Below are 144,179 nucleotides of genomic sequence, written 5' to 3' on the forward strand. Positions count from 1 at the left end.
CCTTGTACTACTCTGTAGATTTTTGGTCCCCCACATAGAGAATGAAAACGTACCTTGAAGATATTTGATCTTCTAAAATTCTCTAAAATCTCTTAGTACTTTTTTTCTGAGGGGATTTTTTTTGACAGAGTCTTAACAGAATAGAGCAGAGAGAAAGCTGTGCAAAGAAAATTATATGTCTAAATGAGGACCTAAGGAAATCTGGCCTCTGTATACTTGGTTTCACATGTTTCTCATATTTAAAAAGGCACACGCTGACATCCCACATCCATTTCCATACCTTGGCCTGGAAAGAGAATATCCACAGTCTTCCATTAAAATGGCACATTCAGCAAACATTCAACTGTCAATGGGCATTGCTAAAGTGGTCTAGTGCCACTCTCACCTCAGCACTCAGGAGGAACCAGATGGACCCACAGAAATTTGAGGAAACTGGTTGTCCTCATAAATTTGAAACTAGAAAATAAAGACAGTGTTCACAGTCTTCCATTCCCAATCACAATATGAATCTTTGTCCACATAGAAGGTTTGTATATTGCTTACCAGGAGTGCACAACCTCATCAGATGTCATTAGGTAATGACACTAGATACCGAGGGTGATTAGTTACTGGAAGTGCTGTGCTGTTGGCACCTAGTCAGATGCTACACCGAAAGATGCTGGTGAACTGCTTCAACCCTCAGGTCTGTCCAAGATTCAAAACAGATTCACAACCCTGCCAGAAACTCAGCTTAAGAAGAGGATAAACTTAGACTAGGAAACCTGATGTCTGGGAATTTATATGACTCCTTAGTAAGAGTGATTTATTTTTGGAAAAGAAAAAAAAAATAATGGGAGATTTACTATGATCTCAAGAGAATGCCTTTATTTTGCTGGAAAGCACCAGTGGAAACCCAAAAGAAACTTTGTTCTAGGAGGTATAAAACAAGGATAATGCAAACTGTGGAACCTGAGCTCATCTGTAAACCTGAGCTTTATCTTTGTAGCCAGGAAGTGTTATATCTGCTCATCACACAGTCTTCAGAAGGTCAATGAAATCATATCCATAAAACACCTCCCCAGTGTCTGAGCTCCTCAGAGTCATGTGTATCTATCTCCTTATATTCTGTTTCACCATTCAGGGCCTCTTATGGTTGGTGAGACTTTTCTACCACCCCCTTACTATAGGTAAAGCACACTTGTCATTGAGGCTGTAATAGTTATTTCCTGGTGACAGCTCTGCTTTCTACTTTTTATTCTGCCTACCCAATATGATGACCATTTTGAAAAAAGCCTAACTGTGCTTAACCACACTGACCCCAAGTAGTCCACAATCCTCTGGTGACTGTGGAGCTCTAGGGAGCCCTACTTCTCTCCCATGGAATTCACTGAGCTTGGCTACCCATCAGAGACAAGCCAATGACTTCTTGAGAGGAGATTTGGAAATCAAAATACCTACCAGGTCAGATACACCCTGTTTTCTGGTCCCCTTTTTCTTCCACTATGATCTGGATCATGTGTGCACAGGTTCAAGAACTAAGTCTACTACCAATAATATTCCTTATTCATGATACCACCACCTTTGGTCCTCATGTCTTTGAATTGCAAGAAAAAGCCTGTGTGTGAGCTGCCGGAAATCTGATAAATAGATGGCAGCCTCAAGTTCCATAGCTGTCAGACAAGGAGAGAACCCTAAATAGAACAGCAGGTTGAACAAGGGAAGAGTTCCAGGAAAACAGTAGAAACCTCGGGTTCTCATGTGAGGAATTTGTGAGAAAGCACAAAGGCGGCTTCTCCTTGTCCACATTTTTCCAGTTCGGCTGCCATTTAGAAGACGTTTTTCCTCAGGCTCATGTAAGAAGCCAACAAAGAATCGTTGTTGATTTCATTGCTCTGCTCTAGCGCACTTAAGATTTGGAATTTCTCTTGTGGAGGTAGAGTGACATCATGGTGTCTGAGGATGTTCTAAGACAGAAAAAGAAAGACAGGGAAGATCAAAATCATTGGTCGGGCCTGCTGCCATTCCAGATCTCTAGCACATGTGCACATGCATGCACATAAACAGACACACACACAAACACAAACACACACACACACACACACACACAGGTCTGTGCATCTGTATTGCTGCATGTTTGTATTGGATTCACAGATCTCTTTTGCTAAAGAAATTAGAGTGAATAGAACCTCACATGTGGTGATTGAGTTTTATGAATTTGGTAAATAATCCCACCATGGGATTTCCTTATAATGGTAATCAAGTGGTAGGCTTGGGATTGGGATGTCTCTCCCCATTAAAAATGTAATGCACAAGAGTTTTTAGGGAATGTTCAACTTTAGGAGCTGTCTTACAAATAGCCTATTTATTGAAATGAGAAACAAAAAACTTCGCATAGCTATGAGTGGATTTTTTACACATAGGAGGGTAATGCATTTTCATGACCATGAGGAAGGAAAACTCAGTTTCTGCTCTCTAAGAAGTTCAGAGGAATGGATACGGAAAATGTGGTACATTTAATGGAGTACTGCTCAGCTATTAAAAACAATGAATTCATGAAATTCTTTTTTTTTTAAATTTTTTTATTCGATATAATTTATTTACATATCAAATGATTTCCCTTTTCTAGCCCCCCCACTCCCCAAAAGTCCCGTAAGCCCCCTTCTCTTCCCCTGTCCTCCCGCTCACCCCTTCCCACTTCCCCGTTCTGGTTTTGCGGAATACTGTTTCACTGAGTCTTTCCAGAACCAGGGGCCACTCCTCCTTTCTTCTTGTACCTCATTTGATGTGTGGATTATGTTTTGGGTATTCCAGTTTTCTAGGTTAATATCCACTTATTAGTGAGTGCATACCAGAATTCATGAAATTCTTAGGCAAATGGTTGGAACTAGAAAATACCACCCTGAGTGAGGTAAAGCAATCACAAAAGAAAACACACAGTAATCACTTGCTGATAAGTGGATATTAGCCCAAAAGCTCCCAATACCCAATATACAACTCACAGACCACATGAAGCTCAAGAAGAAGTAATACCAAAGTGTGGGTACATTGATCCTTCTTGAAAGGTGGATCAACACACGATGGCTTACAACCAACCAATAGACCGAGCATAGGTTCCTCAAAGGAGCAGTTGGAGAAAGGACCCAAAGAGCTGAAGAGATTTTCAGCTCCACATGAGGAACAAGTACCAACAAGTATCCCCAGAGCTCCCAAAGACTAAAACACCAAACAAAGAGAACCCATGGCTCCAGCTACTTATGTAGCAGAGGATGGCCATTTCAGACATCAAGGAGAGGAGAGGCCATTGCTGCTATGAAGGCTCAATGCCCCAGTGTAGGGGAATTCCAGGTCAGGAAAGTGTGTGGGTGATTGTTGGTAAACGGGGAGGGGAAATGGGATAGGGTGTTTTTGGAGGAGAAACAAGGAAAGGGAATACCATTTGAAATATAAATAAAGGAAATATCTAATAAAAAATAAACAAAAAACAAACAAAAAAGTTCAGAACCTAATCCTGAAATTCCTCAGTAGGTAATAAAACCTTTGAGTAATCTGAGCACCTTGGACCTCAGCATTGTATGTGACTTTCTTGGGTCAGTATTTAAGCACAGAGTGCAATGCAGGCTAAAGACTAACTGATAAGGGCATTGACCTGTGTTATCTAATCCCAGTGGCAATAAAAAGAAAAAGTGATATATGACCACTTGGGTAAAAACATTTGAGGATCATTAGTATAAACACAAAAATAACATTTACATTTTAAATTTGTCTCTCATAATTCCATGTAAATTACCTTCATTTGAAACTGCATTGAGACTTACCATATTTGTTGTTCCAGTAGAGAAAGATCCTTTCTTCCCTAGACTCCCTTGGTCTGAGAGCCTAGGTATCCCTAGGTTCCCACCTGTCATAAGATAAACAAGAAGCTAGGAAATTTATATTATTTAGGAAATAGTGTGTAAATTTATTTACTCATGATATTGTATCTCACTAATGTTTATAATTGATAATTTTAATTTAAAATATTTTTTAAAAAATGAATATTGAAGTATGAGTACCAGAAATTCTAATTTTGTACTTTTGATACTCTAAGGTGTACCAAGCAATAATTAAAGTGTAACTGAAATATTTTAAATAAATTCTGTTAGTAGATTGGCACATTTTATTATATGTATATTGGAACATTTCATGTTCTTCAGATAATTGTCAGCTCGACCCATTCTATTTCTTGTTTCGTTGAAGCATTGCAGCAATTAACATATATGTTCAAGTATTAGTGTGGAATTACTTTGCCTTTGGGCCAGGAATTGCAGCTAATGGGAATTTCTTCCTGGGATGATTAAATTCCCTGAGTACTCTCTTTGCAAACAAAGTGGAAGAAATGTATATAGTAATAAATAGACTGTTAAATGTTTTGATGGTTTATATACTTTCAAGTTGACTGAAATCATCTAGGAAATCATAGAAGCATATTTCTGGTTGTGTTAGATATTTTCCAGGTGGGATTATCAAATGGCAGGTGTTCCACTCTGAATGTGGGAAGTGTGTGTCCTTTGACCTGGAAGCTGAGGTTGAATAAACAGTAGCAAAGGAGATGGCCACCAGAGGAGTGCACCCGTTCTTCTTTGTTGCCTTTCTGCAAGGCTAAAATGCTGTGCTCCAGCATACTCTACTCCCAGCCATGATGAACAGAATCTTCTGCAGCAATGAGCACTGTTTTTGCTGGCTGACTCCCAAGCTCATGCTTAGTTGCCCAGGACCTCCTTCCAGGGAATGGTGGGCAATGTCCACAGTTGCATGGGTCCTCCCCTATCAATTAACAACCCCTCACAGACATGCCTAAAGACCATTTTCATCTTGGTGATCCATAGTTGCTACACTCTTCTCAGGTGAGGCCAAGATATCACTCAAGGTTAACTGAGATATTCTAATAAGATTATTTAACATGTGCATATTTTATTTCAGTTTTCTTCATATGATGGTCCGCTATGCTCAAACTTCTACCTGACTCCTTGAAACATGACATCAATTAAACACATATGTGTAAGTGTATTTGTGTATTGCTGACTTAAAGTCCTTTCAGTATCATCTATACTGAGAAGTTGTATACCTGGAACAGATTTCATCTTTATTGCTAGTTTCTTCAATAACCACCATATGCATCTCCAGTCTATATCTCCACTGATCATCAGCAGTCTACTGATATTTTTCACAGATCTAGGGGGGAAAATGTAAAATTCCAATTGAAGCTCAAAATACCCTGAAAGTTAAAGTAATTTGGGGAAAAACATAGTAACTAGAAATGTGCAGCACTGAAAAATAAAAGGGAAGAATTATGAAGTTAGTGGAATCTCAGGCTCTTTTACACTCTTTAGTTCAGTGGAACTGCACACTCAGAAAGTTGTCCTTTTATTTTTATATGACTCATCAGAAAATTTTATATGATTGCACAAAATCACATTAAGTTATTTTCCACTCACTTTGTGGCAAATGACACGATTTCTCCTATATACCCATGATTATATACCTATTCAATGATCCCAGGTCCTTGTCCCCTGCTTTCTGCTGGATTTCCCATTGGGAGGGAGTGTGTAACTGAGTCTTCTGGGTTCACTTTCTACATAGTTCTCTTTTACACAGCCTCCTGAATTGTTCAGTTTATGTATTGACAACTCTTCTTGTCTCTTTCATACAGTTGATTTTTTTTTTACCTTTTTTCCTTAATTGTTTTTAGTTATTTTATTTACATCACAATTGTTATCTTCTTTCCTAGTTTTCCCCTCCAAAACTCCCTATCCTATCTTCTCTCCTCTTGCTCCCTAACCCCTCAACACCCGCTTCCCTGTCCTGCCATTCCCCTACACTGGAGCATCCAGACTTCACAGGACCAAGAGCCTCACCTTTCACTGGTGTCCAACAAGGCCATCCTCTGCTACATATGGTACTGGAGCCATGGGTCCTGCCATGTGTATTCGATTGATGGTGGTTTGGTCCCTGAGAGTTCTGGGGTTACTGGTTGGTTCATATTGTTCCTCCTCTGAGGCTGCAAACACTTATAGCTTCTTGGGTTCTTTCTCTAGATCCTCCATTAGGGTCCCTGTGCTCAGTCCATTGGTTGGCGGTTAGCATCCACTTCTGTATTTGTCAGGCACTAGCAGAGCCTCTCAGGGGACAGCTGTATCAGACTCCTGTCAGCAAGCATTTGTTGGCATCCACAATAGTGTCTGGGTTTAGTAACTGTATGTGGGATGGGCTCCAGGTATGGCAGTCTCTGAATGGCTTTTCCCTTAGTCTCTGCTCCACAATTTGTCTCTGAATCTCCCCCCATGGGCATTTTGATCCTCCTTCTAAGAGGATCACAGTATCCACACTTTGGTGTTCCTTCCTCTTGAGCTTCACACTGTCTGTGAATTGTATCTTAGGTATTCCAAGATTCTGGGCTAATATCCACTGATCAGGGAGTACATACCATGTGTGTTCTCTTGTGATTGCGTTACCTCTCTCAGGAAGACATTTTCTAGTTCCATCCATTTGCTAACAATTTCATGAATCTATTGCTTTTAATAGCTGAGTAGTACTCCATTGTGTAATTGTACAATGTTTTCTGTTTCCATTCCTTTGTTGAGGGACATCTGGGTTCTTTGTTGCTTCTGGCTATTATGTATTCGGCTGCTATGAACCTAGTGGAGCATGTGTCCTTATTACATGTTGGAGCATCTTCTAGGTATATGCCCAGGAGTAGTATATCTGGGTCCTCAGGTAGTGCTATGTTCAATTTTCTGAGGAACTGCAAAACTGAATTCTAGAGTGGTTTTACCAGATTGCAATCCCACCAACAATGGAGGAGTGTTCCTCTTTCTCCACATCCTTATCAGAATCTGCTGTCACCTGAGTTTTAGATCTTACCCATTCAGACTGGTGTGAGGTTGAATCCCAGGGTTGTTTAGATTTTCATTTCGCTGATGATTAAGGATGTTGAACATCTCTCTAGGTGCTTCTCCGCCATTCAGTATTCTTCAGTTGAGAATATTTTGTTTAGCTCTGTACCCAATTTTTATAGAGGAGACATGGAAAGGGGAAAACAGTAGAAATGTAAATAAAGAAAATATCAATAAAAAGAGGAACAAAAGATTATTAAATCAAGCCTGGTGAAACATGTTCTGCATATAACAAAACTATGTTTGCTTTTTATATAAAATCTTAAGTTTACTGATGCCCCCCAATACACAATACAGCAGGTTTGAAATCTAGTTTATAGGTCCATTTATTCCTCAATGTTTATAAGCTTAAACATCAATTCCATAGTTCCTTTTCAAGTTGTAAGTGTCTCATCAAAGTAGACCAAGATTTACAAGGCTCTGTTACTGAGATGGCAAAATATTTTCTTTCACTGTAAGTCCATAATATTCTTCATAGGAGGTATATAGTGAGGGTAACATCCAGGAGAGAGAATGTCTTAGCTTAGTGGTTTCCACAATAACTTAAACTCCTTCCTTACTCTACTCTATCAAAGTAAAGAACTGTTAAACACTTTCCAATTAATGTGATTCTCTTATACTACCCTCAAGACACTATTAGAAATTATGAATTCAAAAAGTGAAAACTGGAAAAATGAGTTTACTGATTTCAACTAATTTTATCAAAGATGCTTAAATCAAGAGGGGAAATAAATCTATAAAAATTATTTTAGTTCAGCACAAAGACACATGAATAGATTTTTTTAAATGTTTCTTGAGATTTTTAGTAGTTTTAGTAATAAAAATGTAAATGTTCACTACTTTTGTTTTATATAACAGACTTTTTACTTATTTAAATGAATACGTATAATGTAACTTTTTTCCTTTGAATCATATGAAACTTTATTAGTTTGCATACAAAAACAAAAAAGTTTATGATTTCAATTTCATAATATTAATTGCAAACTATAATGTCCACACATATAAATTAATGTAAAGTATAGCCAATTAAATGACAGTCATATTTATCTAGTGCAAAGTTTAAGATGAACCTAAATGAAATACAATTTAATATTGTTTTCTCTTCATTGCCCCAGAAACAAAATTGATTTAGAAGTGATATGGTGACCACCAGTTACTGTGATGTTGTTTTAGCAATTAGCCTATTTAGGCAATATGTTGTTGCACTTCATAAAAATGTTCTCTGGATTAAACACACATGTGTATCAAGATTAGAGACAAAGAAGTATAATGTCTATTTGCAATAGACTAATAAATAGAAAACCTGTTTATTTTTCTATTGTTGTCTATGCTATATTATTTATAGAAAATAATGAAATAAACCTAGTCCTCCACAAACCATGAAGTGCACAATATATGATAAAGGTAAACGGATGGAGCCTGGATAATCGAGTAGAAGGAACTAGCAACTTCCAGGAAAGTAGGTTAGAGAATAAGCTTGAAATAACAACCTGGGCTTCCTGTCCTGGCCGTGGTAGGAGAGCAGCAGCCATGGCCCTGCACTACCCCATGGCCATGGCCTCAACAAAGCCACAAGGTTAAGAAGAACATCAGGGAACCAAGACACAGCCGGCCTCGGGGCGCCTCACCAAGCGCACCAAGTTCGTGAGGGATGCGATCCGGGAGGTGCAGGGCTTCGCTCCCCAAGAGCAGCGCGCCCTGGAGTCGCTCAGTGTCCACAGACACCTGCTCACTCTAGTTCATCAAGAAGAGGGTGGGCGCGCACATCTGGGCCACGAGAAAGCGGGAGGAGCTGGCAATGTCCTGGCAGCCATGAGGAAGGCAGTCGCCAAGGAAGATTGATGAACCATCCCCCATAAAAGATAGTTCCAAAAAAAGAAAAAAAGAACAAAATGGCAGTCTGCAGAGTTTCAGCAGGTGCACATTTTATTTCCTTTCCTATCACTGCAGTTTACCTGTCTAGACAACTGTCATGGAGGTTTTTATCCTTCAAAAGAAGCAAATTCACTTGCCTTCATGAGCAGGATAATTTGTTTATAAACATTAATATTTGACTTGCCATATGTTCATTTGCTTTTTTGGGCAGGAAACCCTGTAGCACAGGGTGACATAATAAGTTATATAAGATGATACAGGATTTCTGCTCTACTTTTCACTGGATCTGGATACTGAGATTGCAAAGATTCAGCACCAGCAAGTTTTATGCAGTGCTGAGGACAAATATCAAAACTTTGTGTCTGTTAACCCAGTAATTTACCAACTGAGTAGTACTACGAATTCTGTGTATTTCATTTAATCAGAGCAAAATGCTTCTCATTATTTAAAAATGTGTGTCACAGCAGAACTGAAAAAAATTAGAACACCATAGATGCAAAGTTGTGCTGACTCGTCTAGTTCAGGCCTGTGTTCAAAACTAGGAAAAGAGAGAGAAGAGAGGTGAAGACACCAAGAGTGATAGAGTGAGTAGAATTTTATCTCAGAAATTAAAATAATCTGCACATGATTGGGGTCTGGGATTATGCTGGTTAATATTTTGTCTAACAGAGTCAAACAGGGTGACATTACATATATTATATTCATCTCGCATAATGAAATCATGACCCCCAAACACATGTTCTTTACACTTGCAGTTCCTAAAATTTCAGGGACAATAATATCCAGTCTCAAGGCTGAGGTGAGAAATTGTGCTCATAATGATTGCTTCATGCTGGGGATTTGTGAGAACACATTCTCAGATACTGTAATAGGGCCTCACAAATGAAAAGAATAAGATTCTTTAACAATGAAAATAAATGTATTAGTAAGAAGCCTTTGAGATTGAACAACCCTACACTGACCTGAGCCTTATGTTCTTTCTTTGAGCTATTTTCCAGAGCTCTGTAAAATGTAAAAAGGCCAGAGGCTGAGGCACTGATCCAGGAAGCTTTGCCCTGTAGCAAAGAGGAACTACACCTGTGATGGGGCAGATTCTAAGGTAATAAGTAAGGTTGTGTGTAAGGAAGTTTGAATGTCTGTGAATTTGTAGCACAGCAAACGTGCCCCTTATACCACAAATACAACATTTTGTTCAGGTAGAATGTAATAGGCATTGGATTTCTGAAACCATACAGAAAACAGGATTGTAAACTACCACAGTAACTCTGCATATATGGTAATGAACAGCAGTAACACAAAGTTGTCCATAATTCTTTCTTTGTTATTAAAGAGCCTGTTATAGTAGTGAGGTAATCTGATTTCTGATGTTACATTTACTTAGCATTACTTGAGTTAACAAGTTTTGGATATACATGAGTTTATAGTGTGGATGCTCATATGCACTGCACATGTGTTGGCACTCACTACACATGTGTACACTTGCTAATGTGTAGGGAAGCTGAGGTTGACAAGACTCTCTTCCTTGACTCTCTGTCTTATAAATTAAGCTTGCTGAATTGTCCAGATCAGCTAGCTGCTTGCTCCTAAGTTTCTGTCTGTGCCTCTGAGAGAGAATTACAGGCCAGCTTATATGCCTAAAACTCTGTTCATCTGCAGTACATTATTTACAAGAAAGAGTAATTATGCTGTCTTCTTAGTCACTTTCCATCACAGTGCACCCTTCACATTCATCTCCACACATTTTTGTAGTAGTGATTCCCATCAATATGTACTTGGTATGTTTTACAACAATATTCAGGAACAATATTCATTATTTTGAATTCAGTCATTTTCTTAAAGTTCTGTATTGAATCTCGAGATTACAAAGTCCTAAAAGGAAAACAATAGACAACCTTCAAATAATGTATTCAGCTATTTCTTCTCATGTGTGCTTGTAAGTTTTTTTCTTAGATCCACATATCTTTTCCTCGGATTCTTCGAGTATTCTCTTTGAAAATAATTCAATTAAAGTAAATGAGTGAAATGTATTTATTTAAGATTTATATTGCATACTATTTCTCTATAGCATACCATTGTATAAACAATATTCTGTCCCATATTTTAGCATACATTTTCCTACAGAAAAAATATTCTATTTGATTTGGCATGATGAGATTAATGAGCTTACAGGTTTTTTTTTTTTTTACTGTAACTTATGTCTGTTCTATTTATGACAACATTAGAAACCTATATTACTTGCATCACACTTACAACTTTCTATAAACATCGATCATTTTCTATATGACATGGAAATGATGTCAAGATTGTTATGGAGATAAATACAGTTTCTTTCACATGTTGTTTATTTAAATATAATGTTTATTATGCAATGTAATACGTGTTCCCCTATAAATGAAATTAATTATCTTTCCCTTTTTGCTCTTAGAGTTTGAAGATATGATTTTCAAGTCATCTTGAATTCCAGATCTTCTTGGCATAGCTGCCTAAGTGTTGGAATTAAAGGTGTGTCCTATCATGCCCATGCGGTGATCCTGTTAAAAATGCAGTGGATTAACTTACTGGGACACTTAGAACATTTAAACAATAAATGTTGATTTTTGTCCACAGTTTAGACATCCAGGAGCAGGTCAGGTGTTCTGAGGAATAGAGATATTGAGGAGAAGATGGAAGTGATGGCAGTTTGTTTGCATGACTGCCTTCATATTGAGGCTTGATTGTAGCTGTAGAGTCTAAGCTTACTACAGGGCATCTTGGGAGGCCTTGATTCTTAGAGGCTTGCAGCAGAGTTCTTCCCTACCATCCCAGGCAGACATATTCCCATATTCTTTTCAACTACGTTTCCTTTCCTACCATGAGGGTAAACTGAGGTACAGTGTCTTTCATAACCTAAAATCATCATTTTTGCCATATGCTGTCAGATACACAAGGCTGCAGTACAGTGCTAGAAGGGACTACATAATCAGTACTCAACATTCTGTCATCTGCTTCCACACTGTACAGTTTAGTTCATTATGACAAGAATCCATATCACTTGCCATTCTGTGCCAGTGCCTAGGAGTCTGTCACTAACTGTGGCTTAGACCACAGCAGGAGAGTTTCATTTTGCTTAGAGTTTGAACTGACACAGCCCATCTTGGTTTAGGAGGTATGGGTCAGCTAGCCACGTTACATCTACTCATGAATCAGAGAGGGATGAAAGGCAGTGCTCAGCTTATTTTTTCCTTTTTAATCTGTCAAGGATCACAGCCCTTGAGAGCATGGACCCACATTCAGGGTGTGTTTTCTCTCCCCAGATAAGCTTTCCTGAAAACATACTGAAAGATATACCTAAAGATATGTTTCTATGGTAATTTTAAATTCACTCAACTTGATAGTTGATATTTACCATTGTAGAAGATATCGAAGAGTTACTAGTCAGTGACAATTCTGAAATTATATTTAGCCACAATTAACTACTTCGAAGAGGCTGAAATTCCACCCTTACATCTTATTACTAAGGCCTTAGGCATACCTGTATAGAACTCTACTCTAGATGTTTCCAATATCATAAGAAAAGAAGCTACATATATTTAGCAATCATATAGCCTGCTATATTAATAAGTATGTTTGCTGTCCAAGTTATAGGGAAACGACGTCATCTCATAATTGTGCTTCCCATTATGACACTGGCTAGATTAACTGATTAGTCATATAATCAATGTTTGCTATTTTTGAGAAGGCATTACTCTTATCCATATAAATTTGAGCTACTTAAATAAAAATAATTTTCATTTTATAAAACTTTGAAGTTTGTTAGAAATAAAAATTCCTAATCAAATATGAAAAAGAAGATAATGAAAAGAAATCCTGTATGCCGGAACATGATTTTAGCCCTGCCTCTTGTAAGGCAGGAGGAGGGAGATCAACCCAGGTCTGAGACTGTCTTGACACAATAGTGAGATCATGTTGCAAAGCTAATGATATAAACTCCAAGGAAAGTGGTTAAAAAATGATTGCATATTGAAGCTCCATGTCCATAGAAAGATCTTAAAGTCTTAGAGGATGGCCATTCCATTGCAGATAGACACCATGAAATTATGGAAGGGAAAACAATATGATCCTTAACGCCTTTCCCATAAGCTACCAGTCAGCACACACTCCCTTTCCTCAACTTCAACCATTGTTGCATCTTCATTTTAAATGCATGTACAATCATAACTGGTTGTTTCTCTTTCACATTTCCTTTTTAATTAGGTGTTTTCTTTATTTACATTTCAAATGTTATCTCCTTTCCACATTTCACCTCCCCAAACGCCCTATTCTCTACCCCCTCACCCTGCTCACTAACCCACCCACTCACATTACTCTTACTACATCACCTACACTGGGGCAATGATCCATTAAAGGTCCAAGTGCCTCTCCTCTCATTGATATCCAACCAGACCATCCTCTCCTTTTGTACTCTTTGGTTGGTGGTTAAATAGCTGAAAGCTCTGAGGGTACTTGTCAGTTAATATCATTGTTCCTCCTATGGGGATGCAAACCCCTACAGCTCCTTGGGACCTTTCTCTAGCTCCTCCATTGGGCACCCTTTGCTCAGTTCAATGGTTGGTTGAGAGAATCCCCCACTGTATTTGTAAGGTACTGGCAAGGCCTCTCACGAGACTGCTATATCAGGCTCCTGTCAGCTAGCACTGTTGTCATGCACAATAGTGTCTGTGTTTGGTAACTGTATATGGAATGGATTCCTATTTGGGGGCAATCTCTGTAAGGTCATTCCTTCCCTCTCTGCTCAACACTTTGTTTCTAGTCTTTGATTGTTGCTTCCTGGTATTGTTGTTGTTAAAAGTGGAGTTATGTTTATGTGGCTACCGTCTTATTGGTCTGTTAATGGAAGATTACATTATTGCTTTTTCTAGTGTAGTTTCCATCATTCTGTTGGAGTTTTCTATGTATTATTCTTTGAAGGGCTGGATTTGTGGAAAAATATTGTATAAATTTGGTTTTGTCATGGAATATCTTGATTTCTTCATTGCGGTAATTGAGAATTTTGCTGGATAGAGTAGTCTAGGCTTTATTTGTGTTCTCTTAGGGTCTGAATGAGATCTGTCCTGGACCTTCTAGCTTTCATTGTGTCTGGTAAGAAGTCTGGTGTAATTCTGATAGGTCTGTATTTATTGTTTTTTTAGAGTATACTTAATATTTTAATTGAGGATACATGATTAAATTACATAAAATTTGGTCTATTAACACCACAAATAAGAAAAGTAAAACAAAATATAATGTAAACAAATGCAAAACAGAACAAGGTAAATATTTAAGAAATAAAAATAATGGTACTTATTAAAACTACATTACAAGGAATATTAAATGTGGTCACATTATTCTTTAAAAACATAAAGCTTTCCTGATCTATGAAAAAGAAAGTTCTCATAATACATTGTCTATAAGAAACATAGGCTAAAGGGTTCTGGAAGGATGTACCAAGTTGACAGTGAAAGACACAAAAATGAACTAGGGCAGCTACATCGGTTTCAGACAAAGTGGATGTCATTAATATAATAAATTGTCATTACTTAAATAGGGTTTGTAACATAAATGCTTTTCTTACATTTTGAAGGTTTACAGTTCCATGATGAAGTCACTGGAAGTGTTGAGTTCACGATCTCACTGATGCATGGCAGCTTCTTGCTGTCTTTCTACAACCATGAAACGAGCTCCTTGTCCCTCTCTGGACTGTTATTGGAGGGAAAGTGACCCAGAAGTGACATCACTGCTGGAATCCCAGCTCTCTCCTGGCAGGCTGTGCTCAGAGGGCAATGAAACCACCCAGCTCCAGGGTGCAGATGGTGAGTGGAAGGATCCTTTCCCAGATGCTCTACTCATCTTATGTCCTGTGACTCTCCCACAGTTCTTATTTTAGATTCGCTGTCTTTATCCATTTGTTACTCTATGTTCTAACAAGGAGTCTTGGAAAGGCTCCTATTCTCCCACCATTATAGTACTTTGAACTTTGAACCAGAAGTTATCTGTGACCTCAATATGAAATACCACTCTCAATATCCATTCACAAAATATTAGACAGTAGTGTGGGCCAACTGCATTTCTAATCAGACAAGTATGTAGTTTTCATTGCCTGTTGACATTTGTGGGATCTGAAGTGTTTGTCACTACTTATAGTATTACCCTTGCACTCAAAATCAGCCTGCAACTACATGCTTTCCAGACGCAGTCTGTTCTGAACAGCCGCTCTAAAAATCAATCTGTCTATATAAATCCAGCCTTGCTAAGGGTAATGGCAGCATTGGCATTTCTTTCCCTAGCTGAATGAGAGAACGGTGGCCTTCAGTGTCCAATTCTTTAAAGAAAGTAAATATACACATATTAGAAGCTCCAAATGCATCATTATTTATATCTTTACATTTTATATTTTTTACCATTTTAAAAGGTACAGTGAAGTCATTAATTGAATATATATTCTGTTCAGGAACTTTCCCCCTGTGCCCATGTCCTCAAGGATCTTCCCCGGTTTCTCATGCATCTGATGGGAAAAAATGCAAAGATAGACAATCAGACATTATGCATGCAGAGGGACTGAGATACAGAATGTCCGACAGACAGACACACACACACAGAAAAGAGATAGAGGCAGAAAGGAGAGAGACAGAGACAGAAAGAGTCAGAGACAGAGAGACAGAAAGAGAGAAAGAGCAGCACCCAACTCCATATGAGATTTCTCCATTAAATACCCCTCCTCAGAGCTCAAGGAATCCTGAAGTAGAAAAATAAGAATAAATAATATATATACCATAGGATAGACTAGACACAAGGAGAACAAAGCCTTCTAAGTCAACTGATCAAAACTTATTTGTACACACAGACGGTGAGGCAGCAGACATTGGGTGTATTGGTGTGTGCAAAGTCTTCCCAAAACCTATCTTTCAGTTTAGTATTTTATAGGACTCCTGAATGTGTAAAAATATGTCTCAGTTTCTTGAGCTCTTTTCTTCTGTTGGTTTGCCAAATCTTACTTTGTTGAGCTTTTCTGTGTGGTAACCTAAGTTTCATTCTTAAATTCAATATACAGATCTAAAAGAAACCACCTTCCTGAAATTATCTGCTGACCTCCAACCATTTATCCCTTTATGATCAATATCGAACACACAAACAAACAAATGTGAAGTATCTTAGGTGAGGGTTAGATAGATGCTTTAGTGATTAAGAGCATGCACTACTCTTTCAGAAGATCCGACTGTAGTTTTTAGTACTTCATAAGCTGGCTCACATCGTGAAAGTAGAAGGTAACATAAAGCAACATCTGAAATTGTCTTGTGACCTTCACATTTGCATGCTGTGTGCACATATCCATCCATTGTTCAGGTGACATTCCTTACTGTATATGAAGGTGCATCTCTGTATTTTCAATTGTTAAATCTGTACTGATAAAGAGCTAAGTGATGGCAGGAGTTTGATACTGTCATTTCTGAACCATCACTGTGCTTTAGATTTTAAATTTTGCTGATTTAAAGTTTGCTGACTTTGCTCAAAACATGAATGTCATTGCCTGATGGCAATACAAGAGATATTCTGGCACTGTCTTACTGCTAATTGCTAATTATAAATATCTGACAGCCAATAGAAAGGTCAAAACTACTGGGATTGACCAGGGCAGGAGACAGACAGAGGGGACAAAAGCAGATGCAGGAGTATGAAAAAATACTGATGGAAGCAGAAGATAGGGAACAGAGCTGTAAACAGTGAGAACCAAATGGGTAGGTAGATTGTTGTACAACTTGAAGTAAGTTGAAATGAGCTCTCCCATCAAAATGCCTACAGCTTTGACCTATACAGAAATCTATGTTTTATTTATGCTGTAAGCTGCTCTGTGAAAAGCCCTGTTTTCACCTATGCTCACAATACACACCTGCAAAACAGTATGTGATGCAGCTTCTTGGGTGTATGGATGATTAAACTGATGGACAATCTCATGGTTTCCTACACAGAGGAATCCAGAGAAGCTTCCATCCCTCTTCCAAACACAATTGACCTTCCTGCCTAACAAGTGTAGCCCAGCCTTCTCACATTTCTCTCTTGCTCACATACCCTTTGAGCTTTGGTAACAGGCTCTCAGGGCAGCAATAGAGCCCCTGAGAACAAAGTCTTTGATTTATTGTTTGTGCTGTATGCATAGAGGCAGAGAAGGCCCACACAGAACTAAGTACACATGTATGAATGCTCACATCTACAAGCATAATCTCTCACTCATGGAGACCCTCATCTCTATACATACTCATGTATCACACACAATTGGAGAAACCTCCCATGACAGAGAGGCACATGTAGACACACATACTGCAGAATGGTTGTTTACAATTGTATAGCCATTTACTCTACTGTACACTTGAGAAACTGCCCTGAGTCACCATGAAACCAGACTTGTATGTTAGTTCATGATAACTGTGGCATCCACTGCTTCCTCCTTCTCCTGGACTTCCATCAACCACTGTTTAATCATGATCTCTTTCAGATATCACTGGATAAAATAGCTAATGGTCCTGGAATGCAAACTGTATGACCAGTGTGGTGGCCAATCTTTCAGCCTTTTACATCTATCAAGATAGCAGTGTCACAGATGGAGGTAGATGCATAGTGCTCTCACAAGGCAGAGAGGGGAGAGGCATCCAACAGAAAGCAACAGGCATGCCACTTACTTCATTCAGCTTAGAATCTCTGTCTCCTCAGTTGGCTCCAGTCAGTGTGTGGAGAACTTCATCCCTCTGCTCCCTCAGAATCTCTCTTGACCAATTAAAGGTAAGTTGTCTAAGAGACATGGCAACACAGCTTGTGAGCAATGAGTATTTCTTTATGGTCACCTGTCCCTTTGCCTAACTGTGAAGTATCTTTTAGCCTCTGGTTCCTATATTGATGATTTGTGAGGTTTGGTTCTCCAGAACTTGAGCATGCTATATTAGTAACTCAGGCCTAAATAGAACATCAACATCACTGTCACTCAAACCTCACTGAAGCTGAGGCAAGAAAATCATATGGCCAGCCTGCCTTATATGGAAATTCTACCTCAAAAAATGCATGATTGTCATTCAGAAATGTCACTGTACCTGACATCTCATAGACTACAAATGCCTCTTACTATGCTAACAGGAAAATGTCAGCAGCAAGGAGGATAAACTGCTCTTTAAGTGTGTTAATGAAATCACCTGAGAGGTTATTTGCTTGTTGATGGAGAATCACCAAAATATCAACACATTCCTCCTCTCCTCTCTAGAATTGCCTTTACTTTCGATCAGGTCTAACTATGTAAACCAAACTACCTAGATGTCTTGGTATATTTCTGTCTCTATCCCAAGAAGCAGGACTTGAGATATCTTCTGGGTGACTTACCTGATTAAACAATAGGAAAATTGGCAAGATTTCCTATCTTCCAATATCTCCAACAGGTCTTCAACTTGTAGCCAAAAGGTCTCCCCAGAAAACACTTTCAGAGTCTAAAACATAAATACTATTATTCTTTCTCTGGTTCAAATTAAGGAGAGCTAATGGATGAGTAGGAAGTCCTTACCCAACTGGTTAAAATGCTCCATGTTCTCCTTCTCTTGCTGTCTTGGGTTTTTCAGGGACATTAAGCTTCCCCTAGAACTCCACACTCTCTACTTCCCCATGGGTTCTCTGCCTGATCCCCCACCCGACATCCAGGTACATGCATCAAGACTGAGGAAATCCAGGCAGGCTCTTGAGCAGGTAAATGCTTATAGAGTTCTACGTTTAAGGATTTCTATTTATTTTGTTTCTCAGAAGACTTTGTGCATGTGAATTTTTGCTCTATATGTAGGTATATGAATTCATTACTAGAGCCAAGGTTACCCAAGAAAATTAGGAATTGAGTAGAGAACTTATGAGCAAACATATGGGAGATGAGATCAAATAGGATCCATATTGAATGAGTTTTTTTGGAATGAGCCATGTCTGGATCCTCATGCACTGTCCATAAATTAATTTGTACTCTGCAGAGCATTGGAGATCAGAATGCTTTGTGTCCTCCTCATGTTTTGATCTAGGAACACTTACAAGTGATGACCTGGCCCCTCAGCCTAGTCCTGTACTTCTAGTACCACCTCACTTACAACTCTGCACTGGCTAGCAGCAAGTCGGTCTGGGGATTGGGTTGTGTCTATTTGTACAGGGCCAGCTGTGATATGGAAAGACCTAAACTGTGTCTTCACTTAGACCAACAAGCAAGGAGAGGTGAGAATAATAGGGAAGGATCTAATAGGAGAAGTGAAGAAAAAGTGTGTGTCTGGGACAGATGTGGAATGGAATGTAAGCATTGCAAAAAGGACACTTAGAGATTCACTTTTTGTCCTCATCTAGGCACAGACATGCAAAGGGACCAGTGGTAAGACAACCTCGTGCTGTAGTGATGTAACAGTTATCAGTGTGGCATCCTTATATGATGCATTTGCTGAGTGTGGACTTGTGGAAATAATTGAGAGTTCAGTATTCTCAGATAGCAATGGTTAGTGAGACCCTGGCTGCTCTTAAGGATCCAATAGGAATCACCCTGTCCACAGGCTTCAATATCCAAGCTGGAGACCATGAATCTTAAGTTAAAGGAAGGACCCTCTGCAGTGAACACTTGCAGCTTGTTTCAGCAACTGATGATTGTGTTCAAAAAATTCAGTCCCAGGAGTGAGAAAGTCACCTTGTACTTTTATTCAGTGAAGCCTGAAGCTACATAAACAATATAAGCTAGTACTATTTCTCTTGGTTACATACCAGAAGTAGATGGTAAGAACCTACTGTTGAAGAAACCACAGTTCAGTTTTGGTCCATAGAGAAATGAACTGAGTCTGGCAGACATCTGACTGCTGCCTTGCATTCTCTGTGAAGTGTGGTGCTATACATGGGAGAGAAGTCATGTTCTGACTACTAGTGGATTTTATCTGCTATTATTCTAACGTGCTTGGTAGGATATGCCTACAGATTCAATCATGACAGTCTTGCTATAACAGTAACCAAAACGGTCTGGTTAAAATTTTGGCCATTAGACAAGATGAAATCCATACCTAGATCTTTAACCTGGTCCTAAACCCACACTCTGGTACATAACAGATCATGAAAAGACATACTGCTGTCTTTTTGGACATACTTTCAAACTGCTTCCTCAATGTGTCCATGTTCATAGATTAGTGCTACTTTTCCCAAAGGTCAGAGAAACAACTTTTGCAGGGTGATGTGTTAAGGTATAGACTAATTTACTCTCATTGGTTTTTTATTATTATTACTTGTATTTGTACTACTCTAATTATCCTTATCATTACTATCATTACTACTACTATTATTAATATTATTATTTAGACGTATACCTATTTCCTTAATTACCTCGAGTTGCTGAGAGCAAATGTTAAGTGTTTGACCCCAAATGAGACATTTAAATCACACAAATACACACCAGACCTAACTACTCAGAGGCCATGGTATAACATGACCTAGAAACAGTATAAAAGGTGGAAAATAGGAGAAGCGCTTTGAAAACGTCTGTTCTGGACAGGATAAGCCATTGCACTCATAAAAACCCAGCAACTGTGTTTACTTGCACTATACCTTTAAAAAGTGAAGCCCTTACAGCATGCTATCATACATATTAAAGAAGCTCCTAGTCCAGCTTTATAAGAACAGCTAATAATATCAAGTGTTTTGGGTATGAGGAGTCATTTTTCTTTAGGGGTATAGAGAGAAGAATTTTTCCAGCATCCATGGGACACCACAGGGAAGACATGCAACACACCTGATTGAACACAGCAGGTTTTATGTTTTTTGTTTTTGTTTTTGTTTTTAAATGTTACATGTCCCTTGGCTTCCAGGGACAAGGACCTTAGCACCATGCCTGACAAGCAGAGTTTGATCATGGAATCTAACATAGTAGTAGAAAATACCTGATGCCTTCAAGTGCTCCTGAACTCGAGAGAACCTCTAGCATATGTCCTCTAGAAGCAAAACAATAAACACATATACAGAAACACACCCACACACACACACACATACACACACAGAGAGAGAGAGAGAGAGAAAGAGAGAGAGAGAGAGAGAGAGACAGAGAGAGACAGAGACAGAGACAGAGAAAGAGACAGAGAGAGAAAATAAATGTACATTTAAAGGAGACATGATAGTTGAAGAGATTTTTCTTTTTAAATTGGATTCTGTGCAATATGAGGGAAACATCAATGTGTTGTGATTAGCTTCACTTCTGAACAGGACCAAAGTCAGGAGCATTGAGTAGAATAGTTGACCACCCACAGGTCATAGTGAGCTTCTTTCTGCCAGTATGCCACCAGCAGTGAGTTTGTCCTGCCATCTCTTGTTGAGGACAGTATCTTTGTGTGAGGTGAATGCAAGTACTAGTCTCATTGATTAGGTCATTAAGAATTCAGGGAAGTCACATGCTGTAGGAACCATGTTCAGGCGAGCACATTACTCTGTGTAGGTCAGACAGATTTCCCTGGTGTATTGTCTTGTGTTTTGTGGCAAGATTTTTCAGTCAGTAGTATATCCATCAGGACAACTTGGTTGTAGGACTGGACAAACTGGAGCAGGTGACATGGTGTATGAGGAGTGGAGAAAGTCTTCATCTTATTTATGTTCTATAAATGTGACAAATTCCACAGGGCTGTAGTCATCTTCTCTTGTCTTCCAGGGTTTGAGAGGTGGTCACTTTGTTACCAAAGTTCTTTTCACATCTGTGATGAACTGAAGATTCAATATGCACTGAACATCACAGTACAAAGTCAGCACTTTAATGGTGTAAGCCTGACACAGCATCATCAAAGGTTCTTCAGGGAGCCTAGCAGAAACACACATCCCTAGGATATTTTCTGGAAAATACATCTTTTTCGGTTTTCCATGATGTTGCAGTACCAGACTATAATAATCTCATGTAGGGAGACATCATATCATGCCGTTTGTACTAGAAACTCAATACCGATGGTCGACTCATTTCAGATTAAAGTCAATCCAAAAGCAATGAAGTTTCTATTGAGTCAGAAAATTCTTTTTTGTCTTCATTAATCCATTTCTCTCAGAGCAACATTCTGAGTAGATGAAAAATGTAGGCTGATGTCTGGGACCTTTGAGATGATTCCCTTCTGCAGTTGGTTAGTGAGTCTTGGAATTATAATCTGTCCCACATCTACCCTGTGACAGATGATGCAGACCAGTTTTGGGTGTACTGAATCCTTATATACAATGTATGCTTATGGTTCATGGCCAAAAATATTGTCTTAACCTCTTAATAAATATGTTTTATAACAAAATCAATTTCTAATTGTTATGAACTCCTAATACACTATCCTAACTTTAAATAAACCTCATATAGAAAAGATAGGTTTTCTTTTGGCCACCAAGTATAACCATCCAGACTGGTACACATACATGATGTAGATTAAACATTCAAGAGATAGAAGCAACATGTATAACATATTGAACATAACAGATATGTATACCACCCTACATACATACATATAACACATTCATATGTATAAAACACTCAGAGAGAGAGACATACATGTGTACAAGTACTCATGCATACACACACACACACACACACACACACACACTCACAACTGAAGGTGTTTGGGATTTGACTCATCTCAAATCTGTGACAGTCACCATGATGTTCTGGGTGGTGACATGACTGCAGTCCTGCAATTGGAGAAAAGGAAACGTGGATAAGTCGTGGTAAGCTCCAATTTTGAAACAACTTATACTTTTTATATTATAGCAAAGGAAAGTCTCATGTGATCTAGTCTACACTATATATCCTAGAGAGCACAGACCAATCTTGGTGTTAAACTCCTGACACCTGCTCTCAAGTACTGTATTATAGGAAAGCAGCACTTAGCAGATTCCAGAAGTGGAAATGCTGGGAACTGAATAGAGAGCCTAAAGTTTAAAACACAAGCAATCTCACTGCATAGCCCTGTCCTAATCCTCTAATGTAAAAAGCTAACTGTAGAGCAATAATTGTCATCTTAGACGTGAGATTATCTTGTTGGTGGCAGCTATGGGAAAGGGGCTGGGACCCAGTACTCCTCCCTAGTTCTCCTCATGATCAGAGTCAGTGTGTCACCATATATCTTGGCACATATTTTTCAGAGTCACTTGCAAAATATTGCCTTATTAAAAGGATCAGTAAGTCTAGTGTATTATTGGAGTCATTGTATAAATCAGATGATAAAAGTTATCTAATAGTCTTTGAGGGATGCTTAAATATGGCATACAAAAACATGAGGAGTAATCAGTCTGACTCAGTTTGGCGACATAGTGTCAGATAGCTTTAAACTCATGATTCACCTGCTATAGCTGTCCTGCAGCTGGCTTTGTCAGTATGCTTTACATTGGCCAGAAATAGAAAGTGTTGTTGCAACTTGGAACCTTGGGATTAGATTTCTAGGCATTTTTTTTATAATCATGCAATCTCTTTCAACTTTGCAATACTTAACATTGTTATATTACAAGACAGAGCTATGCAGTTTAGAACACATCTGTTCAGATCTTCTTCCTCCCATCTGACTGAAAAATGTTCTCTGCTTTTGATCCATGAGAGTACTCAACTGGGAACAAGGGAGATGATAAAATGTGCAACAGAATCCACTGATCTTATACGGAAGCAGGCACTGCACAATCACCTGACTCCAGATCTAGGACATCTGACAAACTCTTCTCAGCACTAAAGGTACTGAACCCACAGATAACAGGCTTAAAGTGAAAATGGTATCCGCTTTCACTAGTCTACACAATGATGGTACAGAAAGAAACATAGAAATATACATGTTTTACAAAAAAAATCTTAAATTTTATTAGGTCTTAATTTTTGTTATAATCAAGAGTATAATGATATATATATATATATATATATATATATATATATATATATATATACATGTATTATGACACATATAAAGCACACATACACAGAGAGACAGAGACAGAAAGAGAGACTGACTCTTGGAATTAGCAGTCTGATATAGGATCTTAGATTACTTTGCATCTCTGTGACTGAATTTCTGGTTCTTATATATTTTATGGGACAGGTTCTGGTCCTTTCACTATGTTGCTACATTTCCTTTGAATCTAAACTCAATGGAAGAGCCCTGGCTGATATGCAATAAAGTGAAAGAATCTTGCTATCTGGGTCTGATCTGACACACAGAGATCTGATCATACTAAGTGTGTGACCAGAGAAAATAATATGGGAGAAGAAACTACCTCCCTAGAGAGTTAGAACCATACTCTTCCAGACAAAATTCCTGGTCAAAATTTGCATAATTAACATATCTTGCATGTTTTCCATTTGCATTCAGATCGCTGACTGGGAGTTAGTTAATGACATTGATAAAGCATTAAATAAGCTAATGGATTTAATACTTTGTTCTTTTCCTCATGTTACTGGGGATGGAATTCAGAGCCTCAAGCATGTTGCTCTCACACTCTGACCCTGAAGTACACTCGTTTTGCTTCCTTAATCTTATCTTGATGTTATTAGTTACCCCAGATATCAGGTTTGAGGGACAGAAAGGACTAGCATCTCAGAGACAGTCAATGACTAGATTTCAAATATGAGAAAACTTATATCCACTGATACCTGCATCCTAGATATTTGGTTATTGTGAATTGTTAAGAAGAGGGTGGTGAAGATGAACTGCCAGGAGGGTAAGGAAAAAATGATGAACCCAATCAGCACTGTGTCCTGCTTGAAAACACGGCCTTGATTACTTGTACAAAGATACATACACAGAAGAGAGCTGTGTCCTGTCTGTGGGTGTGGAACCCTCTCCGTGGACAATCAGATATTTCTTGTAGTCCAATAGGTGTCAGTGTGAAAATTCCAGTTCTGAAATGAGAAAAGGCAGACACAGTTGCACACATTTGCCTCCAAGTCCTAGTTTCCTCTGTCTCTCTTTTCTACCTTTCTCTCTACCGTTTTCTTTTGTTTGTTTTCTTTTACTCATTTCTCTCTTTTTCTTAGATGTCTCTTTTTTCTTATATGTCTCTCCCTCTTTCTCTTTTACCGTCTCATCTCTCTCAAAACCTCCTATCTCTCTTCTCGTCTTCTTTGAACAGTGTTTCCCTTCTATTTTAGTAACTGCGGACTATGTCTGCCTATTGTAATTGATCATGGTCCACGCTGTCCTCCTCCTAGACCTTGACATCCATGTCCTAGTTTTAATTATCCACTAGTTTCTTAGTGTTTCTCCTTTCTTTTTTTCTTTGATGTCTTTCCCCCTGATCTTCCATCTACACTTTCTTATTTATTTATTCATTCATTCATTCATTTATTCACTTTCCTTCCTTTTGTCATATATAAGCATCTCTGTCTCTCTGTCTCTGGATCCCTTTCTTGCACGATAATCTAAGTGGGCAGAGGAAGTCAACAGTAGAAATATGTAGGAATAACAATGTAGCAATGAGTTAGGTCTGTTTAAACCAATAAATTTGAGGCAGAAGGGACAAAATTCTAAAACCAGAGCAATCTTATTCCTGTAGCACATCAAGTATACAAAAATATTATAAAAGAAAGCAGGATGATTCATTGCTTGCCCAATACTACCTCTCCTGAAGAATTCAGAGTAACACAGCATTGTGAAATAAAAGACATAAAACTCTTATACAGTGTTTTCTGTGGAATTTGTTCAATCTCTGCCTCTTGAGTAAATTTCTTGAGAGGTTGTCTTAGAAAACCAGCAGTGGTGTCATCTTATCTTTTAAGAGTGGCTGGTGATCATTAGACTATGCACCTTAAAGGAAGGCTTTCATAGCAATCAATTAAGACATTCTGTACATAGACAATTTTTAAATAGTTTGGAGCCATTGACAATTTTGTAATTCTAAATTCCAGACTTGAATCTCACATACTTACTGTTTATACTTGGGAGCACACACCACAGCTATGGATTCAGGGAGCATCGTTTGGTATGCAAAATGTGTGTGTAGATCTACACTTGACAAAAAGGCTGTCTGGGTTGGATGGGTCTGAGAAGACAAAAGAAGTCAAGAATTGTAAGTTAGCCCAGTCAGCTATGGTTGATCCAGCAAGGAAGGGAGGCCATGTATCATTAACAATCTGTTCTCTCCTGTGATTTCCAAAATCTCTCCATGCAGAACCACATCTGTCATGTGGAAAAGGAAAATTGAACCATCTGCCTGATAATACTATGACTCTTTCCTTTACTTCCCTCCCATTCTCACTGGGCCACCAGATGTAACTACCCATCAGACGAATACATTCATGAGTCCACACTTACAGATAGTAATCACATTTCTGCACAATGAACACAAAGTACTGCTGGAACTGAGGAGGTTCATATATAAAATGGAGGAAGACATGGTGAGTTCAAGAGAGGATTCAATTTCAGAGGAAGGAAGTGAGAAATTTGGAGCAGGCTTTTAGCAGATTCTCATTTCTATCTCTAAGTTGTGTATGCATATAGATGCATCCACCTTGAGATATTTAACAACTCTATTTATGTATGTACACTCACAACTATGCTATAACTTATTTTTCCCTTTTTTTATTTGATATATTTTTATTTACATTTCAAATGATTTCCCCTTTTCTGGCCCCCCAGTCCCCAGAAGTCCCATAAGCCCCCTTCCCTCCCCCTGTTCTCCCACCCTCCCCTTCCCACTTCCCTGCTCTGGTTTTGCCCTATACTGCTACACTGAGTCTTTCCAGAACCAGGGGCCACTCCTCCGTTCTTTTTGTACATCATTTTATCTGTGGATTATGGTTTTGGTATTCCAGTTTTCTAGGTTAATATCCACTTCTTAGTGAGTGAATACCATGATTGATCTTTTGAGACTGGCTTACCTCACTTAGTATATGATATTATCCAGCTCCATCCATTTGCCTAAGAATTTCATGAATTCATTGTTTCTAATGGCTGAATAGTACTCCATTGTGTATATATACAACATTTTTTGCATCCATTCTTCTGCTGAGGAATACCTGGGTTCTTTCCAGTTTCTGGCTATTATAAATAGGGCTGCTATGAACATAGTGGAGCATGTATCCTTATTACATGCTGGGGAATCCTCTGGGTATATACCCAGGAGTGGTATAGCAGAATCTTCTGGAAGTGATGTGCCCAGTTTTCTGAGGAACTGCCCAACTGATTTCCAGAGTTGTTGTACCAATTTGCAACCCCAACTCTTTTTACATATGTACACTCACAGCTATGCTATAATTTAAAACATCAAGCCTTTGACAACTAAAGTGAAATCAAAGAAAAATTGAAGAAAACAACAAACAAGAAGATACCATGTCCAAACCATCTCACAGGTCCTACAGGTCAGTAATCTGCTAACCCATTTCCTAAGAGCAGCCTTCTCACTTCAAATTCCCCTAGATTCTAGGTCCTAGATGCCTGCTTCAGTATGACCGTTATGACAGACTCCACCCTGACCAATTCCTAATTAAGTGACTTCTTGTTTTGAGGCACAATATTACAGTTCAATCAACTTGGCACCAAATTCTCTACCTACAAGTCTTATCGTCCTGAATGTTGGGGGTCCAGGAGTGTGACAGTACACCCAGATTTTATGACATTATTGAACATTGCAATCTCTGCCCACCATGACTTAGAAGGCATTAAGTCAATATCCTCAGAGCTCCAGCAGGTCAAATCCTGACGTCATTCTTCCTGCATCCCTGTTATGCGGCTTCTGAGAACATCATATCCAGTTCTCCTTCACCCTTGTTTCTTCTTCATCCCTATATACCCTGCTTTCCTCATTAGACATTCACCTAATCTTCCAGGGAATTGTTTCTCTTGCAGCCAGTTCTCCCTATTTACCAGGTTCATGAGCCACCTGCACGTGGCTCAGGTCCCTCTCTAGGCTTCTCAAACATCCTCTCAATGTTGATGCAGTTGGAATATCTAACATGTGCCTTCAATTCCAAACAGTATAACTGAACCCTGGTGTCAAGATCTGTCCTCTTCTGCAACCCTATTCATGTTTATGAGAGGAGCACTTCTAACTCCATGAGCCCAATTGAAATTCTGCCCAGTCTGACTCCTCAGCCTCTACCCCTATTGCCTGGGTATCTGAATTACCCTGATCCCTCCTACACACACAAACAAGACTATCACCTTCTTATCCTCATTCCATGGTATAAGCTCCCAAACCACACCTGACATTCCCTTCCCAAGGAGCCCTTCAACTCCTTAATTTTAACTTCTGGAGTATGGCTTTGGTTACATCATTCTTTTGCTCAGAATAGTCCAGAGTTTTCTCTATACTCCAAATCACTCTCCATTTTTACCTCCATCCTAGACAAGGTATGCCAGGGTTCTCTTTGGTTATATATGTGAAGATCAGGCATCCATTTCCAAAACAAACCACAAATCCTAGCCAACAGAAATGCTCACTGATATAGGATCTCAGTGTATCTCTCTCCAATGCTATCCCCTCTCCCATAAATTTTTTGGGCTCCTCCTCCCAAGTCATCATGTCACTTTACATGTGACAGCTCTTCCTCTGCAACCCTCACTGTCCTATATTTCTCACCTGAAGTATATTGTGCACTTTGTATCATGTGACTTGGTGCTCATTTTATGTGTGATTTCCCCTTTGAGTCCCAAGCCACAAAAGGCCAATATCAGTTGGCCATAATATATTGTTGAATTTGGCACAGCAGGAAGAATTTATACAATTGGAATGAAGAGCATCAGCACTTCCCAAGGTCTGACTAGAAGTTTTTGATCTCACAAAAAACACAAGTAATACTCCTTCTTGTGGCTTATATTCGTTGTTAGAATAATTTCAATAGTTTTGTGAACTTCAGTCTTTGAAAATAACAGAATCATGCAAGAGACTCTCTCGGCAAGTAAATGTGTTTTCTTGAAAGTCAAAAGATGTATGCTATACATGTTCAAACACTTCAAAATCTTGCATGTAAGATCATTTCAGTGTACACAAAGGAAGTACTTCTTCATAAATAAAAAACACAATCATTAGAACAGACACTCTTGGCTTACTTAAGTTTCATCTCTACACCCTTTAGGTATATGGTCTATATACATTTTCTCATATATCCTGTCAAGCTACCATTCTCCACGCAGATTAACATAAAGTTGAAAGTTTGAACAATTACTCCTAGTAAACATAAAATACAAAGAGCTGTAAAAGTGCCAGGAAATGCTCCTTTGATTTGACCTGCACACTATTGGTTATATATGCTCAGAGCCGATGATCTGGAATGAATTGCCTCTGTGCACAGCAAGTTTTAGGTAGGCTGTTTTGAAGAAACAGAAAAGGAACCCTCATTCCCAGAGGTCCTTTTGCTTACATGTATCCATCCTAATGTAATAAGTCCCAGTCCTTCTTGAATAAAGAAGAGGTCCTCCTCATGCTTTGCACAGCAATAATCTGGGCCTCCTTCCTGGACAGGAATGAGGATATGGCTGATGTGATATTCCTCTCCAACCTGCCAGGAGAAAACAACTTGTCACAACTCTTGGAGGTCTCAGACCCATTCTCTCATACACACAATAGGCCCCAGACCAGACAGTACATGAATCTCATTTTTCTTTCTCCCTTTGTGGTTTCAAATCCTTGGCTGCTCTTGTGCTTTGCTAAGATACAGCTAAAAAGGAACAGATGTTGAGTAGAAATGTAGATGTCCAGCTTGACACCTCCTGGGCTTAGGGTCTTTCCAGTAGCAGCCAGTAGGATTGCTCAGGAGTCTAGAGATGCCTAAGAAACTAGTGCTCAAAAGCATACCAGAGTAGATACTCAGACCAGGACCTAAAAGCCATTGATTTCTGGTTACAACGAGGCAACTTGTCTGTTTCCGTGACTTATGCCTGGCTACCTGCATTTCTGCTTTCTGTTTGCATTCTTTTACCTTTAGGGAATATAGAACTCTGACGCTGAGGCTCATTTGAACTTGTAAGAAGATTCCAGCATCAGTTTGCCAGTGCCTGGAATTTTTGGCACTAGCCCCCAACTAGAATGAACATTTCTATCTATAGCATTGAACCACATTGTTCATTTCAAAAGACTCTCTAAAGCAACCAAATACAAAGTCATCCAATACAAGATGGCCAACCTTGTCAACCATAGTTCCTTCTGGAAGGTTATGTGTATGGATAGAGACCCTAGATATGTTCCCTGAGAGTCATGTAAAGTCAAGGGGAAAGCAACAGCCTCAAATCAGAAGTGTTTATATCTTTACCAGGGCTCCACATAGGACACCACATGTCTCTATTTTTTTCTTGGTGTTCATTCCTGCTGCAGTGAGGAATTTATCGCACAAATCATGAGGGAGGACCACCTGGCGCAGGCCTCTGCCTTTCTCAACTGTAATGGAAAAGAGAGAAAAGTATGAGGAGACAGGGCCTGGTATCCCTGAGGAGAACTCAAGTCTATCACCGTAGGAAAGTAATACAAAGTCATTGAGATCCTTTTCTTCATCCCCCTCCTTATGATAGGCAGGGAGTTTTACTCCAAGCTCTGGTTACTGGTGTCTGGGAGAAGGGGCCATGGGCTTTACTGTCTGCTTAAGTGGATGGAGCAATATTTTTGGATGTGACTCTTAGCTGATATAAAATTTCTCTGTGAAAGTCCTCATTGGACAAAGTCATCTCCTAACTGAGTAGAACACCATAAGCATTCAGGGAGCTATACTGTCAGAGAAAAGCAAAACTTCTGCTGTGTTTCTCCTGGCAGAGACAGGTCTCCTTGGATCTTCATTCATATCTCCAGATTTTTTGGCATTTACGCTCTGAAGTCTAGACTTGTATTTTCCTGTGTCCACCTGGATGTTGCCTTAGATCTTGACTCACACAAATGACTTACAATCTGTGACATCCTGGCATGCATTGAGTCAAACTACACTTATTCCATAGAATCCACCTTGATGAAGCCAGCTGTGGTTATGCTCAATCATATGGAGCATTTATGATAGATCTGTGAGGCTGTGAATAAATCCTTCAGGTAATAAGAGGATGCAGAGAGCACAAATACATACACAGTATCTTATCTCAGGGTCAGACTACCACAATCTGTCCACAATCTTGCAATGTTTTAAATATGAGGGAGACCCATGTGGTTGCTGAACTGCAGGGAAAGTTCAGAAATTTTTTAACAACATCTGACAGATACATATGGAAATATTGCTCTGTCTCCACATGCTGACAAGACAGTCAGGTTGTCAAGACAGATAAAAGCAGCACTCATCTCATGAGGTTCTGTTACCACAGCATAGCCAGCAGATCCATGGAAGCAGAAGACTGAGAACATGGCAGGAGATTCAGGATTCCGTGTGGGGCCCAGTGTTCCAGACTTGAGGCACCTGTCCAGCACCTCTGCCTTACCTTACTGGTGAGCTTCAGTCTCACTCCTGTTTTCCTGACCCAGATGCAATTTGATCAGCTTCTATACAAGGCTTGTCCAAGTAAGAAAACGATGATGACTCACCTGGACATTCTAAGGTGCCAGTTTCTGAAGCCTCCTTGGCAGCTGGTGATGTTGTTTGAGCTGCTTCATCACAGGCTTCCTTTCCTGAAGGCACCACTGTTGGGCTGAAAGTTCCAGTTGTTACTGAATAAGGCTGAGCTTCCTTTGATGAAATCGGTGCTCCAGCGCCCACCTCCCACCTTGTTTATTTTTCTTGAGAACCATACCGTTTTAGAAAAGGAAAGGAAGCCCATTTTGAAATTCGTGTTCTGGTCTTCTTTTCTTCTTTCAAGAATGATGCCTTCTTGGACAGTTCTTCTTCCTTCTTCTTCTGTAGGAAAGGAAAAGAATTTAGGCCACTACTTCAAATTTTGGAAGAAACGTCTTTTCAGCCCAGATATGAACAAAGTGTAGTTCCGTTAAAGTCTGACATTTCAGCCTAGGGCATGTATCCCTGGTGTTTTGGAAAATCCATTCTTCTACCTTACTCTTTTCCTGTTTTTAATAAAGTTAGGTCTCAGTCTTCTTAGTATGCCATGACATTGTGTGTGTGTGTGTGTGTGTGTGTGTGTGTGTGTGCATGTTCATGTGTGTTGATTGGATTACAGAGGGAGCCCTTTCATTGACTCACACTTCAAAGACACTGCACAAGACAGTCCTGGGATCAGACTGTGTAGATGTCACACAGTCCTCCTATATCCATGCTTCCCCTCACACTGACCTTTTCTGTCAAGTAAACGAAATGTTCTTCAGAATATTCATTTAACAGGTCTCTCTTCAGCTCCACAGCCCTTACAAAAATCTGTTTTATTGTCTGCAATACAAAACCAAAATGGATAATTAGAACAGTGCTAATGTTAGAAAAGAGAGAAAGAATAGAAGATGGCAGGGGCAGCAGTATCTCGTGCATGTCTTGAATGCAATTCCCAGCCATACCCTCTGTACAGAATTCCTTAAACAGCACTGCCCACCACCCCCATGCCCCCACCCCCCGCTTCCTTCTAGTGTCATCATCTGTGTCTTTTTGGTGAGCAGTTGTGTTCTGCTTTGGAGATTTTTGGTCAGTCACATTGAGAATGAAAACCTACCTTGAGGATATTTGATTTTTTGTAAATCTCCACAACGTCTTTGTACTTTTTATCTGCAGGGAGCTTTTCCACATAGAGTCTAAAGGAATAGAGCAGAGAGACTAAGCTGTGCAGAGAAACAAAAATGTCTAAATGAGTCCCTAAGGAATCTTGGACTCTGTTGTCACTGCTTCAGAAGTTACTGGTATTTAATAAGGCACACCCTGAGATCCCACATCAATTTCCATTACTTAGACTGGAGAAAAACTATCAAAATTCTTCCATGATACTGGCACATTCAGCAAACATTAGCTGTCAATAAGCATAGTTAAAGTGACACAGTGCCAGTTGGTCATTTCAACACCCAGGAGGCACCAGATAGACACACAATCCTTGAGGAAACAGGTTGTAATCCTGGACTTCATACTAGGAAATAAACACAGTGGTCTGAGTCTTTCATTCCCAATATTAATCTTTGCCCATATAGCACTTTTGTTTATTGCTACCTGGGAGTGTACCACCTTACCTCAGACATCACTAGGTAATGAGAGGAGATACTGAGGGTGCTCAGTTCTAGGTGGTGATGTTCCCTGGGTACCTAGTCTCATGATGCTAGTAAACTGCTTCAACCCTTATGTCTGTCCAAGATTCAAGATTCACTGCCTTGTCAAAAACTCTTCTTGAGAAGAGGATATGACCAGAAACTCAGTCTGGGAAGCTGATGTATGGGAGAACTTGTGACTTTTTGGTAAGAGAGATTTGTTATTGGAGAAGGGAAAAATGAGAGTAGATTTTTTATGATCTCAAGAGAATGCCTTCATTTTACGGGAAACCACCAGTGGAAAACCAAGAGAAACCCCGTTGTAGTATTTGTACAACAAAGGGAATGCAAACTGTGGTACCTCAACTCATCTGTAAATCTAAGCTCTCTAGTTGTGGAACAGTAATTGACGTACCTACTAAACATTCAGTCTTCTGAAGATCAATTAAATCATGTCCAGAAAACCCCTCCCTATACTATATATATATATATATATATATATATATATATATATATATATATATATATATATATATATATATCCTTATATTCTGTTTCACAAAATTTAAGGCCAACTAGGATTAGTGAGACTTTTCCATCTTCCCCTTACTAAAGTCAAAGCACCCTTGTCACTGAGGCTGTAAGAACTATTTCATGGTGACAGCTTTAAAATCTATTTTTCACTCTTCTTATGCAATACAATGAATAGTTTGGAGAAATTCCTAAGGATTGTTAACCACACTGAAGCTAGGTAGTCAACAATCCTCTGGTGACTGTGAAGCTACAGGAATGCCTACCTCTCTCCCATAGAACTCAATAAGTGTGGCCACCCATCAGAGACAAATCTGTGACTGTTTACAGCAGGGGAGATTTGAAAATCAAAAATAGCTATCAGTTCAGATACACACTGATTTTCAGCCCTCTTTTCTTCCACTATGAGCTGGACCTTGCGTGCCATTATATTTCCTTATTTATAACACCACCACCTTTGTTCCTCATATCTTTGAATCACAAGAAAAAGTCTGTGTGGGCAGTTCCAGAAATCTGATGAAAAGATTACATCCTCAAGTTCTATAGCTGTCAACAAAGAAGAAAACCCTGAATAAAACAGCAGACTGAGCAAAAAAACGAGTTCCAGAAAAGGAGTAGAAACTGCAGGTTCTCACGTGAGGTACTTGTGGTAGAGCACAAAGGCTGCTTCCTTTTGTCCACATTGATCAAGGTCAGCTGCCATTTTATAGAAGTTTTTGCTCAGGCTCACGTAAAATGCCCATGAAACATTGTTGTTTATTTCAATGTTCTGCCCAAGAGCACTTAACAGTTGGAACCTCTCTTGGGGAAGAAGAGTGGCATTATCATGCCTGGCAATGTTCTAAGACAAAAAGGAAAAGACAGGAAACATCAAAACACTTTGTCTGGCATGCTGGCATTTCAGCTCTCTAGCACATTAATGGCTTTGCCCACAGACACACACACACACACACACACACACACACATATACACACACACACAATTGTGTATGTATATCTGTGTCAGATTCACAAACCTCTCTCCCTGAAGAAATTAGAGTGAATAGAACACCCCTTGTGTCAATTCAGCTTCATACATTTAGTGAATAATCCCACCTTGGGATTTCCTATTATGCTAGTAAAGTGGTAGATTTGGGATTAGGGATGCCTGTTACCATTGAAAAACATATTGCAAAGGAGCTCTGAGGGAATGTTCAACTTAAGAAGCCGGCTTACAAATAGGTTATTTATTGAAATCAGGACCAGAAGACTTCACATAGCTGTGAGTGGTTGTGTACAAATAGGAGGGTTATGCATTTGCATGATCATGAGGAATGAAAACTAAGTTCCTGATGTTTAAGAGGTTCAGAAATTAAGGCTGAGAATCTTCAGTAGGTCATACAGGCTTTGGGAACTCTGAGCACCTTGGACCATAGCATTGTACAAGGCTGTCTTGGGTTAGAATGTTTCAGAGCAGTATTCAATATAGTGTAATGACTAACTGGACAGAGCATTGACATGTTTTCTCTGATCCCAGTGGCAATATAAAGAAAAATTGATATATGAGGAGTTGTGTGAAAACATTTGAGGATTACTAGTCTAAACACACAAAAAAGACATTGAGATTTTAAATTTGCCTCAAAGAATTCCATGCAAATTACCTTTATTTGTAACTGTGTTGAGACCACACTTGTTGTTCCTGTACACAAAGACTCGTCATTGCCTAGACTCTGTTGGTCTGAGTGCCTAGGGTTCAGGAGGTTCCCACCTGTCACAAGATGAACAATAAGTTAGGAAAGGAGATACTTTGCTTCTCTGTGAATTAATGTTATATTACATTAATATATGCATTGCTAAATAAACCACTGTGCCATAGTAAGTCAATCTCCATTGAAAATTCCTGGTAATCCCCTACAATGCTGCATAAAGCCATTCCAGGACCAGGGCTCTCTTCTTCCTCTCCTACTTTCTTCTTCGGAATGATTTGATATGTGACAGGACAGAGAAGTGGGAGGGGGTTGATTGGGGAACAGTCAAATGCAAGAGGGCTTATGGGATTATGCTGAGGGGCAAACAGGGAAAGGGAAAATCATATATAACATAAAGAATATAGAAAATAACAAAAGAGAACATTCCTATAAATGATAAGTTTCAATTTATTTCTTTTTTTAATTTTTTTATTCGGTATATTTTTTATTTACATTTCAAATGATTTCCCCTTTCGTAGCCCCCCCACTCCCAAAAAGTCCTGTAAGCCCCCTTCTATCCCCCTGTCCTCCCACCTACCCCTTCCCACTTCCCTGTTCTGGTTTTGCTGAATACGGCTTCATTGAGTCTTTCCAGAACAAGGGGCTACTCTTCCTTTCTTCTTGTACCTCATTTGATGTGTAGATTATGTTTTGGGTAATCCAGGTTTCTAGGTTAATATCCACTTATTAGTGAGTGCTTACCATGATTCATCTTTTGAGTCTGGGTTACCTCACTTAGTATGATGTTCTCTAGGTCCATCCATTTGCCTAAGAATTTTATGAATTCATTGTTTCTAATGGCTGAATAGTACTCCATTGTGTAAATATACCACATTTTTTGCATCCACTCTTCTGTTGAGGGATACCTGGGCTCTTTCCAGCATCTGTCAATTATAAATAGGGCTGCTATGAACATAGTAGAGTATGTATCCTTATTACATGGTGGGGAATCCTCTGGGTATATGCCCAGGAGTGGTATAGCAGGATCTTCTGGAAGTGAGGTGCCCAGTTTTCGGAGGAACCGCCAGACTGATTTCCAGAGTGGTTGTACCAATTTGCAACCCCACCAGCAGTGGAGGAGTGTTCCTCTTTCTCCGCACCCTCTCCAACACCCGCTATCTCTGGAATTTTTAATCTTAGCCATTCTGAATGGTGTAAGGTGAAATCTCAGGGTTGTTTTGATTTGCATTTCCCTAATGACCAATGAAGTTGAGCATTTTTTAAGATGCTTCTCCGCCATCCGATGTTCTTCAGGTGAGAATTCTTTGTTTAACTCTGTACCCCCATTTTTTAATAGGGTTGTTTGCTTTTCTGGAGTCTAACCTCTTGAGTTCTTTATATATATTGGATATTAGCCCTCTATCTGATGTAGGATTGGTGAAGATCTTTTCCCAATTTGTTGGTTGCCGATTTGTCCTCTTGATGGTGTCCTTTGCCTTACAGAAACTTTGTAATTTTATGAGGTCCCATTTGTCAATTCTTGCTCTTAGAGCATACGCTATTGGTGTTCTATTCAGAAACTTTCTCCCTGTACCGATGTCCTCAAGGGTCTTCCCCAGTTTCTTTTCTATTAACTTCAGAGTGTCTGGCTTTATGTGGAGGTCCTTGATCCATTTGGATTTGAGCTTGGTACAAGGAGACAAGGATGGATCAATTTGCATTCTTCTGCATGCTGACCTCCAGTTGAACCAGCACCATTTGTTGAAAAGGCTATCTTTTTTCCATTGGATGTTTTCAGCCTCTTTGTCGAGGATCAAGTGGCCATAGGTGTGTGGGTTCATTTCTGGATCTTCAATCCTGTTCCATTGATCCTCCTGCCTGTCACTGTACCAATACCATGCAGTTTTTAACACTATTGCTCTGTAGTATTGCTTGAGGTCAGGGATACTAATTCCCCCAGAATTTCTTTTGTTGCTGAGAATAGTTTTATCTATCCTGGGTTTTTTGTTGTTCCAGATGAATTTGATAATTGCTCTTTCTAACTCTGTGGAGAATTGAGTTGGGATGCCGATAGGTATTACATTGAATCTGTAGATTACTTTTGGCAAAATGGCCATTTTAACTATATTGATTCTACCGATCCATGAGCATGGGAGGTTTTCCCATTTTTTTGAGGTCTTCTTCCATTTCCTTCTTCAGAGTCTTGAAGTTCTTGTCATACAGATCTTTCACATGTTTGGTAAGAGTCACCCCAAGATACTTTATACTATTTGTGGCTATTGTGAAGGGGGTCATTTCCCTAATTTCTTTCTCAGCCTGCTTATCCTTTGAGTATAGGAAGGCCACTGATTTGCTTGAGTTGATTTTATAACCTGTCACTTTGCTGAAGTTGTTTATCAGCTGTAGGAGTTCTCTAGTGGAGTTTTTTGGGTCACTTAGGTAGACTATCACGTCATCTGCAAATAATGATAGTTTGACTTCTTCCTTTCCAATTTGTATCCTTTTGACCTCCTTATGTTGTCGAATTTCCTGAGCTAGTACCTCAAGTACAATATTGAAAAGATAAGGAGAAAAGGGGCAGCCCTGTCTAATCCCTGATTTTAGTGGGATTGCTTCAAGTTTCTCTCCATTTAGTTTGATGCTGGCTACCAGTTTGCTGTATATTGCTTTTACTATGTTTAGGTATGGGCCTTGAATTCCTGTTCTTTCCAAGACTTTAAGCGTGAAAGGATGCTGAATTTTGTCAAATGCTTTTTCAGCATCCAATGAAATGACCATGTGGTTTTTTTCTTTGAGTTTGTTTATGTAGTGGATTGCATTGATAGATTTCCGTATATTGAACCAACCCTGCATTGCCAGGATAAAGCCTACTTGATTATGGTGGATGATCGTTTTTGATGTGTTCTTGGATTCGTTTGGCAAGAATTTTATTGAGTATTTTTGCATCGATGTTCATAAGGGAAATTGGTCTGAAGTTCTCTTTCTTTGTTGGATCTTTGTGTGATTTTGGTATCAGCGTAATTGTGGCTTCGTAGAAGGAATTGGGTAGTGTTCCTTCTGTTTCTATTTTGTGGAATAATTTGAAGAGTATTGGTGTTAACTCTTCTTTGAAAGTCTGATAGAATTCTGCACTGAAACCATCTGGTCCTGTGCTTTTTTTCGTTGGAAGACTTTCGATGACTCCTTCAATTTCTTTAGGCATTATGGGACTGTTTAAATGCTCTATTTGGTCCTGATTTAATTTTGGTATTTGGTATCTGTCAAGGAAATTGTCCATTTCCTCTAGGTTCTCCAGTTGTGTTGAGTACAGGCTCTTGTAGTAGGATCTGATGATTTTTTGGATTTCCTCAGTTTCCGTTGTTATATCTCCCTTTTCATTTCTAAGTTTGTTAATTTGGATACTTTCTCTGTGCCCTTTGGTCAGTCTGGCTAAGGGTTTAACTATCTTGTTGATTTTCTCGAAGAACCAGCTCCTTGTTTTGTTGATTCTTTGTATGGTTCTCTTTGTTTCTACTTGATTGATTTCCTGCCTTCTAATTATCTAGTTTGATGATTTCCTGCCTTCTACTCCTCCTGGGTGAAATAGCTTCTTTTTGTTCCAGGGCTTTCAGGTGTGTCATTAACCTGGTAATGTATGCTCTCTCCATTTTCTTTTTGGAGGCACTCAGGACTATGAGTTTTCCTCTTAGCACTGCTTTCATTGTGTCCCATAGATTTGGGTATGTTGTGTCTTCATTTTCATTGTGTTCTAAAAAGTATTTAATTTCTTTCTTTATTTCTTCCTTGACCAAGGTATCATTGAGTAGAATATTGTTCAATTTCCACGTGCATGTGGGTTTTCTGTTGTTTTTGTTGCTATTGAAGACCACTTTTACTCCATAGTGATCTGACAGGAGGCATGGGATTAGTTCGATCTTCTTATATTGGTTGAGGTCTGTCTTGTGACCAATTATATGGTTGATTTTGGAGAAGGTACCATGAGGTACTGAGAAAAACGTATATTCTTTTGCTTTAGGATAGAATGTTCTATATATATATATCTGTTAAATCTAATTGGTCCAAAGCTTCAATTAATTTCATTATGTCCCTGTTTAGTTTCTATTTTCCTGATCGGTCCATTGAGGAAAGTGCAGCGTTGAAGTCACCCACAATTATTGTGTTAGGTGCAATGTGTGCTTTGAGCTTTAATAAAGTTTCTTTTACAAATGAGGGTGCCCTTGCATTTGGAGCATAGATGTTCAGGATTGAGAGTTCTTCTTGTTGTATTTTTCCTTTGACCAGCAAGAAGTGTCCCTCAGGGTCTCTTTTGATGACTTTGGGTTGAAAGTCAGTTTTATCTGATATTAAAATGGCTACTCCAGCTTGTTTCCTGAGACCATTTATTTCAATTATAATTGTAAGTGTATTATTCTGCAATTTGGGTTGTGTCTACCATCCTACTTCAGTCACTTAATTGTAGGATTAAAAGCCTGTATCTCCATGGCCCCCTAGTGCTAAGGTGGCATATCTTCACAAGTAGTGCTGGCACTGGCACTTCTTTTAAAGATTTTGCCTGGAGGACCATAGTATGTAATATAGTTTCTTTGTGTCCTAGACATGACACACAGTCACATTTTCTGTCCTGAAATTTCCATTCAAACCACAAAGATCTGGTCCATGAGGGTTATACTCTGAGTCCCCAGTAGGACACAGCTGCCAATCCTGGCAGGCCAGACAGGACAACCCTTTCCATAGAGGGTTGGCAGTTGTGGCAGCTAGTTTCCCTCCCATCACAACACTGCTACTGAAGAGGTTAATGTGGAAACTGAGTGCAGGATAGCTACCACAATGAGACATCTTGGCTTTGAGTGTTCCTGTGAACACCCCAGCTCTCTGTCTGCTTCTCTGGAAGACCTCTCATGAACTACCTGGGTGTGTTATCTACACTGTTCTCTCCTATGCACTCTACCTCTAGGTGGGCTCAGAACCCAGCCTGTTAGTTTTGCTACTATGGAATGTGAAGATACTTTAGTGGAAGATAGAATGTTCTGTCCAAAATCATGAGCTCAGATATATCAGAGCCAAAACTAACACTAGGGCACCAGATTCTAGTTCAGTACATTCCCTATGCTTCCACACTTTCTGGACTTCTCAAAATATATGGGGATATCAGCTAAAGAAATGTGTAGATTTCTTTCCTCTCCAGACATTTTAAGGTTTGTAATATGAGCAAAGTTTGGGAAAATAGGTTTGTCCTTATCATAAGGACCCCAAATTGATTCAGGTGTTGATTGGCTAGTAGGTAGAATAGTATCATGAAACTGGTAGTGATGTCCAAAAATATAAGAAGGGACAATTCATACTGCTCAAAGGAAAAGTCTTATGCTCTGAACATAAGGGCACCCACATTCATAAAAGCAACTTTAATAAAGCTCAAAGCACACATTGCACCCAACACGATAATAGTGGGAGATTTCAGCACCGCACTGCCAAAAATGATCAAATCATGGAATCAGAAACTAAACAGAGATACTGTGAAACTAACTGAAGTTATAGACCAACTGGATCTAACAGATATTTGTAGAACATTCCACCATAAAGCAAAAGAATATACCTTCTTCTCAGCACCTCATGGTACCTTATCCAAAATTGACCATATAATTGGTTACAGAGCAGATCTCAACAGATATAGAAATATTGAAATTATTTCAGGTATCTTATCAGATCACCATGGCCTAAGGCTGGTCTTAAGCTCAAACAACAACAATGGAAAACACACATATACATGGACTTTGAACAATGCTCTTCTCAACGATAGCTTGGTCAAGGAAGAAATAAAGAAATTAAAGACTTTTTAGAATTCAATGAAAATGAAGACACATCATACTAAAATTTATGAGACACAATGAAAGCAGTGCTAAGAGGAAAGCTCATAGCTCTAAGTGCCTCCAAAAAAGGAATGGAGAAAGCTTACACTAACAGTTTGACAGCGCACTTGAAGGCTCTAGAAGAAAAGGAAGCAAATACCCCCAAGAGGAGTAGACTGCAGGAAATAATCAAACTTAGATTCAAAATTAACCAAGCAGAAGTAAAAAGAGCTATACAAAGAATCAACAAAACAAGGATCTGGTTCTTTGAGAAAATCAAGATAGATAAACCCTTAGCCAGACTAACCAGGGGGCATGGAGACAGCATCCAAATTAATAAAATCAGGAATGATTAGGGAGACATAACCACAGGAGCTGTGGAAATTCAAAAAATCATCAGATCCTAGTACAAGAGTTTATACTCAACAAAGTTTGAAAACCTGGATGAAATGGATAGCTTTCAAGATACATACCAGGTGTCAATGTCAAAACAGGATCAGATAAACCATATAAATAGTCCCATAAGCCCTGAAGAAATAGAAGCAGTCATGAGTATTTTCCCTTCAAAAAAAGGCACAGGACCAGATGGGTTTAGTGGGGAATTCTATCAGATCTTCAAAGAAGAATTAATTCCGATAATCTTCAAACATTTCCACGAAATAGAAACTCAAGGAACACTACTGAACTCATTCTATGAAGCCAAAATCACACTTATACCTAAACCAAACCAAAAATATTGAACAACACCCTGACCAACGGAATCCAAGAATGCATCAGAACTATATAATTAACCATGATCATTTAGGCTTCATCCCAGTGAGGCTGGGATGGTTCAACATACAGAAATCCGTCATTCTAATTTACTACATTAACAATCCAAAGGAAAAAAAAAACAATGATTATTTCATTAGATGCTGAAAAGGCTTTTGACAAAATTCAGCATCGCTTCATGATAAAAGACTTGGAGAGATTGGGAATCCAAAGCCCATACCTAAACATAGTGAAAACAATATACTGCATACTGAAGAATTGAAGACCCAGAAAAGAATCCACACACCTCTAGTCACTTGATATTTGACAAAGGAGCTAAAAAACATCCAGTGGAAAAAAGACAGCATTTAAAAAAAAATGGTGCTGGATCAACTGGAGGTCTGCATGCAAAAAAATGTAAATTGACCCATTCTAACTAATCAACATCAAACTAAATGGAGAGAAACTTAAAGCAATCAGACTAAAATTGGGGACCAGAAAAGGCTGGCCACTCTTTCCCTATCTATTCATCATAGTACTTGAAGTCTTAGCCAGAGCAATCAGGCAGCAAAAAGAGGTCAAAGGTATACAAATTGGAAAGGAAGAAGTCAAACTATCAATATTTGCTGATGATATGATAGTATACTTAAGCAACTCCAAGACTTACACCAGAGAACTCCTAAAGCTGATAAACAACTTCAGCAAAGTGGCTGGATATAAAATTAACTCAAACAAATCAGTAGCCTTCCTCTACTCAAAGGATAAACAAGATGAGACAGAAATTAGGGAAATGACACCCTTCACAATAGTACCAAATAATATTTCACACCTAGGTGTGAACCTGACGAAGCAAGTGAAGTGTCTATATGAGAAGAACTTTAAGCCTCTGAAGAAAGAAATCGAAGAAAGTCTCAGAAGATGGAAAGATCTCCCATGTTCATGGATTTGCAGGATCAATATAGTAAAAATGGCCATCTTGCCGAAAGCAATCCACAGATTCAATGCAATCCTCATCAAAATTCCAAATCAGTTCTTCATAGATCTAGAAAGAGCAATTCACAAATTCATCTGGAATAACAAAAAAACCAGGATAGCAAAAATTATTCTTCACAAAAAAAGATATTCTGGGGAAATCACCATCCCTAACCTCAAGCTCTACTACAGAGCAATAGTGATAAAAACTGTTTGGTATTGGTATGCAGACAGGCAGGAAGATCAATGGAATAGAATTGAAGACCCAGAAAAGAATCCACACACCTATGGTCACATGATATTTGACAAAGAAGCTAAACAACATCCAGTGGACAAAAAAGAGCATTTAAAAAAAAATGGTGCTGGATCAACTGGAGGTCTGCATGCAGAAAAATGCAAATGGACCCATTCTTATCTCCTTGTCTAAAGCTCAAATCCAAGTGGATCTACAGATAAATCCAAGGATCTACAGATAAAATCAGGCACACTGAAGCTTATAGAGAAGAAGCGGTGACAAACCTTGAACACATGGTCACAGGGGCAAAGTTTCTGAGCAGAACACCAATGGCTTATGCTCTAAGAACAAGAATCAACAAATGGGACCTCATAAAACTGCAAAGCTTCTGTAAGGCAAAGGACACAGTCAATAGGACAAAATGGCAACCAAAAAAATGGGAAAAGATCTTTACTAACCCTGCATCAATAGAAGGCTTATATCCATGTATACAAAGAATTGAAGACTTTAGTCTCCAGAGAATCAAATGACCCTATTAAAAAATTGGGTACAGAGCTAAACAGGGAATTCTCAACTGAGGAAACGCAAATGACTCTAAAGCACCTAAAGAAATGTTCAGCATCCTTAGCTATCAGGGAAATGCAAATCAAAACAACCCTGGCATTGCACCTTACACCAGTCAGAATGGCTAAGATGAAAAACTCTGGGGTCAGCAGATGCTGGAAAGGATGTGGAGAAAGAAGAACACTTCTCCATTGTTGGTGGGATTGCAAGCTGGTAAAACCACTCTGGAAATTAGTTTGGTGATTCCTCAGAAAATTAAACATAGTACTATCTGAGGACCCAGCTATACCACTCTTGGTCATGTACCCAGAAGATATTCCTACATGTAATATGGACACATGCTCCAATATGTTCTTAGCAATTTTATTTATAATAGCCAGAACCTAGATAGAACCCTGATGCCCCTCAACAGAGGAATGGATACAGAAGATGTGGTATATGTACACAATGGAGTACTATTCAGCCATTAGAAACAATGAATTCATGAAAATCTTAGGCAAATGGATGGAACTAGAACGTGTCACCCTGAGCAAGGTAACCCAGTCACAAGAACACACATGGTATGCACTCACTAATAAGCCATTGCTAGTCCAAAGCTCAGAAGAAACAATTTACAATTCACCTAGCACAGGAAGCTCAAGAAGTAGGAGGGCTTAACTGAGGGTGCTACGGTTCCTCTGAAAAAGGGAACATAATACTCACAGGAGCAATAAGGGAGACAAGACATTGAAGTAAAGGCCACCCAGAGACTGCCCTACCTGGAGATTCATCCTATAAACAGTCACCAAACTCCGACACTATGACAAGAAGTATGTACAAAAGGAGCATGCCATGGCTGTCTCCAGAGGGGCCCTGCCAGAGCCCTACTAATATAAAGGCAGAAACTAGCAACCAACTACTGGACTGGGCATGGGGTGTCCACTGCAGGATCTGGAGGGTGGTCTGGAGGAGCTGAAGGGGTTTACACCCCAGGGGAAGAACAATGACTTCAGCCACCCAGACACCCCAAGACTCCCAGGGACTGAACCATCAACCAAGAGGTACATATGGTTCCAGGCAAAAATGTGGCATAGGAATGTGTTGTTGGGCATCAGTTGCAGGAGTGGTCTTTGGTCAGGTAAAGGCTCAATAGAGGCCCCCCCAAAAGGGAAACCGACAGAGGTGGGGAGGAGGTGGAAGTGTGACAGGTAGAGGGGCATATACATGGATGCAGTGGGTGGGAGGAAGGGTTGGGAATCTTTGGGGAGGGAGCTTTTGGGAGGGTAGAAATTGGGAAAGGTTTTATCATCCGCAGCATAAATGAAGAAGATACTCAATTTAAAAAAAGAAATTGAATTTGAGCTGATGCATGCTTGAAACCTTTACCCTTATGTCCTTGTTTCTTTGTTATAGGAACATACTCTGTTGGCTACTGAAACAGAAACAAATACCAACTCAGCCACAAACCCCTTGACCTACAATATTTCTCATTGGCCAGTTATACCTGCCAGATATGCTAGGGCAGTGGTGTCAGAGAACCTCTAGGAATAATATAAAAATGTCTGATTTGACTTAAGGCCCAATTAATGAGACAGAATATATACAAGACACTGCTTATGTGACAAAAACATAGAGTCTAGATGGCCAGAGATCTAGTTTAAAATCAAATCCTACTGGTCTAAAAAATTAAATAAAAGAAAGAATCTAGCAGTCCGATTCTTCTAATCCCAATGTTCAATGCCCTATTCAGCCATTATAAGAAAAGATTCCTTCTGCACCAAGTGTGAACATAGTGTCCAATACCAAGATATTATGGAGAAAGAGAGAGAGAGAGAGAGAGAGAGAGACAGAGAGACAGAGAGACAGAGAAACAGAGAGAGAGGTAAAGAGAGAGGCAGACAGACACAGACAGTGACAGAGACAGACAGAGCAACAAAAACAGAGAGAAACACTCAGACAGAGACAGGGAATGAAAGACACAGACCTATGTGATGTGTCTCCATCAATCCCCCTATCAGTCCCATTCATATATCAGGGAACTGTGCAGAATAGGAGGACAAAATAATGTCAAAGCAGACAGAATGAAAGAAAAGAAGAACAGAGCCCTCCAATTGATCTGAGCAGAGCTAGCATGAACTGGGAGAAGCAGAAAGCACTGGGCCTACACAGATCCTTTGCAGGACAGCTGCAAAAATATGTAGCTTCCTTTTTTCTTTTTTTTCTAGATAGTGTTTCTCTGTATATCCCAGGCTCTCATAGAGCTCACTCTGTAGACCAGGCTGGCCTCCAACTGGGAAATCCACTTGTATTTGCCTCCCAAGTACTGGGATTAAAAGTGTGTGCCACCACTGCCTGCTTCTCTGCAAAACCTCCCATGAGCTACCTGGGTCCTTTCTCTATACTGTGCTCCCTTAAGCACTCTGCATCTACTTGTGCTCACAGGTCAACCTGTTAGTTTTGCTGCTATAGAATGTGAAGATCCCTATAGTGGAAGAGGAAATGCTCTGCCCAAAATCATAATCTCAGATATATCAAAGCCAAAACTGACACTAGGTCACCAGATTTTAGTTCAGTACATTCCCTATGCTTCTACACTGTTTGGACTTCTCAAAATATGGGCATATCAGCTAAAGAAATGTTCCCATTTCTTTCCATACAATACATTGTAAGGTTTGTAATGTGAACACAGTTTGGGGAAACAGGTTTGTCCTTATCATAAGGACCTCAACATGGTTCATATTTTGATTGGCTTGTAGGTGGAATAGTATCATGAAACTGTACTGGTAGCTCTGGTCTAAGAATTCCTGGTTGGAGAGACACAGTCTCATTGTGATATACAACCAAGTCTTTATTGATTCCTGTCTTATTTTTGTAGCTTTATAATTCCTTGTGGTTATAAAGATTATACCGTGTCTAGTAAGGTAAATGAGTATAAAGCTTGGAAATTCGATTTAGCTTGATCCCTAATACTAAATAGAATCTAGAATACCACAATGACTCCAGCTGAAAGTCAGAGTAAAACAAAATCCCTAGCACATTTGGCACCTGTCAACCACAAGTGCTCAGAAAAATTTCTATTTCATTGTAATAATAATTTGACTTTATAGCCAGAGATTGCCTATAATTCATCATTCTTTCTAGAATGGGTATAAACTAGCATCAATCCCTCTCCCTATGCCACCTGCGTGCTAGAATTTTACTCTTGAACCCAGACATTGCACTAAGATTTGGTTCTACAATATATGCATAGAATGCTTATTTTGTAATTGTAAAGCATCATCAGTGTTTAGGGACTTAGAAGATGATAAACATGAAAGGTGTTTTTCCTGATAAACTGGCCCTCCTAGTAACATCCTGTGCCAGCCTAGGGATCCTTCCGGATCTCTTGACCTATATGTTCATTAAACCACAAGCAGAAGACTGATCACATGGCAGGAGATTCAGGATTCTCTGTGGGGTCCAGTGTTCCTGACTTGACCTGTCCAGCACCTCTGCCTTAAATTACTGGTGAGCTTCAGTCTCAATCCTGTTTTCCTGAGCCAGATGCATTTGGAACCACTTCTATACAAGGCTTGTCCTAGTGAGAAACCTGTGGTGACTCACCTGGATGTTCTAAGGTGCCAAGTTCTGCAGCCTCCTTGGCAGCTGGTGATGTTGTTGGAGCTGCTTCATTGCAGGCTTTCTTTCCTGAAGGCACCACTGTTGGACTGAAGGTTCCAGTTGTTACTGAATAAGGCTGAGCTTCCTTTGATGAAATTGGTGCTCCAGGGCCCTCCTCCCCACCTTGTTTATTTTTCTTGAGAACCATACCGTTTTTGAAAAGGAAAGGAAGCCCATTTTGAAAGTCGTGTTCTGATCTTTTGTTTTTCCTCCAAGAATGATGCCTTCTTGGACAGTTCTTCTTCTTTCTTCTGCAGGAAAGGAAAAGAATTTAGGCCACTACTTCAAAATTTGGAAGAAACGTCTTTTCAGCCCAGATATGAACAAAGTGTAGTTTCGTTAAAGTCTGACATTTCAGTCTAGGGCCTTGTATCCCTGGTGTTTTGGAAAATCCATTCTTCTACCTTACTCTTTCCCTGTTTTTAATAAAGTTAGGTCTCAGTCTTCTTAGTATACCATGACATTGTGTGTGTGTGTGTGTGTGTGTGTGTGTGTGTGTATGTTCATGTGTGTTGATTGGATTACAGAGGACATGTGGAGCCCTTTCATTGACTCACACACTTCAAAGACACTGAAGAAGACACTCCTGGGTACAGAGTGAGTAGTTATCACACAGCCCTCCTATATCCATGCTTCTCCTCACACTAACCTTTTCTGTCAAGTAAACAAGATGTTCTTCAGTGTATTCATTTATCAGGTCTCTCTTCAGCTCCTCAGCCCTTACAAAAATCTGTTTTGTTGTCTGCAATACAAAACCAAAATGGATAATTAGAACAGTGCTAATGTCAGAAAAGAGAGAAAGAAAAGAGGTTGTCAGGGGCAACAGTATCTCATGCATGACTTGGACCCCATTCCCAGCCACCCCCTCTATACAGAATTCCTGAAGCAGCATTGCCCCCCATTCCTTCTAGTGCCATCATCTGTGGCTTTTCTGTGAGCAGCTGTGTTCTGCTCTGGAGTTTTTGGTGAGCCACATTGAGAATGAAAACCTACCTTGAGAATATTTGATTTTTTATAAATCTCCACAATGTCTTTGTACTTTTTATCTGCAGGGAGCTTTTCCACAAAGAGTCTAAAGGAATAGAGCAGAGAGACTAAGCTGTGCAGAGAAATTAAAATGTCTAAATGAGTCCCTGAGGAAATTTGGACTCTGTAGTCACTGCTTTAGAAGTTACTGGTGTTTAATAAGGTACACCATGAGATCCCACATCCATTTCCATTACTGAGACTGGAGAAAGAATATCAAAATTCTTCCATGAAACTGGCACATTCAGCAAACATTAGAAGCCTATAAGCATAGTTAATGTGACACATTGCCAGTTGGTCATTTCAACACCCAGGAGGCATCAGATAGACCCACAGATCCTTGAGGAAACAGGATGGACTCCTGGACTTAAACTAGAAAAAAAATACAGTGATCTCAGTCTTTCATTCCCAATATTAATCTTTGCTCACATAGCACTTTTGTGTATTGCTTACTGGGAGTTTACCACCTCACCTCAGACATCACTAGGCAATGAGAGGAGATACTGAGGGTGCTCAGTTCTAGGTGCTGATGAGCCCTGGGCACCTAGTGTCATGATGCACTGAAAGATGCTAGTAAACTGCTTCAACGCTCATGTCTGTCCAAGATTCAAGATTCACTGCCTTGTCAGAAACTATGCTTGAGAAGAGGATATGACCAGAAATTCAATCTGGGAAGCTGATGTATGGGAGAAAATGTGACAGTTTGGTAAGAGAGTCTTGTTTTTTGAAAAGGGAAGAAATGAGAGGAGATTTATTATGACCTCAAGAGGAAGCCTTCATTTTACTGGAAACCACCAATGGAAATCCAAGAGAACCCCTGTTGTAGTATGTGTACAACAAATGGAGTGCAAACTGTGGTGCCTCAACTCATCTATAAATCTAAGTTTTGTAGTTGTGGAACAGTAATTGATGTTCCTACTAAACATTCAGTCTTCTGAAGATCAATGAAATCATGTCCAGAAAACCACTCCCTAGTAGTTGAGCTCCTGTATATCTCCTTATATTCTGTTTCATTAATTTTAAGGCCAATCAGGATTGGTGAGACTTTTTGATCTTCCCCTTACTAAAGTCAAAGCACCCTTGTCACTGAGGCTGTAAGAACTATTTCGTGGTGACAGCTTTACAATCTATTTTTCACTCTACCCATGCAATACAATGAACAGTTTGGAGAAATCCCTAAGGATGGTTAACCACACAGAAGCCAGGTAGTCAACAATCCTCTGGTGACTGTGAAGCTACAGGAATGCCTACCTCTCTCCCATAGAACTCAATAAGCATGGCCACCCATCAGAGACAAACCTGTGACTGTTTATATCAAGGGAGATTTGAAAATCAAAATAGCTATCAATTCAGATACACACTGATTTTCAGCCCTCTTTTCTTCCACTATGAGCTGGACCTTGTGTGCCATTATATTTCCTTATTTATAACACCACCATTTTGGTCCTCATATCTTTGAATCACAAGAAAAAGTCTGTGTGGGCAGTGCCAGAAATCTGATGAAATAATAACATCCTCAAGTTCTATAGCTGTCAACAAAGAGGAAAACCCTGAATAGAAAAGCAGACTGAACAAAAAAAAGTTTTGGAGAAACGGAGTATAAACTGCAGGTTCTCACGTGAGGAATTTGTGGTAGAGCACAAAGGCTGCTTCCTTTTGTCCACAGTGATCAAGGTCAGCTGCCATTTTGTAGAAGTGTTTGCTCAGGCTCGTATAAAATGCCAGTGAAAAATTCTTATTTATTTCGATGTTCTGCCCAAGAGCACTTAGAAGTTGGAACCGCTCTTGGGGAAGAAGAGTGGCATTATCATGCCTGGCGATGTTCTAAGACAGAAAAGAGAAGACAGGAAACATCAAAACACTTTGCCTGGCATTCTGCCATTCCAGCTTTCTAGCACAATAATGCTCCCCCCCCACATTTATGTTTGTATATCTGTGTCAGATTCACAAACCTCTCTCCCTAAAGAAATTAGAGTGAATAGAATACCCCAAGTGTCAATTCAACTTCATAAATTTAGTGAATAATCATACTTTGGTATGTCTTATTATGCTAGTAAAGCGATAGATTTGGGATTAGGAATGTCTCTTCTGATTATAAACATAATGCAAAGGAGCTCTGAGGGAATGTTCAAGTTAAGGAGTTGGGTTACAAATAGGCTATTTATTGAAATCAGGACCAGAAGACTTTACATAGCTGTGAGTGGTTGTGTACACATAGGAGGGTTATGCATTTGCATGATCATGAGGAATGAAAACTAGGATCCTGATGTTTGAGAAGTTGAGAAACTAAGGCTGAGGATCTTGAGTAGGCCATACAGGCTTTGAGAACTCTGAGCCCCTTGGACCACAGCATTGTACAAGGCTGTCTTGGGTTAGAGTGTTTGAGGGCAGTGTTCAATATAGTTCAATGTAGACTAATTGGACAGAGCATTGACCTGTTTTCTCTGATCCCAGTGGAAATATAAGGAAATAATGATATACTACCAGTTGGGTGAAAACATTTGAGAATCACTAGTCTAAACACAGAAAAAGACATTGAGGTTTTAAATTTGCCTCTAAGAATTCCACGCAAATTACCTTTATTTGTAACTGTGTTGAGACCACACTTGTTGTTACTGTACACAAAGATTCATCATTGCCTAGACTCTGTTGGTCTGAGTGCCTAGGGTTCAGGAGGTTCCCACCTGTCACAAGATGAACAATAAGTTAGGAAAGGAGATACTTTGCTTCACTGTGAATTAATGTTATATTAATATATGCATTGCTAAATAAACCACTGTGCCTCAGTAAATCAATCTCCATTGAAATTCCTGGTAATCCCCTACATTGCTGCAAAAAGCCTTTCCAGGACCAGGGCTCTCTCCTTCCTCTCCTAGTTTCTTTTTGGGAATGATTTGATATGTGCCAGGACAGAGAAGTGGGAGGAATTGATTGGGGAATAGGCAAAGGGAAGAGGGCTTATGGGACTTATGCTGAGGGCCAAACTGGGAAAGGGAAAATCATATATAATATAAACAAAGAATATAGAAAATAAAAAGGAGAAAATTCCTATATATGATAAGTGTTGACTTAAGTCCATATTTCAATTAAAATTGTAAGTTTATTACTCTGCAGTATGGGTTGTGTCTACCATCCTGCTTCAATCACTTAATTGTAGAATTAAAAATCTATATCTCCATGGCCCCCGAGTGCTCAGGTGGCATATCTTCACAAGTAGTGCTGGCACTTTAAAAATCTTTTAAAGATTTTGCCTGGAGGACCACAGTAGCTAATATAGTTTCTCTGTGTCCTAGACATGACACACAGTCACATTTTCTGTCCTGAAGTTTCCATTCAAACCATAAAGATCTAGTCCATGAGAGTTGTGCTCTGAGTCCCCAATAGGACACAGCTGCAAATCCTGGCAGGTCAGCCAGGACAACCCTGTCCATAGAGGGTTGGCAGATGTGGCAGCCAGTTTCCCTCCCATCACAACACTGCTACTGAAGAGCACTGCAGTTCAAAGGTTAATGTGGAAACTGAGTGCAGGATGGCTACCACAATGAGACATCTTGACTTTGAGTGTTCCTGTGTACACCCCAGCTTTCTGCTTCTCTGGAAAACCTCCCATGAACTACCTGGGTGCTTTCTCTACATTGTGCTCTCCTAAGCACTCTACCTCTAGGTGTGCCCAGAGCCTGTTACTTTGCTACTATGGAATGTGAAGATCCTTATAATGAAAGAAGGAATGCTCTGTCCAAAATCATGAGCTCAGATCAATCAGGGCCAAAACTGACACTAGGGCACCAGGTTTTAGTTCAGTACATTCCCTATGCTTCCACACTGTCTGGACTTCTCAAAATATATGGGAATATCAGCTAAAGAAATGTTAAATTTCTTTACTTACCAGATATTTTCAGGTTTGTAATATGAACACAGTTTGGGAAAATAGGTTTGTCCTTACCATAAGTACCCCAAGGTGATTCAGGTTTTGATTGGCTAGTATGTAGAATAGTATCATGAAATAGTACTGGTAGTTTTAGCCAAAAAATTCCAGCTTCAGGTGACACAGACATATCAGTGATGTAAAACAGAGTCTTTAGGGATTCCTGTCTCATATTTGTAGCTTTATAATTCCGTGTGGTTACAAAGATTATATTGTGTCTAGTGAGGTAAATGATTATAAAGCTGGGAAATTGCCTTTAGCATGATGCCTAATACTGAAGAGAATCCAGATCAAGATGATTTCTCCAGTTCCTGTGTATGCTCCAGGTCAGAGTAAAAGAAAGTCTCTAGCACACACAGTCTGACCCATTTGTCACCGGTGAACAACAAGTGCTCAGAAAGAATTCTATTTCTTTTTATTAATGATTTGACTTCATGGCCAGAGTTTACTTATATTTCATCATTCTTTCTAGAATGGACATAAACTAGCATCAATCTCTCTGCCTTTGCCACCTGGGTACTAGAACTTTACACTTGAGTCCAGACATTGCACTAAGAATTGGTTCTACAACATATACATAGAATTCTCATTTTCTTAATTGTAATGTATCATCAGTATTTAGGGTCTAGGAAGACAAAAACTAAACATGAAAATGGTTTTTCCTGATAAGCTGATCCTCCTAGTCAAACCCTGCCCAGCCTCAGGTTTCTTCCTGATCTCTTGACCTATATGTTCATTAAATCCTTCAATGTTTGCCATGTACTCAGCTATTTGTACCCACTGTTCCTTTTAAAATGTATTTTTAATATCATTTGGCTGCCTTGAGTATTCAGTGCTGAACTTCCTGTGTTACATGGTTAACACCTCTATATTCTGTCCTCTCCTTTCATCTATTCTTTCATATTCTCTTCTCCTTCAGTTTTGGCCCTTTTTTTATTTTCTTCACCATCTCTATGTAGGCAGTGTGATCTTTATATAAATGGTCCCTAGCTTGCCTTCTCAAGAGTATCCTTACTGGCCTGTGATCAACCCTTCGGTCTCAGATGTTTTCAGACATAAGATTCCAAATACTGAGAATGCTAATTTTTAAAATGGATTTCATTTTATTTCTGGAGTAACTGTCTTATAGCCCCAGACTGGTTCTTTTGAAGTTACTGTCCAATAGACACTCTCATGTTCTCCTTGGTCCTCATGCCTCTGGTTCCCAAGGACTGATATTAAGACTATGGGAGACTACTCTAGCTAATCACATTAGGAGTTTGTTTGTGCTAACAATCATGGATATGTAATTGTCTTAACCATTACCAAATTTGAGTGGCAACCTACTCCATCAGTAAGGTACCCTTCATTAACCCCGTGTGTAGCACCAAGGAGAACACAGCTGTTCCTGTGCCCTGGAATGTAACAAACTGTTCTTTTGTCAGAGAAATACTTTTTTCCACATGACAGCATGAGAGAAAACAAATGTTCAACCATGGAGGAGAAAAGTTCATCTACCCAGTTGGCAAAAATTAGTCAATCTAAGTTGCTAATTGAACAGTGGAAGATGTCTTATTGAATCTCCTCATTTCAACATTACTCTTAAAGAAGCCAACTTTGCAATACTATTGTGGAAAACTATGTAGTCTGTCAACAAAAGAGAAGCATCTTGGGCCTCAGTTCTCCTGTGTCTATACACAGTTCTCTCTCTGCTTCAGTTGAAACAGCCCAAGAACTATCTGGATTCCTTCTCTATCCCCTCCTCCTAAAGACTCAATTCCCTAGAGAGCCCTAGAATCTGCCAGCAAGTAGATAAGTAAAGGTTCGGTTACAAAGTTACAACCCTAGGAAATGTCAGAGCCAAGACCTTAGTTAGGGCACAGTCTTGTCCTTCAATACTTTCTGAACAATTCTACCTTACTTTAATGGTTCCTTATTTGAGGGACTGTCAAATACACACGTTAGTTTCTTTTCCTCCCTGACATTGTGGAGGCATGAAGATGAGTAGAGGTATAGGATTTGGATAAAGGGATGATAAACAGGTTATTGGGATTCACAAGCAAAATTCACATGTGCCTGTTGAAGCAGTTCAACTAAACACTGAGACAGACTTGTTTACTCAGCTCCATGGTAATCTCAAGATTCTATTAGGAGCTGATGGGATGACAGGGAGTCTGATGTGATTAGGCAGATGAAAGACAACAGTAATCTCAGAAATTAGAGAAATGACACCCTTCACACTAGCCACAAACAATATAAAGTATCTTGGTGTGACTCTAACCAAACAATTGAAAGATCTATATGACAGGAATTTCAAGTCTTTGAAGAAAGAAATTGAAGAAGACCTCAGAAGATGGAAAAAATCTTCCTTGCTCTTGGATTGGCAGGATTAACATAGTAAAACTGGCCATCTTGCCAAAAGCAATCTACAGATTCAATGCAATCCCCACCAAAATCCCAACTCAATTCTTCATAGACTTAAAAAGAGCAATTCTCAAATTCATCTGGAATAGCAAAAAACCCAGGAGAGCTAAAACTATTCTCACCAGTAAAAGAAGTTCTGGGTGAATCAGTATCCCCAACTTCAAGCAGGAATACAGAGCAATTGTGTTAAAAACTGCATGGTATTGGTACAGTGACAGACAAGTAGATCAATGGAATAGAACTGAAGATCCAGAAATGGACCCACAGAATTATGTTGACTTGATTTTTGATAAAGGAGCAGAAAATATCCAGTAGTGAAACGATAGCCTCTTCAACAAATGGTGCTGATTCAATTGGAGGTCGGCATGCAAAAGAATGCAAATTTATCCATTCTAAAAAACTTGTACTAAGCTCAATTCCAAGTGGATCAAGACTCTGAAGAAGGAAATGGAAGAAGACCTCAAAAAATGGGAAAACCTCCCATGCTCATGGATCGGTAGAATCAATATAGTTAAAATGGCCATTTTGCCAAAATCAATATACAGATTCAATGCAATACCCATCAAAATCCCAACTCAATTCTTCACAGAGTTAGAAAGAGCAATTATCAAATTCATCTGGAACAACAAAAAACCCAGGATAGCTAAAACTATTCTCAGCAACAAAAGAAAATCTGGGGGAATCAGTATCCCTGACCTCAAGCAATACTACAGAGCAATAGTGTTAAAAACTGCATGGTATTGGTACAGTGACAGGCAGGAGGATCAATGGAACAGGATTGAAAATCCAGAAATGAACCCACACACCTATGGCCACTTGATCCTCGACAAAGAGGCTGAAAACATCCGATGGAAAAAAGATAGTATTTTCAACAAATGGTGCTGGTTCAACTGGAGGTCAGCATGCTGAAGAATGGGAATTGATCCATCCTTGTCTCCTTGTACTAAGCTCAAATCCAAATGGATCAAGGACCTCCACATAAAGCCAGACACTCTGAAGTTAATAGAAAAGAAACTGGGGAAGACCCTTGAGGACATCGGTACAGGGAGAAAGTTTCTGAATAGAACACCAATAGCGTATGCTCTAAGAGCAAGAATTGACAAATGGGACCTCATAAAATTACAAAGTTTCTGTAAGGCAAAGGACACCATCAAGAGGACAAATCGGCAACCAACAAATTGGGAAAAGATCTTCACCAATCCTACATCAGATAGAGGGCTAATATCCAATATATATAAAGAACTCAAGAAGTTAGACTCCAGAAAACCGAACAACCCTATTAAAAAATTGGGTACAGTGTTAAACAAAGAATTCTCACCTGAAGAACTTCGGATGGCAGAGAAGCATCTTAAAAAATGCTCAACTTCATTAGTCATTAGGGAAATGCAAATCAAAACAACCCTAAGATTTCATCTTACACCAGTCAGAATGGATAAGATTAAAAATTCAGGAGACAGCAGGTGTTGGAGAGGGTGTGGAGAAAGAGGAACACTCCTCCACTGCTGGTGGGGTTGCAAATTGGTACAACCACTCTGGAAATCAGTCTGGCGGTTCCTCCGAAAACTGGGCACCTCACTTCCAGAAGATCCTGCTATACCACTCCTGGGCATATATCCTGAGGATTCCCCACCATGTAATAAGGATACATGCTCTACTATGTTCATAGCAGCCCTATTTATAATTGCCAGATGCTGGAAAGAATCCAGGTATCTCTCAACAGAAGAGTGGATGCAAAAAATGTGGTATATCTACACAATGGAGTACTATTCGGCCATTAGAAACAATGAATTCATGAAATTCTTAGGCAAATTGATGGAGCTAGAGAACATCATACTAAGTGAGGTATCCCAGACTCAAAAGGTGAATCATGGTATGCACTCACTAATAAGTGGATATTAACCTAGAAAACTGGAATACCCAAAACATAATCCACACATCAAACGAGGTACAAGAAGAAAGGAGGAGTGGCCCCTGGTTCTGGAAAGACTCAGTGAAACAGTATTCGGCAAAACCAGAACGGGGAAGTGGGAAGGGGTGGAAGGGAGGACAGGGGAAGAGAAGGGGGCTTACGGGACTTTCGGGGAGTGGGGGGGGCTAGAAAAGGGGAAATCATTTGAAATGTAAATAAATTATATCGAATAAAAAAAATTTTAAAAAAATAACCTCCACATAAGACCAGACACACTGAAACTAATAGAAATGAAACTGGGGAAGACCCTTGAGGACATGGGCACAAGGGAAAATTTCCTCAACAGAACACAAATAGCTTATGCTCTAAGATCTAGAATTGACAAATGGGACCTCTTAAAACTACAAAGTTTCTGTAAGGCAAAGGACATTGTCAAATGGACAAAACATCAACCAATAAATTGAGAAAAGATCTTTACCAACACTGTATCTGACAGAGGGCTTCTATCCAAGATATACAAAGAACTCAAGAAATTAGACTCCAGAGAGCCAAATATCCCTCTTAAAAATGGGGTACAGAGCTAAACAAAGAGTTTTCACCTGAGGAATATTGAATGGCTGAGAAGTAACTAAAGAAATATTCAACATCCTTAGTCATGAGGGAAATGCAAATCAAAACAACCCTGAGATTTCACCTCACACCAGTCAGAATGGCTAAGATGAAAAAGTTAAGAGAAAACTGGTGCTGGCATGGATTTTGAGAAAGAGGAACACTCCTCCATAGCTGGTGGGGTTGCAAGCTGGTACTACCGCTCTGGAAATCAGTCTGGCAGTTCCTTAGAAAACTGGGAATGATACTTCCAGAGGGCCAACTATAACATTACTAGGCATATACCGAGAGGATTCCAAAGCATGTAGTAAGGATACATCCTCCACTATGTTCATAGCAGCCCTATTTATAATAGCCAGAAGCTGGAAAGAACCCAGAAGTCCCTCAACGGAGGAATGGATACAGAAAATGTGGTATATATACACAATGGAGTACTATTCAGCCATTAGAAACAATGAACTCATGAAACTCTTACACAAATGGATGGAACTGGAGAATATCATCCGAAGTGAGGTATTACAATCTCAAAAGAACACTCATGGTATGCACTCACTGTTAAATGGATATTAACCTAGAAGCTTGGTGTACCCAAGACACAATGCACATATCAAATGATGTCCAAGGAGAAGGAAGGAGTGGCCTTCAGTCCTGTAAAAGATCAGTGCAGCAGTGCCTGGGAATACCAGGACAGTCAATTGGGAAGTTATGGATTGTGGAACAGGGAGAGAAGAAGGCTTATGAGGTTTTTGGGGAGGGGGGATCCAGGAAAGGGAAAAATCAATTGAAATGTAAATAACAAATATATCAAATTAAGGAAAAAAGAAAAGAAAAAAAGTGTGTGCCACCACTGCCTGCTTCTTTGTAAAACCTCACATGAACTACCAGGGTGCTTTCTCTATACTGTGCTCTCTTAACCACTCTATATATGTGCTCACAGGTCAGGCTGTTAGTTTTGCTACTATGAAATGTGAAGATTCTCATAGTGAAAGAGGGAATGCTCTGTCCAAAATCATAATCTCAGATATATCAGGGCCAAACTGACACTTGGCACTAGATTCTCATTCAGTACATTCCCTATGCATCCATACTTTCTGCACTTCTCAAAATATGGGGATATCAGCTAAAGAAATATTCCGATTTCCATCCATACCAGACATTGTAAGGTTGGCAATGTGAACACAGTTTGGGAAAACAGCTTTGTACTTATCCTAGGGACCTCAAGAAGATTCAGGTTTTGATTGGCTAATAGGTGTAATAGTATCATGAAACTGTACTGGTACTCTATCCCAAGAATTACTAGTTGGGGAGGCACAAGTTTATTAGTGATATACAACTGTGTCTTTATGGATTCCTGTCTTATCTTCGTAGATTTATAATACCTTGTTACAAAGATTATACTGTGTCTAGTGAGGTAAATGAGTATAAAGCTGGGAAATTTGCTTTAGTTTGATCTCTAATACTAAAGAATATCTAGACCACCATGATTTCTCCAGATCCTGTGTATGCTAAAGGTCAGAGTAAAACAAAATCTCCAAACACAAGTTCTCAAAAAAAATTCTAATTCTTTTTAATAATAATTTGACTTCATGGCCAGGGTTTGCCTATAATTCATCATTCTTTCTAGAATGTGGATAAACTACCATCAATCCTTCTGCCTATGCCACCTGGGAGCTAGAATTTTACTCTTGAGCCCAGACATTACACTAAGAATTGGTTTGCAATATATGCATAGAAAGCTCATTTCCTAATTGTAAAGCATCATCAGGGTTTAGGGACTCAGAAGACAATATCTAAACATGAAATGTGTTTTTCCTGATAAGTTAGTGGTTCTAGTCATATCCTGTCCCAGCCTCAGCATCATTCCTGAACTCTTGACCTATATTTCATTAAATCTTTCAATGTTTGCCATGTACTCAGTAATTTTTAGCCAGTGTTCCTTTGAAAATGTATTTATTAATATCATTTGTCTGCCTTGAGCATTCAGTGGTGAGCTTCCTGTGTTACATGGCTAAGACCCCTATGTTCTGTCTTCTCCTTTCATCTATTCTTCATATTCTCCTCTCCAGCAATCTTGCCCCATTTTTTTCATTTTCTTCACTGTCTCTAGGTAAAGGTGGTGTGATCTTTTTATAAATGGTCCCTAGCTTGCCTTCTCAAGAGTATCAGTTTGCTTATGCCCTGTGATGCACCCTTCCTTCTTAGTGGGTGTCAAATGTAAGATAGCTACTACTGGGAATGCTAATTTTTAAAATTCATTTCCTTTTATTACTCGAGTAACAATCTTATAACCCCTGAGTGACTCTCTTGAAGTTACTGTCCAAGAGAAACTCTCATGTTCACATTGGTTCTCATGCCTCTGGTTCCCAAGGGTGGACATTAAAGGTGTATGCCAACATACTCTAGCTATTCACAGTAGGAGTTTGTTTGTAATGACAATCAAGGAATGTAATTATCTTAAACCATTTGCCAAAATTGAGTGGAAACCTCCTCCATTAGTAAGGTGCTCATCTTCAACCCAGTGTGCATCACCAGGGTGGACACAGCTGTTCGTGTGCAGGTGAATGTAACAAACTATCCTTTTGTCAGGGAAAGACTTGTTTCCACCTGACAGCTTCAGAGAACACAAATGTGAAACCATGTAGGAGGAAAATACATCTAGCCAGTTGGCAAAAACTAGTCAATCTAAGTTGCTAATTGAACAGTGGAAGATGTTTTATTGACTCTCCTTATCTCAACATTGCTGTTGATCAGCTAATCTTTGAAGTACTATTGTGTAATACTCTGTAGTCTGTCATCAAAAGAAAAGCAACTTGGGCCTCAATTCTCCTGTGTCTATACACAGTTCTCTCTCTGCTTCAGTTGAAACTGAACTATCTGGATTCCTTCTCTATCCCCTCCTCCTAAAGATTCAATTCCCTAGAGAGCCCTAGAATCTGCCAGCAAGTAGATAAGTCAAGGTTCAGGACAAAGTTACAACCCTAGGAAAGGTCAGATCCAAGACCTTAGTTAGGGCACAGTCTTGTCCTTCAATACTTTCTTTCCAATCCCACCTTATTTTGATGATTCCCTATTTGAGAGACTTTCAATTAAATAAACATTTTAGTTTCTTTCCTACCTGACATTGTGGAGGCAGGAAGACAAGTAGAGGTAGAGGATTTGGATAAAGGGATGGTAAACGGGTTATTGGTATTCACAAGGTAAAGGGGTTATTGAGATTCACAAGCACAAGTCACGTGTATGCGTTGAAGCAGTTCAACTGAACACTGAGCCAGACTTGTTTACTCAGCTCCATGGTAACCTCAAGATTCTATTAAGTGCTGATTGGCTGAGAAGGAATCTGATGTCAGAAGGCAGATGAAAGCCAACAGTAATCTCAGAAGCCATGTTTTAAAAGGGACAGACTTGACACCATGCTAGAAAGCAAGCTTGGGCAGCCCGACATGGCTGAAATGATGGCAGCTATAAGCACAAAACCCAAAGATGGTAGTTCCTATTTCCTGGGCTCTTAGTTAAGAAAGAGTGTCACACATTTCTTGCAAGTGTTAATAAGACACTTATCATTGAAATGTGATTATACATCCAGATAATATTAGTGTATGTTATAGTCAAAGATATGTCCTCAGTGGGTGTTTATTTGCTGTTTAATTGCTGTGAAGAAGCACCAGGACTGGGGAATTTCTTTGAACAGCAAGTATTTTATTGGGGGCTTCCTTATAGACTTACAGATAGAATCACTGATGTCGTATCAGAGTTTTTCTGTAATAAACCAAAGAGTACAGAGGCAGAGATAGAGACAGAGAGAGAAAGAGAGAGAAAGAGAGAGAGAGAGAGAGAGAGAGAGAGAGAGAGAGAGACAGACAGACAGACAGGCAGGCAGAGAGACAGAGGGACACAGAGACAGAGAGACAGACAGACTGAGAGAGACAGAGAGATAGAGACAGAGACAGACAGAGAAAAAGGGAGACAGAAACAGGATAGAATGAGTAAGAGAGACAGTGACTGACAGAGAGAGATGGAGACAGAGACAGACATAAGGAGAAACAGAGTTACATTCAGGTCCTGTTACTGGTATCTTAAATCTTAAAACCTACCCCCAGTGAAACACTTCCTCCAAGAGTCTCTCCTAGTGACCTACCTCCTCTAATATATACTTCCAGACTCCCATTGACACATCCCATCCTACAGTACCCCAAGTTTCATTCTTATTCAAATAAGCACCATAATTTCAACTGGGCCATACCTTCTGACCTTCCATACAGTTCATTACAGGAGACTAATGATGCAAATATATAAGTCTGTGGGGCTGTTCTCATTCAAATCATCAGGAAATGGAAGAAGAAGGAGAGAGACCTCTAGGCTGAACAAAGATATTACTGTTGAAAGTTTGTCATTTAATCTCACTGGGCAATTTCCAGGAATCAAAGCATGGTCCTAGATTGAGAAGATCCTTTAGGGAAAATGTTATATATTTACATAGTGGCAGATTAGATATTTTAAAAAATAATGACATCATGACATTTGCAGAAAAAACTTTGGCAATAAAAAAAAAAACATCCATAGTGACATAACCAAGATCCAGAAACATACATATTATATGTATTCACTTACATCTGGATAGTAGTCACTAAAGGATACTAACCAACCTTTAATCCATACATCCAGAGACAGGATATGAAGAAATGAAGTAGGATGGATACATGCATCTCCATGGAAGTGAGAGATTGATTAGATTTTACAGGTGACCTATGTGAAAGACAATGGACACAGTCCCTGAGGAATAGGAAGGGAGCTAAGGGAAAGGAAGAGAATCCTGGGAGATATAGGTTCAGTTGCAGTGGCATTTGAGGCATAACATGGAACCCCAGTGTACTGGAAATCCTAAATTATAGGAAGGCAATCTTAGTGATTTCTACTGATGGGCGATACAGAGTCTCTACTGACCACTTTTTGTCACCAATAAGGCTTCCATGAAAAGTGACTGCATTGCATTCATTTGAGTTGTTCTGCAAGGTCATCCCATGGAAATATACAAACAACCCAGGCTGTTGCTAAGACAACTGTTTACTCTTTGCTAACTGAGAGTAGAGTTCAATTGCTTAGGCCAACACCTACTCAGCACATCGAAATTGAAGTTGAGCAGATGCATGCTTCAAACCTTTACCCTTATGTTCTAGTTTCTTTGTTGTAGGAGAGTTCTCTGTTGGCCACCAAAAGAGAAACAAATACCAATTCAGCCACAAAACCCTTGACCTACAGTATTTTCTGTTGAAAGTCTGTTATTCAGTCTCATTGGGCAGATATGCTAGGGCAGTAGTGTCAGAGAAGATCTAGGAATAATATAGAAATGTCTGATTTGACTTAAGGCCCAATTAATTAGATAGAATCCATACAAGACACTGCTTAGGTGACAAAAACATAGAGTGTAGATGGCCAGAGACCTAGTTTAAAATCAAATGCTACTGCTCTAAACAATTAAATAAAAGAAACAATCTAACAGTCCAATTCTTCTAATCCCACCGATCAATTCCCTATTCAGCAATTATAAGAAAGACTTCCTCCTGCAGCAAATGGGAATATATATATAGAGTTCCATACCAATATATTATGGGGGTAGAGAGAGAGAGAGACAGAGACAGAGTCAGAGAGACAAAGAGACAGAGACAGAGAGAGTGACAGAAACAGAGACACAGAGACAGAGAATGAAACGCACAGTCCTTTGTGATGTGTGTTCATCCATCTCCCTACACAGACCCATTCATACATTAGGGAACTGTGCGAAATATGACGGCAAGATACTGTCAAAGCAGACAAAATGAAAGAAGAACAATGCCCTCCAATTCACTTGAGCAAAGCTAGCATGAACTGGGAGAAGCAGAAAGAATTGGGCCTACACAGATCCTTTGCAGGACATCTGCGAACAAATGTAGCTTCCTTTTTCTTTTTTTTTTTTTCCAGATAGGATTTCTGTGTGTAGCCCTGACTGTCATGGAACTCACTCTTTAGACCAGGCTGGCCTCGAACTCAGAAATCCACCTGTATTTGCCTCCAAAGCACTGTCATTAAAAATATGTGCCTCCACTGCCTGCTTCTCTGTAAAAATTCCCATGAATTAGCTGGGTGCTTTCTCTATACTGTGCTCTCTTAAGCACTCTATATCTACTTGTGCTCACAGGTCAGCCTGTTAGTTTTGCTACTATGAAATGTGAAGATCCTTATAGTGAAAGGGAGAATGCTCTGTCCAAAATCATAATCTCAGATGTATCAGGGCCAAAATTGACACTTGGCACTAGATTCTCATTCAGTACATTCCCTATGCATCCATACTTTCTGGACTTCTCAAAATATGGGGATATCAGCTAAAGAAATGTTCCCATTTCTTTCCATACCAGATATTGTGAGGTTGGAAATGTGAACACAGTTTGGGAAAACAGCTTTGTACTTATCATAGGGACCTCAAGATGATTCAGGTTTTGATTGGCTAATAGGTGGAATAGTATCAAGAAACTGTTCTGGTACCTCTATCCCAAGAATTACCTGTTGGGGATGCACAAGTTTATTAGTGATAAACAACTGTGTCTTTATGGATTCCTGTCTTATCTTTGTAGATTTTATAATTCCTTGTTACAAAGATTATACTGTGTCTAGTGAGGTAAATGAGTATAAAGCTGGGAAATTTGCTTTAGTTTGATCTCTAATACTAAAGAATATCTAGATCACCATGATTTCTCCAGATCCTGTGTATGCTCAAGGTCAGAGAAAAACAAAATCCCCAAACACAAGTTCTCAAAAAAATTCTAATTCTTTTTAGTAATAATTTGACTTCATGGCCAGGGTTTGCCTATAATTCATCATTCTTTCTAGAATGGGGATAAACTACCATCAATCCTTCTGCCTATGCCACCTGGGAGCTAGAATTTTACTCTTGAGCCCAGACATTGCACTAAGAATTGGTTCTACAATATATGCATAGAAAGCTCATTTCCTAATTGTAAAGCATCATCAGGGTTTAGGGACTCAGAAGACAATATCTAAACATGAAATGTGTTTTTCCTGATAAGTTAGTGGTTCTAGTCATATCCTGTCCCAGCCTCAGCATCATTCCTGAACTCTTGACCTATATTTCATTAAATCTTTCAATGTTTGCCATGTACTCAGTAATTTTTAGCCAGTGTTCCTTTGAAAATGTATTTATTAATATCATTTGTCTGCCTTGAGCATTCAGTGGTGAGCTTCCTGTGTCACATGGCTAACACCCCTATGTTCTGTGTTCTCATTTCATCTATTCTTTCATATTCTCCTCTCCAGCAATCTTGCCCCATTTTTTTCATTTTCTTCACTGTCTCTAGGTAAAGGTGGTGTGATCTTTTTATAAATGGTCCCTAGCTTGCCTTCTCAAGAGTATCAGTTTGCTTCTTGCCCTGTGATCCACCCTTCCTTCTTAGTGGGTTTCAGATGTAAGAGAGCTACTACTGGGAATGCTAATTTTTATAATTCTTTTCCTTTCATTACTCGAGGAACCGTCTTATAGCCCCTGAGTGACTCTCTTGAAGTTACTGTCCAAGAGAAACTCTCATGTTCACATTGGTTCTCATGCCTCTGGTTCCCAAGGGTGGACATTAAAGGTGTATGCCACCATACTCTAGCTATTCACAATAGGAGTTTGTTTGTAATGACAATCAAGGAATGTAATTATCTTAAACCATTTGCCAAAATTGAGTGGAAACCTCCTCCATTAGTAAGGTGCTCATCTTCAACCCAGTGTGCATCACCAGGGTGGACACAGCTGTTCGTGTGCAGGTGAATGTAACAAACTATCCTTTTGTCAGGGAAAGACTTGTTTCCACCTGACAGCTTCAGAGAACACAAATGTGAAACCATGTAGGAGGAAAATACATCTACCCAGTTGGCACAAACTAGTCAATCTAAGTTGCTAATTGAACAGTGGAAGATGTTTTATTGACTCTCCTTATCTCAACATTGCTGTTGATCAGCTAATCTTTGAAGTACTATTGTGTAATACTCTGTAGTCTGTCATCAAAAGAAAAGCAACTTGGGCCTCAGTTCTCCTGTGTCTATACACAGTTCTCTCTCTGCTTCAGTTGAAACAGCCCCAAGAACTATCTGGATTCCTTCTCTATCCCCTCCTCCTAAAGACTCAATTCCCTAGAGAGCCCTAGAATCTGCCAGCAAGTAGATAAGTCAAGGTTGAGGACAAAGTTACAACCCTAGGAAAGGTCAGATCCAAGACCTTAGTTAGGGCACAGTCTTGTCCTTCAATACTTTCTTTCCAATCCCACCTTATTTTGATGATTCCCTATTTGAGAGACTTTCAATTAAATAAACATTTTAGTTTCTTTCCTACCTGACATTGTGGAGGCAGGAAGACAAGTAGAGGTATAGGATTTGGATAAAGGGATGGTAAATGGGTTATTGGTATTCACAAGGTAAAGGGGTTATTGAGATTCACAAGCACAAGTCACGTGTATGCGTTGAAGCAGTTCAACTGAACACTGAGCCAGACTTGTTTACTCAGCTCCATGGTAACCTCAAGATTCTATTAAGTGCTGATTGGCTGAGAAGGAATCTGATGTCAGAAGGCAGATGAAAGACAACAGTAATCTCAGAAGCCATGTTTTAAAAGGGACAGACTTGACACCATGCTAGAAAGCAAGCCTATAGGGCAGCCCGACATGGCTGAAATGATGGCAGCTATAAGCACAAAACCCAAAGATGGTAGTTCCTATTTCCTGGGCTCTTAGTTAAGAAAGAGTGTCACACATTTCTTGCAAGTGTTAATAAGACACTTATCATTGAAATGTGATTATACATCCTAACAGAAAATATTAGTGTATTTTATAGTCACAGATATGTCCTCACTGGGTGTTTATTTGCTGTTTAATTGCTGTGAAGAACCACCATGACTGGGGAATTTCTTTGAACAGCAAGTATTTAATTGGGGCTTCCTTATAGACTTACAGATAGAATCACTGATGTCATATCAGAGTTTTTCTGTAATAAACCAAAGAGTACAGAGGCAGAGATAGAGACAGAGAGAGAAAGAGAGATAAAGAGAGAGAGAGAGAGAAAGAGAGAGAGAGAGACAGGCAGGCAGGCAGAGAGACAGAGGGACACAGAGACAGAGAGACAGACAGACTGAGAGAGATAGACAGAGAGATAGAGACAGAGACAGACAGAGAAAAAGAGAGACAGAAACAGGATAGAATGAGATACAGAGAGACAGAGACTGACAGAGAGAGATGGAGACAAAGACAGATATAAGAAAAAAAAAGAGTTACATTCAGGTCCTGTTACTGGTATCTTAAATCTTAAAACCTACCCCCAGTGAAACACTTCCTCCAAGAGTCTCCCCTAGTGACCTACCTCCTCTAATATATACTTCCAGACTCCCATTGACACATCCCATCCTACAGTCCCCCAAGTTTCATTCTTATTCAAATAAGCACCATAATTTCAACTGGGCCTTACCTTCTGACCTTCCATACAGTTCATTACAGGAGACTAATGATGCAAATATATAAGTCTGTGGGGCTGTTCTCATTCAAATCATCAGGAAATGGAAGAAGAAGGAGAGAGACCTCTAGGCTGAACAAAGATATTACTGTTGAAAGTTTGTCATTTAATCTCACTGGGCAATTTCCAAGAACCAAAGCATGGTCCTAGATTGAAAAGATCCTTTAGGGAAAATGTGATACATTTACATGGTGGCAGATTAGATATTTTAAGAAATAATGACATCATGGCATTTGCAGAAAAAACTTTGGTAATAAAAAAAAATCCAGAGTGACATAACCAAGATCCAGAAATATACATATTATATGTATGCACTTACATCTGGATAGTAGTCACTAAAGGATACTAACCAACCTTTAATCCATACATCCAGAGATAGGGTATGAAGAAATGAACTAGGATGGATACATGCATCTCCATGGAAGTGAGAGATTGATTAGATTTTACAGGTGACCTATGTAAAAGACAATGGACACAGTCCCTGAGGAATAGGAAGGGAGCTAAGGGAAAGGAAGAGAATCCTGGGAGATATAGGTTCAGTTGCAGTGGCATTTGAGACATAATATGGAAACCTAGTGTACTGGAATTCCTAAATTATAGGAAGGCCATCTTAGTGATTTCTACTGATGGGGCATACAAAATCTCTACTGGCCACTTTTTGTCACCAATAAGGCTTCCATGAATAGTGACTGCATTGCATTCATTTGAGTTGTTCTGCAAGGTCATCCCATGGAAATATACAAACAACCCAGGCTGTTGCTAAGACAACTGTTTACTCTTTGCTAACTGAGAGTAGAGTTCAATTGCTTAGGCCAACACCTACTCAGCACATCGAAATTGAAGTTGAGCAGATGCATGCTTCAAACCTTTACCCTTATGTTCTAGTTTCTTTGTTGTAGGAGAGTTCTCTGTTGGCCACCAAAAGAGAAACAAATACCAATTCAGCCACAAAACCCTTGACCTACAGTATTTTCTGTTGAAAGTCTGTTATTCAGTCTCATTGAGCAGTTCTACCTGCCAGATATGCTAGGGCAGTGGTGTCAGAGAACATCTAGGTATAATATAGAAATGTCTGATTTGACTTATGGCCCAATTAGTTAGATAGAATCCATACAAGACACTGCTTAGGTGACAAAAACATAGAGTGTAGATGGCCAGAGACCTAGTTTAAAATCAAATGCTACTGCTCTAAACAATTAAATAAAAGAAACAATCTAGCAGTCCAATTCTTCTAATCCCACTGATCAGTTCCCTATTCAGCCATTTTAAGAAAGGCTTCCTCCTGCAGCAGGTAGAATCACTGATGTCATATCAGAGTTTTTCATGATAAACCAAAGGATGCAGAGAGACAGACACAGAGACAGAGACAGAGAAACAGACAAACAGAGAGACAAACAGAGGGACACAGAGACACACAGAGAGAGACATAGACAGGGACAGAGACAGAGACAGACATTCTGAGAGAGATAGACAGAGAGATAGAGACACAGACTGAGACAGAAAGAGAGAAAGTGAGACAGAAACAGGATAGAATGAAATACAGAGAGACAGAGACAGGCAAAGTGAGGAGATAGAGACAGAGAAAGACTAACAGAGACAGACAGACTGCAAACAGAAGGCAGACAGACAGAGACAGATTATGAAAAACACAGCCCTATGTGATGTGTCTCCATTAATCCTCCTACCCAGATACATTCATATATCAGGGCACTGTGCAGAATGGGAGGGCAAAATGATGTCAAAGAAGACCGAATACAAGAAAAGAAGAACAGAGCCCTCCAATTCATCTAAGCAAAGCTAGCATGAAATGGAAAAGAGAAGCAGAAAGCACTGGGCCTTTTTCTTGTTCCATTTACCTTTGAATTTCATAATTTATTCATTCATGTAAATGTCTATGTAATGCTCTATAGTGTAAATGTACCACATTTTGTTTACCTTCTTTTCAGTTGAGCACCATATAGGTTGTTCCAAACTTCTGGTTACTGTGAACGCTGTAGCACTGAACAGGTTTGAATAAGTGTATCTGTGATAGGAAGAAGTATCTTTTGGGTAGTATAACTGCATCTTGAAATAGAGAAATCCACATGTTCTTGAGTTATTGCCACTGTGTGGCTCAGTGTTAGAACACCTATTTTCTGGCTTTAGAAACAGCAATCACAGTACGCATTGTGTAGCACCTGGGCAGACAAGATATAATTCCTATTAACTAAACCCTGAGTGAGTTTTATACTGTAGATCATAGAAGAGGAAGGTAATGGAGGCTTCTTCCTTCTGACTGCTACCAGTACACACTCTAGGGGGTTTGGTAATTCTAAGATTCAATATGAACAGGAGGAATTGGTATGAGTTGCTTCCCAGGCTGATAATGTGAGTTACTCCAGGACTCACATGGTGCAGAGAAAGGACTGATCTTTTTACCTCTATATGCATGCTGTGGTGCCTGTTCACATACATACCCGCAGATACAAAGTAAGTAAAAAGTACCTCAAACAAGTTTATTTAGTATACATTTAGCAAGTAATATTAAATATGATAACAAGTTGCATCAATTTAATAACAGTTTCATAGTTTTTGATAATTGTGATATATGATAATACAGAATCCACTACCTTGGTCATTTATTTTGGAAATGGATTCCACTTAATTCTTTACCTCAGAAAGGTACACACTCCTGACCCCTTTTCTCAGATGTTTATTACAATGTAATTGGGAAAATGTTTGAGCCTAGATTCCATATTATGTTCCTTGCACATCAAAAGATTTAGGCTGAGGTGCCTATGAACACGGCAGACACATGTCACAGGCAGGATGTGGATGAGGCAGGTGGAAGTCATTCAGTCATTTTTATCTCAGAGTCATTTGAAACCTCCAGGCATAGATAAATGCAGAAAAATATTCCTTTGCAGGATGAGATGTAAAAGGACTTCAACCTGATTGCTGTCAAATTCTCCAGTCTTCACTGTCTACACAGCTGTTGCCATTGGTTTCTGAGATCTCACTAGATTACCTATTAAGTCGTGCTTATTGGATCATAGGGTCTTTCCGTGCATCCCTCCAACTAATTCTAGATTTGGCCTATAATTCCGTTTTTAAAGGGTAAGAAATATAAAGTCAAATTTAGTTCCAATAGCCACTTGCATCCTGGTTCCAATTTTCAATATCAGATTCCATTTTTCTGCATCTTTTGGAGCAGTCCTCATCTGCCTCCCAAGGCCTGGAGGAATCATAGGTAACCCCTGGTCTTCAGTCCTTGAGTTGGAAGGCAGATGCAGCTGGGACTCATTGGCCCCAAGCAGTGTGGACAAGTGAGCAGGCTTGTTAAGTACTGACTTCTCCAGTATCAGATTCTACCCCACTGCGCTGGGAATCCTAGTGAGAAACTGTCAGCTGCCCTCCTCCTTCCTTTTGCCTGCTGGACATCTGCCTTGGCGAGTGGGAAAGGGACGTTGAAGTGGAAAGGGCCAGCCAAGAAAGAATGGCAGGAGGATCAGGACGAGTTCGAGGCCAGCAGAAAGGGCTACAAGAATGAATGTCTCTTGAGCTGTGGTCCTGTGGACCCGAAAACGGTAGGCACATGGAAAGGGAAGCAACTGCTTTGGGGGATTGTGTTCACTTGAAATTTGTCATCTTTCTGGGGTCCTTTTCTCACCACTTCGAACAGTTCCCATTTGGAAAATGTAACTATGCCAGTGCCTTACAGCATGGAATCCGCCTACAGAAAGAACTTGGGCGATTTTTCAGCTTTTAGAAACACACAGAAGCAAATATGCCCAGGGAACAAACCGAAACCCAGGCGATCACATTGCATCTCCTCAATACTCTCTCCAGAATCTGTGGATTCGCACAGTTGTCCTCTGCAGCTGGACAGGCAGAGTCCAGTGCCCCTGGGAAAAACAAAACAAAACAACAACAAGAAAAAAACAAAGAAAGCATAACCACATACTAAATCATGAGATAAAATAATACACGAGATTTGAAATCACCCTCAGATTTAAGCTCCACATTACAAAGAGACAAGCTGAAAATGCTGCTACTAGGGAACATGGTCCACAGAACTTAAAGTTCCAGAGCTCACCATCATTACTTTCCACCAGTCAGAATGCCAGTGCCACTGCGCCCCCTGGTGGAAAGGAGCTTACAGTGCCCACAGCTCCAGGGCCGAATTGGCAGTTTGCAAGTTCTTTTGCAACTTTTCCCTTCTGGCTAGAATTCCTTACTTGGTTCCTACTCCGTGGGAGCCCGCTACCAATGTGGAAAAGTGGGCAGGCACACTAACCACGGATTTCTCCAGGATGTCAAGGCTGGGCTCAAACCCGGATGGTGCCAGTGAGGTGCCATTAGGCTGCTATCTTTGGCTGCTTGTGCACTGGACAAGTACATGCTAGCGGATAACAGAGAGTACTCAGAAAAGATGGCTATGGAGAGGCCAGCATTCAGGTCATAGCTTTAGTGCCTAGGACAACACCTTCCCTGAATCATGAAAGTCTAAAGTCAGACCTACCTTCCCATTGGAGGTTGGATTGCAGTTGCCCCATCTCTGGCGTTTCCATGAATCTTAGAAACATGCCATCCCAGCTGCAATCAGTGCCTTCGAAAATGGGCGGGCACTACCCTGGACATTCCCTTTGAAATTATCTATTAAAAGACTAAGAAATGACAGGGAGCATCGAAGGCAAATCCTATGTTTTATTTTGGAAGCAGGGAGCTGACCTGAAAATAGTTGGCTTCTGGGATCAAAGAGGTTTAGGCACCGATCCTGTTTAGCTCAGACCTTAATCTAAATTGCCAGAAAGGCGCCTGCTGTTCTGTAAGCCTCCCTGCTGCCAAAGGCCAGAGGGCAGCAGCCACAGAGCAGGCAGCTAAGCAATCTGTGATTGCACCACAGGAGTCCTCAGAAAATCCTGAATCTATCCTGGTCTCTGGTGGCCATTTGCTAGAGTTCCCTGGGGAATTTCTGCCACAGGTCGCAGGGTCCTGTGTGTCCTCCCCATGGTGGGGCAGTCTGGAACAGGACCTGGGCTACATCTCCACTGGGAATCATTCTTCTGTAGCATCCTCCCAGGTTCCCAGAGTTGCAGGTTTCTCTGTCTGTTCCTCTGGCTGTGAAATGGTTTGAAATACAGGTATCTTTCAATGCTGCCTGACTGTGATTTCATGGGACTTAAAGGTTGGCCATACCTATCCAGGGACCAAGCAAAGGATATTGACTCTGCAGGGAATCTTAGCTAGCAGGGCACCTGCCCCTGGGATCCTAACAGAGGCATTCAGGAATGCAGGGGATTAACCTGGCCCAGCAATTCTGGTTTGCTTCAGGGAAACCCTATTTTAAATGATTGGTTGCATGTCTTCCCCACTGACAAAAGTGGCAGGGAAAAGAACTTTATAATAGTTTACTTTTGAGCCTGCTACTATTTCTATTAGACAGGCTCTGAAGGGAGCATCACTAACTGACAATCCTGATGCCCACCAGCAGGATGCAGAACAGACAGGAGAGCATCCCTGAGCCAGGGTGAGATGTCAGGTTTTCACTCAGATTCCCACAGCATCTACAGGAGGACACTGTCCTTCCACAGACTTGCTTACTGCAGTGTAGCTTTGGTTTGCCCTCTTCTCTCCCCCTAACTCCCTGATTTATGTACTCTTACACATTTGCCTTTTTCACTTCTGTGTCTGTTTTGTGGTTTTGTAAGCACAGGTTTCAGGGTCCTTTGCTTGCCTCCCCTACCTCTTTCAGGATTATGAATACCACCCACAGATGGAGTACAGAAGGCTCAGTGTGATCCATCCCAGGGAACACAGCTGCTGATGTCCTTGTGTGCCTGGACCTAGAGCAGGAGAGCTGGCTTTTTGTTTCTTGTGTGTGAAGAAGCTGTTTTGGGATTCTGCTCCAGTGCCACCTGGCCTCCAGTTCTGCCATGAGCAGACCTAGAGCCAGGGCTTTCTGCCCTTGATATCCTTGACTTAGAAGACCTGTGCTTTGACATTCCCTCAAGGAATGGCTTTCCAATCTTCCTGTCTGTTTCCCTGTAAATATGAGTGCAGTCCATGGCAGCATGGAGCCCAGCTAACCCAGGAGATCCTTGCCTGCCTTCTGTGCAGACACAGAGACTAGGGGATGGATATGTTAAGGGTATTCATCTCAAAAGCAGGACATAAAATGTGAGACCGAAACAGGGGTTGGGGAGTGGGCAGGTGGAGAGGAGAGTCTTTGTCCTGAAGGTTGAGCTCTACACTTAGCTGTTTCCCCCAACCATCTCTCTGTTGGGAACACAAGATGAACATCTGCTCAGGTCTTCAGCTAAAGAAAGGACACTTAACATGGTTTCCAAGCAGGGCCTGGGGACGTGTGCCTTTAATCTCAGCATGAGGAGGAAGTTCTTTGACTAGGTGAGAGAGGAAGGAGAGACAGGAAGATCTTTGACTAGGTGGTCACCTTGGTCTATAAAGTGATTTTCAGAACAGCCAGGGTTACACAGAGAAACACTCCCTGCGGTTGCTATTCTGTGTTGTCAACTTGAATAAATCTCGAATTATGCAAAATCCAAAATTTGAGGACCCACCTGCAAGGGAATTTGCTTACTTTGTAAAAAGTAATCAATGTCTTTATTGTTGGAAGACTTGCCTTTAATGCGAACCATTTTGAGCTTGAAAGACCCAGTCCTTTAATCAGGATATGGAGCAAGAAAGCCACAGAATTTGTTATTGTGATTGTTGTTGTTCACTTTTTTGTTGTTCTTCAATTTTTAATGCTTTTTACCCTAGTTTATTCAATTTTATCAGAAAGATTTTCCACATCTTCAATTTTATCAGATTATCTTTAAACATCAATTTTCAATTAATTTAGAAATGTGTTTAAATCATCAAATTGATGTGTATAATTTTCCATGAACATCTTTAATTTTACCACTTTTTTCTATATATTTCTTCAATTTTTCAGAAAAATTTTCCATGTAAATCTTCAATTTTATCAGATACTTATCATTCAATTTTCAATTAATTTAGAAACATTTTTATGTCTACCCCCTTTGTGTGTAATTTTCCATGAACAGCTTCATTTTTAACATTTTTCTATTTCTTAAATTTTATTAGACTTATTTTCCATGTAAGCCTTCAATTTTATCAGAAAATATTTTATAATTCCTCTTTCATTTAATTAAGAATTGCTTTTTATGTCTGCCCTTTAACTGTGTAATTTTCCATGAAAAGCTTCAATTTTAACACATTTATCTATGTGTTTCTTCAATGTAATCAGAAATATTTTCCATGTAAATCTTGAATTTTTTCTGAAAATATTAATAATTCCCTTTTAAATTAATTATAAATGTTTTTGTCTACCATTTTATCTGTATAATTTTTAAGATAATTTTAATTTTTAAAACTTTACCTACATATATTTTTAAACTTATCAGAACTATTATCCATGTAAATCTCTAATTATATCAGAAAAAGTTAATAATTTCTCTTTTAATTATTTTAGATGTTTAGATATCACCAAATTTATCTGTATAATTTCCATGAACATCTTCCATATTAACACTTTTTTTCTATAAATTTCATCTATTTTGCCTTCAATATTTTTAACATCTTCAGTTCTAACAGAAGATGCTTATAATTCTTCCTCAATTAATTTAGTAATGTTTTTATGTCAACCAATTTATCTGTATAATTTTCCATGAACATCTTCAATTTTATCACTCTTCATATATATTTCTTCACTTTTATCAGAAATATTTTCCATCAACATCTGCAATTTTCAGAGGTCTATAATTCAGTTTTAAATTAATTTAGAAATGTTTTTATGCCAACCAATTTTTCTGTATAATATGTACATGAACATCTTCAATTTTATTACTTTTTTCTAAATATTCCTTCAAATTTATCAGAAATGTTTTCAATCAACATCTTTAATTTATTAGGTGTTTTATAATCCATTTGTCAATTAATGTAGAAATATTTTTCATCTTCCATTTTATTTGTATAACATGAAAATCTTCAATTTTATAAGAAAATGTTTCTAATTCCTTTACATTTTGGAAAATGTTTTTATGTCTAACATTTATCTGTATTATTTTCCATGAAAATGTTCAAGTTTAACAATCTTTCTATATATTTCTTCAATTATATCAGAAATATATTTGACATATATGTTCAATTTTATCAAGCATATTTTGACTCAGCTCTTTTTTTTTATGCTGTCATGGCCAATAGCCTGTGTTTATTCTCTGGAACCCATATGATCAAAGGAGAGAACTCATCCCACAAGTTGTCCTCTGACCTCCATGCTTGTACTGGTATGCCTATGCATGCCAAATAAACACACGCACACACACACACACACACACACACAAGCAAATCTAATTTAGAAAAGGAGAAATCTCATGACACCTTGAAATAAACAGGATTCCTTAGACTTTCCCATCTCTCTCACCAAAGAAATTAAATTACCTTTTACCAAGCATTTCCCTTGGACTGGTTCATATCTTCATATCTAAATGTCTTTATTGTAGGAGTCAGATGTCATAAATTTTCTGTGTCTGTCTCCAGTCAGACATTTCTAGACCATGGTTGTAGTTTTGACTAATTTTTTTCTTATGTGTTTGACTCAACTCTTTAGAAATATTTCTATGTCTACCATTTTATCTTTATTATTTTTTTAAAAATCAGAAATATATAGAAAATACATTAAATTTGAAGAATTTGATGGAAGACAATAATTTGAAAATGGTAAATATAAAAAAATCTTAACTAATTGTCAAAGCACATAGAAAGTTTTTCTGATAAAATTGGAGATTTTGATGGAAAATATTTGTGTTAAAACTGAAAATATTTTTGTTAAAACTGAAATTTTTCTTTACATGGGATTCTTATTAAAGATTTCTCCTTTCACATTCCCCTAGAAACAAGTCTCAGCACTCTAGGACAGCTTGTCACAGAACCAGAAGTCATACATATGGAAAAAAATTGACTTTTAAATGTAAACCAATAATCCAGTGTAAAACAATAAACTTGTTTGCATCATTAAAACACATAATTGGTCACAGTATCATGCAAACTAATGTGTTGCCTCCAGATATTCTGCTTTCTCTCAGTCCAAATCCACTGAAAGAAGCTCATGACTATAAAATAGCAGGAAATGATTAAACTGTGAAGCTAATAAACATTCCTGCTTATCATAATTTCTGAAAGCTGAGGATTCTATTACATTAGTTGGTTCATCCCCAAAGATAGGAGCTGGATCCTCCTAAGCTATTCTGCTGTGAATTTTTACATTTTCGTCTTATTGGCCATTGTGGTATAACTTGGGGACATAATGAGACCATTAACAGTCAGGGAGGAAATATTTCCCAGTTTATATCCGTTCAACACTTACTCCCTGTTTGTTTTTCTAGATACAGTGGCTATCAGCCTATAGTAACTCAGAGCAAAATATTCTTTTGACACCTTACATTCTCAACTCTCCTCTGACAACCTTATCTGTGTGAGTGACACCCTAAGCTTCCTGAGCAGATTGTGTGTCACACAGATCTTTTATGCCCCATAAAACTGTCAAAATCAGAGACCGGACCTATTTTCCAGATCTAGATTATTTTGATCTTTCAGTTGGATGAATTTTTCAGTCTTTTGATGATGGTTTGCCATTCATGACTATTTAATCCACAGTTATGAGCCTAAAATCCATTATAGGGCATCTGGTTATGACCACTGAATATGGGTGCGTGGGGACTGTGCCATATTTCCGGGTTTCTTTAGCTACATGTTTTGGAACTCTGAAGCTACGTGGGACCCTGTGCAGTTGTTAGCAGTCCTGGAGAGGCCATCTGTGTGGTCACAATAAGCATGCGTATGTAGGCAACCAAAACACCTGGCTGCTTAGATATCCAAATCTTTACAGGCTGATGGGTGAACTGAGATCCACAGAGAAAGCATTTCAAGTGTGTGCCAAAGTCTTTAGTTTCTCACTGTATTCCAGGTGTGCTCTCTTTCTCTTTGGTCCTCAGCCTGGTCTGTGCATTTTGTATGCCTTCTCACTTTCCAAGTTCACTTGTGTTACTCTAGATGGAGAGGCTGGGGTATGTCACAAACACCTTCCTCCCAAATGTGGTTATCAAGAAGCAGGAAAATATAAATGGAGAAACTGACCACTCACCTGATGCCCAGTGAGAGAAATGAGCTGCAAGATGACCTAGCAGTCGTCAGAGATGGATTCTTGGACTATAGGTATTCACTTTTGCAAATCCTATGGTGTCATTCTTGGGTCTGCAATGTCCCACTCATATTTTTCAGGTCTTCTGTTCAAGACCTGGCTGCACCTCCAGATTGTCACTATGCCTAATCTTACGTTCATAAATGCTTCTCCAAGGAAGTGTGTACCTTGGTACAATTTGGAAACACTTAGCAGTTTATATATTTGTCTTGTTCTTCGTTCTCATCCCCACAATAACTTGTAATTTCTGACTGACTTTGCACCCGAGAACATACTGGGATAGACTGCGTTCCCAATCCTACTGAGTGACCACATGCAACTAGGGCATCCTCCACTTGGATTCATAACCTTTGTCTGCCTAGTGTCAGCATAATATGTTTTATAATCACCAGAATTTGACACTACACAGGATCCAGGATATTGTACTCCATGGTGTGTTCTTTGAGGACCACCCTGTGCTGATGTGATGCTTTAGGCCAGTGTTCATGGGAGTCTACACTCCTAGGGACAAGTCCTAACACAGTGCATATTCTTTCTATGAGAAGCTGAAGTTAGGTCATGAGCAGGTAATATCACACCTACAGAGATTAGAAAATGAGAACAATAAAACCCCAGAGAAACTAAAAAAAGCTCAAGAAGAAGAAATGCTTCTACTGCTAAGTGCCTTTCAGTTCACCAGTTGTGGAGTGGTCGTTTCTGCCTTTGTTTTTTGACTGCACAATCTGTAGCCCTTATTTTATGCCTCCTGCCTCTTGCCCAACAGATAACTCTGTGGGATTTGGACTAAGTGTTGCTAAATGTGACGGAGACTGTTATCCCTCCCAGCTTGGTCTTGTCAGCCTCATCAGCCTTGAGAATAAAAAAAAAGTGTGTTTCCAGAACAAGAGGCCACTTCTTCTACCTCATTTGATGTGTGGATTATGTTTTGGGTATTTCAGTTTTCCAGGCTAATATTCACTTATTAGTGAGTGCATACCATGATTGATCTTTTGAGACTGGGTTACCTCACTTAGTATGATGTTCCCCAACTCCATCTATTTACCAAAGAATTTCATGAATTTTCAGGGAGTGGGGGGCCAGAAAGGGGGAAATCATTTGAAATGTGAATAAAAAATATATCATATAAACAAAGAAATGAAAAAAAGAAAAGAAAAGAAAAACAAAAACAAAAAAATGTGTGGTAGATCTGGGCTCAGGCACGGTTTAGAGATCTGACTGATATGGAACAGGTATATAGAATATCCTCACCTTGGCTCAACTGTTCTATCTTGAGAATATTTATCCTCTACACAATTATTTGTTGTTTATAGGATTTCTCTGTGTTACGAAATATTCTTATGGTCTCTAAGACTACTGCTACAGACAAAGGCTTTACCACACTGATTATTATAGCCTTTCACTCTGGATAGTTCTATTATGTATTCATAGATAACTGTGTAGTGAAAAGTTCTTATCACATTGATTACATTTCTAAGATTTATTTTCAATATGTATTCTGTTATATATTCAAAGATGAGTTTGCTATATATAGGTTGGGAACAAGTTAGAGAAACTTGACCTAAGGGCTGCCTTTTTGTTGCCAAACTACATTTAATCATGAGTTGAAACTAAGTATAAGTCTCCGGTCTTAGGGGACCTATGTACTTAACAATATCTGGCCAAATTTTTTTTATTCATGTTTTGTTCCTAATCATAAAATCTGGTATTCTTGTTTTAGTCCTAAAAATGAACTATTTTTTTCCTAACCACAAAAGAACAAATGACTATGAAAGGCTAGACCATAAAACCTGCATTCTGTATCATTTGACTTAGATTAACAGGAAAAGGACATCCTGATTGGTGGTAAACATGGCTCTAACTTGGCATGGATGTTTTTCCTTTTCAGATTTGGAATCTATATCAGTTTCTGGCTTAGGGAGAGGGAGTGGTGTGTTGATGCAACTAACCTTCTGAGTATATTGGTGTGGTCCTATTTAGTCAGTAGCAAGTTGTCTACAAAAAAATCTTATCATATGCATTGTAATGGTATTGTAATTGGGTCGGACCTCAGTGGACTTCATAACATAAAGATTTTTATCACATTGCTGAAATTCATTGAATTTCTCTCCAGTTTGAATAGTATCATAAGGATGAAAGTGATACAGGTGTGCAAAAGCTTTAGTATATGGATCATTCCAAAGCTTTATTATATTCACATGGTTTCTCCCCAATACAAATTCTTACATGATAAAGAAGAACTGTGCAAAGGCTTCACTATATTAAAATCACACACAGGGTTTCTGTCTTCACATTTCTATTGATATAAAGAGACATCATGAACAAGGCATCTCCTATAAAAACAAGCATTTAATTGGGGCTGGCTTATAGTTTCAGAAGTTTAGTCCATTTTCTTTATAGCATGGCAGGCATGCAGGCAGACATGATTCTGGAGAAGATTCTGAGAGTTCTGCATCTTTATCCAAAGGCAGCTAGGGAGAGAGTGTCTTCCAGGGACCTAATAGGAGGTCTCTTCAGCCCTGGTATGAATTTCAAAGCCCACCACCACAGTGATTCACTTCCTCCAACAAGGTCACATCACAATATAACACTACTCACTCAGCTTAGCATATTTAAATTACCATATTCCATCGCCTGGCCCCCACATGATTGCTCAACCCCTGAGTGTATGGGGATCACACTTAAACATACAGAATACATGAGCTCGAACTCCAAAAGTCCCCATCCTCTATAGCAGTCTCAAAAAAGTTAAGAGTCCAAAGTTCAAAGACTCTTCTGAGATGAATCCTATCATGTAATAGTAATCACATATATTTTTAAAAACAAAAGGGACATCATATGTCTTCATATAAACAGGATACACTTCACCATTCCTAAAGTTCATCGTGAGGAAATACTGTACCTAAAAAAAAACAAAAAAATGGGCCCAAAGTTTCGCCACTGAGCTAATGGCTTGGCTGCTCAAGATACCTTCCTTCTAAGCCAGTGTTGCATCCCTACTGCTTCAACAACACAGTAGCACAGCAGGACAGTAGGACAGCAAGAGCAGGATTTGCACTTAGCAGTTGACATGTGGTCTCAGGTCTCAGGTGGAGTTCACAGAGAGTCTACGTCCTCCCATATTTAAAAAGAGCCTGGACAGCCAAACAGTGGTGGTGCACAACTTTAATCCCAGCACTTGGGGTGCAGATTTCTCAGTTCAAGGCCAGCCTAGTCTACAGAATAAGTTCCAGAACAGCCAGGACTACACAGAAAAAAACTGTCTTGAAAATGCAAAATAATAATAATAATGATGATAAAGTACTGATATACATTTTTTCACAGTTTTGAAATCCAGATTCATCAGGTGGGCAAATCTAGTTTTGTTTTGTTTTTCTTTTTTTGTTTTAAAGGAAGCAATGAAGCTCTTCAACGATCTGCTAAGTTTCACCACCGCCTTCCCAATGGCAAAACTGTTTCAAAATGGCTCCCAAAGCAATGAGCGGGACGGAAAGGAAGAATACACGCAGACATAAAGAATAGTGAACCACCAAGGTAAGACAATAGAAAAAAAATCGGGTAAGCAGATCAGGACTACCTTGTCCCCCAAAACACACACACAAATGCACATGCACACACACACACATGCACACATGCACACATGCACACATGCACGCAGGCAGGCACACACACATGCACACAAACACACACATAAACACATACACACAAACACACACATACACACACACATGCAAGCAGGCATGCACACAAACACACACACACACACACACATGCAAGCATGCCCACAAACACACACACACACACACACACACACACACACACACACACGGACGGACGGATGCACGCACACACACATACATACACACACATACACACATGCACGCACGCACGCATGCACACAAAAACACACATAAACACGCACACAGATACACACACATGCACACACACACACACACACACACACACACCTCTCAAAGACTGTGGCACAATTTTACACTTAAGACTATCTGCATTTGACACGGACTACTGCGCAGGATGAACTTCCTGCAGCTTCCCTACACTCACAACTTGCCCACAGCGCCACACCCCATAGGACAGAACCTTCCCAATGGCTGCAAGCAACAAGGGAAGCTGGGAGAGAGGAAGGCCACACTTCCCTGTCACTGTGACGGGCATGCAGGGAGTTGTGGTCCTTATAGTGATGCATGCTGGGAATTGTAGTATTTGAACCTCTAAGTGGAGTGTGTGTGTATGTGTGTGTGTGTGTGTGTGCGTGTGTGTGTGTGTGTGTGTGTGTGTGTGTAGATCCAGGTGTGTTCCTCAGAACCCGAGGGCTTCTGGGAAGTGTGGTTTGCAACCCGCTTGCGGTTTTACCAGCTACTGTGGCCCTGGGAAGTGGTGGCGCACACCTGTAATCCCAGCACTCTGGGAGGCAGATGCAGGTGGATTTCTGAGTTCGAGGCCAGCCTGGTCTACAGAGTGAGTTCCAGGACAGCCAGGGCTATACAGAGAAACCCTGTCTCAAAAAAAAAAAAACAAAAAAACAAAAAAACAACCCCCCCCAAAAAAACAAATAAAAAATAATTATAATGGCATAGTTAATAATATTAATAATATACTTAGCAATAATAATTATAATACACTTAATAATGATGATATAATTAATAATAATGATATAGCTAATAATAATGATGATGATGATAATAAAGTTAATGAAGTTAATAATAGAGTGGAGTTAATCGGCTTGAAGCCTCAGTTTCTTGTCTGTTTATGGCAGAATTCTGGCGGATATAGTAAATAATAATAGTAACAATAATGAAGTCAATAGTAACAATCCTAGTCATGTAGTTCGTAATAGCAATAATAATGACGTAGTTAATAATGAAAATAATAATGATGTAGTTAATAATAGTAATAATAATTTAGTTTTTAGTATAGTGGAGTTAATGAATTTCAAGCCTTATTTTCATGTCCGTTTCATGACAGAATTTTGGTGGCTATAGATAATAACAGCGATAATAATAATAGTAATATAGTTAATAATAATACAGTTAATAATCCTAATAGTACATGTTCGTGGATCGGCAGAAATCTTTTCCATAGGCGTGAGCTATTATTAATTGATTTTCGTATATGTTTAATAATAGCAGGAAAAGCATATTAATAGCAGGAATCTTTTGTAAAATGAATCAGTTTCTAGTAAAAAAAAAAACTGACAAAAGATAATTTTGTATCAAAGTTGAATGGGGATTATCTTGTAACTCGCAGTTCAGTACTCTCTTTATTCCAGTCTTGACTGGATTCTGTACATTGAAATACTATTTAGCATATAAATTTAAAGGAGTAGAAGCCTTTTTCAGTTTAGATGCCCTGGAGCTAGAATAAATAACAAACAAATATGGATCATTTTTTCTTGTGAATCTCTGGCTTGTAAACATGTTGTGTTACAGATGGGTTTGGAGAAGGTGTTTTGCTCAGACAGTGCTTGAGGATCTTCAGACCATAGCCACTCTAGTGACCAGGGCTGAGTGGATGGATCGAGGACAGTTAACCTGCGAACACTTCCAGTCTGGTTACTGAGCCATGGCCATGCTAAGCCTGGATCTGCTACATTGTACTGAATTCTAGTAGGATTGTGGGGACCAAGAAAATTCCAAGGGGTGCAAGAGCTAAATTCCCTTCCTAGACACCCCCCTTGACTTTAGGGGAGCTTCAAACACATCCTAAAAAGAATTGGAAAAGGTATCCTAAATTAAATACGAGTCCAATGACTAGTTCACAGACTGACCTCCAAGAGCTCCCAGGGAATGGAGTCTGGGTAATCAGAAGGTTATTTAACTCTGAAATGTCCAGGGACTTTGCGTTGTTTGTAACTTTCCATGATCATTTTGTGCTTTTCAAGACACTGAAGTACATTGTGTCTTTATATGCAAATGACTGCAAGTTATGGTATTTAATGAACTATTAAAGTAAACAAACCACACTGGGAATCAGAAGGAGACCCGGGAGATCAAGGACCAGTCTCAGCACCAGGTACAGCATCCCTTTCCCTTCCCAACTCAGGAGAACAGGAAGGAAGGGATTTCCTGCTCAGCAGGAGACTTCAGCATTAAAACTTCTTGTGGAAATCCATCCATCAAGAACACAGAGTGAAGGAGGGAGGAGGTTTTTTCCCACTGAGCAGGATAACCAAGTATACACAGAGAAAACACAAACAACTACAAAAAGAAAAGAAAATTTGCCTTCCTACAGATCTCAGGTATGCAGATCTCACCTGAGAGAGCATAGTCCTTAGAGTTCCACTCCCCTCCTAAGTCAGGCATCTCTGAACTGTGAAACCCCAGAGGCTGCTGTTGCAGAGGGATTAGCCATGTCTGCATCCCATCTGACAATGTCCCTAGGCTCTTTCACATCTATGGATGTGGAACCCATGGATGTCCTAGAGTGGGACAAGATGATTAGCTGTCCCAGTTACTGCAATTACCTTACTGATCTGCTCCGCTCAGGGAATGTTCCTTTAAAACCTATTACACAGGGGATTCAATTCATTGTTGTGAGAGTAGCTACTTATCTTCACCATCTCTCTGTACACAGACTCCACCTAACACCCTTGGAAGTGCTCAGATGATTAAAGGACCAGATCATCTGAAAGTCTTTTTGGCAAATTTCTCTACTCAATACAAAAAGAATTTTTCTTATTTTGAGACAAGGTCTCCTTTTGCAGTCCTTGCGTGCCCCAGAATTATTATGTAAAACAGACTGACCTTGAACTCAGAGACCTGCCTTCTTCTTATGTGCTAGGTTTAAAGGTGTGCACAAGCATGCCTGGCTCTGGAAATCCTTATTTAATTATAAATTTAAGAGGCATTTGCCTGTTCCTCAGATATCATCCACGAGCCACATTTGTTTGTTGGATGTAGCAGTCAACTTTTCACAGTAACATCTGAAATGAGGGTGTCTTAAAGAGAAATGTTTTATTCTTCCCTGGAACTGACATCCTGTCATCACTTGGCAGTCAATTCAGAAGGTCTAAAATCAGATTGTTCCTTTCTTGCCATTGTAACCTGCAGATCACCTACCACCCATGTCCCCCAACATGAACCCAGGCTTCCACTTTACAATCTTATTGAAAACAATATAAGAAATTGTAGTGGGTGGGCAACTCTTTTCTCCCTAAAAAGCCTGTTAGTGTTCACACCCCAACCCCTAATGAAACTCCACCCACAAGGAAATTCCTCTGAATTGATTAGTGACCACTTCCTACCCCATATTCAAATTCTGTCTTTGCCCTTGAAATACAATTACATAAGTTGTGGAGAGGAAAGATTTTAATTCTGTGCACTTTACACATCAGAATCCAATGATTTTACATAGATTTAAGGAAAAAATCCTTCACATATCAATTGAAAAGGCAGGAGGACAAAATAAAGCAGCTTCAAGGCTCCTGGGCACGTGGGGCACAGTCCCAGCACAGAAGCCCACAGGAGAAGAATGAGGTTCTTGTTCAGGTTTGCTCTGCCTTCTCCCATTGAATATAGTGAGGGATTCCAAGGCTTATTCTCTTAGTCTTCCCACAGTGCTTGGGTGTCTTTTATTTCCAGGTTCCCCAATCCTGTAGCCTCAGTCATTTCTGGGAGCGCCCTTGGCTCCAGGATTCACCTGGGTCAAGCATGTCTCCACTGTGGTGGGCGCTGTCATCTTCTGGCTCGTTCAGAGCCCATTGGACCCTTCTCCTGGATGTGACTCCTACTTCTTGAGGACCCCAAAGTCTCTCTGAACTCTCAGCCATTGGCTCCTCTCCATGTGGCTCTCTATAGCGTTTCTGTCCCCTCTCTTCTCCAAATGCAGCTTCATCCAGCAGTGTGGCTATGCTGGGGTTCCCAGGCCCACAGCACCAGGGGTGCTGGCAGGAGGGATGACTCAAGGCCTCAAAATTATCCATTGCCCAGGCGCATGCCTGTTCTCAGGTCAGGTCTGGAGGCATGTGGGACTCTGGGTGGTCCTTCCTTCCAGGCAACTCTTCCAAGGGTGATGCAGAAGCCATAGCTTCATATTCTCAACAAATAGCAGAGTTTAGCAGGTGACTTTCTCCAGATTACAATCTGAGAAAATTTGAAAAGATAATTAATATATATATATATATATATATATATATATATATATATATATATATTTATCTGCTATATTATATCCTGTATGTTTCTCCTTGTAATATGTATTTAATATATTTACCTCAGGAGTGGTGGCAGATTTAGCCTATATATTACTAGTATCAACAGGTGAGGCTGCTAAATCTATAGAGATAAATTTATCAAATACATTCAACTGATATCTGTTTATGATAGCTGCCTTGTGTATTTTGCCTGTATTCAAAGACAGAATGGCATTTCAGTGACTGTGGATGTAGCACAATAGCAAACACTGAGGAATAGACCTTCTTCTCCTCACCTCAGGGATCCTTCTCCCATATTGACCATACTATGGATCCCAAATCAACAGATACCAGAAAATTGAAATGACACCTTGTACCTTGTCAGAGCACCATGGGTTAAAGCTGCCCTGCAACAACAGCAGAAACAACAGAAAGTCTACACAACTCTCTGCTCACTGATCTCTAGGTCAGGGAAGAAATAAAGGAAGACATTCAGTTCTTTCTAGAATGCAACTAAATGAAGGCACATTTATGAGACACAATGAAAAGAGTCCTAAGTTCATAGTGCAATGCCTAAATAAAGAAATTAGAAAGTTCTCATATTGGAGACATTTAAGTCATATTAGTTAGGATTCTCTAGAGTCATAGAGCTTATGGGATGTCTCTATAAATGAAGGTAATTGTAATGACTTACAGTCTGCAATCCAACCAACCCAACAATTAGCAACTGTGAATGGGAAGTCCAATAGTCTAGTAGTTCCAGCTGATATTCTGTGCAAGCTGGAATCCTGAAGAGGTAGGTTGCCACACATGTGTTGGCAAGTCAGAGCAAGCAGGCAGAGAGTGAGCCCTCCTTCTCCCATTGTCCATATATTGGCCTCCATCAGGATGTGTGGCACTCAGATTAAAGGTGTGTGCAACCAGGTTTGGATCTGGAACTTGCTTTGTCCCAGGTTGACTTTGAACTCAGAGAGATCTGATTGTCTAAGTCTTCCAGGATTAAAGGCATGGACTATTTTGCCTGGGGCTAAGCTTTGCATAGCCAGTCTGCTTCAAGATCTTCCTGCTAAGATCTAGATCAGAAGCCTGTGCCTTCCTGCCTCAAGATCTGGATCACAGGTGTGGCCTCCACTTCTGGATTATCCTTCATTTCACACGTAGTCAAGTTGGCAGCAAGGAATAGTCATCACAATAAAACACCTGAAAGCTCTAGGAAAAAAGGGAAGAATCAGCACCCCAAAGAGGAGTAGAAGGCAGGAAATAATCAAAATTGGGGCTGAAGGGAATCAGTTAGAAACAAAGAAAACAGTGCAAAGAATCAACCAAACCAAGTGCTGGTTCTTTGAGAAAATCAACAAAATAGACAAACCTTAGTCAAATTACCAAAGTTATAGAGATACAGACTCCGAAACAAAAACCGAAATAAAAAGGGAGGCCTGACAGCTGACAGTGAGGAAGGTCAAAGAATCATTAGGTCTTACTTCCAAAACCTGTCCTCCACAAAATTGGAAAATCTTAACAAAATGGATGATGTTCTATACAGATACTACTAACCAAAGTTAAATCAAGATCAGGCAAGCTCTTTAAATAGCCCAAAACCCCTAAAGAAAGAGAAGCAGTCATTTCAAGTCTCCCAGCCAAAAAAGGCCCAGGGCCAGTGGGTTTTGGTGCAGAATTCTACCAGATGTTCCAAGAAGAGATAATTCCAATACTCCTCAAACTATTCCACAAAATAAAAACATTTCCAAACTCATTCTATGAATCCACAGTGACCCGGATACCTAAACTATACAAAGTCCCAACACAGAAAGAAAATGTCAGATCGATTTCTTTAAGAACATTGACACAAAAATACTCAATAAAAATTCTCACAAACTGAGTCCAGGAACACACCAAAGAAATTATCCATCAAGATCAAGTAGTCTTCATTTCAGGGATGTATGGAAGATTCAATATAAGAAAATACATCAAAGTAATCCACTGTATAAATAAACTGAAAAAAAAAATCCCCTCAGGATTATCTCATTAGATACTGAAAAAAAACCTTTGATAACATCTGATACATCTACATTTTAAAGAAATATTTAAAAATCAGGTATACAGGGCACATACCTAACGCAATCAAAGCAATATACAGCAAGCCAATAGCTAAACTCAAACTAAATGCAGAAAAATTTATGCTTTTCTACTAAAATCAGGGACAAGACAAGGCTGCCCACACAGACATAGGTCTCTATCTATTCAACCTAGTACTTGAAGTTCTAGCCAGAGCAATAAGACAACAAAAGGAGTTCAAGTAGATACAACTTGGAAAGGAAGAAATCAAAATATTGCTATTTGTGGAGGATATGATAGAATACAGAAGCAACCCAAAAATTCGATCAGATATGTCCTACATCTGATAACACCTTCACCAAAGTGTCTGGATACAAATTTACTCAAAGAAGGCAGCAGCCCTCCTGATAAATGGTCCTAGAAAGAAATATCTTGTTGCAACTTTAACCAAGCAGGTAAAAGATCTGTATGACAAGAACTTCAAGTCCCTGAAGAAAGAAGTTGAAGAAGATATCAGGAGATGGGATGATGTATCATGCTCATGGATGGATAGGGCTAACCTAGTGAAACTGGCCATTTTATAAAAAGCAAACTATAGATTCAATGTAATCCCCATTAAAACTCCACCTCAATTTTTTTACAGACCTTAAAAGATCAATTCTCAACTTGATATATAAAAACAAAAAACCTAGGATAGCCAAAACTGTCCTGAACCATAATAGAACATTGGGAGAAATCACAGTCCCTGATATCACTCAGTACTACAGAGTAATAGTAATAAAAACTGCTTGGTATTGGTGCATAAACAGACACATTGATCAATGGAATTGAATGGAAAACCAAGAAATAAACCCACAAATCTATTGACAATTGATATTTGATACAGAAGCCAAAACCATATAATAGAAAACTGAAAGCTCCCTCAAATGGTGCTGGACTAACCGGATGTCTCTCCATGTAGAGGAATAAAAATAGATCCATACTGATCATGCACAAAACTAAAGTCCAAGTACATCAAGAAACTCAATATGAAACCGGATGCACTAAATCTCATGGAAGAGAAGGTGGGAAATACCCTTGATTGCATTGATAAAGGAGACATAACCCTGAACAAAAAACCAATGGTTCAGGCTCTAAGATAAACAACTGATAAATGGGACCTCATGAAACTGAAAAGCCTTTGTAACACAAAGGACACTTTCAATATAACAAATCAACAGCCCACAAATTGGGAAAGGATCTTTACTAACCCTACATCTGAGAGAGGGCTAATATCAAAAATTTACCAAAATACTCAAGAAGTTATAAACCAACAATCCAAAGAATTCAACAACAAAAAAGTGGGGGTAAGGTGTAGAACTAAACAGATTTTCTCACAAAAATACTTAAAGGAATACTCAAGTTCCTTAATAATCAGAAAAAAGAAAATCAAAACACTCTGAGATTCCATTTTACACCCACAGAATAGCTAAGATCAAAAACTGAAGGGACAGAACGCGCTAGAGCGGATGTGGAGCAATGGGAACACTCCTCCGCTGCTGGTGGGAGTGCAAGCTTTTACAACCAATTGGAAATCAATTTGGTATTTTCTCAGAAAAATGGGAATAGCTCTGCCTTAAGACCCAGCTGTATCACTCTTGGGCAAATACCCAAAAGAGGCTCCAACACCTCACACAGACACTTGATCCATCATATTCATAGCAGCTTTATTTGTAATAGCCAGAAACTGGAAACAACTTAGATGTCCCTCACCTGAAGAAAATAGAGTATATCTACAAAATGGAATATTGTTCAGCTGTCAAAAAACCAAGACATCACGAATTTTTCAGGCAAGGGAAGAATTTTGAGAATATCATCCTGAGTATAGCAGCTCAGTCCCAATAGGTCAGCCACACAGGTGATGCAAGTTTAGGTAGATAATTGCTCCTCATGGACATGCATGTAAATATTCTCTGTTGTAAACTTCTATTTCAATTATTTGAATTTTTGTGTGGAAAAATGATGAACTTTGTAACATGTGATTATGTACTGTGAAAAACGTATAAGTGCTGAAGACAAAGAAAAAGAGCTGCTCACTCTTTTTCTTTTCCTCACTTAGATTTAGGGTAGAAATTTTCCCCTTCCTCACTTAGACTAGGAATTTTTGGTTTTCCCCAATCAGACACGATTTTTTTCCCTTTCCCTGCTTAGGAGCTTTCAGCTTTTCACCTTAGATAAATTTCATAGGAAATTTTTTTGCAACTTAGTATGAAATTCTATAACCACTTTTCTAAGTGACCCATTTTCTTTCCCCACTTCCCACAAGCAGGCTGTAAGTTAGACCTCAGCAGTTCCTGCTGAGATAGAACCAAGGCCACACTGCTTAATCCTATTAGGTGGCAGGCGTTAATCGCCTAAGCCAGCAGTCTTTTACCCTCAGAAAGAACAAAAAAAGGTTTTTAGGACTTTTCAGGAGTTATCCTCAGCATTTCCATAGTTAGAGTGCTAGAAAGCCCTGAGATCCCCAGCATCAGAGTCCTGCCTACTCTGTGACTACACCACTTCCTCTGGAGGTCAGGAGGCTCCTAGCACATTTGCAGGTTCCTCTCTCATGTAAGCCTCTGTTTTTATTCATCTTTAGGAACCCCCTCAGGCTCCCGAGTGTGGTCACATCCTTTCTGGTCCGGAGGTAGTGGGAAGTGCTTCAGCAGAGCCAGGCCAGAGACTTCTGGGCAGAGCAGATTTCTGTGTGACAATAGCTGCCAGTGGCTCTCAGACTGTTTGGAAGATTTTGATTTTTTTCAGCCTAGGCCTTAGCCTGTGTACTTCCCTTTTGCTGAAGGTGGGACAGTGCTGGGTGACATCTGGACTCCACTACAGTTGGGAGGTCTGCAGTGTGGTGGTGCCTGGATAATGTTGTGCCTTTTCAGCAGGGCCCAGACTATGGCCCATAACTGAAGATGAACTCCATATTCCCCAGAAATTCAGGTCTCATCCCTGCCATGTACAAACTGGCTTTGAGGTGTGGCTTGGCAGCCTCCTCCATCCTTTCCTCAGCTGCCTTCCAGAGCCCTGACCTACAGTGCACACTATTTTTCAGTTCTTTCTCTTGGATAATGGCAGACAAGCCATTGACCACAGCCACCATGTTTCCTGCCATCTCTTCCTGGATAGACTATAAACAGGTGAGTTGGCTGTCCGGCCGGGCTGTGTGTCATGCCACCCAAGCTGCTGAGCAGGCCCTGCTTTCCTAAACTGTGTAATTGAGAACATCTGAAACAAGGAAACCAGTCCAGGGGACAAGAATCAGGGCTCTTAATGATGTCTGAACAGTTTATACCAAAGAACCCAGTTTGTGGTCTGTAAGAGTGAGAGAGGCTGTGAATGCTTCCAGTAAATTAGGAACAAAGCCTTAGCCTTCAAAGACCTTAACATGATGATGATGATGATGATGATGATGGTGATGGTGATGATGATGATGATGATGATGATGATAAAACAACCTTTGTTCTCTGCCTTGCTACCTTTTCTCAGGAGATTTCTCCTTAGTGAGCTTCTTTCTCTTAAAGAAGCTCCTTGCAGGCTGTTTGTGGACTTGCTCTTGGAAATGGATTCTGTCACCGCACAGAGCCAGCTCAACTCCTGCCTTTTTTCTTGGAAGACTAAATTCCAAGGCTCAGTTCGTAGAGGAGGACACTGTTCTCTCTGATGCCAACAACTGTGGGGCAGCTGTCGTGGCAGCAGAGCCCTGGAGTGTGCGTTCTCTCCAGGAGACCTGACAGAACTGCGAGTCTTCTCCACCAATTGCTGGTGTCAGATAGACCACACTGCAACATACCTCCCTCTGAGTCAGAGGTCTGTGCATTCTCTGTGGCACCAGGCTGGGGGCTGCTCCAGGTGTATGCTAGAGTCACCGCACTGCCTTGCCTCCCTGAACTCTTCTGAGAACTCAACCTCTTGTTTCCTGCTTCCAGGACAGAAAGAGGAGCCAAGCTGTGTACTTGGCAAGGATCAGGTGTCCAAGATGTAACTGTCACCCAATCATAAATATCCTAAACCCTGGGTAGGCCCAGGCCATGTCTGAAGGTTTTCCCAGGTGGGGACTCAAACAGGCTGAGGCTCTGTAGCTCTCCCTGCTCTGTCAACCTTACACACAGGTAACTGGGCTCCATAGCCAAACACAGTCCTCAGCAGGATGAGGTAAAGAGCTAAGGCCTGTGTATCTCCATCTTCTGAAGTTTCTGTTGTGTCTGTATTAAAAATTTAGTACAGCTGTGCTTGCTTAGCAACTTGATGTGCTAGAGCAAGACCTTCTGCAGCCAGCTGGCTCTGCACTTAAAAATCTACCAGCCAGCTGCACCAGCCAATTCTAGGTTGCCAACCCTCCACTTGCCCCACACACAAAACCTGTGCACGTGCTCAGGGTTGGGGGAGGGAGGGTTTAAGTCACATCACTGCTAAAACTGGAAGCAAATGTGGGCAGTGAAGAGGACGCAGGGATTCTGTCAGCAGCCACGAAAAGGAAACCTAATGCAGATCAGGGCTGAGCAGATGGAGAAGATCATCGAAAACTCAGCCACTGCAGGATGAGCTCTGGTGGATTACTGGGGAAGGAACTGGTCTGGCTGAGGAGTTCTTGGGACTAGGCTCCCTGAGAATGACCTTGCGCTGGTTTCTAATGGGCCTGGATTTTTGGGAGACTGGAGTTCCTCTGCAGCACATCTACCATGGTCAGGAATTGGCTGATACACTACTGAGCTGCCTCCCTTCTGCCTGTGCTCCCCTGGGTCTCTCTGGCACCTGAAAACAGCTTGCAACAGCAAAGTGGAAGTACACCAGCTAGGCTCTGAAAAGCTGCAGAAACATGGAGGCCCAGCACAAGAGGATCTGGTGGCCATTTACAGACAGAAATCTGCTGCACCTGGGACCTGCTGGCCGAGCTCTGCAATCCTGGGAGCTAGAAGGCTTGAATCTCCCTCCTGGACGAATGCCAATTCCAGATTGAAGCCATCCTTAGCAGGGGATGGGCGGGTGGAGGGTGGATGGGGGATACAGGAAGGGGATGACAGTAAGACCAACAGCAATCCAGGCAGCAAAATCCTGGTATTAGCTTGAGCCAGGGCTTCAGGTGACTAGGCAATCACACTAAAGGCTGCATCTGGACCTGGAGGCATGTGGTACCACTCCAGTCATGTTATGGAGGACAGTCCCTGCTCACCAAGTCAGGCAACTCAACACCCAGCAGGGGACTGCACTAGTTAAGAAAAAACAACTGAATTAAACAGGAACTGCAAAGTAGACGGTGTGCAGCAGCAGAATCAATACCATCTCTGCCAAGACCAGTTTCTACCTCAGGATCCTGAACATCAGAAGATACTAAGTAATTCTCATGGTGTAGACAATGAACTCTGGTCTGGGGTAAGTGTTTTCAAATTACAGTAGAATTGGTTATTCTCCTGCCTTCCTTTTCCCTCCATCCCTTTCCATATACCCCTGTGGTAACAGCCTCTCTCTCTGCATTTGTAGCATATATGTGTTGTTTTTCTTTTATATTTGTGTATATATATATCCTACAGTATGTGTATTAGTGTGTGTATATCCTACAGTAGGTGCATTTGTATGGTTGGCAGAGCTCCTGTTTTCCAGCACTGCTGCCTACAGGCTGTATGGCCCCAGGCAAATGCCCGACTCCACCGTTCCAGGGTGATGCACATGCAGCTGACTTCATGAACATTAGTGAGTCATCCTGGAGAGGAAGCAGCATAACAGAGAAAGTCCCACATGCAGCATCCTGGAGCACATCGAGACTGATGCTGTGGAAGCTCTTGTTTGCATGAGTTCTTGGGACAGAGGTCCCAGATGGGGCCCCTCACGCCTGTCTCTGATTCTGGTAACATCACCAGTGCTGTACAGCACGCCAGAAGACCTACTTCAAAATTTCCCACATTTAAGATCATCTTTGCACACATACTTACCTTTTATCCGCATCTGTGACTTGATGACTGGGATAACAAGTTTGTAAGGTCAGATGAGCTGTCTGGCCACCACAGAACTCACATTGGAGGGAAGAAGCTGGTGTGTCCTGTGTGTGACTGACACTACATACAGTGTGACCACCTGACAAAGCATGCTCATCCACACATGACAACCGAGAAGATCCCAGGCTGGCAGGCGGAGGAGGGCAAGCTGAACAGAATACCCTTGGCAGAGAGGCCCGGGAGCATCCTCGAACCCTTGCCGGTCTTTGGCTGAGGCACCCTGTGGCATCCATCACCTTCAGGCTTCTTCGAAAGCCTCTTCAGGAATGGAATCTATGTTCCTCTCCACAAATAAACACGGCCTCTGGGCTTTTGAATCGGGGGCTGTTTCTGATGGAAGTATATTAATTTACTTTTCTGATTGGAAATCTGTTTGGTATCTTTTCTAGTTTTAGAACTTTGTCTCTGTCTCTCTGTATATGTATCTCCATCTCTCTGTCTCTGTCTCTGTCTCTCTCTCTCTCAGTCTCTCAGTCTTGTAAGGAAATGGAAGAAAATTTGCTCTAAATCATCAGCATTCAAACAAATATTTCTGCAATACAATTTACAAAATCTGGATTTTTTTGTACTTTTCTGCTCATGTTTTGTCGAAATGAGACAGTGTTCTTATATTTATAGTTTTATAAAAATATTTATACTGTGTTCAAATTACCCATTTGTTGACAGACAATTTTGCAGCCTTCTTTTCCATGTTTTGTAACAAAGTTTTGCACTTATCCTGCTTGAGAGTAAGCCTGGTAGTTAGTCAGAAAGAAACAAAATAACAAGTATGATACCCGCCTTGTATAGTGATTGTTTTAGATCAGAACTGCTTGAATAAAGAAGCCTTAAAAGGGAAAATAAACGTGGTGGTTAGTTTCATTGTATCCGTTTCAGGGGGAGTTCTAGCAATCAACCTTGTTTCCCACAGAACTATAATTGTGGTTGGGTAGAACTAATCCTGTGAGTCTGACCATCCATGGAGGGTGTGCCCAGGTTTGCCTGGGCTGCTTGTTGGGCAGTTTAGCAGGACCAAATGTGGAATGGCAGCTCAGAGCAAATGATCCCATGTCCTGTCTGTACTTAAGCAATGAAACCATCAAGTCAGACACAGAAAGTTTTAGATTGCACTTTGGCTTTTGTTGTGGTTTTACACTGCATGCTGGATTGATGACCACACAGAGAAAAGGAAATGTTTTATTGGTTGGTTAAACTTTCCACCAGAGTGCAACTTCCACAAAGCAAGGCCTTTGTACAGAGTTGGCTCTGCAGTTCAGATGGATTTCTCATGGACAAAATACTGGGAAATGTGTCACTAAATGGCAGTGACTGTCACCCAACTGCTTTTCCAGTCATTGTGTGTGAAGGAAATTATTTTGTTCAAACAAGAAAATGTGGAAAGACTATTTTGTAGCTTGCCTGAAAACAGATCTTAGGCACTGCTTTTATGCCTCAGGAGCATGTGTCCTGTATCCAGGTGATCAGACAAAAACGTGCTTTTAGTTAAACTTTTAAAAGCTCAGGAAATACAGTAAGAGTGAGAACAGGCATATGGCCCTGTTTTGGCAGCCTGAGAATATTTTTGTGAGGTATGAATTAGGTTTTGTGTTTGCCTATTAATCATTGGCGTTTAACTTTACTAACTGATGGCAAGGTTGAAATATTAAACAATTAGATAAAATAAGGTTTTTGTGTTCAGATCTTTGAGTCTTGTATAACCATTACATGGTCATACATTGTATGCTACTTGATCCCTGTAAGGTGCCTCTGCCTTTGGTAGATGAGTTCTGTATGTACATGAGTTTAGGAACTGTCCAGACAGCTCTCCAGGCAGTGTTGGTATTGTCGTTCAACATAGTTGAGTGCAGAACTAACTGTATCTATAGCTCATGTTTGTCACAGCACCCTGAGCCTGTTCACATGACTTAAGTTAGCATCTATGACTGTGTAAGCTGTAATGACATCTAATTTAATGTTTTTGTCATTGTCACATGTAGAGGGATGTTCCATGTGCTGGCATTTCTCCAGGTAACAGAAGGCCCTGAAATGTTTGGTTGCTCATCACAGAACTTTCTCTAACTAGCATTGTTTCCAAATGACTGAAGTGTTTCTAGATTTATCAGCCATATTTCTGAAAGAGGTCCCAACATTTGTCTAATGAAAAACCAAGGTGGAAAACAGTTCCTATCTGAAAAGGACACCTGAGCTCCAGAGCCATGGGATTGGCCACTCCCTTCAAGGCCCTCCCCAACTCCCCATGTCATGGTGGTGACCCCAGTGTCCCTTATTGCTTGAGAAGTTCTTCATTTGATTTTTTTTCACTTTGTTGAACCTTTCAATAATTTTAGTAATAAAAATGTAAATGTTAACTACTTTTGTTTTATATGACAGGCTTTGTCTTATTTAATAGATTATGGGTAATGTAACTTTTTTCTTTTAATCATGTGAAACTTTCTTGCCTCTCAGACAAAAACAAAGAAAAGATTTCAATTTCAGTAGTTGTGATACTGCAAGGTTGTACCTACTACAGGCTCCTCTCTCTGACCCTGTCTTTCTGCTGGAGGTTTTATTCTTTCAGACACCAGCCACGGTTTACCCCTCTCATTGCTTTTTTATATTCCTAGGTATAAAAGAAAAAATAGGGGAAAAAACAACTAATTTTAGGTTTGATAAGAGTGTCCAGCAAGTTGGCAGAAAACCTTCTGTCTTTGAAAATAAGCCAATTAAAGTAAATGAGTGGAATGTATTTGATTAAGTTTTATATAGCATACTATTGTCTCCACAGCATACCATAGCATAAGCAATATACTGTTTCATATTTTAGCATAAATTTTACTACTTACATATAAACTCATCAGATCCACGTTTTCCACGATAGGAAAAAAATAGACTGTTTGACTTGTCATGATGATTTTAATTAGGTTCTTAATTTTGTACTTTAACTTATATTTGTTCAATTTATGAGAACATTAGAAACACATATTGCTTGTTTTACATACACATCTTTCTGTAAACATTGAATATTTACTATGAAAAATGGAAATTATTTCCAGATGGTTATGGAGATAAACACACTGACTGGTATGAGGTGGTATCTCCAGGGTTTTTTTTATTTGCATTTCACTCCTGAATAAAGGTGTTTAACATTTCTTTAGGTGCTTCTCAGCCACTCAGTATTTCTCAGTTGACAATTTTTTTTTGTTCAGCTCTGTACTCTATTTTTAATAAGCTTATTTGTTTCACTAGAGTAGACCTTATTGAGTTTGCTGTATATATTGTATATTAGTCCTTTTTCAGATGTAGGATTGGTAAAGATCTTTTTCCAATCTTTCAGTCTCCTTTTTGTTGTATTGACACTTTTCTTTGCCTCCCAGAAGCTTGACAATTTTATGAGGTCCTATTTGTCAATTCTTGCTCTTATAGCATCAGCTATTGGTATTCTGTTCAGGAAAATTTCCCCTGTGCCCAAATGCTTGAGGCTCTTCCCCACTTTCTTTTCTATTACTTTCACTGTATCTGGTTTCATGTGGAGGTCCCTGATCCAGTTGGACTTGAGCTTTGTACAGGGGATATGAATGGATCAAATTGCATTCTTCTACATGCTAACCGCCAGTTGAACCAGCACGTTTTGAAAATATTCTGTCTTTTCTCTACTGGATGGTTTTAGCTCCTTTATCAAAGATCAAGTGGCCATAGTAGTTTTGATTTGTTTCTGGACTTTCAATTCAATTCCATTGATCTACCTGCCTGTCCCTGTACCAATGCAATACAGTTTTTATTACTACTGCTCTGTAGTACAGGTTGAGGTCAGGGATGGTGATTCTGCCTGAAGTTCTTTTATTGTTGAGAAATTTTTGCTACCCTGAGATTTTTTTAATTCCTGATGAATTTTCAAATTGTTCTTTCTAGTTCTATGAAGAACTGAGTTGGAATTTTGAAGGGGATTGCATTGAATCTTTAGATGCTTTCTGAAAGATGGCCATTTTTACTATATTAATCCTGCCAATCAATAAATTTAGGTGATATTTCCAGCTTTTTCATCATCTAATGAAATGTTTAAGCTGGGCAGTGGTGGTGCACACCTTTAATCCTAGCACTTGGGAGGCAGAGGCAGGTGAGTTTTAGGCCAGCCTGGTCTACAGAGTGAGTCCAGGACAGCCATGGATATACAGAGGAGATCCTGTCTCAAAAACAAACAAACAAACAAAAACAAATGAAATGTTTATGTGGTTTTATTTCTTTGAATTTATTTATGTAGTAGATTATGTTGGTGGATTTTCATATATTGATCCATACCTGTGATGAAGCCTACTTGATCATGGTAAATGATCATCATAATATGTTCTTGGATTTGGTTGGCAAGAATTTTATTGAATATTTTTGCACCAATGATCGTAAGGGAAATGGGTCTGAAGTAGTCTTTCTTTGTTTGGTCTTTGTGTGGTTTAGGTACAAGCATTAGTGTAGCTTCATAGATCAAATTGGCTAGTGTTCCAAACTATCCCTTCTATGTTGTGGAATAGTTTGGAAAGTATTGGTATTAGGACTTCTTTGAAAGTCTGATAGAATTCTCCACTAAACCTGTTTGGTCCAGGGCTTTTTTTAGTTGGTAGACTATAAATGATTGCTTCTATTTCCTTAGGAGTTGTAGGACAGGTTAGATGGTTTATCTGATCCTCTTTGAACTTTGGCACCTGGTGTGTGTCTAGAAAAAATGTCCATTTCTTCCAGATTTTCCAATTCTGTTGGGTATAAGCTATTGTAGTAGCATCTGATGACTTTGAAATTCCTGATTTTATGTTTCTGTGGTGATCTTTTGGGTTTGTTGAAAGAAGATTACTGTCTTACTTTTTCTAAGGTGTAGTTTCTATCCTTGTGTTTTGTCTTTTTAATCTACTATTCTTTGTAGGTCTGGATTTAGAAAGATATTGTGCAAATTTCACTTTTTCAAGGAATATCTTGATTTCTCCAAATAAGGTGATTGAGAGATTTGTTGGGTATAGTATTCCGGGCTGGTATTTGTGTTCTCTTAGGGGCTGTATGAGATCTGCCCAGGATCTTTTAGCTTTCATGGTCTCTGATGAGAAATCTGTCATAATTCTGATAGGTCTGCCTTTATATGTTACTCGAATTTTTTCTCTACTGCTTTTAATATTCTTTCTTAGTTTACAGCATTTGGCGCTTTGATTATTATGTGATGGGAGGAATTCCTTTTCTTATCCTGTCTATTTGGAGTTCTGTAGGGTTCTTTTATGTTCATGGGCATTTCTTTCTTTAGGTTAGGAATGTTTTTTTTCTATAATTTTGTTGAAGATATTTACTAGATCTGTATGTTTGGGGATCTCTCTCTCTTCTATACCTATTATCCTTAGTTTTGATTTTCTCATTGTGTCCTGTATTTCCTAGAGGTTCTGGGTTGTGAGCTTTTTACATTTTGCATTTTTATTGTTGTTTCAATGTTTTCTATGGTATCTTCTGCATCTGAGATTCTCTCTTCTATCCGGTTTCGTCTGTTGGTGATGCTGGCATCTCTGACTCCTGATTTATTTTCTATGTGTTCTAACTCCAGGGTTGCCTCCCTTTGGGGTTTCTTTAATGTTTCTATTTCCATTTTAAGGTCATGGATGGTTTTGTTCATTTTCTTTGTTTGATTGCATTTCCTGTAATTATTTAAGGCAGTTTTGTGTTTCCTCTTAAAGGGTTTCTACCTGTTTACCTATGTTCTCTTGTATTTCTTTAAAGGAGTTATTTATGTCTCTCTCAAAGTCCTCTATCGTCATCATAAGAAGTGATTTTACATCTGTATCTTGCTTTTTTGGTGTGATGATATATCCCGGACTTGCTATGATGAGAGAATTGGGTACTGATGATGCGAAGTAACCTTGGTTTCTTTTGCTTATGTTCTTATGCTTGTCCCTGGCCACCTGACTATCTCTAGTGCTACTTGCTGATACTTTGTCTGACTGGATCCTGTCCTTGCTGTGGTCCTGGCTTTGTTAGAATTCCTCAGAGTTCAGATGTCTCTGTGATCCTGAGATCCTGAGTATGTCGTAGCACCTGGGAACTGCCTTTGGGACCAAGATATCCTGGTCTGACCAAGCTCCTGCGATTCTGTGATTCTCTGATCCTGTGATCCTGCAATCCTGGGTATGTTAGAGCACCTGGGAGTGGAGCTTCCTCTGTGTGGTGTGATACTTTCTGCCATGTTTGCAGTCAAGGTCTCCTCAGAGCACTGGCCCAGACCTGAAGGAACCTGGGCCACTGGTCAGGAGGAGTTCCTGGGTGCATGGGTCCCACTTGTCCCAGGTACTTCTAGTGTTGGGGCAGATGTTGTATCCTCCCCACTTCTGATTCTATAAGCCTGGGCTTGTTAGTGCCCCTGGGAGTGGAGCTTCCTCTGTGTGTTGTGGGACTGGCTTTGGAATTCAGTGCCCATGCTCAGGGCTCTGGTCCATTCTGGAAGGGGATCATACACTTTCACTTTTGAATATATTTCCCTCACATATGAGACACCGTAAGTAAAAACACTGTGACTGAGTTATACCTAGAAAAATAAGTAAGGTTTATATGTTCTTTCATAACTGTCTATAACCTTTGATAAGATCTTCCTTGTGATCTAAAGTTTAGACTTTCTTGTTCTCTGTCTACATGTTAATTGTACTAACATTTACATATGTTCACGTATATACAGGTATTATTGTCCAAGTTCTGCAAATGAGAGATCAAGTGTCTCTCTCTCTCTCTCTCTCTCTCTCTCTCTCTCACACACACACACACACACACACACACACACACACACTCTCTCTCTCTCTTTCTCTCTTTTTCTTTCTTTCTTTCTTCCTTCCTTCCTTCCTTCCTTCCTTCCTTCCTTCCTTCCTTCCTTCCTTCCTTCCTTCCTTCCTTCCTTCCTGGGATTGTGTGATTTCACTTAATAGTATATATTCTAATATCTTCCTATCTTCTGAAAACTTTATGATTACATTTTCTTTAGAGCTGCATAAAGATCCAACATACATATCCACTTTTGTGTTAGAGTAGAGAAATGTGGGTGTATTTTATTTGATTTTCTTAATTATTTCTTGGTATTCCTTTCACTATATTAATAATTTTACTTTGTGCATGAACTCTGCTGTGTTAAATCTTATGTTGATTGATGAACTTCATGGATATCTCATATATGGTAGAAATGGTCACAGATACAACTGGTTGATAAAGCTCCTCTTCTCAGTGCTGGAATATGAACACAGAAGTAGTTCCCAGATTGTATGGCAAGTACTCATGGTGGTTCAGTTACGCTTATAATCTGATGAAAATTTCCCATAATCTATGGAAAACAGAGAATAAAGAATTAGACAGTGTTCTACAGCTATTCCTCATACACAATGGTTCTGTGCAACTTCCAAATCAGAACACAAAAGTATCCATAATAAAATTATCTAACTAATGTAAGTGCTATATTGAGGCTAACTGCATGATATAAAGGAAGGTAAATCTCCTTGCTGGGGTATATTGCTGGAGTAAATGTAGACATTTAGAAAACATGTCTAAAGTTATTATTTTTAAAGTATTTATCTCCAAAAAGGGATGTGGAGGAAAAGAGACTCAAAATGTTAATAAAATTATTTTTATTCATTTTATTGAAAATAACTTATTTTAATGTATATGTTGATAGTCAATAATTAAAGTTGCTAAAATTTTAGAGTCTCAATCACAGTGAAATGAACAAATGAAACATCTTAGGAAGGAACCTTATTTATAAAACTTTCTCAAGTGGACATTCTTGTGCACTTAGAGTTAAAATGACAAGCCTTCCTGCCCTGCCCTCTAGCCCATGGTCCTTTGCCCTCTCTTCCTTCATTTTCTTACCTTTTTGTTTTTCCTGGGTATTTCCTTGATGAAATACATTCGCATCAGTATGACCCCAATTTGCTTGCATAATTCTACCAGAGCTAGAGTATGGCTGGGATCAATTTGTGGATCCAACCAACAGATTAGGGAATGACAACACTAGGGTAAATACCATCACTATCCCTTGACTTCTTCCATATTTTATCATTTATTGTATTGGGCACTTGAATTCTGTCAAAGTGACAATATACTAACCATTTCTTATCTGATCTCCAGAAACTGGGTAAATTATATTTCATAGCTAAACATCTTTGAGTTTCAAGGACAATTAAAATTGAGGATGTTATTATAGATTGATAAAGTGGTATGAATAGAAATATTTCTATCCTTGAAAACAGCTATGTCAGTCCTCAAAATGTGTTGCTCAGAGGTAAATGATAGTTCCTGTTAAATAAAATAGAAGCTTTTCTAAACAAGGAGACTGGGTAAGTTATAGTGTGAAACACCTGGACACCTAGTATTCAGTAATGCATACTCAGAGTCACAATGCTGCTGCAGCAATCTGTGGAGGAAAATGTCCATCCTGGAATGAGCTCATTTATTTTCCCACGATGTCTCTACACTCTTTACCATTGCATAAAACAATAGAGCTTGACACAAATGAGAATATAGTATATCATTTAACATGTGATGTTTGACAACCAGGACATGGTAAAGTATTTTAATGTAGAACAGATTACCTGTAGCTCACTCAGTCAAAGTAAGCTGTGCAATCTACAAACCCCTCAAGTCTAAATCAATATCTATAAAAAAAAAAAAACACAGCAATCATACACACACAGAAGCACACATGCACATACCGACCCCACAAACTCACATATTCTACCATAAAGACATCAAAATACACTCACACATCTGACAATCACAAGGAGACAACACAGAACAAGTACAATATTTTGAAAACATCAATGATTTAGCTTGTGCAGTCCATTGGTCTTGTCATTAAGCATATCACAAAAGGAAATAATGAATAGTTCCTGAAAGGTGGATTAGAAATGAATAATCCAAATATTTTCTTCATTTCTTAAGTTTTGGGAGGGGAGGGAGGAAAGAGTTTATTTAACTTACACATCCTCACTATAGTCCATATTGAATGCAACCAGGACATGAACTCATTGCAGAAACCTAGAAGCAGGAGCTGATGCAGAGCCTGGTGAAAGATGCTGTTTATGGTTTCCTCATCAGGGTATGCACAGCCGACTTACTTTCTCAAAAGAAAAAAAATACATTTATTACTTTTATATCCCAGTATCAGCCCTTCCTCTCTTCCATAGTGCACCTTCATTCAAGTCCTCTGCCAAGTCGACCTCTGTGTGTTACCCCCAACTAGAAGTTTCCAAGAAATAACCCCCTGCCCTTCAAATCACTGAGGGACTGGGCACATATTCTTACACTGAGGCCAGAAATGGTGGTTCATTTAGGAGCATGGCATCCAGAGGCAGACAGGCAACAGGCTCAGGGAAAGACACTTCTCAAGTTATTGGAGGACCTGCATGAAGACCAAGCTGCTCATCTGCTACATATATGTATGGGGCCTAGGGCCAGCTCATGTGCTCCCATTGATGGGTTGTTCACTCCTTGCCAGACTCCAAGAATCTAAGATACTTAACACTGTTGGTCTTCCATTGGAATCCCTGTCCTTGTTGGATCCCTCAATCCTTCTCCTAGCATTACAATAAGACTCCCCAAATTCTGTCTAATATTTGGGAGTGAGTCTGTTTCTGTTTCCATTGGGTAATAAGTGGAACCCCTCAGAGGACAGTTACTTCCTCTCTGTAAGCATAAGAGAGTATCATTAATACTTTCAGGGACTGGTTCTTGCCCATGAGCAGGGTTCCAATTTGTGCCAATCATTGGTTGGCAATTCCCTCAGTCGCTATTATTGTCCCTGTACATTTTGTAGGCAGGACATATTGTATATTTCCAGTTTCTGGCTATTATAATTAAAGTTGCTATGAACATAGTTGTGCAAGTGTCCTTGTGGGATGGTGGAGAATCTCTTGGGTGTGTGCTGTCTGTATGCTTTGTTTGCTCAATTTACTGAGATGTAGCTGTTTGGGTAAACTGCAGTGTCCAAGAATCTGATATTCTATAAAGTTGCACCCTATAAAGTATCAAGAATATTTCCCAGGCTCCCTATGCAGTATATTTATGGTTAAACATTTTATTTTGATGCCAAAAGAACTTCAGTTTAAATCCTCAACTCAAAATTGTAAGGCTCAAATTTAACAGGAATAGAACTGTCAACTCCTACTCTTATGAATGCCACTAATTTGAAAAGAGTTACTGCATTCCTATGAGTAACAATGTTTATTTAGCTCCCTGTTAATCCTAAAACTAATAACTAAAACCAAGGAAAGTTTATTTAAAATCAGGCTTACTTAATAAATGATCCTCAAACTATTCAGTGATTTAATTGACATATGGGCATGATAAACACTGCAACTGGATCGTGGTTAACACTAGACAGAACTGTGCCCATGCCTCTCCCCCCAGCAGGGCTCTGTTCAGGCTGTGGACACTCTGCCTTGTCAAATAAGGTCAGTTTTCCCAAGTACATTCTCTACAGGAACATCTCTCAAACCTTCTGCTTCTGGCAGCTGAAAGCCCATGCTATCTTGAGCAGCAACCGAAGACTTAATGCTTTCCTGTAGGACAGCCAAAGACTGGCCAAGGAAGCCATCTTGTTGACCATGGAAGCCAGGACAAATATCTAGGTAGCCTGCAAGTCTTTGCAATTTTAGTGGAAAGAGAGACAATTTGGTTTATACTTCTGCTACAAGTTATTCTTTTCAGAGTTTTGAGGATGTGGATTTACTAACTGTAGCTTTAACAGGGCAGACACCTAAGCTTATTTACCAAGACAATAGCTGCCTTTCTAATTCATTTAACTGGGGCCCCAGGTTACAGTTTTCTAAAACTTGTAGGCCTCTTGCTGAGAAAGAGAAACACAGTGTACCTTGTTGGCCTACTTCCCTCTTAAAGAGACAATCTCACAAAACAAGGTCTATGTAAACTTTTTACTCTTAATTTATTTAAAAATACTGCTTTGCAATCCCTACTCTCAGTTAACCAACATCTGGGATTCCTGGTAAATGAATTGAAACTGTTTCAAGCTAAAGTAAATTGTGAGGGTCTAGAAACCAGCTTAAGACGTGCAAGTACAATTCATTAGAATTTCTAAGGAAATAAAAGCTTAAATAATTAGTGTTCTAAACATTGATTTACGATTTGTAAACAAAAGTTATAAAAGTGTAAGAAAGCAACTAAAGGTAATAATGTTTCAGATTTCCTCTCCTATGCTATTGTTAGATGAAAACTTCTAAAGTTCACAATTTTAACATGAATGAATGGAGTTCTAATAGGCTATTAATGTAGACCTGGTTCTTCAGGCTTTTAAAATATTGATGCTAGTGGCTTGGATTAGTGGTAGATACTTTTAATCCTGGAACTGGAGGCAGAGTCAGGCAAATCACTTAGATGGAGGCCAGCCTAATCTACAGAGTGAATTAATATGTAGGGCTACATAGCAATTAATATACAAACATACATATATACACATTTATAAATACATATTATTACTGTCAAAATTTCTAAGTTTTAAATTTTTAAGGATGTCTTCTAAATATAAACTTGAACATTATTCTACTAAATACTTCATTTATACTTGAGGGAGTTGACATGTATCCACCACGTTAGATCAAATGGACTCCAGATAACTATTCTTGTCAATAGTTTAAATAATATGTTAATAATAATAAGTATAAATAATAAACTATGTTTCCCTGCCTGCATCCTGTTCCAGAGTATAGAATTCCTACTTCCTCCTCTCTCTCTTCCACTCCCTCCCTGTTTTATAGCCTGGAAGTTGTGTCTGAAAAAGCCTATATTACAATTGTATTACTGAAAGTCTGTTAATAAAAAGTGGTTCCCCTCTTTATGGGCATGACTAATTTCATTTCATTTGCTCCCTAAAGGGGGAATATGTGGGGGGCGGGGCAGCGAGCACGGCGGGGCGGCCCTGGAGGAGGAGAACTTGGCTGCCTTGGAGAGCAGCTGAAATGCCTGTTCTTCAAGCAGGGCAAGCTGGAGGCTGACGCCATTCACCTGGCCCTGTCCTCAGATGCAGCAGAATGTCTTCCAGTATCCGGGATCAGGACTGGTTGCCCAAGGCAAGGCCAGCTTCATCATGATGCTGAGCCCTGGGGGCTCCATGGTGCAGATGCCCGGCACCCCTCCAGCAAAGCTCTCTGCTCCAACAAACCCCGCCCACTTCTGGGTACCAGTCACCAGACATGAAGGCCTGGCAGCAAGGAGCAATGGGAAACAACAATGTGTTCAGTCAAGCTGTCCCGAGCCAGCCTGCACCTGCACAATCAGCAGTTTACAACAACATGAGCTTCACCTTGTCCATGGCAGGTGCAAACGCGAATGTTCAGAACATAAATCTAATGATGGTCCAGATGCAAATGAGCTCTCTGCAGATGCCGGGGATGAATGCTGTGTGCTCTGAGCAGATGAATGATCCAGCACTGAGACACACAGGCCTCTACTGCAACCAGCTCTCATCCACTGACATTCTCACAAAAGACGCAGATGGAAACCAGGACAAGAGGACAGAAGAGTTCTTCTGTGGTGACTAAGGACTAGAGGAGCTCTACAGGTGCAGCAGGTTCAGGTGTTTGCTGACGTCCAGTGTACAGTGAATTTGGTAGGCAGGGACCCTCACCTGAACCAGCCTGCTCCACTGGGAACTCAAAAGCCCACATCAGGACTACAGAACCCCCAGGCCCAGCAGAAGAGCCTCCTTCAGCAGCTACTGACTGAATAAGCACTTTTAAAGGAATGTGAAATTTAAATAAGAGACATGCAGAGTTATATGAATATATTATATAGTTCTCTGGGATTTTTGATATCTCAATCTGCAGCCATTCTTCCGGTTAAAGCATATGGAGAAAAAAAAAAAAAAGAAAGAAAGACAAACGTTCACTTTTGGTGGGAGATTGAGAAGTGGTTTTTGTTTCCTTCTTTGTAAAGTCCTTGGATATTGAAAAGAATAACAAGGCAAAACAGTTGGACAATCTTATTTCTTGAGGCAAAAGTTAATTATTCTTATTTTTATTATCAGTCATTGGCTTCTGATCTAGATGAAGGCTTTTGGAGGCCCAAAATAACAGGTTGGGAGGTAATGAGGAAAACCATCGCTCAGGCCCGTCCCTTCCCTGGAAGAAGAGCCTGTGGGCCTTGCCTGTCTGTCCACCAAAGGCTGTCCCACTCCTCCCACCACAGCCCCCTCCCCTGACCCAGGCAGCTCGTGTGTACAGTCAGCTTCTTCAAGCAACTCTGTATCTGTTGGCATCAAGAGGATATTTTGCCTCTGCATATGCGCCCCTTCTCCTTTTTATAAAGATGGATGTAAACCAAGGAAACCACCCTCCAGGAAAGAGGATGAGAGGAGTATATTCATCAAGGAATCCAAAATGCAGTTTGGGTGAAAATGCAATAATTTTTGATGAGATGGGAGAAGGACAAGAACCGAGTTCCATCAATATTGTAGATATGATTTTCTGATTAAGTCTGCAGGGAAGGCAGCCTGTTCTTTCTGCTTTTACTCTGTTAACAGCAAGGTAGCTAAAGTTATTTAAAATAAAATTAAGTTCATGATCTGAGTAGCTTTTTTCCCTTAAATCTCACTGTAACTATATTTTTATTTCTTATAGAAATTAATTTTGTTCTTTTTAATTTTATACTTTTTTTCATCCTCTTTGTTTTTCTAAATTTGTGTGTGAAATATAAGGTTGATGGAATTGCAATTACATTTGGCTGGTGATTTCATTATCCCAGTCACTGTGAAGCCATGCTAGGATTTACTCTGGGTCTCATCAAAGTGGCACCACTGGAAAAGAGCTATTGTAGCTGAGCTCGAGGAGACCACCCCAGAGCATCCAGGCTCAGCTGATCAACGTGCACAGGCTGCGTGTATGAAGGGAAGTCAGTGCTCAAAGAAAAGCTCCTCTTTTTTTTTGTCTCAGAATAACTTTGGGAATTTGAACTTCCATCAGTGCAAATGTGTTTCTCTGTTCTGCTCCGAGGCCAACTGGTACCATGTTACCCCGTCTTGTTACTCTTCCACATCCTGTCTCATCCTGGCCCTGAGAAAGGAGCCAGTGGACTGACTCTAGTGCTAGCAGTTGTGCTCCAGGCCAGGCAAGCCTGAGTAAGGTGTGGCCAGAGCAGCCAAGGGAGACTGCAGCACTAACCTTGCCCAGCACCCTGGGACCCTGCTACCTCTGCTCACACGGCAGAGAAACGGCCATAACAACCAATGCGGATGAGGAGCGTGGACCCAAGACTTCAAGGAAGATGCCATTTACCCAGATCCTTCCTTCTGCATCTCACCAGCCCTCATACAAACAACTCCACTGAACAGCATCGACTCAGAAACGACAGGAGTTTGAAAATGGTGGAAGGGCTCATGTGGTAGCAGCTATGAAATAGAAATAGAACCCTCAGCTACAGACATTATCTTTTTTAGTTTTTCAGAAAATGCATCCCTGTTCCCATTCATTTCCAGCTTGAAAGCCCAGCCATGCTACTCTAGATCCTTCCAAACTGCTCTAGGAGGCCGTTTCCATTCTCTCTGTGATAACGAATGTGCAGCCTTCAGGAAGTTCACCTTTGATTTCAGCATTCCAGATGAAGTCTCCTGACTCGGCCCTTTTACCTAAAGACCTAGCAAAGAACAGCAGTAAGGAAAGTTGGAGATGCTTATGTCCTCCCCATCCCCACTGCACATTAATGTATGCATGTCACCTTCACGGTTTTATAATTGCACTGTTTGTTTTATGAATGTACAGATTACAATTATTGCTACATTTGAGGAGAATGAAAATGCTTACTTCTATGTAATTCCTGTCAGTCCATAGGAAACTGACTTTTTCAGCTACTGAAAAGAATTTGTTTAAGAACCTCAAAAAAAAGTGGAATGCATGCTATGTAAATATGCTCCCAACAGTCTCAGCCCTGAAATCAATCACTCTAATCATAAGCAAGATATAGTACTTATGAAGTAGTTGCTTCCTGATTGGCAGCTGATATTCTGGATCCTACACTTAGTCAAGATAGTTATGTTTTCTTACATTAGAAAAACCATAAACCGTGGCATCAAGGGAAGGAAATTGTTGCATTCATCATTTTGGAGCCAAGAATAATTTGATGATAATGGTATCCTGAAACCATTTTCTGATTCATAATAAATATCTTTCAAACACATCTTAATGTGTTATTATTTCTGTTTCTCCTAATCAGCAAAATTTAGCAAATCTTTATGGAGTGAACAATTCACTAAAATCCGTCAGTGATATATAACACAGAGTAAAAAGAGCAACCGTAGTATAGCTGAATATCCTATTCTCCTAAGGATGCTATCATGGCTCCTCATTTTAGGCAACCCATATACCCTTTTTTTTTTTAATCTGTAAGGTCCAACGCAAGAAAGAACAGATATTCTGTTTAAATGAAAATATGATTTCCTATGCCTCACGTATCTTTCAGTTGATACAGAAAGAAAATAGTGTCAGGTTGGGAGCTTGGCTCAGTGATTAAGAGCATTGGCTGTTTGTCTAGACGACCTAGGTTGGTCTCCAGCTCTCATAGGATGGCCCACAACTGCCTCTAACTTCCTGCATTTCCAAGGGTCTTGGAAATGACCTTCTGACTTCTATAGCTGATAGACATACATGGTGCGCACACACATTCATACAAAACACTTATGCTCAAAAAACAAAAATGCTAAAAATATTTTTAAAATCCTGACTGCAAAATATGCTCCGCAATGGTGACACAAAAGATGTGGGAGTAAACAAACCATCTGAGTTCAGGCCATGTCATATGAGATGGGATGCTCTGTACATGTTACAGCAAGGATAGAAAAGTACCCTGGCAATCAGAAGACAAAGAATACCACAGAGTCACACAGCCAGAGAAATCTCACGCAACAGATTTGTTGGGAGGGGAAAACCCAGAGAGGTATATGGAAAGAATATCTTCTGTTTGTATAGATCAGACACCTGTCAATTAAATTCTGCTGACCAATAGTTTAGGCAGACTGTAGGAGGTGGGGCATACCGGAAGCAGAAAGTATTTTGGGACAGTGCTGATTGGAAGATTCACCTGAGAATATGTGATAAGACAGACCCATGGTATCTGAGCAAAGGTAACCAGGCACACAGCAGAATATGAATTAGAATAAATGGGTTAATTTTTGTTATGATAAAGTCAGAAATTAGCCTAACTATATGATTAGAGTATTTGTAAATATATTTTGAGTTTGAGTCTTATTCCTGCGAGCATGGGGCTGGGAGGAAGAACCAAACTTAACTTCTACTGGGCTGGCTGCCTCTGCTCAGATGAAAGCCAGAAACAAACTGAGTAGAAGACAGGGATATATCCCTGTTCTTGGGGTTTGGCACAAATCTTTGAAGATAGGGATTGGTGGGATTTCGACTTGTGTGCTTGGGCTACTCTTTAAGGATGGAGTGTGGATGGGGAAGACTGAGGCTGGCCTGGAGGGCAGTTAGAGTGTTCTCTGCGAGGAAATTGGCAGTTGGAGGTGCTCAGGGGAGTTTTGCCACTCCTGTGCCTCAAGCGATTTACACTCATATCTGACACTGCTTGAGTGGCCAAGAACAGAAAGTAGATATTCAAAATACTTAAGTGATATCAATCCTACAGATCTAAAAATACATGCATAAATAAATAAATGTAACAATTTAGTTGGTTCTTGTGATATTCTGATATACTCAGTGCCTCATTTAGCCATCAGAGGAGGTTTTTCATGTATCTGATGGGAACAAATACAAACAATCAGACATTATGAGATAGAGAGACAGAGATACATACAGAAAGACCAACAGACAGACAGACACACACAGAGAAGAGAGAGAGAGAGAGAGAGAGAGAGAGAGAGAGAGAGAGAGAGAGAGAGAGAAGCACACCACTCCATATGAGATACTTCCATTAAGTACCTCTCCTCAGAGTTCAGGAAATCCTGAAGTAGAAAAATAAGAATAAATAATATACTTTCCATAAGATAGACTAGACACAAGGAGAACAAAGCCTTCTAAGTCAACTGATCAAAGCTTATTTGTACACACAGACACTGAGGCAGCAAACATAGGGTGTACTGGGGTATGCAAACAAGTCTTCCCCAAACTTATCTTTCGGTTTAGTATTTTTATAGGACTCCTGAATGTGTAAAAATATGTCTCAGTTTCTTGTGTCTTCTCTTAAGCTCTTTCCTTCCGTCTGTTTGCTAAGTCTTACTTTGTTGAGCTTTTCTAAGTTTCATTTCTGAAAATAAATATACAGATCTAGAAGAGAACCCCCTTCCTAAAATTATCTGCTGGCCTCCAAACCTTTATCCCTTTAGTGATCCATATCAAACAAACAAACCAATAAATGCTAAGTATCTTAGATGAGAGTTAGAGAGATGCTTTAGTGATTAAGAGCATGTACTAAGGACAGAGAAAAAGGAGGGAGGTGATTGGAGAAGGGATAGAAGGTTTATGGGACATATAGGGATGGGGGATCAGGGAAAGGGGAAATCATTTGGAATGTAAACAAAGAATATAGAAAATAAAAAAAATTAAAAAAAAAAAAGAGCATGTACTGCTCTTTCAGAAGACCCGACTGTAGTTTCTAGTACCTCATAAGCTGACTCACAACTATGAAAGTGGAAGGTAACATAAAGCAACATCTGAAATTGTCTTCTGACCTCCACATTCGCATGCTGTGTGCACATATCCACCCACTGTTCAGCTGACATTCCTTACTGTATATGAAGGTACATCGCTGTATTTTCAATTGTTAAATCTGTAGTGACAAAGAGCTAAGTGATGGCAGGAGTTTGATGCTGTCATTTCTGAACCATCACTGTGTTTTAGATTTTAAATTTTGCTGATCTACAGCTGCTCAAAATGTGAATGTCATTGCCTGGTGGAAATCCAATAGATATTCTGGCACTGCCTTATTGCTGATTGCTAATTACAAATATCTGACAGCCAATAGAGAGGTCAAAACTACTGGGGTTGACCAGGGCACGAGACAGACAGAGGGGACAAAAGCAGATGCAGGAGTAGGAAAAGATACTGATGGAAGCAGAAGATAGGGAACAGAGCTGTAAACAGTGAGAACCAAATGGGTAGGTAGATTGTTGTACAACTTGAAGTAAGTTTAAATGAGCTATCCCATCAAAATGCCTACAGCTTTGACCTATACAGAAATCTCTGTTTTATTTATGCTGTAAGCTGCTCTGTGAAAAGCCCTGTTTTCACCTATGCTCACAACAATACACACCTGCAAAACAGTATGTGATGCAGCTTCTTGGGTGTATGGATGATTAAACTGATAGACAATTTCATGGTTTCCTAAATAGGGGAATCCAGAGAAGCTTCCATCCCTCTTCCAAACACAATTGACCTTCCTGCCTGACAAGTGTAGCCCAGCCTTCCCACATCTTTCTCTTGCTCAAATACCCTTTGAGCCTTGGTAACAGGCTCTCAGGGCAGCAATAGAGCCCCTGAGAACAAAATCTTTGATTTATTCGTTGTGCTGTATGCATAGAGGCAGAGAAGGCCCACACAGAACTAAGTACACATGTATGAATGCTCACATCTACAAGCATAATCTCTCACTCATGGAGACCCTCATCTCTGTACATACTCATGTATCACACACAATTGGAGAAACCTCCCGTGAGAGAGAGGCACATGTAGACACACATACTGCAAAATGGTTGTTTACAATTGTATAGCCATTTTCTCTACTGTACTCTTGAGAAACTGCCCTGAGTCACCATGAAACCAGACTTGTGTGTTAGTTCATGATAAATAACTGTGGCATCCACTGCTTCCTCCTTTTCCTGGACTTCAAACAATGTGTGGGACCCTAAAAGCTGTCCAATCATGTTCTCTCTTTCAGATATCTCTGGATAAAATCTGTAAGGGTCCTGGAATGCCAACTGCAGGACCAGTGTGGTGGCCAATCTTTCAGCCTGGTACGTCTATCTAGAAAGCCATGTCACAGATGGAGATAGATGCATAGTGCTCTCACAATGCAGAGGGGAGAGGCACTCAACAGTAAGTGACAGGCATGCCACTTCCCTCATTCATCTTAGAATCTCTGTCTCCTCAGGTGGCTCCATTCAGTCTGTGGAGAACTTCATCCCGCTGCTCCCTCTGAATCTCTCTTGACCATTTAAAGGTAAGTTGCCTAAGAGATCACAGCAACAGAGCTTGTGAGCAATGAGTCTTTCTTGTCACCTGTGCCTTTGTGTAACCATTTAGTATCTTTTAGCTTATGGCAGCTATATTGGTGATTTGTGGAGTTTGGTTCTCCAGAACTTGAGCATGCTATATCAGTAACCCTGGCCTAAATAGAACATCAACATCACTGTCACTCAAAGCTCACTGAAGCTGAGGCAAGAAAACATGTGGCCAGCCTGCCTTATATGGATATCCTACCTCAAAAATGCATGATTGTCATTCAGACAGGTCACTATACCTGACACCTCATAGACTACAAATGCCTCTTACTATGCTAACAGGAAAATGTCAGCAACAAGGAGGATAAACTGCTCTTTAAGTGTGTCCATACACACCTGGCTAAAATATTCCATATTCTCCATCTTTTGCTGTCTTGGGAATTTCAGGGACTTTAAGCTTCCCCTAGAACTCCACACTCTCTACTTCCCCATGGGTTCTCTGCCTGATCCCCCACCCCACCTCCCCTTAGGTACATGTATCAAGACTGAGGAGACCCAGGCAGTCTCCTGAGCCGGTACATGGTTACAGAGTTCTATGTTCATGGATTTCTAATTTTTTTTTCAGAAGACTTTGTGCATGTGAATTTTTGGTCGATATGTAGGTATATGAATTCATTATTAGAGCCAAGGTTACCCAAGGAAATTAGAAATTGAGTAGAGAACTTATGTGCAAACATATAGGTGCTGAGATGAAATAAGTTCCGATTGAATGAGATGTTTTTTGAGTACTGAGCCATGTCTGGAGCCTCACCCGCTGTCCATAAATTAATTTCTACTCCACAGAGCATTGGAGATCAGAATGTTTTGTGTCCTCCTCATGTTTTGATCTAGGAACATTTACAAGTGATGACCTGGCCCCTCAGCCTAGTCCTGTACTGATAGTACCACCTCACTTACAACTCTGCTCTGGCTAGTAGCAAGTCGGTCTGGGGATTGAGTTGTGTCTATGTGTACAGGGCCAGCTGTGATATGAAAAGACCTAATCTGTGTCTTCACTTAGACCAACAAGCAAGGAGTGGTGAGAATAATAGGGCAGGATCTAATAGGAGAAGTGAAGAAAATGTGTGTGTCTGGGTCAGACATGGAATGGAATGTAAGCATTGCAACAAGGACACTTAGAGATTCACTTTCTGTACTCATCTAGGCACAGACATGCAAAGGGACCAGTGGTAAGAAAACCTTGTGGGGAGGCCCGGGCCCCACCCTGGCCAGAAGCGGCCTGTGCAGCAGTAGCTCCTGCTAGCAGAGCAGATCTGCAGGGAGGGCTAGAGTGAAGCAGGAAGCGGTACTTGTGCTGCCTTCCAAGCTCCTTCCAAGCTCCCTTTGCGTTCAGGGACACGGATAGTGACCACTGGGCCCTCCGACTGGCCCGAGCTCAGGGCGCGGGGCTCGGGAACGTGGCGCTGCGTGCCAGGGCTCTCTAAGGCTTTAAGTCGGAGAACCCCGTTGAGATCTCACTGCAGGCACAGGAGGTGTTGAGCTTGTGCAGTGATCAGGATGTGGAGGGCTGGCTCGAAGGGATCAGCAGCCGTGGCCACCGCGCCACCCGGGCGGCTTTGAGCCTCTGCCCGTTGCTTTCCAGCTGCTGGCAGCTGGCATCGCCAGCTTCCTTCCAGCAGGGGCGCCCTACAGCCGTCGCCCCAGCAGCTCCTCCCTGGTCACCAGGCCAGCCTAGGCAGAGATGATGACTGGAATGATGAGTGGGATGACAGCCCCAAGGTGGCTGATGAGCCAGCCAGGCGCTCTGGGCAGCGGCGCGTACCCAGACCGCGCAGGCTCCGCAGCAGCGGGTGGCAGCGCAGCCAGCGGGTACCTCTGTCCACAGGCTGGGACCTGTCGCTGGGCTCACGCGGCTACTCGGTTCCCCAGCCTCAGCAAGTGTCTGGAGCCAAGAGCTCCGCCTCGGTGAGCCTCAACCTTAATCACTTCTCCACCTCTGTCAGGTCGGGCCGGGAGGCCTTGGTGCTGAGAGAGGCATCAGGCTTCCTGAAGGATGGGGACAAGCTGTGTGCATGGTGCTGGGTCCCTACGGCCCGAGTGGCAGGAGAGCCCCTACCCTTTCCAGTGCACCATCTACGACCCCACCGAGCAGACCAAGTTCAAGGACTGAAGAGTTGCATCTCTTACAAGCTGGTGCTCATGCATACCCAGGTGCCCGCGCACAGGTGCTATCAGCACTTGGACTGGCTGTGTGCTTGCCTGGCAGAGAAATTTCCCGTCATCTCGGTGCCCCATCTGCCTGAGAAGCAGGCCACCAGGCGCTTCGAGGAGGACTTCATCTCCAAGCGCAGGAAGGGTCTGATCTGCTGGATGAACCACATGGCCAGCCACCCTGTGCTGGCGCAGTGCCATGTCTTCCAGCATTTCCTGAGCTGTCCCAGCAGCACTGATGAGAAGACCTGGAAACAGGGTAAGCAGAAGGCTGAGAAGGCTGAGATGGTGGCTCCAACTTCTTCCTCACTCTGAGCACACCACCTGCCGCAGCCCTGGACCTGCAGGAGGTGGAGAGCAAGAAAGACTGCTTCAAATCCTTCCCCAAGATGGATGACAGCGCGCTGCAGCTCAACCACACTGCCAACGAGTTCGCATGCGCAAGCAGGTGACTGGCTTCAAGAAGGAGCATCAGAAGGTGGGCCAGTCCTTCCTGGGCCGCAGCTAAGCCTTTGAGCTGCATCAGCAGGCCTTGTCCGCGGGTCTGAACCAGGCCATTGCTTTCCCTGGAGACGCCTATGACGCCATCAGAGAACTCTTTGCTGAGCAGCCCAGGCAGGCCATGGACCTGATCATGGACTGTTAGCATTGTATCAGGGGCACCTGGCCAACTTCCCAGACATCATCCATGTTCAGAAAGGAGCTCTTACCAAAGGAAAGGAGAGTTGGCTACACGGGGAAGAAGGGAAGATGGAGGTAAAAAGCTGATGTCATTCAAGACCGCTGTAACACTATCTCCTTCACCACATTGGCCGAGATTCATCACTTCCATCAAATTAGAGTAAGAGACTTTAAATCACAGATGCAGCATTTTTTACAACAACAAATAATATTTTTCCAAAAAGTGACCAAGAAGTGGGAAATCCATTTTGTGGAGGAATAAATACATAATGATTCCTGATATCGTTAGTCTATTATGAGATTCAAATTAGATATAAAAATACCTTTTCTGTGGAGCCTGGAAGTGAGAATCTATCAATAGAATTTAAATTTTATTTTGCCTTCTTCCTATTAAACATCAAATTGGTGACTAAAGTTGGTAGACAAACTACTGCGGTCTGAGGCTCATTTAGTAGTCAGACTGATGGACAATTGTGGTGTCAATTATCTAAGGCTCATGTCATTTGACACACTGACACATACATTGCCTTTCTTTATTCTTAGTGGCTTCAAAAATATTTTTTGTAATTGTTTGAAAAATTGTAAGGAATAACGTATTTTCACAAACAGATAGATAGATAAATAAATAGATAAACAGATAGATAGATAGATAGATAACCACAATAATATATGTGCAACAATATGAGAACTATTTGTGTAAAATATTAGGATATATATACATCTCCAAAGGTACTCAGTTTCTAGTTTTTTAAACCTATTCAAAGTGAATGTGAAAAGGACAGCATGTAGACTTCATCAGCACTGTGAACCTTAGAGTCTAATAAATGCAAAAATCACAGGAATTTTTGAAGCCTATAGAAGAAGACACGCACTTATTAGGATTCAATAAAGTTTATGTAGCTAATTTATGTTGAGGTCAAGGGAATAACCAGATTCTCCTAAAAATTAAATCTAATTAGTTCTCAGGGAGTCCATATATTCTAAAATCCCAAGATTTGCCCAGCTCAAGATAGATTACATATGGATTCCTGGTGGTTAGAATCAAACAAACAAAAAGATCAAAACCAAAATTAGTATTTATAAAAAATTAATAAAAATAAATCTTGTTCAAAGATTAGAGTCATTTCCCTTGCCTACAGGAAAAGAAAATGGAACTCCGTTGACTAGTGACTCCTATCCAGATTGTTAATAGCCACACTAACCCTTACTTTTACCTGAACAGGCAGTAAAAGTAATTGTTATTCATTTTCTTTAGATTTCCATTCCTTCCCAAACATCTCCATCAGCTTATGCACTAAGATAACTCCCAAAATGTTATAGAAGCACCCTTTGCTTTATGAAGGAAGTGTTTCTCTCACTCCCCCAGGTATGTCCAATATTCTACCTTGATATTGTCTCTTCTCTCTTTTTTCTTCTTTTTTTCTGATGTATTTTTATTTTATTCGATATATTTTTTATTTACATTTCAAATGATTTCCCCTTTTCTGGACCCCCACTCCCCGAATGTCCCATAAGCCCCCTTCTCTCCCCCTGTCCTCCCACCCACCCCTTCCCACTTCCCCGATCTGGTTTTGCCGAATACTGCTTTACTGAGTCTTTCCAGAACAAGGGGCCACTCCTCCATTCTTCTTGTACCTCATTTGATGTGTGTTTTATGTTTTGGGTATTCCAGTTTTCCAGGCTAATATCCACTTTTTAGTGAGTGCATACCATGATTGATCTTTTGAGACTGGGTTACCTCACTTAGTATGATGTTCTCCAGCTCCATCCATTTGTCTAAGAATTTCATGAATTCATTGTTTCTAATGGCTGAATAGTACTCCATTGTGTAGATGTACCACATTTTTTGCATCCATTCTTCTGTTGAGGGATACCTGAGTTCTTTCCAGCTTCTGGCTATTATAAATAGGGCTGCTATGAACATAGTGGAGCATATATCCTTATTACATGCTTTGGAATCCTCTGGGTATATGCCCAGGAGTGGTATAGCAGGATTTTTCGGAAGTGACATGCCCAGTTTTCTGAGCAACCACTAGACTGATTTCCAGAGTGGTTGGACCAATTTGCAACCCCACCAGCAGTGGAGGAGTGTTCCTCTTTCTCCACATCCTCTCCAACACCTGCTGTCTCCTGACTTTTTAATCTTAGCCATTCTGACTGGTGTAAGGTGAAATCTCAGGGTTGTTTTGATTTGCATTTCCCTGATGACTAATGAAGTTGAGCATTTTTTAAGATGTTTCTCAGCCATCCGAAGTTCTTCAGGTGAGAATTCTTTCTTTAACTCTGTACCCATTTTTAATAGGGTTATTTGGTTTTCTGGGGTATAACTTCTTGAGTTCTTTGTATATATTGCATATTAGACCTCTATCTGATGTATGGTTGGTGAAGATCTTTTCCCAATTTGTTGGTTGCCGATTTGTCCTTTTGATGGTGTTCTTTGCTTTACAGAAACTTTGTAATTTTATGAGGTCCTATTTGTCAATTCTTGCTCTTAGAGCATACGCTATTGGTGTTCTGTTCAGAAACTTTCTCCCTGTACCGATGTCCTCAAGGGTCTTCCCCAGTTTCTTTTCTATTAGCTTCAGAGTGTCTGGCTTTATGTAGAGGTCCTTGATCCATTTGGATTTGAGCTTAGTACAAGGAGACAAGGATGGATCAATTCGCATTCTTCTGCATGCTGACCTCCAGTTGAACCAGCACCATTTGTTGAAAAGGCTATCTTTTTTCCATTGGATGTTTTCAGCCTCTTTGTCGAGGATCAAGTGGTCATAGGTGTGTGGGTTCATTTCTGGATCTTCAATCCTGCTCCATTGATCCTCCTGCCTGTCACTGTACCAATACCATGTAGTTTTTAACACTATTGCTCTGTAGTATTGCTTGAGGTCAGGGATACTGATTCCCCCAGACTTTCTTTTGTTGCTGAGACTAGTTTTAGCTATCCTGGGTTTTTTGTTGTTCCAGATGTAATTCGATATATTTTTTATTTACATTTCAAATAATTTCAGCTTTTCTGGCTCCCCACTCCCCGAAAGTCCCATAAGCCTTCCTCCCTCCCCCTATTGCCCCATCCACCCCTTCCCACTTCCCTGTTCTGGTATTCCCTTTTACTGCTGCACTGAGTCTTTCCAGAACCAGGGACTACTCCTCCATTCTTCTGGACATCATTTAATATGTGAATTATGTTTTGGGTATTCCAAGTTTCTAGGCTAATATCAACTTACCAGTGAGTGCATACCATGATCGATCTTTTGAGACTGGGTTGCCTCACTTAGTATGATGTTCTACAGCTCCATCCATTTGTCTACGAATTTCATAAATTCATTGTTTCTAATGGCTGAATAGTACTCCACTGTATAAATATACCACATTTTTTGTATCCATTTCTCCGTTGAGGGACACCTGGGTTCTTTCCAGCTTCTGGCTATTACAAACAGGGCTTCTATGAACATAGTGGAGCATGTGTGCTTATTGCATGCTGGGGTATCCTCTGGGTATATGCCCAGGAGTCGTATAGCAGAGTCCTCCGTAAGTGTCATGCCCAGATTTCTGAGGAACCACCAGATTGATTTCCAAAGTGTTTGTACCATCTTGCAATCCCACCAGCAGTGGAGGGGTGTTCCTCTTCCTCCACATCCTTGCCAACACATGCTGTCTCCTGAGTTTTTAACCTTAGCCAATCTGACTGGTGTGAGGTGAAATCTCAGGGTTCTTTTGATTTGCATTTCCCTAATGATTAATGATGTTGAACATTTCTTAAGGTGCTTCTCAGTCATCTGAAGTTCTTCATATGAACATTCTTTGTTTAGCTCTATACCCCACTTTTTAATTAGGGTAATTTGGTTCTCTGGGCTCTACCTTCTTGAGTTCTTTGTATATATTAGGTATTGGCCCTCTGTCGGATTTAGGGTTGGTGAAGATCCTTTCCCAATCTGTTGGTTGACGTTTTTGTCCTTTTGACAGTGTCCTTTGCCTTACAGAAACTTTGTAATTTTATGAGGTCCCATTTGTCAATAGCATAAGCTAATGGTGTTCTGTTCAGGAACATTTCCCCTGTGCCCATGTCCTCAATGGTCTTCCCCAGTTTCTTTTCTATTAGTTTCAGCGTGTCAGGTTTTATGTGGAGACCCTTGATCCCCTTGGAGTTGAGCTTAGTATAAGTATATAAGAATGGATCAATTCACATTCTTCTGCATGCTTACCTCCAACTGAACCAGCACCATTTGTTGAAAAGGCTATCTTTTTCCATTTCATGTTTTCAGCTCCTTTGTGGAAGATCAAGTGACCATAGGTGTGTGGGTTCATTTCTGGGTCTGTATTTCTTTAAGGGAGTTATTTGTGTCCTTCTTAAAGTTCTCTATCATTAAGAGCTGTGATTTTAAATCAGAGTCTTGGTTTTCTGGTTTCAAGTTTACACAGAGTTGTCACAAAGCCTTCAATGAGATGTTTAACAATTGAAAAGGTGGAATCTGAGAGTCTGCAGAGAAGAAAGGGTAACAAAATGTGCATTGAGCTAAACAAATGCAAATTTCAGGTGACATTGCCCCAGGCACAGGTACTAGGAGAGTATGGCAAAAGTGCTGTTGTTGTGAGAGAATGGGAAACTTTAGAAGTTGTGCATAAAAAAACTCCTGAGAAAAGAAAAACGTAAAGAGATAAAGAAAAAAAGTAGCTATGGCACACTGTAATCATTTGAATAGTGTTTGGCTTCATGTGAGAAGGCTAGGCTGACTCCATGACAGGTTTCAAACTGGCAGTTTATGAGGCTAAGACTAAACAACTGGGCAAGTCCAGGCAAGTCAGGTACAAAAAATCTCAGGCTCCAGGCAGTTTGTCAAAAACTAGAAAGTGCCCAGTTACTTAGCCTGAAGCAAGAACATTGGTTAGGCAAGTTTCCAGATCTCCCCAGTAACAAGTTCCAGCTCCCATGCCTGGTAATGAATGCCTTTAAGATGGAGTAAGATAGAGGTCTCCTATCCTGGAATACACTCATGTGCCTGCAAGCTCCCTTGGTCATCTACCTTGGTAATGGCGAGACCCCAGCATGTTGAACTTATACAGAATAAGTATACATTTTATACAGAATAACTTATACAGAATAGTGTGCAGTATTTCCTTCTTAGGTGAATCATGTACCCTTACACAAAGAGATGGTAGGTTCTGTATATGTTCTGTAGAGTACCATAGATGATATAGGGAAATAAATAAGGGTATAAGAAAAATATCATTGATTATTTCATTTTTTCATTGCTTTGTTCTTCTGATTTTTTGTTGTTGTTATTGTTCTTCATTTGTTTGTTTTTGAGTTTTTAATAGAGAAGACATCCTGGAGGTAGATGGATTCTGAGAATAAGTTTGGCCATATTTTGTTGCTATGTAAGAGAACTAAATAACCTTTAATACATTTCTTTTTAGTTGTTACCAATAGTAACAACTGTAATAGTGTCCAACAGGTAGCAGGAATAACACTCAAATTCTTATATTAAATGCAATAACCATCTGAAAAGTACAACGTACATGTTGTCCCCACTAATCCTAAACTGTATGATAATGTGGGCATTCTGCATGTTCCTCTATTTCTATGTTCATGCAACTTTGAATCATCTCTGTGGATGAAAGTACAATATTAAATTCATCATCTTCATAGTTGGATAAATTTGCAATAAGACTCCACAAAATCTATCTAAAGTTTGGGAGCAAGTCTGCCTCTATTTCCGTTGGGTGATAGTCCCTCAGAGGACAGTTAGAGTAACTTCCTGTCTGTAAGCATAAAGGAGTATCATTAATAGTTTCAGGACTGGTTATTGCCAATGGGATGGGTATCAATTTGGGCCAATCATTGGTTTACCATTCCCTCGGTCTCTATCATTGTCTCTGCGCAATTTGTTGGCAGGACACATTATATTGTAATATAATATAATATAATATAATATAATATAATATAATATAATATAATATAATATAATATATTATATATAATATAACATGTGAGTTACTATATAGGGCTACAATGTGACATTCACACACACACACACACACACACACACACACAGAGAGATTATTATTATTAGCATCAACAAGTTGTGACTTTTAAATTTTTTAGGATGTCTTCTAAATATAGGCTTAAACATTATGTTATTAAAACTTATTGAAAACTTCAGAGAGTTGACATTAATCCATCTAAGATCAATGGATTCCATATAACTATTCTTGTATATTAATAAAATATCTTTCCCTGCCTACTGCCTGTTCCAGAGGGTAGAATTCCATAGTCTTCTTCCTCTCTGTCCCCTCCCTTGCTGTTTTATATCCTGGAAGTTGTTTCTGAAGAAGCCTGTATTATAATTGTTATTGAGAGTCTTTGAACAAAATGTTTCCCTCTTTATGGACATGGATTATGTCATTCATTTAGCACCATGACAATGGAATGCATCCTACTTAATTGTTCACCAAGCAGTCTCAGCCCTGCAAACAATCACTCTCAATTATAACCGGGGAAAAGTGCTTCTGAAGTGGTTGCTTCGTGATTGGCAGCTGATATTCTGGATCCTACACTTAGTTAAAATAGTTATCTTTGTTACATTAGAAAACCATAAACTGTGAAATCAAGGGAAGGAAATATCTACATTCATCATTTTGGAGCCAAGCACAACTTGATTATAATGGCATTCTGAAACCATTTTCTAATTTGTAGTAAATATCTTTGAAATACATCTAAATGTGTTATTATTTCTCTTTTTCCTGAACAGTAAAAATTAGCAAATCTTCATGGAGTGAATAATTCACTAAAATCAGTCAGAGATATACACCAAAGAGTAAACAGAGCAAATATATCTAAATATCATTTTTCTCCTATGCATGTCATCTTGGCTCCTCATTTTAGGTAACCTGTATGATCATGTTTTTCTATGTGTAATGTCCAAAATAAGAAAGTAGAGATAATCTATTTTATTTTAATATTATTTCTTATGCCTCAAGTATCTTTCAGTTGATGCAGAAAGAAAACAAGAGACAGATTGGGAGGTTGGCTTAGTGATTAATACCATTGGCTGTTTGTCTGGAAGACCTTGGTTTGGGCTCCAGCTCTGATAGAATGGCTCAGAACTGCCTCTAACTTCCTGTATTTTCAAGGGACTTGGAAACAATTTTCTGACCTCTGTAGCCAATAGATATGCACTGTATACACACACACACACACACACACACACACACACACACAAATATTCATGCAAAATACTTACACTTATATAACCAAGAAATGTAAAAATATTTTTAATATCTTAACTGAAAATATGCTACAACAATAGTGACACAAAAGATGTGGGAGTAACCAAACAATCTGAGTTCATGTCATATGAGATGGAACCCCCCTGTACATGTTACAGCGGGGATAGAAAAGTAACCTGGCAATCAGAAGGCAAGGAATTCTATAGAGTCACACAGCCCAAAATTCTCACACAAAAATTTTATTGGGAAGGAAAAACCCAGAGGGCTGTGTGGAGAGAATATCTTCTATCTGTGTGGATGAGGCACCTGTCAATTAAAGTCTGATGGCCTATAGCTTTGGCACAATGTAGGAGGCGGGACATACAGGAGGCAGAAAGGATTCTGGGAGAGTGCTGGGTGGAAGATTCTCCTGGGAAACTGACAAAACAGGCCCACGTTATCTGAGCAAAGGTAAACAGACTCCCAGCCGAATATCAATTAGACTAAATCGCTTAATTTTTGTTATGAATAAGTGAGAAATGAGCCTAACTATATGACGAGTGTATATATAAATATATTTTGAGTTCGAGTCTTCTTCCTGGGGAATGGGGCTGGGAGGAAGAAGCAAACTTAACTTCCTCTGGTGCGGCTGCCTCTGCTCAAATGCAAAGCATCGAAAAACTTAATCCAAGACAGGGATATAAACCTGTTCATGGGGCTGGGCACAGAGCTTTCTGGGGTAGGGATGGCTGCGATTTCGACTTCTGTGCTTGGGCTACTCTGTGAGGATGGAGTGTGGATGGGGAAACTGAGGCCAGCCTGTAGGGCAGTTAGAGTGTTCTCTCTGTGGAACCTGGCAGTTGGAGGTGCTCAGGGGAGGGGCTTAGCCACTCCTGAACCTCAAGGGAGTTACATATATCAGACCCTGCTTAAGTGGCCAAGGAAAGGAAACTAGATATTCAGAATACTTAATATCAATCCTACAGATCTAAAAATAAATACACAAATGAATACAGTGAACAAAATAATTCCCTTTTATGATATTCTGCTATACTCATAGGTCAGTGCCTTATTCATCCATCAGAGAAGGTTTCTCCTGTATCTGATGTCAACAAATGCAAAACCCCACAGTCAGACATTATGCAGGCAGAGAGACAGTGAAACAAACAGACAGAAACACACAGAGAGAGGGGGGGAGAGGAAGGAGGGAGGGAGGGGAGTAGAGAGAGAGAGAGAAAGAGAGCTGCACACAATCCAAATGAGATATCTCCATTAAACACCCCTCATTGGAGGAGCTCAGGGAACCCTGAAGTAGAAAAATAAGTAGAAATAGTACAATTGCCAGAGGAGACACTAGACACATGAAGATTAAAACCTTCTAAGTCAACTGATCAAAGCTGATTGGTACAAACCGAGACTGAAGCAGGAACCATAGGGTCTAAAGAGTTCTACAAAGTCTTCCCCAAACACAGCTTTCAATACAGTATTTTTAGGTGACTCCTAAATATGTAAAAATATGTTTCAGAATCTTCTGTCTTCTCCTAAGCTCTCTTCTTCTTTTGGTTTGCTATGTCGTAATTTCTTGTGATTTTCTGTTTGTCAGCTTTAGTTTCATTCCCAAATTCAATATAAAGATTAAAGAATAGAACTCCCTTCCCGATATTGTCTGCTAATGTGCACACTTCATACCACTAATGCTCCATATCAAACAAAGATACACACAAACAAATGTTAAATATGTTAGATGAGGGTTAGAGAGACACTTTAGTGATTAAGAGCATGCATTGCTCTTGCAGAAGAACTGAATTTAATTGCTAGCACCTCATCAGCTGGCTCACAACTGTAAAAGTAGAGCCATCCCAAAAGGAACACCCTAGATTGTCTTCTGTCCTCCACATTTGCATGCTGTGAGCACATCCACCAATTGTTGTGGTGGCATTACTTACTTTGTATGAAGGTGTGTGTTCATTTTCAATTGTGAATTCTGTACTGACAAAGAGCAAAGTGAGGGTAGGATTTTTTTTCTTTGAAAAAGGGTTTCTCTGTATAGCCCTGGCTGTCCTGGAACTCACTCTGTAGACCAGGCTGGCCTTGAACACAGAAATCCACCTGCCTCTGCCTCCCAAAGTGCTGGGATTACAGGCATGTGCCACCCCAGCCCAGCGAAGGCAGGAGTTTGATACTGCCATTTCTATGACCCATCACTGGGTTTCAGACTTGCAAATTTTGTCCTTTCCCACCTGCCATTGCCTGATGGCAACCCAGAAGATGTTCTGGCACTGTCTTACTGTTGAGTGCTAATAATAAATATCTGACAGCCAATAGTTGGGTCAGAAATTACTGGGGTTGACCAGGGAGGAGAGAGACAAAAGGGGCAAAAGCAGATTCAGAAGTATCAAAAGATACTGATGAAGACAGAAGATAGGAAAAAGAGCTGTAAACAGTCAGTGAGAACCACGTGGGTAGGTAGATTGTTGAACAACTTGAAGTAAGTTTAATTGAGATAGCTGAGAGTCTGTCTCATCAAAAGGCCTACAGATTTGACCTATACAGAAATCTCTGTGTTCTTTATATTGTAAGCTTGTCTGTGAAAAGCCCTGCTTTTCCCCATGCACTCAACAATGCATATCTCCAAAACAGCATGGGTTGCAGCTTCGTGGGTGTATGGAGGAGTAAGCTGAGAAATAGACACTTTTAGGATTTTTTCACAGAGAATCCAGAGAAGCCTCCATCCCTCTTCTGAAGACCATGGGCCCTCTAGGCTTTCAAGTTCATCCCAGCCTTCCCACATCTCTCTCTTGCTTGGATGCCCTTTGAGCTGTGGTAAAAGGATCCCAGGGCAGCAGTAGAATCCCTGACAACAAGTTCTTTGCTTTATCCTTATAGGCTATATGCTTAGAGGCAGGGAGAGCACACACAGACCAAAGAACACATGGATGAATGTTAACGTCTACAAGTATATGCTCACACTCATGAAGACCCTCACTTGTATACATACTCATATATTGCACATAAGTGGAGAAACCTCCTGTGATGTAAAGGCACATGTACGCACACATACTTCAACTAATATTTTTATAATTGTATCACCATTTTCTTTACTGTGCACATGAGAAACTGCCCCTTGTCTCCATGAAATCAAGCTTGGGTGTTAGTTCATGAAAACTGTAGCATCCACTGCTTCCTCCTTTCCCTGGTCTTCCATCATAATGTGTGGGATTCCAACCACTGTACAATCATGTTTTCTCTTACAGATACTGCTGAATGAAATTGCTAAGAGTCCTGGAATGCCAAATGGACAACTAGTGTGGTGGCCAGTGTTACAGCCATCTATCCAGAAAGTCAGGGAGGGGAGAGGCACTCAATAGTAACTGACAAGCATTCCACTTCCTCATTCAGCTTAGAATCTCTGTATCCTCAGGTGGCTCCAGTCAGTCTGTGGAGAACTTCATTCTTCTGCTCCCACTAAATCTCTATTGGCTATAGAAAGGTAAGTGGCCAGAGAGAGCAGGGCATTGACCTATGTTGTGTGCAATAAGCTTTTGTTTATTGTCACCTGTGTCTTTGCCTACCTGTGTATCATCTTTTAGCTTCTAGCAGCTACATTAATGATTTGTGGATTTTGGTGCTCCAGAACTTGAGCATTCTGTATCACTAACTCTGGCCTAAATAGAACATCAACATCATTGTCACCCAAAGCTCTGTGAAGCTGATGCAAGAAAATCATGTCGCTAGCCTGCCTTAAATAGATATCCTACCTCAAAAAAAAAAACCCACATGATTTTTATTCAGATATGTCATTATACCTGGCATCTCATAGACTACAAATCCCAGTTATTATGATAACAGGAAAATGTCAGCAGCAGGAAGGAGAAACAGCTCTATAAGTGTGCTAGTGAAAGCACCTGAGAGGTTCTCTGCTTGTTGATGGAGAAGTACCAACACTCCTCTTCTCCTATCTAGAACTTCCTTTAGTGGGACCAGGTCTCACTATAAAATCAAAACAGGATAAAAGTCATGGTATATTTCTGTCTCTATCCAAAGTATCAAGACTTCAGATATAAGCCAGCATGACCAAAACACTTTTGCATTTTTCTTCAGGACGACTTACTTAATTACCTTGAGCCTTAGTGAAAAGGAAAGATATTAGCAACCTTCTACCTAAAACCTCACCAAGACCAGGAAATTTATTCCTTCCTCATTGCTCAATTTCCTCATCCCATGTTCCTTCAGACACTGTTTAAATTTGGCATTTAACTCAGCCAAGAACATGTGCACATAAAGTTTATCCCAATCAGGCTGAACTCCCAGAGCACGTACTGAGGGGCCTGTGCTCAGGACAATAAACTATAGGAAGATTGGCAAGGTTTCCTATCTTCTATTTTCTCCTTCAGGTCCTCACTTGCAGCTCCAAGATTTCTCTAGAAAACTCATTCAGTGCCCACAACATGAATGCTATTATGCTTTCTCTGGTGCAAATCAGGGAGAGCTAATGGCTGAGGAGAAAGTCCATATGCACCTGGTTAAAATGTTCCATGTTCTCCATCTCTTGGTGTCTTGGGGTTTTCAGTCACAATAAGCTTCCACTAGAACTCTAAAGTCTCTGCTTCCCCATGTTTCTCTGTCCAAATCCTCAGCTTACATTCCCTTGAGGGACCTGCCTCAAGTCTGAGCAAACCTAGGGTATCTCATGAGCAGGTACATGGTTATAGCCTCCCATGTTTATATATTTCTATTTTTCTTGCTTGTATAGATTTTCTGTGTGAATATTTCATCAACATGTAGGTATATGCATTCCCGATGAGAGCCGAGGTTACCACAGGAAATTACAACTAGAGTACAAAGACTTGTGAACCGACATATGGGTGCTGAGATCAAATAAGATCCACAGATTTAGTGCTGTTCTTTTTAGCACTGAATCTTGTTTGGAGCTCCATTTACCATCTTTAAAGTAAGTGGTGCTCTGGAGAGCATTGGAGATCAGAATGCTTCGTTTACTCCTCATCTTTTCATCTAGGAACATATAAAAGTGATGACCTGGACACTTAGCCTGGTCTTTTACTGATATTACCACCTCACTTTAAATTCTGCACTGGTCTGCAACAATTTGGGCTCAGGGTTGAGTTGTATCCCTGTCAACAGGACTAACTGTGATACGCAAAAACATACTGTCTGTCTTCACTTACACCAACAACAAGAAGGATAGGAGAGCATACAAAGGAAGGATATAATAGAAGTGAAAAACAGAGCTTGTCTAGGACACATGTGGAATGGAATGTGAGCATTGCAGGAAGGACACAGATGCACTTCCTGTACTCATCTCCCCAGAGACACCCAAGAAGCCAGTGGTAAGAACGCCTTGCACTGTAGGGATGGGACGGCCATCAGTGTGACTTCCATGTATTATCCATTGGCTGAGTGTTGACTTGTGGAAATAAATGAGAGCTCATTATTATCAGATAGCAATGGTTAGTGAGCCCCTGGCTGCTCTTGGGGATACAGTAGCAATCATTATGAACACATGATACTCAGTCCTGTCATGCTAATTTCACACACTTCTAGGCAACCTTGAAATAACCAGCTCAGTTCATAAATAACAGTTCACTATTGTTTTCAGCTTTACACCATCCTAGGGCAGGTCCTAAGGCCAAAGGGTCAACAGGTTAATTTAGGAGCATGGATGTCTGGGCAACTGAACTCTTACATTGTATGTAATCTGGGACTCTGAATAGACTTCAAAGCCCAAGCTGAAGACCATAAGTCTTAAGGAAAAGGGAGGATCCACTGTAGAGAATACAGCAAGGTTCTATTAGCTACTATTGATTATGACCAAAGAAATTCAGGCTCAGGTGTGAGAAATCCACTATGTACTTTTATTTGGGGAAGCCTAGAGCTACATGAACAATATAAACTTGTACTATTTCTCTTGGTTACAGACCAGAAGTAGATTGTAAGAACCTACTGTTGAAGACATCACAGTTCAGTCTTGGTAATAGAGAAATGATCTGAGACTGGCAAACTTCTTCCCTGCTGCCTTTCATTCTCTGTGCAGTATGGTGCTATGCATAGTGTTGGGAGAAAAGTAATTTTCTGACAAGTATTTGATTCTTATTGCTATAATGCTGACCTGATAGGAAGGATATGCCTATAGATGCAATCATGGAACTATTGTTATAATAGTAACCAACAATTTCTGGTTGAATTTTTGGCCATTTCACAGGATGGAATCCATGCCTGAAGCTCTAAATCACAGGGATTCTGTGAAATTTGAGGGAAATATCAATGTGTTGTGATTAGCTTCACTTGTGCACAGGGCCAAAGTCAGAGGCATTGAAGAGAATGGATGTCCACCCTCAGGTCATAGTGAGCTTCTTTCTGCAAGTCTGTCAGCAACAGTGAGTTTGTTGTGTCATCCCTTGTTCAGGACAATAACTTTATGTGAGGTAGACACAAACCCTAGCCTCAGTGGCCAGGTCATTAACAATTCACGGAAATCACATGCTGTAGGAACCATGTTCAGGCAAGCACTTTTCTGCCTCTAGGTCAGACATATTTTCCTGGTCTATTATGATGTGTTTTGTGGCTAGATTGGTCAGTCAGGAATATGACCATCAGGACAACTTGGTTGCAGGACTGGACAGACTGGAGCAGGTGACATGGTGTATGAAGAATGGAGAAAGGCTTTCTTGTCCTATTTATGTTATATAAATGTAACAATTTCCACAGGGCTGTAGTCATTACCTCTTGTCTTCCAGGGTTTGAGAGGTGCTCACTTAGTTACCAAAATTCCTTTCACATCTGTGATGAACTGCAGATTCAATATGCAGTGAATATCAAAGTGCAACTGTCACTGCTTTAATGGTATAAGCCTCAATTGGCATCCTCAAAGGTTCTTCCGGGAGCCTAGCAGAAACACTAGGATCTTTTCCGGGAAATATTTTTTTTTTCAGTTTCCCATGATGGGGTACCAGAGGATAATAGAGTCTCACGTAGAGAGAGACTCTATCATATCATGCGCTTTGTATTAGAAACTGAATATTGGTGGTAGACATCTCAGATTAAAGTCAGCCCAAAAGAAAGTAAGTTTCTCTTGAGTCAGAAAATTCTCTTAATTATTTAAAAATCAATTTATCACTCAGGGTAACACTTTGAGTACATGAAAAATATAGACCAATATCTGGATCCTTTGAGATATTTCTCTTCTGCAGTTGATTACTTAGGGTTGGACTTACAATCTGGCCCATATTGACACTGCAGCAGATGAGGCAGAGCAGCTTTGGGTGCACTGGAGCCTTACACACGTACTGGTACACAGCCAAAAATTTTGTCTCAACCTCTTAATAAATATGCTATATAAAATAATTAATTTCTAATTGCTATGAACTCCTCAAATACTAGTCTATTTTTGAATAAGCCATATATATTGTTTTTCCTTCTGGACACTGTATATAATCATAGTACACCTTCCATCCATGCCAGTGCACATAAATGACATAGATAAATTATACATGACATAAAAGCAACATGCATAAGACCCATTGAATATACAGAGTTATTTACACTACACTACATGCATACATATAATACATTCATATATATAAAACACACAAAGACACTTAAACTTTAAGTGCATGTGCAGACACACACAAACACACTTAAACTCTCTCTCTCTCTCTCTCTCTCTCTCTCTCTCTCTCTCTCACACACACACACACACACACTCCCACAACTGAAGGTGTGTGAGATTTGATTCATCTCAAATCTGTGACAGTTACTTTGATGTTCCAGATGGTGACATGACTGCAGTCCTGGTATTGGAGAAAAGGAAATGTTGATAAGTCATGGAAAACTCACATTTTGAAACAACTTATACATTTTATATTATACTAAAGGAGAGTCTCATGTGATCTAGGCTACACCATATATCCTAGAGAGCACAGAAGGATCTTGGAATTATCCTCCTGACAGCTGCTCTCTAGTGCTGTATTATAGGCAAGCAGCTCTTTGACAGATTGCATAAGTGCTGGGAACTAGATCCAGGGCCTAAAGCTTAAAAAACAAGCACTCTCCCTACTGAGCCCTGTCCCCAACCTCTAATATAAAAAGTTCACTGTAGGGCAATAGTTCTCAGCCTAGAGAGTATGATTGCAATGTTGGTGGCAGCTATGGGAAAGGGTCTAGGGACCAGTACTCCTACATAGTTCTCCTTATGGTCAGAGTCAGTGTGTCACGACCACGTACCTTGGCACATTTTACCCAGAGTCACTTGCAAAATATTGCTTTATTAAAAGTACCAGTTAGTGCAGTCATATTGGAGTCATGATATAAATCAGATGGTAAAAGTTACCTAATAATTTTTTTAATATTTTTATTTTCTTTATTCTTTGTTTACATTCCAAATGATTTCCCCTTTCCTGGATGCTCCCTCCCCATAAACCTTCTTCTCTCCATCCATTCTCCAATCACCTCCCTACTTTTTCTCTGTCCTTATATTCCCCTGCAATGCTAGATCAATCCTTTCCAGGATCAGGACCCTCTCCATACTTCTTCATGGGAGTCATTTGTTATGCGATTTGTGCCTTGGATATTCAGGGCTTCTGGGCTAATTAATATCCACTTATCAGAGATTGCATTCCATGTGTATTCTTTTGTGATTGGGTTACCTCACTTAGGATGATATTTTCTAGATCAAACCATGTGCCTAAAAATTTTGTGAATTCATTGTTTCTAATTGCTGAGTAGTATTCCATTGTGTAAATATATCACATTTTCTGTATCCATTCCTCATTTGAGGGGTATCTGGGTTCTTTCCAGCTTCTGGCTATTATAAATAAGGCTGCTATGAATATAATGGAGCATGTGTCTTTATTGCATGCCGGGGAGGGATGCTCAAATATGACATACAAAAATGTAAGGATTAATCAGACTAACACAATTTGACTACTTAGTATTAGATAGCTTCTTACTCATGATTCGCCTGCTATAGTTGTCCTGCTGCTGCCATTACAGGTATGCTTTACATTGGCCAGAAATAGAAAGGGTCTTTACAACAAAGAACCTTCGGTTTGGAGTTCTAGGCAATTTTTATAATTGTGCAATCTCTTTCAACATCCCAGTAACTAAACATTATTGTCTCCCAAGATAGGGCTATGTAGTTTAGATCAGATCTGCTAGAAAAGTCTTTCTCACATTCAACTGAAAATCATTCTCTGCTTTTGATCCACGAGATTACATAAAGGGAATCTGGGGAAATCTTCCAGTGTGTAACAGTATCCACTGATCATGCAGGGAAGCAGGCACTTCACAATAACCTGACTCCAGATCTAGAGCATCTGCCAAATTCTTCTCACAACAGGTACTGAAACCACAGATAAAGGCATAAACTAACAATATTATCTGTTTTCACATGTCTACACAATGATGCTACAGAAAGAAGATAATATGTGTATCTTGTAAAAGAAATCTTAAATTTTATTAGGTCTCAGTATTTTTATGATCAGGAGAAAATGCAAAATGTGTACACATATACATTCACATTTATATGGACACACACACACACACACACACACACACACACACACAGAGAGAGAGAGAGAGAGAGAGAGAGAGAGAGAGAGAGAGAGAGAGAGAGAGAGAGAGAGAGAGTGATATAGGATCTTAGATTACTTTGGATCTCTATGACTGAATTTCTGGTTCTTATCTATTTCATGGGACACGTTTTGGTCCTTTCCCTATGTTGCTGCATCTCCTCTGAATCTATACTCAATGGAAGAGTCCTGGCTGATATGCAGTAAAGTGATAGAATCTTGCCATCTGGGGTGGATCTGACACCCAGAGATCTGATCATACTAAGTGTGTGATCATAGAACACAACATAGGAGAAAAAACCACCTCCCTAGATGGTGAGAACCATACACTTCTAGACAAAATTCCAGAACAAGATTTGCATAATTTACCTTTTGTGCCAGTTTGTCCTTTGCATTCAGATCTCTGACTGAAAGTTTGTAACTGACATTGATAAAGGACAAAGTAACAGGGAATAAGCATTAAATAAGCTAATGGATTTCTTTTTTTATTTCCTATATTTGTTTACATTCCAAATGCTTTCCCCTTTCCCAGTTACCCCCTCCCCATCGGTCTCATAAGCCCTCTTCCCTCCCTCAGCCCATTTCACAATCACCCCCTCCCATTTCCCTGTTCTGGTACTCCCCTACAATGCTGGATCAACTCTTTTCAGAACCAGGGCCCTCTCTTTCCCTCTTCTTGGTTATCATTTGATATGCTAATTGTTGTCTTGAGAATTCAGAACTACTGGGCAAATTAATATCCACTTATCAGTGATTGCATTCCATGTGTATTCTTTTGTGATTGGGTTACTTCACTTAGGATGATATTTTCTAGTTCCAACCATTTGCCTAAGAATTTCATGAATTCATTGTTTTTAATTGCTGAGTAGTATTCCATTGTGTAAATATACTACATTTTCTGTATCCATTCCTCCACTGGGGGCATATGGGTTCTTTCTAGCTTCTGGCTTTATAAGTAAGGCTGCTATGAACATAGTGGAGCATGTGTCCCTATTGCATGCCAGGGAATCCTCTGGGTATATGCCCAGGAGAGGTATAAGCTAATGGATTTCATACATTGTTCTTTTCCTCATGTTACTGGGGATGAAATTCAGAGCCTCCAGCATGCTGCTCTCACACTCTGACCCTGAGGTACACACAAGTCCTACTTCCTTAATCTTCTCCTGAGAGTATTAGTATTCCAGGATATCAGGATTATGGGACAGAAAGGAATAGCATCTCAGAGACAGTGAATGATCAGATTTCAAATATGAGAAAACTTATGTTCACTAATCCCAGAATCATAGATATTTGGTTATTATGGATTTCTAAAAAGGGGGGTGATGAAGATGAACTGCCAGGAGGGTAAGGAAAAAACCCAATCAGTGCTGTGTCCTGCCTGAAAACACGGCCTTGATTACTTGCACAAAGATACATACACAGAAGAGAGCTGTGTCCTGTCTGTGGGCATGGAGCCCACTCTGTAGACAATTGGATATTTATTTTAATCCAGTAGGTGTCAGTGTGAAAATCCCAATTCCGAAATGAGAAAAGGCAGACTCACAGTTGCACACATTTTCCTCCAAGTCCAAGTTTCCTGTCTCTCATGTCCACCTTTCTCTCCACCTTCCTCCTTTCATTCAATTTTCCATTACTCATTTACCTTCTCTTCTTTCTTAGATTTCTCTCCCTATCTCTCCCTCTTTCTCTTTCCCTTCTTGCCTCTCTCTTTGCCTCCCATCTCTCCTCTCATCTTCTCTGCACAATGTTACCATTCTCTTTTAGAAACTGTGAACTAATCTTCCTTTTGCAATTCATCATTTTTATCTTTGTCCTCCTTCTAGACCTTGTCATTCCTGTCCAAACTTAATGCCCTCTAGTTTCTTATTTTTGTCCTTTCTTTCATTTCTATTTCTTTCTCCCTTGTCTTCCATCCACATTTTCTTTCTGTCTGTCTTTGTTTCTTCCTTTCTGTCTTTCTTTCCCTCCTTCCTTGTTTTCTTTCTTTCTTTGCTCATTTTCCTTTTATTTCTCATACTCCTCCTCCTTTTCCTCCATCTTCTCAATGTCCTTCCATCTCTACTCTGTGTCCTCCTTCTCTTTCCCCTGTGTGTATATAAACATCTTTGTCTCAACGTCTCTGGATCCCTTTCTTGTACAATGAATTCTTGCCCATTGATTGTGAGGAACAAGGGACAATATTCTAGAACTAGTGTTAGCTTGTACCTTTAGGACATCAAGTGACAAAACGTATTATAAAAGAAAGCATATTCATTGCTTGCTGAACACTACCTTGCATAAAGAATTCAGAAGAATACAGCATTGGGAAGGAAAAATCATGGAAATCTCAGTGTTTCTTCTGGAATTTCTTCAATCTCTGCCCCTTAAAGTTACTTCTTAAGAGGTTGTCTTAAAAACCAGCAGTGGTATCATTATGTCTTTTAAGAGTGCTTGGTGATCATTAGAATATGCACATAAAAGGAAGGCTTTCATAGCAATCAGTTAAGACATTCTGAACAAAGACAGTTTTTAAATAGTTTTGAGACATTGGTGATTCTATACTTGTAAATTCCAGACTTGAATCTCACATACTTACTGTTTATACTTGGGGGCACACACCACAGCTATGGATTTAGGGAGCACCATTTGATATCCAAAATATGTGTGCAGTTCTGCACTTGACCAGAAGGCTGTCTGGGTTTGATCGGTCTGAGAAGACAAAAGAAGCAAAGAATTCTAAGTTAGCCCAGCCAGCTGTGCTTGATTCACCAAGGAAGGGAGGCACAAGGAACATTAACAATCTGTTCTCTCCTGTGATTTCCAAAATCCTTGAATGTAGACTGCCATCTGTCATGTGCAGCAGTAATGTGGAACCATCTTCTTTGTCCTCCTAATTCATAATGTTCAAAATGTACTGTGTTTTTCTCATTTAGTGCCTTAGTGTTTTCATTCTTGTGAATCAACACCATGGTCAGTCCAACACTTATAAAGGATAACATTCAATTGAGCTGGCTTATAGGTACTGAGGTTCAGTCTCATCATCATAGCAGAAAGTATGATAGCATTCAAGCAAACATGGTGCCTGATGAACACAGAGTTCTACATCTTGTTTGAAAGGCAAAAAGGAGAAGAATGTTTCACAGAAGAATGTCTCCTCCTCTCTCAAGGAGGAACTCAAAGTTCATGCCCAAAGTGACACACTTTCTAAAACAATGCCAATACTACTCCAACAAGGCTATACACCATACCCTGCCTGGGACAGGAGTATTCCAACCACTTACTTTTATCTTGTCCCTCAGGACAGGGCCCTTTTGGTCATCCACGCTTAGTTAAACCTGATGTCTAGACAGTAACTATTCCAAGTTTTCTCTTCACTTCTAACCTATCTCTGCTTCTTTCCTGACAACAGCAGACTGATTGCTTCATCAATATTTCTGATGACTGCTTCAACAATTTTCTTGGGAATGCAGCTGGTTATATTGAATCCTGCCCCTGAGACACATGGGATTTCTCCCTATGTGACAAGGAGCTACTTCTGTCCTTCTGATGTGGTATAGTATTACTGTCATATGATCATACTATGTCTTTTCCCATTACTTTTCTTCTTCCTTCACTGGGTCAGCATATGTAAAAACCCAGCAAGCAATTGCATGCATGAATGGTGATAAATCTTGCAGATGTTAAACCCTGAAAGCCAGTTGTAAAAGTTACATTTCTACCCATTGCAATTGAATCACTCTTAGAATGGAAGTGGTGCACATGTAAAATGGAGGAAGACATGGTGAGAGCAAGAGGGGTTTCATTCTTTGAGGGAGAAAGTGAGAAATTTGGAGCAGGCTTCTAGCAGATTCTCGTTTCTTTCTCTAAGTTGTGTATGAACATAGATTCTTCCTCCAAGAGCCATTAAACAACTGTGTTTATGTATGTATACTCACACCTAATCTATCATTTAAAACATCAAGCCTTTGGAAATCTAAAGTGAAATCAAAGAAAAATTAAAAAAAAAACAATAAACAAGAAGAAACCATGTCCAAACTATTTCACAGGTCCTATATGACAGTAATCCGTCAACCCATTCCAAAAGAGCAGCCTTCTCACTTCAAATTCCCCTAGATTCTAGGGCCTAGATGCCAGCTTCAGTATGACAGTTATAACAGAATCCACAATGGCCAATTTCTCATCAAGTGACTTTTGTTTTGAGGCACAATATTACTGTTCAGTCAACATGGCACCAAATTCACCAACTTTCAGTCTATCTTCCTGAATGCTGGGGGTCTAGGAGAGTGACAGTATACCCAGTTTTTGATGACATTATTGAACATTGCAGTCTCTGTACACCATGGATTAAAATATCCCCAGAACGCCAGCAGGTTCCATCCTGAATTCCTGATTCCTGTGTCCCCATCCTGTGGCTTCAGTGAACCTCATATCCAGTGCCCTTTCATCCTTGTTGCTCCTTCATCCCCACTGTGTTCCCTGATTTCCTCATTATACATTCACCTAAGGTACCAGGAATTGTTTCTCTTGCAGCCAGTTCTCCATATTTACTGAGCTCATGAGCCACCTGCATGTTTAACTGCCTCAGGTCCCTCTCTAGCCTTCTCACAACATCCTCCCAATATTGATGTTGTAATATCTCACAGGTGCCTTCAATTCCACTTTATAACTGCATCTCACTTTCAAGTTATGTCCTCTTCTACAAACCCTACTCATGTTTATGAGATAAACACTGGCCCCTCCATGATCCCAACTGAAATCCTGCCCTGTCTCAGACTCCTCAATCTCTATCCCTATTCCCTGGATATCTGAAATCCCCTGATCAGTCCTACACAGACACACACACACACACACACACACACACACACACACACACACACAAAAGACTATCACCCTCTTATCATCATTCCATGGTATCAGCTCCCAAACCTCACCTGACTTTCCCTAACCAAGCAGCTTTGCATCTCCTTCATTTTAGGTTCTAGAGTATGGCTTTGATCACACCATAATTTTGCTCAGAATAACCCACAGAGTTTTCCCCCTACTCAAAATGGCCACTGTTTTTCCAGGCCATCCAAGACAAGGGATGCCATGGTTCTAATGGCTGATATCAACACATATCAGGCATTCTTTTCCAATACATACCATAAATCCTAGCCAACAGAAATGCTCACTGATACAGGAGGTCAGTGTATCACTCTTCAATGCTATCTACCTCCCCTATAAAATCAAGAGATGTATGCTGTGCATGTGCAAATACTTGAAAACCTAGCATGTAGGATCTCTTTGTTGGGCACAGAGGACGTACTTCTTCATAAATACAAAACACAACCATTAGAAAGGACACTCTTGGCTTACTTAAGTTTCATTTCTACATCTTTTAGGTATGTGGTCTGTACAGACTGTTTTAATACATCCTGGTAAGCAACCATTCTCCATGCAGATTCGTATCAAGTTGGAACATTGAAGAATTACTCCAAGTAAGACATAAAATACAAGGAGCTGTAAAAGTACTAGGAAATGCTCCTTTCACTTGAACTGCTCACTGTTGACTGTATATGGTCAGTGATGAAGATCTGGAATGGATTGACTCTGTGCAGAGCACTATTTAGGCTAGCTGTTTCTAAGAGAGAGACAAGAGGTTCCCCAGTTACTGAGTTCCATTTGCTTACATGAATCCATCCTAATGTAAGAAACCCCAGTTCTTCTTATATGAGGAACTGATAATCCTTATAGCAATAATCTAGGGCTCCTTTCTGGAGAGGAATGATGATATGGGTAACATGATATTCCCCTTCAACCTACCAGGAGAAAACAACTTGTCAACTCTTGGAGGACTCAGACCCATTCTCTCACACACACATGACCCAGACCACACCAGTGCATGCATCTCATTGTTCCTACTCTCTTTAGTGTTTCAAAACCTTGGGTGCTATTGTGCTTTGTTGAGATACAGTAAAAAGGAAAAGATGTTAAGTAGAATCGGAGATATTCACCCTGACACCTCCTGGTCCTAGGCTCTTTCCTGTAGTAGTCAGCAGGTCTGCTCAGGTGTCCTGAGGTGTCTTGATAATTTATACTCCAAAGCTTACCAGTGTAGGTACTATGTCAAGGACCCAAAAGCAATTCGTGTTTCCTTTTCTCTTTGCAACTAGGCACCATGTCTCTATTCCTGCTTTATGCCTCCCTGGCTGCCTTATGCTTTCGGTCTGCCTTCTTTATCCTTTAGATAATATGGCACTCAGACTGTGGAGCTGATTTGAGCTTGTAGGAAGCCTTCAGGCTCATTGTGTGAGTGACTAGAATTATTGGCTCTAGCCCCCAACTAGAATGAAAATTTCTAATTATAGTGTTGAACCACATTGTTCATTTCTATGAACTCTGAAAAGCAACCAAATACAGTCATCAAATTCAAGATGGCCAGTCCTTGTCACCCACAGTTCCCTCTGGAGGGTGATGTGTGTGGATATATGCCCTAGATATGTTCCCTGAAAGTCATGGAAAAACAAGGGGGAAGAAACGGCCTAAGATCAGGAGAAGTGTTCATATCTTTACCAAGGCTCCATGTAACACCCCACATTTCTTGATTCCTCTCTTAGTGTTCTTCCTTTCTGAGGTGAGGAATTTCTCACATACATCCTGAGGGAGGACCAGCAGGTGCAGGTCTCTTCCCTTCTGAACTCTAATGAAAAATTTAGAGAAGTCTGAGGTGACAGGGCTGGTATCTCTGAGCAGCACTCAGTCAGTCAGCCTGGGAAAGAAATTTAAAGTCATAGGGATTCTTTCCTTCATTCTGCTCCTGATAATTGGCAGGAAGTTTTACTCTAGGTTCTGGCTATTGGTGTCTGGGAGATGGGGCCGTGGACTTTACTATCAGCTTAAGTGGCTAGAGCAATGTTTCTGGATGTGAATCTGAGATGATTATAAAATTTCTATGTGTGTGGAGGGATTCATTGGACAAAGTCTTCTAACTGAGGTATGGACCATATGCTTCCAGGGATCTAAACAGTCAGAGAATAGGAAAACTTCTGCTGTGTTTCCCCAGGCAGAGATATGTTGCCTCTATTCTTAGTTCATATCTCCAGATTTTTTGGCCTCTGGATTCTAAGATCTGGACATGTGTTTTCCTGTGTCCTGCTGGGATTTTCCTTAAGCACAGTCTCACACAAGCGATTTACAAGGGCCGTGACTTCCAGACATAGAATCAAACTGCAAGTATTTCATGGAGTCCTCCTTCAAGAAGCCAGCTCTGGGCATGCTCAATCTTATGGAGCATTTACACTCGAGCTGTGAGCCTGTGAGAAACCCCAACAGATAATAAGAGGTTGCGTACAGCAGAAAGACAGTCTATTCTCAAGATCAGACCATCAGGGTATATCCACAATAGTATAGTATTGTAGGGAAAAGAGAGAACCTTGTGGCCTCAGAACTTCAAGGCAAGCTCAGAAGTTTTCTTTCTTGCCATCAACTCATAGACACATCCAGAAATATTTCTACGTCTACTCAAGGTGACAAGACAGTTAGATTGTCAAGACTGAAAAAAGAAACATTCATCACAGTAGGTTCTGTTACCACAGCATAGTGAGTTGATCCCTGGTAGCAAAATACTGAATACATGGCCGGAGATTGAGTATTCTCTGTGGGGTCCAGTGCTCCAGACTTGAGACACCTGTCCAGCATCTCTGCCTTACCTTACTTATGAGCTTCAGTTGAACTCCTGTGTGACTAACCCAGAAGAAATTGGAACTACTTCTACACAAGGCTTGTCCAAGTCAGAAACCTGTGGTAACTTACCTGGCCTTTCCAAGGTGCATGTTTCTGCAGCCTCTTTGGAAGCTGGTGATGTAGCTGGGGCTGCTTCTTCACAGGCTTCCTTTCCTGAAGACACCACTGGTGGGCTGAAGGTCCTTGTTGTTACTGAAGAAGGCTGAGCTTCCTTTTATGCTAATGGTGCTCCAGGGCCCTCCTGCCCAAAGTTGTTTCCTTCAGGACCATCCATTTTTCCAAATGGGTAGAAAGCCCATTTGAATAATCCCCATGTTACTAGAATATTTCTTATCTCCTCTCAGAAGGCTGCTGTTTGGTAAAGTTCCTCTTTGTCCTTCTGTAGGAAGGGAAAATTATTTAGGCCACTGCTTTAAGTCTTACAAGCAAATTCTTGTCAGCCCAGATATTAACCAAATGTAGTTCTATTAAAGTCTGACATCTCAGTCTAGGACCTGTATCCCTGGTGTGTTTGAAAATCCATTCATCTACTTTACTCATTTCCTGTTTTCAGTAAAGCTAGGTCTGAGTCTTCTCAGTATGCCACTCCAGTGTGTGTGTGTGTGTGTGTGTGTGTGTGTGTGTGTGTGTGAGTGTGTGTGTCTTTGCTTCATATGCACATTGCATGTGGAGCCCTTTTATTAAATAACACACTCCACTGACACAGCACAAGACAGTCCTGGGAACAGACTGAGTAGGTGACACAGAGTTCTCCTGTCTCCATGCTTCTCACACTAACTTTCTCTGCCAAGTAGCTTAGATATTCTTCCAACTATTCCTTTAGTAATTCCCTTTTCAGGTCCTCATCTCTCCTAAAAACTTGTTTTGTCCTCTGCAATACCAAACCAAAATGGATAATTAGAACAGTTCTAATGTCAGCAAAAAGACAAAGAAAATGAGTTAGCAGGGCAGCAGTAATTCAGTCATGACCTGAACGCCATTCCCTGACATCCCCTGCTTTGAAAATTCTCCCTGAAGGAGAATTTTCCTCCATTCCATCTAGTGTCATCATCTGTGGCTTTTCTGTGAGTAGCCTTGTACTACTCTTTAGATTTTTGGTCACCCACATTGAGAATGAAAACCTACCTTGAGGATATTTGATCTTCTAAAATTCTCTAAAATCTCTTGGTACTTTTTTTCTGTGGGGATTTTTCTACATAGAGTCTTAACAGAATAGAACAGAGAGAAAGCTGTGCAGAGAAAATTATGTGTCTAAATGAGGACCTAAGGAAATTTGGCCTCTGTATACTTGGTTTCACATGTTTCTCATATTTAAAAAGGTGCACGCTGACATTCCACATCCATTTCCATCCCTTAGCCTGGAAAGAGAATATCCACAGTCTTCCATTAAAGTGGCACATTCAGCAAACATTCAACTGTCTATGGGCATTGCTAAAGTGGCCTAGTGCCACTCTCACCTCAGCACTCAGGAGGAACCAGATGGACCCACAGAAATTTGAGGAAACTGGTTGTCCTCATAAATTTGAAACTAGAAAATAAAGAGTGTTCACAGTCTTCCATTCCCAATCACAATATGAATCTTTGTCCACATAGAAGGTTTGTTTATTGCTTACCAGGAGTGCACAACCTCATCAGATGTCATCAGGTAATGACTAGACACCGAAGGTTCTTAGTTCCTGGAGGTACTGTGCTGTTGGCACCTAGTCAGATGATACACTGAAAGATGCTGGTGAACTGCTTCAACCCTCAGGTCTGTCCAAGATTCAAAACCGATTCACAAACCTGTCAGAAATTCTGCTTAAGAAGAGGATATGACCATAAACTCAGTCTAAGAAACTGATGTCTGGGTAATTATATGACTCCTTAGTAAGAGTGATTTATTTTTGGAAAAGAGAAGAAACAATGGGAGATTTACTATGATCTCAAGAGAATGCCTTTATTTTGCTGGAAAGCACCAGTGGAAACCCAAGAGAAACCTTGTTCTAGGAGTTATAAAAGAAGAATAATGCAAACTGTGGTACCTGAGCTCAACTGTAAACCTGAGCTTTATCTTTGTAGACAAGGAAGTGTTATATCTGCTCATCACACAGTCTTCAGAAGTTCAATAAAATCATGTCCAGAAAACCCCTCCCCAGTGCCTGAGCTCCTCAGAGTCACGTGTATCTCCTTATATTCTGTTTCACAACTCAGGACCTGTTATGGTAGGTGAGACTTTTCTATCATCCCCTTACTATAGGTAAAGCACACTTGTCAGTCACTGAAGCTGTAATAGTTATTTCCTGGTGACAGCTCTGCTTTCTACTTTGTATTCTGTCTACCCAATATGATAACCAGTTTGAAAAAAGCCTAACTGTGCTTAACAACACTGATGCCAAGTAGTCCACAATCCTCTGGTGACTATGGAACTATAGGAACCCTTACCTCTCTCCCGTGGAATTCACTGAGCTTGGCCACCCATCAGAGACAAGCCAGTGACTTCTTGAGAGGAGATTTGGAAATCAAAACACCTACCAGGTCAGATACACCCTGCTTTCTGGCCCCCTTTTCTTCTACTATGATCTGGACCATGTGTGCACAGGTTCAAGAACTAAGTCTACTACCAATAATATTCCTTACTCATGATACCACCACCTTTAGTCCACATGTCTTTGAATTGCAAGAAAAAGCCTGTGTGTGAGCTGCCAGAAATCTGATAAAGAGATGACAGCCTCAAGTTCCATAGCTTTCAGCCAAGGAGAGAACCCTGAATAGAACAGCAGGATGAACAAGGGTAGAGTTCCAGGAAAGGAGTAGAAACTGCAGGTTCTCATGTGAGGAATTTGTGATAGAGCATAAAGACAGCTTTTCCTTGTCCACATTTATATAGGTCGGCTGCCATTTTGAAGAAGTTTTTCCTAAGGCTCATGTAAGAAGCCAACAAATAATTGTTGTTGATTTCAATGTTCTGCTCTAGCGCACTTAAGATTTGGAATCTCTCTTGTGGAGATAGAGTGTCATTATGATGTCTGAGGATGTTCTAAGACAGAAAAAAAAGACAGGAAAGATCAAAACCATTGGTCAGGCCTGCTGCCATTCCAGATCTCTAGCACACGTGCACATGCATGCACATAAACAAACACACACAAACACACACACAAACACATACACATAGTTCTGTGCATCTGTATTGCTGCATGTTTGTGTTGGATTCACAGATCTCTTTTGCTAAAGAAATTAGAGTGGATAGAACCTCACATGTGGTGATTGAGTTTTATGAATTTGGTAAATAATCCCACCATGGGATTTCCTTATTATGGTAATCAAGTGGTAGGCTTGGGATTGGGATGTCTGTCCCCATTAAACATGTAATGCACAAGAGCTTTCAGGGAATGTTCAACTTTAGGAGCTGTCTTACAATAGCCTATTTATTGAAGTGAGAACCAGAAAACTTCACATAGTTATGAGTGGTTCTGTACACATAGGAACGTAATGCATTTTCATGACCATGAGGAAGGAAAACTCAGTTTCTGCTGTCTAAGAAGTTCAGAGGAATGGATACAGAAAATGTGTTACATTTACACAATGGAGTCCTACTCAGCTATTAAAAAGAATGAATTCATGAAATTCTTAGGCAAGTGGTTGGAACTTGAAAATATCATCCTGAGTGAGGTAACCAATCACAAAGAAAACACACAGTAATCACTTGCTGATAAATAGACATTAGCCCAAAAGCTCAGAACACCCAAGATACAACTCACAGACCACATGAAGCTCAAGAAAGAGTAATACCAAAGTGTGGGTACATTGATCCTTCTTGAAAGGTGGATCAACACACGATGGCTTACAACCAACCGATATACCGAGCATAGGTTCCTCAATGGAGCGGCTAGAGAAAGGACCCAAAGAGCTGAAGAGATTTTCAGCCCCACTGGAGGAAGAAGTACCAACCAGTATCCCCAGAGCTTCCAAGGTCCAAAACACCAAACAAAGAGCACCCATGGCTCCAGCTACTCATGTAGCAGAGGATGGCCATTTCAGACATCTATGAGAGGAGAGGCCATTGCTCCTATGAAGACTCGATGCCCCAGTGTAGGGGAATGCCAGGTCAGGAAAGTGTGTGGGGGATTGTTGGTAAACAGGGAGGGGAAATGGGATAGGGGATTTTTGGAGGGGTAACAAGGAAAGGTAATAACATTTGAAATCTAAATAAAGGAAATAGATACTAACAAATAAACAGAAAACAAACAAACAAAAATGTTCAGAACCTAATCCCGAGAATCCTCAGTAGGCAATAAAACAGTTGAGTAATCTGAGCACTTTGAATCACAGCATTGTGCATGACTTTCTTGGGTCAGAGTGTTTGAGCACAGAGTGCAATGCAGTCTAAAGACTAACTGATAAGGGCATTGACCTGTGTTATCTAATCCCAGTGGCAATATAAAGAAAAAGTGATATATGTCCACTTGGGTGAAAACATTTGAGGATCATTAGTATAAACACAAAAATAACATTTACATTTTAAATTTGTCTCTCATAATTCCATGTAAATTACCTTCATTTGTAACTGCATTGAGACTTACCATATTTGTTGTTCCAGTAGAGAAAGATCCTTTCTTCTGTAGATTCCGTTGGTCTGAGTGCCTAGGTATCACTAGGTTCCCACCTGTCACAAGATAAACAAGAAGCTAGGAAAGGAGATCATTTCCTTCCCTGGGAATTAATGTTATATTACATTAATGTGGACACACTTCCCAGGGAGGATGTGGATGTGACAGGTGAAGGGAAGATC

The 144,179-nt window shown here is 40.0% G+C and overlaps 1 protein-coding gene and 2 pseudogenes across 1 annotated transcript; 2 read left to right on the forward strand and 1 right to left on the reverse strand.

Moving 5' to 3' along the window:
* The first annotated feature begins 8,441 nt into the window (after positions 1-8,441).
* LOC127674832 (60S ribosomal protein L36-like) lies at positions 8,442-8,753 on the forward strand (annotated as a pseudogene).
* A 13,668-nt stretch (positions 8,754-22,421) lies between these two features.
* Positions 22,422-89,988, reverse strand: LOC127669425 (STAM-binding protein-like). Its single transcript, XM_052163393.1, has 6 exons — positions 89,922-89,988; positions 30,016-30,140; positions 29,128-29,265; positions 25,696-25,808; positions 24,570-24,669; positions 22,422-22,478 (listed from the first exon to the last, which is right to left on the reverse strand). The coding sequence occupies exons 1-6, from the start codon at positions 89,986-89,988 to the stop codon at positions 22,422-22,424; spliced, it is 600 nt and encodes a 199-aa protein (XP_052019353.1).
* Positions 89,989-105,060: 15,072 nt separating this feature from the next.
* LOC127669484 (sorting nexin-18-like) lies at positions 105,061-115,182 on the forward strand (annotated as a pseudogene).
* Positions 115,183-144,179: the final 28,997 nt, after the last annotated feature.

Source organism: Apodemus sylvaticus, chromosome 1 (assembly GCF_947179515.1).
Source record: "Apodemus sylvaticus chromosome 1, mApoSyl1.1, whole genome shotgun sequence".
Classification (NCBI taxonomy): Eukaryota; Metazoa; Chordata; class Mammalia; order Rodentia; family Muridae; genus Apodemus; species Apodemus sylvaticus.

Excerpts from the sequence above, each read along its gene's own strand:
- LOC127669425 (XM_052163393.1), bottom strand. The coding sequence starts at position 89,988 with ATGGTGGCTGTGGTCAATGGCTTGTCTGCCATTATCCAAGAGAAAGAA. Across the intron at positions 25,809-29,127 it reads TTACATTAGGATGGATACAT|ACCCATCCAACCCAGACAGC; the intron begins GTAAGCAAAAGG and ends TTGTCTTCTCAG. Across the intron at positions 24,670-25,695 it reads TGTGCTCCCAAGTATAAACA|AACTGGAATTTTCACACTGA; the intron begins GTAAGTATGTGA and ends TTCTCATTTCAG.